The sequence below is a fragment of the Elaeis guineensis genome, chromosome 8, assembly GCF_000442705.2.
Source record: "Elaeis guineensis isolate ETL-2024a chromosome 8, EG11, whole genome shotgun sequence".
NCBI lineage: Eukaryota > Viridiplantae > Streptophyta > Magnoliopsida > Arecales > Arecaceae > Elaeis > Elaeis guineensis.
In genome coordinates this window covers 12,054,639-12,193,478 of record NC_026000.2, presented here as the reverse complement: position 1 = coordinate 12,193,478, position 138,840 = coordinate 12,054,639, and the positions used below count along the sequence as shown (strand labels likewise).

Below are 138,840 nucleotides of genomic sequence, written 5' to 3'. Positions count from 1 at the left end.
CCGACAATCTGAAGCTGTACTATCAGTGAACTTTGTATCCACTTGCCCGGAATACAAATTCAGTTTCAAAACTTCGGAGTCCGGAATCCCGACTCTTCGACCGTGGGTCGGTGCCCGCCAGGAGTACATGCTCCGACGCCCCGACTTGGGCCCAACGTTCCATTGAGAATCAACGGCCCGATCGCCGACGACGCATCGGACACTTACGATGACCAATGTATCCATAACAACGGGAGCTACACTCCTTCTACAGACAGACTCTCGGGCAAAACAATCGGCTAACTTGTCAACTTGGCCCCAGCCAAGAAAGGCCAAGCGCCAACACGACCAAGGTCGCGTTCGCAACCTACCGACCAGATCACGATCGGTCGAAGAAATTAGGCTTGCCACCGTTTATCACGCACCGCGACGTATGTGCCCGACCACAGTCTAGGTAATGGGAACTCGACTTGCCATCGTTCTCCCTATCGAACGCGTCGGACGCCATCTGACTAATAACATCGGGCGTCATTCGACCCAACGGACGTGTGTCCGGAGGTCGGTCGACCTTTGACTCGACGAACGTGCCCGACTCATGTCGGGACGACGCACACTCGACTTTGACCTTCGACTCACGACCGGGCGACGGACGTTCGGCTCAGGCCTCCGACGGGCGCACACTACGACCGCCGGACGGACGGTCTGTGATCGGAATTCACCTTGCCTCTTCCATGGCGTACGTTACCGACTGTCTCGACTAACGACTTGGGATGTTACCGAGTGACCTAATATGGTATGTCGGGTCTACGACTTTGCGACTCTACGACTCTACGACTCTAAGTCAGAGCGCATCTTAACATGTGAAGGGAAGAAGCTGAAAATGCTTAATTTCATTAAGTCTACAAAATTGGACCGAAGCCCGATTACAAGTACATAAAGCGAAACAAAAAATTAACAAGACCCCGATCATCCTTCAGAGTCGACCTCTTCGATCGGGAGGAGCTCGGGGGCAGCCGGTGCATCCGCCCTGATCGGCGCTGGGTCGGAGGTCGGGGCCGTCTCCTCTTTGGCGGTCTGCTCCAGGACGGTTTCCTCCACCGCAGTAGCATCTCCCGATGATGGGTCGGCTACCTCTTCCGTGGCTTGGTCCTCGGATCCTGGGGGGACGATCCCGCTGAGGTCGAGCTCTGGGTACAAAGCCTGGACTGCGTCCCGAGCGTCTTCGTACTCCACCCGATACGATGCGAAGCCGCTTTCCAGGAGTTCCTCCCGATATTTGTCGGAGCCACGGAAGTCCTCCACCGCCCGACCCAATGACTCCTTCGCCGACCTCGCCTCCGCCTCCGCCCGATCAAGGGACTCCTTCGCCGACTCTGCCTCCGCCTTCGCTATGTCAGCATCGGCTTGGGCGATTGATAAGTCCTCCTCGGCCTTGGCGAGATTCTCCAGGCTAACCCGGAGCTGCTCGCATTCGGCCTCGAGTTCGGCGGCGACGCCATCCCGCTCGCACCGCAGTCGGTGAGCGGTTCGACCCTTGCGCTTGGCTTCCCCGCGGGCCGACTTAAGTTCGGCCCCCGAGGCAGCCAAGGCATCCGTGAGATGAGAGATCTCATCCTCGAGTCTTGCCTCCCGATCGGTTGACAGCTTCAACTGCTCGACCAGTACCATCTTTTCGGCTTTGGCGGTCACCGCCCTGTCCTTCCAGGCCACCCGGACATCTCCGAACCTCCGGTATCCGACCTCTAATTCGGACATAGTGTAAATCAACTGCAAACAGAAACCGACCGTCAGAAAGATGAAATAATAAAGACAGCAATAGAGGAAGGGGGGCGAGGCGGAACTTATCCCGATCATGATCGGGTAAAAGGAAGACAGCATCTCGATCACCTGCCGAGCCTTCAGAACCTCCACGTCGGCTGGAAGGAGGGTCCCTTGACATAATCTCCTGGCCAAGTTATGGTCGGCCAGGGCTGACGCTCCCTCGGAGACTCGGGCGCTCGATGACGTGATGCGACCCCCCGACCTTAAGTCGCTTGCGGGGGCCATCGGGGCCTTCCCTCGATCGGCCGCCCAGGCCCGTAGATCAGGGAAGGAAGGGATGCTCGAGCTTGATTGAGCACCCCCCGAGGCAGCAGCGGGAGCCGACGGAGGACGTTCGGGTTCCCGAATGACATCTTGTGCCTCCTCCATCGACGAAACCGCCGACACTTCTTCGGCCATTCCCTCCATCGGCTGCTCCTCTAGTGGTGCCGTCGGAGCCGAAAGCGCGATGACCGGCTCCGACTGATCGACCGCCGATGCGGTGGTGGTCGGCGCTATTGTCGAGGGTCTCTTCAGCGGTCGTGAGGGCCCGACCCCGGACGCCGACCTCTTCCTCGCCGCATATTGTCTAATCTCGACGTCGGTCGACCTCATCCTCGGCAGCATACCTACAATTTCAATAAGAGAATCAGTATATGTTCGGGGGCTAACGCGAAGCGAAAAGACAACCGATGGATTGGACAGTACCTAGACGGGGGACCAGGCTCAGGCCAGCGTCATAGAGGGCTTGTTCGGTAACAAGCTCCCTCTGCTTCGGTACCGACATATCTTTGAGTCGGTAGAAATCCTCCCGATCGTCCGCCTCCACTCGGCTATTCTCGTTCGCCTCAATCCGAGGCTCGCCTCAGCAGGAAGGAAAACTTCAAGGAGAAGAAGAGAAAACAAAGAAGAACTGATTCTTCCATCCATGAATGGACGATGGAAGACCAGTGATGAAAGAAAGACCCTTTCGAAGATTGAAGAGCCACCACCCTCGGGCTTTAGGGTGGGGTCGGAGGATGAAGAATGCCCGAAAGAGAGAGATTCGAGGGTTGGTCGGCAAAAGCTGACACAAAAGGGCGAAGCTGATTATTAACCGAACTGAGTTCGGCACCAGTTGCACCGAACAAAGTCCGTAATAATCTAGAAGATTCCGAACAAACTCCGAAATCGGGAGCCGAAGACTAGCTCGGAGGTCCTCGACATACAGAGCCACCTGGCCCGCAGGCGGGTTGTTGACCCGCCCCCCGGCCCTAGGGGCGAAGAGTCGAAACTGCTCCGGGATACAATACTGATCCCGAAGTCGATCGACATTCGGCCCTGAAAGTGAGGAGACCTCCACTTCCGGGGTCGATCGAAGATCATCGGTCGGATTCCCTGACTGAGCTTCCCGAGGAGAAGTTCTGGCCATGATGCCAGAACCAAGAAGAAGGAAAAGACAGAGAAGGAGGAAAGACAGAGAAGAAGAAGGAGAAAGGATTTCAAAAGAAGCAAGAACGAGGCGAAAGGAAACACAAGTCTCGAATGGACCTTCCAAAGAATGAAGGCAGAAGCAGCTACCTGGGACGAAGGGGGGACCGCTCGGGCAGAGTCTCCGTAGCAAAACCGTGAAAAGTGAGATTTTGGAAACAAGTGACCTCATATATATAGGGCTCTTCGACGGCCAGGATGAGGGCGCGCCGACACGAACCTCTCGGATGATCGACACGTGGCAGCACCCGGGCCCTCCTCCAGCCCGATGGTTCGGCGCACCCATCCCAGATCGGGCCACGTCGCCTTCATTTGCACGAACGACTCCGGCCCAACGACCTCCCGACATGTGGCGGAAAAATCGCGCCTCAGAATTAATTCGCTGACGGCGATCCGTGTTCCCGATGGGATGCCTGACGGTAGTCCGCGCTCCCAACAGAGCGCCAGGCGGCGGTTTGCGTTCCCCAGAAGGCATCTGACATCGGATCGTCTAACACCAGATCGTCCTACACTAAGTCGTCTGACACCGGATCGTCCGACACCTGATCGTCCGACACTAGATCGCCTGACACTGGATCGTCTGACATCGAATCATCGAACGTCAGATCGTCTGACATCGATTTTGTTGCTCCTAGATTGATTTTGATGATTACAAAACAGATTGAAGGGATACAATATTTTAAAATGAAAAAGTCCTTATGCTCTTCAAGGGCAAAATCATAATTTCACTAAAATTCTGATTTGATAGTACCATTTGGTAGAACAAATGATTTGAAATCTATTGGTGAAAATTTTATTGTGTTTGGACTTATATTTTTGAAGTTATGAAGGTTTGAAGTGCATGAGTCGACTCATGAGTCAACTCATGGCACTGTGAGCTGATTGGCACGCAAAAATTCTCCTTGGCACGCTAGTTTTCTGGCTTGGCACGACCTGTGAGTCGACTCATGAGTCGACCCACAAGGCATGAGTCGACTCATGAGTCGACCCCTGCTAATTTGAGCCAAGAAATTCCAGAAAAGCATTCTCTGATTTTTGCAACAGAGGTCGACTCATGAGTCGACCCCTGAAGCATGAGTCGACCCCTGCGACGGAAAATGTCAGCAACGGCTATTTTTTTGCCCGTTTTAATTGCCATTTATGCTTCCTAAAAATCCTCTAACGGCTCTTTATCTGCCTAAATTATTTTCTCTTGCTACTAATGCCATAAAATGCTTAAAATGGTGAAAGAAAATTGCAGATTAAATAGCAGATCAAATTGCAAAGAAAATGTGTGGAAATCGGGAGATCAAACGTGAGATCAAAAGAGAAGAGAGGATCCGAAATCTGAGATCAACGAAATATTCAAGAAGAAGAGAGAGGATCCACAATATTCAAGAGAGTTTGTGAAAAAGAAAAGCAAGAGCATTCAAAGAGAGAATCTTTCAAGTCGATTGTTTTCAACCTTGATCTAGAGATTGTTCAAAGCTTTCAAGAGATCTTCAATCAACAATCAACCTCTTCTCAAGCGTTCAACCGTTCATTCATCTTGAGAAAATCTGAAAAAGGGGTTCTTCATTTGAGTAAAGCTTTTATTGTTATATTTGCTCATTTAAGGAGCTGTTATTGTATTCATCTGTGCTCTAAATATTCTTATTCTTTGTGAGTTTTTGCTCTTGTTTTTGGAGGATTTTCAAAACAAGGAAAGGTTGATCCGAACCTGAAATCGGAGTGTTTTGGGTTTGCTTGTACCCGGAAAACAAGTGTTCTAGCTTGAGATAGCTAGGGTCGGAGTTTCCGACGTCTTGTATTCTAGCTTGGGATAGCTAGTGTCGGAGTTTCCGACGTTTTGTATTCGGGTTGAATACAAAGGATAGTGGATTAAAATTTCCAAGTGGGATCTTGGGGAGTGGATGTAGGTGCAAGGTTAGCACCGAACCACTATAAATCCTTGTGTTTGTGGTGTGCTTTATCGCTTTATTTTATTTCTTTATTATATCCTTGCAATACTACTTTAGGTAATTAATATTGATTTAAAGCCATTGTTTTGTTCTTCATAAGTTATTTGTTGGGCTTAAAATTTTTAGAAACCCAATTCACCCCCCCTCTTGGGTTGCATAGCTGGGCAACAAGTGGTATCAGAGCCAGTGCTCTAGCCCTTCTTTGATCTAACAATCAAAGAGCCAAAGATCTATGGCAACCCATGTTGGAACTTCTCTAGCTGAGGGGCAATCAACAAACCGACCTCCACTTTTCAATGGGTCTAATTACACCTATTGGAAAGCTCGGATGAAGATTTTCATACAAGCACTCGACTATGATATGTGGAGTATCATAGTGAATGGTCCTCACACACCCACCAAGATTATAGATGGTGAGGAGTCAACCAAACCCGAGAAAGAATGGGATGAGGTTGACAAGAAATTGGCACAATTAAATGCCAAAGCTATGAATGTTCTTTATTGTGCACTAGATGCTAGTGAATTTAATCGCATTTCTACTTGTGCATCTGCTAAAGAAATATGGAATAGGTTAGAAGTCACCCATGAGGGAACAAATCAAGTAAAAGAGTCTAAAATAAACATGCTTGTACATAAATATGAATTGTTCAAAATAGAGCATGATGAGTCCATAACTGCTATGTTTACTCGTTTTACTGATATAATCAATGGTTTAAAGAGTCTTGGCAAATCTTATACTAACAGTGAACTTGTAAGGAAGATTCTCAGGTCACTGCCAAGAACTTGGGAAGCTAAGGTGACTGCCATCCAAGAAGCAAAGGACTTGAACACTCTACCTCTAGAAAAGCTTCTTGGATCCTTGATGACTCATGAACTTAGCATGATGCAACATCAAGAGGATGAAATCAAAAAGAAAAGAATCATTGCCCTCAAATCCACAACTTCACCTGATTATGAAACAGATGACTCTGAAGATGAAGATCAGGATGAGGAGATGGCTCTCATCACCCGAAAATTCAAGAAGTTTCAAAAAAAAAGGAAACAGGGGATGAGAAAGAAATTTACAAAAAGGGATCAAAGCATAGAAAAGGAGAAAGATCAAACCCCTATATGCTACGAGTGCAAGAAGCCAGGATATTTCAGATCCGAATGTCCTCAATTGAAGAAAGGTCCAAAGAAATTCAAAAAGAAGGCAATGATGGCGACCTGGAGTGCGAGTGATGACTCAAGCTCCGACGAGGAAACCTCAACCGAACAAGTCAATCTGTGCCTGATGGCACATGAAAATGAGGTAACTTCTGAATCCACTAGTGAATTTACTTTTGAAGAATTGCATGAAGCATTCTATGATTCAATTGATGAATTAAAGAAACTAGGGAAGAAAAACAAAGAGCTGAAATTGAAAAATCAGTCCTTAGTGAAACAAGCTGAAATTCTTTCAATTGAAAAATTCACATTGATTCAAGAAAATCAAAACTTTAAGGATGAAATTAACAGGCTGAAATCTATAGTAGATAAGTTCACCTTAAGTTCAAACAAGCTAAATATGATCCTTGATAATCAGAAAGCTATATATGATAAGGCTGGACTTGGTTATAAATCCCTGAAGAAACAAAAATTTTTGAAGGATATTTATGCAAATTATCCAAGCAAAAAGCCTACAAATATTACTTGTTTTAAATATGGAAGAATAGGACATAAATCATACACATGTCTTATTAACAAATATGCAAACACAAAGAAAATATGGGTTCCAAAAGGAACCATTCTGACTAACCCGAAAGGACCCAAGAAAGCTTGGGTACCTAAGACAGAAACTTGATCTGTGCTTGCAGGTGTGTCTAGCATCCCAAGAAGGAAACAGAAAATGGTATCTTGACAGCGGATGCTCGAGACACATGACTGGTGATGAATCACAATTCATCACGCTTGATGCTAAGGATGGAGGGATGGTCACCTTTGGAGATAATGGCAAAGGAAAGATCATCGGGATAGGTAACATTGGTATCACTCCCTCCAAATACATTGAGAATGTTTTACTTGTTAAAGGTTTAAAGCATAACTTACTTAGCATTAGTCAATTCTGTGATAAAGGGTATAAAGTAAGTTTTGAATCATCTGTATGCATTGTGACGAGTCCTATTAACGATGGCATTAAATTTATAGGACATAGGCATGGCAATGTTTATATGGTAGACTTGAATGATTTAACTAAATTAGACATGCAATGCCTAGTTTCCTTAAATGCTAAAATAAATGAGACTAGTTGGCTGTGGCATCGTAGACTTGCACATATCAGCATGCATTCTCTTTCAAAATTAATCAAAAAGGATTTAGTTCTCGGTTTGCCAAAATTGAATTTTGAAAAGGATAGAATTTGTGATGCATGCCAATTAGGTAAACAAACTAGAGTATCATTTAAATCCAAAAACACTATTTCAACTTCTAGACCTTTAGAGCTCTTACATATGGATTTATTTGGACCAACTAAAACCACTAGTCTAGGAGGAAAACGATATGGATTTGTAATAATAGATGATTACTCTCGTTTTACTTGGGTTTTCTTTTTAGCTCACAAAAATGAAACTTTTCAAATTTTCACTAAATTTCATCGAAAAGTCACTAATGAAAAAGGGTTTTCAATTCAAAATATTAGAAGTGATCATGGAACAGAATTTGAAAATCATGACTTTGAAAATTTTTGTGATGAAAAGGGAATTGGCCATAACTTCTCTGCTCCTAGGACACCCCAACAGAATGGGGTAGTTGAAAGGAAAAATAGAACCTTAGAAGAAATGGCCCATACCATGCTTTGTGAAAGCAACCTTCCAAGATATTTTTGGGCGGAAGCTATTAACACAGCATGTTACATTTTAAATCGTGCTTTAATAAGACAATTTTTAAAGAAAACCCCCTATGAACTTTGGAAAGGAAGAAAACCAAATATTGCCTTTTTTCATGTTTTTGGTTGCCGATGTTTTGTATTAAATAATGGCAAAGAAAAACTTGGTAAATTTGATGCAAAATCAGATGAAGCAATCCTTCTAGGTTACTCCTCCACTAGTAAAGCATTTAGAGTGTTCAACAAAAGAACCTTAGTAGTTGAGGAGTCCATACATGTTGTCTTTGATGAATCTAACGATCCTCCTTCAAGGAAGAATAAGGGTGTTGATGATGCAGATCCACTAATAGAAGGTATGAAGGAGATCACTCTGAAAGATTCAGCAACTCCAGAAGACAAGGATCAAGAAGATGAACAAAATGAGAAAGGTGAAGAAATTCAAGAACAACCTCAAGGTACAAATGACTTACCCAAGGAATGGAGGTATGTTCACAACCACCCTAAGGAATTAATTATTGGTGATCCTATGCATGGGGTAAAAACACGTTCTTCACTTAGAGATGTACTTAATCATTGTGCTTTCGTATCTCAACTTGAACCTAAAACTTTTGAAGAGGCCGAAAATGATCATAACTGGATTAATGCTATGCAAGAGGAACTTAATCAATTTGAAAGAAATAATGTTTGGACCTTAGTAAAAAGACCTAAAGATTATTCAATAATTGGCACAAAATGGGTCTTTAGAAACAAATTAGATGAGCATGAAAATGTAATTAGAAATAAAGCAAGACTGGTTGCTAAGGGATATAATCAAGAAGAAGGAATTGATTTTGATGAAACCTTTGCACCTGTTGCTAGATTAGAAGCCATTAGACTTCTACTTGCTTATGCTTGCTTTATGAAATTCAAACTATTTCAAATGGATGTTAAAAGTGTATTTTTAAATGGATATATTTCTGAAGAAGTATATGTAGAACAACCCCCTGGATTTGAAAATCATGCTTTTCCCAATCATGTCTTTAGATTAAATAAAGCTTTATATGGTCTAAAACAAGCACCTAGAGCATGGTATGAAAGGCTAAGCAAATTTCTACTAAATAATGGTTTCTCAAGAGGCAATGTAGACACAACCATATTTATTAGAAGAAACCAAAATGATATGCTAATTATACAAATTTATGTTGATGACATAATTTTTGGGTCTACTAATGAATCCCTTTGTCAAGACTTTGCTAAGCTTATGCAGGGAGAGTTCGAGATGAGCATGATGGGAGAACTCACCTTCTTCCTCGGACTCCAGATCAAACAATCAAAAGAGGGAATCTCCATCACCCAAAGCAAGTACACCAAGAAACTACTCAAAAGATTTGGAATGGAGAACTCCAAACCCATTGGCACACCAATGAGTCCCTCATGTAAGCTTGACAAGGATGATGAAGGTAAATGTGTAGACTTAAAATACTATAGAGGCATGATTGGATCATTATTATATTTAACTGCAAGTAGGCCTGATATCATGTTTAGTGTTTGTTTATGTGCTAGATATCAATCTAATCCTAAAGAATCTCATTTGAATGCTGTTAAAAGAATCCTTAGATACTTAAATGGTACTCAAACTTTAGGGTTATGGTACTCTAAGGACTCACAAATAGATTTATTAGGATATTCTGATGCTGACTTTGCTGGATGTAAACTAGATAGAAAAAGCACAAGTGAAACTTGCCAATTTCTCGGAGTTAACCTAATCTCATGGTTTAGCAAGAAACAAAATTCGGTGGCACTGTCTACGGCTGAGGCCGAATACATTGCAGCCGGAAGTTGTTGTGCTCAAATCTTGTGGATTAAGCAACAACTCGAAGATTTTGGAATCAAACTTAATGAAACTCCAATAAAATGTGATAATACAAGTGCCATAAATCTATCTAAAAATCCAATACAACACTCAAGATCCAAACATATTGAAATAAGACATCATTTTATAAGAGAACATGTTCAAAACAAAAATGTAATTCTTGAATATGTTTGCACTGAAAATCAATTAGCCGATATCTTTACAAAGGCCCTTAGTGAGGATAGATTCTGTGAAATTAGGAGAAATCTAGGAATTCTAGATCCATTTGCCTAAACTTCTCTTAATTAATATCAAATATTCTTAGAGCTCAATTTCCAACAACTATCTTGGTTCCAAAAGCTCAGATTTATCACTCTAAAAACTTATCATTGAGCAAAATTCCTTCTCCCAAAATTTTAAATTTTTCTGGAATTTATTTGCATTTTTCCTGATTTTCTGAACTTCATGAGTCGACCCCCGTGAGTCGACTCAATGGCAAACTTGTAAATCCCACCAACTTCCATCGGGTTCATTGTTTTTAAAACGGGAAACCCTGTTTATGAGACGACTCATCTTCTCGTCGTCTTCCTTCCGAAAGCCGTCCTCTCCAACTCTTTTTGCTCCAAATCCAAGGATCAATTCTGAGGCAATTCTCCCTCCTTCTCTCCACCAAAAATCGCCTCCTTGAAAAGGACTTTTCTGTGCTTTCTCGCAGTGATAGGCGCGGGTGGAACGTGCCCTAGAACTTCACCGTTCATTCAAAATCCACTTCTTTTCTCCACCAAAATTCTTCTTTACTCTTTTGTGATCCCTCCTCCACTGAATTCAAGTCTTCTTGTCCGCTACTTTATTGGATATGGCTCCAAAGATGAAACTTTCCCAAAGGAGGAAATCAATCCGAGAGCCTGAGGAAATTGTCCGAAAGAAAAGGCATGCTCAGTCTTCCACTGTTCCCAATTCAGTTTCAGTACCTGCTCAAGGTCCCTCTCAATCCTCCATAAGCCCCAGTGTAAATCTTCTTTCTGATAGAAAAGTAGAAACCGGGAAAAATATAGATTTTCGGTTCTTTGAGAAAGAAGGCTTTACTTTTGCTACCAAGATCAAAAATCAAGGATGGGAACTTTATTGCTCTCTTAAGGAAGTCACCTATGTTGATCTAGTCAGAGAGTTCTACCAGAACCTAAATTATGGAAACGGGTCTGTGACTTCAACTGTAAAGGAGATTGACATCTGTTTGGATTCTAGGATATTGGGAGAGATACTTCAGTTGCCTAGTGAAGGATACTCATATATGGAACTCCCAATTAAAGAAGAAGGGATCAGAATTATCTTAGGAGAAGATTTTTCAGGAAGTTTAAACAGATTGGAAGCAAAGCTACTGTCCATTGAGATGAGGGTCCTGCATCAGATTGTGACAAAACTATTCTTTCCTAGGAGTGGTAGACATGACTTACTATCTGGCAGAGATGTATGTGTCATGTTTCATATCATCACTCAGACCCCCCTAAACCTCCCTGCACTTATGATAGAGGCCATGAGAGAAACTTTGAACAGATCCAAGTCACACTTGCCTTATGGTATGGCCCTTACTAGAGTATTTAGGAGGTTTGGAGTTAGCTGTGAGGGGGAGACACCTACCAAGCTCTCACATGTGGACACTTTCAACCAACACAGCCTGCACCGAATGGGAATTACAAAGACTGTTGGTGGTTGGATCAAGGGCTCTGAAGAAAGAGCTGAGGAGAGAGCTGAGGAAAGAGCTGAAGACAGAACTGAAGGCAGAATAGAAGAAGAAGGTCCATCTTCTCCTATACATGATTTCAGGGCAGCATCACCAGATACACAGTTCATTCCTGATATAGAGGCTGGCCCTTCTGAGTTTACTAGGATGCCCACACCATTGTATCAGCCAGAGAGCAGAGCACCTCATTCAGAGTTCAGACTGGCTGATGATCAGATCGAGCATATATCTCAGCGTGTGGCTTCTTTGTTGTCTAGCCAGTGGAGTAGTACTTCTTTTGCACCTGAAGCTACTTCTTCTGATCAGACCATTACTCTCCACATCTCCACTGTATTTCAGATGATTTCAGATCAGTCCGTCAGGATACAGCAGCTTGAGGACACAGTCTGGAGACTGACTGGCAGAGTTCTTGACTTGCAGGGGCAAGTTCTTGCATTGGCCCATCCCCAGCCACAGGAGTCTACTATTGAGGTCACAGACCTCACTGCAGAGGCTGGCAGGCTCAGAGGAGCACTAGAAGGTGGATATGAGCTACTGAGGAAAGAGATCCGTGGATCGAGTGAGCATGCTACCACCCAGTTCACTGCTCTACTTCAATCTGTTTCCAGAGCACTGAACGTACTTGATTCTATCAGACTCATGGTATCAGCCCTAGTATCTCTGCGTTCTCAGCCTCCCAGTTCATCTCGTTCTCCTACTCGTGGCAGAGGCAGACGGGGTAGAGGACGCACTTCTGATCCATCATCTTCTCATACTATATCTGATGACTCTGATCATTGACTTATCTAGATCTTAGGAGTTAGTATCTTGTTCTAAGATCTATACCTTGGGGCCATGTATTGACATTTAGCTGGTTGAATTTTATGAAACAATTATGATATTAATGGAATCATCTTTTACCTATATTTCTACCTCTTTGTAATGATTATATTTTGGTTATATTTCAATCTCCGATACATCTGTTGAAATATTATCTTCTCCTTATTGTTGTTTGCTATTGATAATTGCTATATTAAGGGGGAGCAAACATTTGTGAAAAACTCTAAAGAGGAGGAAATTAAAGAATATTTCAGAAAAAGAAAAGGAAGAGTTAACTATGTTTGATGATGTCAAAAAGGGGGAGAAATTAAAATTAAACAAAAATTGAAATTAGACAAAAAGCAAAATCCTAAATTATGAGAAAAAGGGGGAGAAATTAAATTGAAGAAATTAAACAAATATTGGAGAAATTAGACAAAAACAAGGATTGAAAGATTAAACAAAACTTTGAGAAATTTTGGTATCAAAATTTGGTATCAGACAGAACTTTAACAAAAAGTTATCCATCAAAAGCAAAATCATGAGTACAATGCAAATAAGTATTTTTTTTATATATAAGCTCTGATATTCAAACTTGCTTTTGAAATTTTACTCACCTTAATACATCAATAAGAAATTTGTTTTACTCTGATACATCCTACAATTTCTTTCAACTTGATCTGATACATGATAACATTTGATCCGATACAGTGTGAAGGTTTCTCTAATATATTATAACATTTGCTCTGATACTGTATGAAATTTTCTCTGATACATTAAAAATTTTCTTGCTCTGATACATTATAAAATCTTTTCTGATATCATTGTAAAAATTATTTTTGCTCTGATACATAGAAAAAGTTATTTATCTTCTCTTGCTCTGATATATCTTGAACTCAAAATAATCTAATACCCTTTTCAAATCTTAAAGAAAATGGACAAACTATTTTTGCATTTATATTACATGCCAAAAGAATCATACTCTTTTCAAACATATACACCTATAATGGATTCTTTTGAAATTAATGCTTTAACATAAATATTTTTGTTCATATGTTTTGTCATCATCAAAAAGGGGGAGATTGTTGCTCCTAGATTGATTTTGATGATTACAAAACAGATTGAAGGGATACAATATTTTAAAATGAAAAAGTCCTTATGCTCTTCAAGGGCAAAATCGTAATTTTACTAAAATTCTGATTTGATAGTACCATTTGGTAGAACAAATGATTTGAAATCTATTGGTGAAAATTTTATTGTGTTTGGACTTATATTTTTGAAGTTATGAAGGTTTGAAGTGCATGAGTCGACTCATGAGTCAACTCATGGCACTGTGAGCTGATTGGCACGCAAAAATTCTCCTTGGCACGCTAGTTTTCTGGCTTGGCACGACCTGTGAGTCGACTCATGAGTCGACCCACAAGGCATGAGTCGACTCATGAGTCGACCCCTGCTAATTTGAGCCAAGAAATTCCAGAAAAGCATTCTCTGGTTTTTGCAACAGAGGTCGACTCATGAGTCGACCCCTGAAGCATGAGTCGACTCATGAGTCGACCCCTGCGACGGAAAATGTCAGCAACGGCTATTTTTTTGTCCGTTTTAATTGCCATTTATGCTTCCTAAAAATCCTCTAACGGCTCTTTATCTGCCTAAATTGTTTTCTCTTGCTACTAATGCCATAAAATGCTTAAAATGGTGAAAGGAAATTGCAGATTAAATAGCAGATCAAATTGCAAAGAAAATGTGTGAAAATCGGGAGATCAAACGTGAGATCAAAAGAGAAGAGAGGATCCGAAATCTGAGATCAACGAAATATTCAAGAAGAAGAGAGAGGATCCACAATATTCAAGAGAGTTTGTGAAAAAGAAAAGCAAGAGCATTCAAAGAGAGAATCTTTCAAGTCGATTGTTTTCAACCTTGATCTAGAGATTGTTCAAAGCTTTCAAGAGATCTTCAATCAACAATCAACCTCTTCTCAAGCGTTCAACCGTTCATTCATCTTGAGAAAATCTGAAAAAGGGGTTCTTCATTTGAGTAAAGCTTTTATTGTTATATTTGCTCATTTAAGGAGCTGTTATTGTATTCATCTGTGCTCTAAATATTCTTATTCTTTGTGAGTTTTTGCTCTTGTTTTTGGAGGATTTTCAAAACAAGGAAAGGTTGATCCGAACCTGAAATCGGAGTGTTTTGAGTTTGCTTGTACCCGGAAAACAAGTGTTCTAGCTTGAGATAGCTAGGGTCGGAGTTTCCGACGTCTTGTATTCTAGCTTGGGATAGCTAGTGTCGGAGTTTCCGACGTTTTGTATTCGGGTTGAATACAAAGGATAGTGGATTAAAATTCTCAAGTGGGATCTTGGGGAGTGGATGTAGGTGCAAGGTTAGCACCGAACCACTATAAATCCTTGTGTTTGTGGTGTGCTTTATCGCTTTATCTTATTTCTTTATTATATCCTTGCAATACTACTTTAGGTAATTAATATTGATTTAAAGCCATTGTTTTGTTCTTCATAAGTTATTTGTTGGGCTTAAAATTTTTAGAAACCCAATTCACCCCCCCTCTTGGGTTGCATAGCTGGGCAACAGATTTGTCCGGATCGTCCGCTGGTGAGATCAGCAGAATCAAGGCATGACACAATGAAGAATCCACTCCTTTCGTCCGACGCCCCACCTGCGTGGAAACGTGGGCCGACGTGACATCAGGCTCAGGAGTGGGGGGGCAACTGTTGGGATATACCGACTGACCCTGATGCCGACTCACCGATGCCGACTCACCGACGCCGACTCACCGATGGGTCCCGATGCCGACCCATCCTCGAGGATGGACCGACCGACTTTGCCCGTCTGACGACGGGCAACACCAACGGTAACTATCGAACATGCCCGGCCGGAACGTGTTGGCCTAACAGGTCAACACTGCCTCCAATCGCCTGAAAGCCGATCCCGCATCACCGACTCTCTGTCGGGTGGGACATCACCGACTCCCTGTCGGTTTGGACAACCGACGTCCGACCCCTACAGGCCCTTTTGGATGCCGAATGAGCGGCATGGGCTGCAGTTCTGTCAAGGATATGCCGTGCAACCGCTAGGGGGCGTTGTCCTGCTAGGAACCTGGGGCGCTGTCCTGCCAAGGACGCGAATTAATTCCTAGGACCTGTCAGCTCGTCAACGACGTGACAACCCCCGGCGATTTGACAACTCTTCAGTTGTCTACTTCACCGACAACGGGACCATACCACCTCCTACTATAAAACGAGGTAAGGCAGCAGCTTGAGGGGAGGGAATTTTCCTCTCTCTCTCTCTCGCTCTCTCTCCATCGCTGAGTCCCCTGATTCCTCTCTACTGTTGCCTAGTCTCCTCTCTGACTTGACCGTCGGAGGGTCTCCGCCGGAGGCATCTCCGGTCAGTGTGGGCTTTTCTTTGCAGGTGCTCGTTCCCGGCGACCAAGCGACGAGGGGATTGGCCGCAACACCCTGTATTATAGAAATTTAGGTTGTGGTTGGGTTATCTGGCATTCAATATTTCAATCCCAACACAAAATTTTACTTGTCCTTGTTGAAATTTTCCAACCATTGCTCAACCCAAGTTAGGTAAAAATTGACCCTATCTTACACAATGTTGGGATTGGATAAAAATACACATATTAAAAATCAGGTTGAATTGCAATTTTAATTTCTGATGATAATTTCATTTCATTATGTTATGTGATTTTTATTTTGATCCTTCTTTAATCTCATATGATCTCCATAACTGCCTAGCCTTGTTATGGGCAGCAGATGAATAAGACTAACCATCTTCAAAGCAAAATGTTGGGTTGCAAATCAGATATTTGACCCCAGAACTATGGCTTTTGTGAAGCAAAGAAATACCAATTACTCTCAACTCAATCCAGACTATGTAACAAGCCAGAGCATTTCGTTTTTTTCTTTCTTTTCTTTCCTTGTTTCTTCTCTATCTTTTGCAATAAGGAAAAATAAAGGGCACCTACTTCTTCTTCTTCTTCTTCTTCTTTCTTTTTTTTTTTTTTGGAGGAATATCTCTTTTTCTAAGTAAGATAAGAGTTGTGCTTGCAGTGATTCAAGAGAAATGCTCCATGGATGCGAGGCATGTCAAGTCATCATATTCTGTGGACTCCAAATGAAATGAACCAATATATCCTTAGTTTTCAAAGCACAACATGCACTTAGACTTGAAAATCAAATCCAACTAACGTGACTGCACTTTTCCATAACACTATACCTCTCCACCATTAGAAAAGATCTTGCATATGCTACATGATGGCCCTTTAAAACCCCAACAACTTCTAACAGTATTGTTTGGCATGTCCTTTGGTACATTCACAAGCCGTCCAACTAGATTTTTGTGTTTCATACAAGGATGGGTGGGTCATGAAATAATCCTATTAGATTCTCGGGATTGAAACACAATTTTCAGCAGTAAGTCTAGTTTTGAACCTGCGAATTTTATTGGAATTTTTTTTTTCTCTTTTTCTTTTTTGGTAAAAACCTATCAGGGGAGGTTTGTAACATCATTATTCGTTAGTCACCTCCACAACGTTATCAAGTTGCACTTCACACCCTTCCACCAGTCCATGCTCACGTCCCAAGCCCAGACTAACAATCCTATAACCGCGGTCACCACCGAACCCTGTAAGTCTTAGCTGACAATCCAACGCCAGAAAAGGGCAAGGCTAAAACCTATATCCTGGGGTAACAGCACCGGATGCGGTGACCCGACCGCCAAGGTCGGATCTCCGGTGGGGGGATCTAACCGGTCCCGGCTTTCATCTTTGGTCTTTTCCCTATTTTCTCCGCCTCCCCCAAACTCAGTCAACCTTGCCGTCGTGGTCTTCTATTATATCTCTCTTGCTTCTTCCGTCCCCAAAAAAAACCCCATAAGAAGGTGCGATTTTTTTTCCTTCCTTCTGGTTCTCGGTCTCTGCGTTGCGGGATTGGGGTGGGGTTTCCGAGGAGGGTTCGCGGCCCGAGATGTCGTCGGAGATCGAGGTGGTGGAGGAGGGCCCAGCCGCCGGGGCAGGCGGTGTCGGAGGTGGAGCGCCAGCGGAGGAGGAGGCGCTGAGGAACGACGTCTACACCGCCGCGGCGTACGGCGATCTGGAGAAGCTTCAGCGGCTGGTGGAGGTGGAGGGTTGCTCCGTCTCCGAGCCCGACGGCCTCGGATACTACGCCCTCCAGTGGGCGGCCCTCAACAACCGCACCGCAGCTGCCCAGTACATCATCGAGGTCCTCTCTCTCTATCTCTCGTTCTTTTTGATGATTTTCGATAGAATATTGGGTGTATCACCCAATTCTATCTATTGGTTTTCTTGAGGGAATAATGAGTCTTTGGATGTCTTGAGATCATTTGATTTGGATGGTTCTTTAGTTTTTACTCGATGGAATGTATGATGATGGTTACCGTGCTTGACTCCGTGATTGATTGCTGATTCTTGGGCAGCACGGAGGAGATGTGAATGCCGCGGATCACACAAGACAGACGGCACTGCACTGGAGTGCCGTGCGCGGCCATATCCAGGTTGCTGAGCTTTTGTTGAAAGAAGGGGCTCGAGTGGATGCGGCAGACTTGTATGGTTATCAGGTTTGGGTTCAAGCTGTATAGTTTCTCAATCACGTCGTGTTCTGTACTCTGGGCTCTGAGCTCTCTGGCTTATGTTTTTTCCTTGGATTTGATTCTTGAGGAAAATTGGAGGGTCTTCTAATCGATGACAATGGGTACATTTGAGTGTTTTTGGCATAGTGTTATTTTAGATACGAATGTTCACATATTTTGGGTTCTTGTTTGTAATCATGATCACAAATATCAGGTCTAGCCCCAACCATTTGGGGTTGGCACTCAGCATTGTGAGTCCTTTCTTGCTAATAGTACATAGTAAAGGATAACTCCGGTGTTGTAATTTTCTGAAATGCCTACTTGGTGAATCCTGCATAGAGACCATCTCTGCCGGTTCTTCATGGCTTTGTCCCCAATTGGTGGAACTCCTGTGCCTCCTTTAATGTCCCTCTTTTTCACTACATAGTTCCTAGTCTTACCATGCATTCATGTCACCATTTAATTTTTCTTCTTTCTACTTTCACCTTGTTTACTGGCTTTACATGCTAACCAACAATATAAGCCTTAATGCCATTTTTTAATTATATTTTCCACATATCACCAGTGATCTTCGGTTGAGTGCTGATTCGTGCATCTAGCAAATGCATTTAAGGAAATTTAGTGGTTTGGGATTGCAATTCTCCTTAAAACGGTGTAAAAGCTAAGTGTATAATTCAATCAATTTTTCTAATTCATGATAAAGTTTCAAGACATTCAACCTCCCAAATAATGGTCCATTACATTCTTTATACTATGCCTTGATGAAGATTTTGTGCTTCTACCTCATCAAAATCCAAACCTTGTCAACAATTCAAGAAACTACATCTCCCAGCCTGTGTTTCAAGTCAATGCATCACAGGCATGCTTTGTTAAGGAATGCAGTTTTGTGAGAATTTGCAAAATGCAGTTTCGTGAGAATTTGGAATGAAATCAGTCCTTTGCTAATTGAAATGTCTTTTAATTAAGTTTCACTTGATTACAGACCACACATGTTGCAGCCCAGTATGGACAGACAGCATTTCTGTATCATATTGTCACAAAATGGAATGCTGATCCTGATGTCCCTGATAATGATGGAAGAAGCCCTTTGCACTGGTATGCAACTCTTTGTCCTTTGCTTTCAGCTTATCCTATGTGGAACAATGGTTTAACTTGGCTGGAATATAAATTCTACTTCCCCCAAAAGCAAATTTCTGATCTCTATGTTCATTCGCAAATGTATGCTTCCTCAATTAGAATATCACTGCAGTATCCAAATAATATTAACTCTCCAAGTTCTTTTGCCTCTCCATAGTATGTGGATGATGTATATTCCAATGTATGTCCTTTTTCATATCTTGATGTCATGGTGTCATAGCATTGCAGACTGTTTTTTCTTTTTCCTTTAAATATAATCAGAAAATGAACTGTAGTTTATCATCTTCAGATGATCATGGACCATTATCCTTCTCTTGTCTAAATTTTCTAATCTGGAATTTTTGAGCTTGCAGGGCTGCCTACAAGGGATTTGCTGATTGCATACGTCTTCTTTTATTTCTGGATGCTTATAGAGGACGGCAGGATAAAGAAGGTATGCACAACCATTTCTTTTTTGTCATCTTTTTTTTTTTCTTTCTGTTGCTAGAGCATAAAGTGTCTTGGCCGATGCATTCACATCTTCCTTAATCTGTATTATGATCATGCTTTCAAAAATTTTGGCACTTGTACCAAGTCAGAAACTGTTGTCAATAGGTTGCACTCCTCTTCATTGGGCTGCTATTAGAGGGAATCTAGAGGCATGCACAGTGCTGGTTCAAGCAGGGAAAAAAGAGGACCTGATGGTGACAGATAATACTGGTTTCACTCCAGCACAACTAGCTTCTGACAAGAATCATCGGCAAGTTGCTTTTTTCCTTGTAGGTATTCTGTGTTTGGAGTTGTTAACCTTTATTTTCTTGGAAGTAAATCAATAGTTTCTTAGCTTTTTTATCTAGCAGCTTGTATTTGCCAAATGCAAAAATGTGTTTAAGCTTTTCCTTTATGTTTAACCAGCATTGAAGGAGGCTGTTCTCAGTATTTAGTGTTGTTTTAAGTGATTAAGCATGCTTCCTGGCATGTTCAAAACTCATTGAAACCAAAAGCCTCTTGTTTTCTCATTTTTAAATAATGTCAAGATTTTTTCCTTTTGTTTGATATTTTCTTCATTAGCTGCATCATTCCTTGTTCATCGAAGACCGATTGGTTGTTTTATTCATATTTAAGTTCTCTCACTAAGAGACATATGAATAGTTCAATTTCATGATGTATTTTGCCATATAGGTGAGTTCTCTTTTGTAAACTGCAGAATCATGTGATGCTGGGAAGTAGCTTCATATGCATCTACATTAAGTTTACTGGAGCAACTAGCAGGAACAAATTTCATAATGAATTATAATATACACACTGTGTATGAACTCAAAAAAAAGAATGAGAAAAAAATATACAAATGGATAGTTATTTTACTTTTGTGTTCTACTTTGTACAGAAACTAATATATATTAGTAGATCAAATGAACTTTCATCATTATTCATGTGGTAGACCTTGTCAGATTAAGTAGATTGATGGATTCTTTCTGTTTGCATATTTCTAACTAACCATTTCGTGTTTTGCATAACTTTGATGCCAAAAAATGTAGTCATTCCTCAACTACTTCTGTGAGCTTATGATGAATGCAACTGCTTCCAACCTATTGTTATGTCATACACCTCCTGTCCATTCCCATACCTAAGATAGAAATTCAGGTTACTTTAAAATTTTAGTATTAAACTTAAACAGCTACATGGAATCTTTTTGAGCTTTATGTTATATGTTCCCTTATCTTACCTGTATATTATAGAAGCTTTCCCGTAGAAAAATTATATGAAACCTTTACAAGAGCTTATAATAGATGAGGGAACAATATAAATATAAATGTCAAAACCAAGCCTTCTCCTGTCTGTTTATATACACACATATATACATCCATACATACATAAACACGCATATACTTACATACATATATCTACACACACACACACACATACATATACATACATATATATACATATGCATACGTACATATATATATGCGGCTTCCTGTTTATTTTTAGTTAGATGGCGAAGCATGACACTGGAAGCAAACAGCATATGCTGCTCATGCTGAAAAGTTAGAAAGGTTTCACAGTTGCTGCAACTTCTACCTTTATTCCTGGATGCTTCAATGAGAACACATTGACGCACTTGCTATTCTACAGTTATTTTTGGCATTACACTTGAATCCACACCTTCTCCTTTTCCCGTTTCATACAAGTACAAAATCTTCTGCAAAGATTGGAGTAGGTCATCAAGGTCTTAATGGAACTAAAATCTGTGCAGGGTAATGCTAGAAGGCTGTATGACAGGCGCTGTGATGGGAATAGCCATCTTGGAAAATTATCAAAATTAGGACTTGCACCTGCTCTTTGGTGTATAATTATTGCCATGCTTGTTACATATATACATTCAGTCATTTCAGGTATGTATTTGTCATGAGTGCATGAGTAAAAGTGTATCCATTCTGTCAAGTAAATGTGGTTATGTTATTTGTTTTGTATTATCTTTTGTTTTTTGGATGCAGCATCATATCTTTTGAAGTTAACGGCTGCACTTGGGCTATTTGCATGGTTAGGGGTCTTTCTGGCAACTGTCGGACTAGTTATGTTTTATAGGTGTAGCAGGTATTGTAAGTTTTTCTTTAGCATGATTTTTCTTTTATAACTGATGAGTGCTAAATGGATGAAAATGCATGGTTTGGTATGCATGAAGATGCCGGAACTGTTACATCTGACAACTTTTTGTCAGTTTTATTTTGCAAAATATTTGGAACTCTTTTTTTTTTTTTGTGGGGGGGGGTTAGAAATATTTGGAACTCTTTTGAAGCAATTTATGCATATGAGTTTTACTATAATCATTGCATTCTGATTATGTTGCACAGTCGGAGAATACTCTTAAACATACTAGCTTTTTTATATTATGTTTTTCAGCAAGCGTCTATTGATATTTTATTTGGAAAATAAATATGATTTGTGGAGTGTTCGCTTGTCTGAATTTCTGGTGGTTTTGAAGAACCTATATCTGAACCATGTTATTGCCTTTGAAGGATGCGTGTTTAGATACTTATTTTGTACTTTGTGTGACTCCTTTTTTAATTATAATGCTTATAAATGTCAAAAAAATGACAAGGAAAAAAACTTTGTATATCGTAACAGATATGGATTTTTTTGTATTTCTTTTAAAGTTTTTAAGTATTATGGCAAAGATTATGTACTTATGTTTTTCTTGTTGTCTGTTGAAGTCATGTGCTTCCTATCATTGGCATAATGGGTTTGTACTTATTAAATTTGTTGGCCTATTAAGATATGCATAAAATATTTGTTCTTTTGGATGTAAGTAAATTATTGAGACCCAAAGCTTGCTAAGATTCTACAGAACTTAGACCCGTTTATCCCAAAAATGTGGACAGCAGGTAATGTACTTGTTGGCTGGTGTATTAGTCTGCACAAATCTGACCCAAATAAATCCAACATTACTTACCAGGCTCCACCAAAAATTGCCCATAGGTGCTAAATTTTTAGCCAAGACCACCTAGGCTAGAGATGGAATGCCATGAGACCTAGAAGGTTAGTTGGTATACTAGAAATCTGCCTTCCTAGTTGATGTCTGAGCCATGGATTAAAATAATGACTAGCTCATTTTTTCCTGGGCTTCTTTTAATGTTATACATTTATGTAACAACTATTATTTAGCCGTTATTAAGTTTTAGTGCTTGTGTAATGTTAATAGCAGTTGTCGTTCTTTCTTCCCATTGTTTACATAAAACATTAGTAATTTTTATATCAATTTCTTGAAACTAGTTTTTTGAATGTACAATGCATGTGACTGTTTTAGAGTGGAATATTTGATGGACGGACGTGATCCTATCAACAGAGTCATGTGGCACATACAATGCATGTGCATAAGTCAAAGAGAAAGGAATGTTTGTTTGACAGTTGCAAATGCATGTTTTGATGAGACACTACTCGTTACTTACGATGCACATGCTTGATTCAAGTGGATGGAATATGTGATTGATAGTTATGACTTATGATTTAGGAGGAAGAATAGTTTAATAGCTACAATCTTTTCAATTCTTCTATTTAGCATATTGGAGGTATTTTCCAGTGTAACCTTAACTTTTTGATTGGTTGTGTTTTAATTCCTTTTTGTCACTGAAAATGGAACCAAATCACTTGTGGCAGAGGTTGATTGAAGTAGATGGAATATGCAATTGACAGTTATGATTTAAGAGGAAGAATTGTTGCATTACTATTGTCCTCTATCTTAAGATCTTCAGCATTACATTTTAATTTCTCTGTCTATTAAAGGCAGATTGATAAATACATTCTCAGTTTTGGTCATTTTCTCTTTTGTTTTGTCTAATACATTTATTTGAGATTGTCAGAGATTTATCATAGTATTATTGGGTACACTGTTTAAAGAGATGTTCCACAGTGGGGACGGCCCTGCTAGCCTGACCTTATCCTCTGTGTTATTTGTAATAATAAAATAGAGATGTATTGATCCAAAGTTATTATATCGCAATTTGTGAAAGGATGTTTTTCTCCGCCATTACATTTTATAATAGCTATGATGGCTGTTCTTTTGTTCCCCAAAGGCTCAACTGGGCAAATAACTGCCGTCTTCTAAAGTTTCCCTAGACCTGAAAAGAGTCTAGATGAAGAGAAAAATAGCAAGTGGATTGGAAGCTGTGCTTAGTCAAGGCTTAATTTGTAAGCTGGAGTGTAAAATCAGAAAATATGGACACATACAACCACGTTCATGCATGCATATGCACACCACACTATTGTGCATCTCTTTTTATTGTGGTACTCTGATGTTTGCTTGTGTACAGTTAAATTAATTAATATCTTCTATTCTATGCGACATGGTGCAGATGCTAATTTTCATGCATGATGCTCTATCTCATTGCCATACTTTTGTGATTTGATACAGGAAGGATCCTGGTTATATCAAAATGAGCGTACGGGATTCACAAAATCAACGAGACGATGTGAGTTGTAAATTGGCCTTGCTGAATAAAACTAATTACATAAACAACTGATTTTTCTCTTCTTGTGCCTATGCTGACTGAAACATAATAACAAGCTATTCTTTCATTTCCGTAGTTGTTTAATAAGTTAGACTACTGCATGCATTTTGCATTTGAGTAAAGCACATAAGTTTTCACCATGGCCTCTTTCTTTGCACTTCTAGTACATTATGAGTCATACATATATACATAAATACAAGGCAATAGCTTCACCACATCTCTTTCCTATCAAAGTTTTTCTTATACAACAAATTATAGCTTCCTGCCTTCTGTGCCAAGGATGTGTGTGCCTTATCAGTGGGCACATTCTACAATTCCATATCAATCATCTCATTGAATAAGCCACCCTTTTTATAGTTGTATGTATTCTTTATTAAAAAAAAAAAAAATCTTAGGAAAGTTGTGCATATGCTGTATTTTTTTAAAAAAAAATTCTACCTTTCTTTCTGTGTTCAAGAGAAAAGAATGAAACACTATTTATGATAGAAAACAATTCATGAATATGACTCCACATTGTACTATAAATTTTTCATATGCATTGCAGCATGCAGTAAGAGGAAAATGTAATTTAAGTTAGCTTGATGGTTTATATACCTTATGTGATATGACATAGCTTTATTAAGTAAGATTCTTTTTGTTAGTTTGTTAATATGTTCCCTGCCAACATGTCTTTATTTGAACACAAGATTTAAAAGATTTATCCCATGTTAGATCTTGCATTTTCCATCTGTGTTGGTTTATATTCTAATACATATTGAATGTTTCATTGGAAGGTTTTGAAGCTATAAATGTGAAATCAAATCATATTGTATGTCCAACTGAGCTTGTTTTTTAATTTATATGACCTAATTTGTTGGAATTCATGATCAAGGATATTTGCAAATTTTAAAATAGCCTATTTCAGGGTTCTTTTTGTGTCACTTTGCCAAAGAAATAGCCCTAAATAATTAACATGCTTGGAAATGTAAGGATTTGTTTGTCAGCTCATCTTTGCTGCTGACCTGAGTTACCAAGACCCTTTAGTTTACCGCAGAGTTCGTGCACCCAGCACCTAGAAATGGTTAGGGGTGTGAAACTTGGGTGTGGATGTGCAAGAAGAGATTCTTAATGACTAAAGGGATCCTATGGTCAAACATGTGAGTATGTAACCATACCCAAGTAACATAGCTGCTGACATTTTCATCTTTTTGTGAAACCTCTTTAGACCTAACTAATATTGATGGTTATGGAATTTTCTGATAGTGATTTTATCATTTTTCCCCCTGGTATGTGAGGAGGTATTAAGAGAGGATGAGGAGGTCAATAGAGTATTAATGAAGTGAATGGAAAGGAAGGTTTAGAACTAAAATATTTAGGTGCAAGATTGGTATTATAGAGTTTACGTTGCTTTGGATGGGGAGGGGGTCCAACATCGATGATCCTAGCCATTGGATGTTATCTACTTCCTTTAAACTGCTTACACACCAAAAGTCATGTGATTTGGAGACCTATAGTGTATGCATTGAGTGGTCAAACAAATGCATTGTTCCGTGTTATTTAAACTATCAATTTTTTTGTTCATTCAATTTATAGACTAGGGATCTCCAAATCATATGAATTTTGTTGGCTAAGTAGTTTGGAAGTAGTGGATCGCGGCTAGACCCTGTTGTCCAATTACGACTGATCAGATCTGAGTTGAGATCTGCTTGACTGGGTTCTAGTCCACCTCTCGATGTATGACCTTTTTTTTATTTTATTGTATATCTTGTTTTCACTAAATTAAGTAATTTCTTCAGTTTATTTTGTGACATTACAAAAGAAAGGCAATTCTTTATGCCGGACAACAGTTGAGCTTTTTTTATCTTTCTTTAACTCTGCACCATCTAAATCAAAGAAGTTGGTGATGGAGCAATGATCTGAAGATCTACTGGATTGAACATACCTTTTAGCAAAAATATTGGATTCCAATGATCATCATTTCGTTGGAATTATGTCTTTGATATCTATAACTGATATTTCATGGCTCTTGGCCAAATCCCAATGTGTGAAAGTCAAAACTGGCCAATATTACAGTTGCAATTTTGTGATGAGTGTACTTTAGTTTTTTAATATTTTAGGTAGGAGTCCTTTTAGTTAGATCTAAAGTCTGATGAGAAGTTCCCTTGAGTTTGTATTGTTGGGGATCTCTTCATGTCGCCAGGAGAAAGGCTTGTGAGCAGATTGGTTTTGAGACTTGAGAATTATGGTATATTCATTTTATCTTGGGAATTCCAAAATTCTGTATCTTCTCATAACTTTCTTACTCCTATCTTGATGTTTTCTTTTTCACGAGGATTCTATGGCCATCCGCATTTATCTGCAGTATTAGTTGACTCTATCTTGATATCTGATGTTGGCTGTGTTGCTATATCATAATTATGGTAGCTCAAAGTAAATCCTAAATTATGTAGTTTTCTCTCAATTGTGAAAAGAAAATCACATTTTGCATACTCCTGGCTGCTGCTGGAGCATTTATCATTATCTTGGGAAATCTCAATTTTAGCACATAAAAAAAGATACTGATGCTAGCTGTTATTTTATCTAATAAACCAATTGATTGGTTGTCCAATCTTAAATCCTTGAGGCAATAATTATTGAAGGCCCATTTGGTATTGCTTTTGTTTTCAAAAGTTCAAGAAGAAAAATGAACTAATCTGAATAATATGCCTTTGTTTCTTGAAACTGTTTGCAAAACCTTCAGAGTTGTGGTAGCAAAGATTTATTGATTTCAGAAAAGATTGAAAAATCAAAACAAGGGATGGTAGAAGTTCTATACGAACACTACCTGAAAATCAATCTCCATCTGGTATTTCACTAATTCATAGAGAAACAAAAACACACACTAAAAATAAAAAAAAATAAAAAAACAATGATTCCAAATGGGCTCTAAATTACTGATTTCTTTAAAAAAGTTGCAAGGTGGGTTTTATCTTTCAATATTTTTGCTTGCAGGAGCCTTTACTAAAGATGGAACTAAATAATCCTGCTCTGCTATCTGGAAATTGGTCCCAGCTCTGTGCAACGTGCAAGGTATGTTTTCCATATAATTTTAAGGATATCTTCTGCCCATTGGCATGTGTACTTTAAATTTCTCATGCAGCTTATACTTGAATATCTTTTAGATTGTCAGGCCTCTGCGTGCAAAGCATTGCTCCACTTGTGATCGCTGTGTTGAGCAGTTTGATCATCACTGTCCTTGGGTATCAAACTGTATCGGCAAGGTTCTTTGACCCTTATGACTTGCATCTCCATTTCTTTCTGTCTTGCCTTTTCTGTGCCTCCTATCTATCCAGAGGCATTTAGGTTTTTCTCCCACTCCATATAACATTCTTCTTTTTCTTAGTAAATAAATGATAACATGTAATTGCAGAGAAACAAGTGGGATTTCTTCATGTTTCTCATTCTAGAAGTTTCTGCTATGACTGTTACTGGTGCAGTAACCATAATTAGTATGTGTTAAATGAAGTTTGTGCTTTTAAAACTTTTCCTTTTTAAATTGCTTGCAAACATTCTACTTCACTTGCATTGAAAGGAAACTAATTTTGTGTTATAGGAATAGCAAAAGATCCAACTGCCCCTACATCTTTTGGTGCATGGCTGAGCCATTCTGCTACTCACCATCCCGGAGCTATATCATTTCTGTTGATGGAATTCTTTCTTTTCTTCGGAGTTGCAGTTTTAACTGTTGTACAAGCATCACAGGTGTGCATATTTTTCTTTAGCGTTTTGGTAAATGATCAATTTGGCATACTGCCATTCTTATGCATTTTGAAATGGCATGAAGTGAATGTCATAAAAATTTTAATGCTGCAGTTCTTCTTCCCAGATGGAACCAGCACATTTTAAGTTTCATGATCTCGTATATTTATTTGTATTTCCTTTTGGCATACATAATGATTGTTGTTCTGAATATTCTGTGGCATGCTTCTATTTGCACATGTTTATGCTTCTGATTTTGGATCACAAATTATCTTTCAATTTGTTTTTTCATAATATTAAGTTGAACTGTGTAATTACTTAGAATATTACATTCCATTGCTGATTGGCATCTCTCTGTCTGTGTATCTCTAGACCCTTGGTTCGGAGTGATATTGTTGTTTACCCATCTCCGATTTGTCCATCTGTTTTAAATCCGCTGCTAATTCCAAATGTATGTGAGAACACAATCTTCTTCCCTGGTAGTATGTCAATACGCAGGATTTTGATTAAGCATGCTTTTAAGGAAATAGCAGCTTGAAAAACAGTGCAAGCATAAAGTAGCCAAAAAAAAAAAGAATTAACATATCAGAGCTAGAAAGTCTCGAGTCAAAATAGTGGGTCAAGTTCATTGAAAATAGAATTTGATTTGAGCTAGCCTTGGATCCTAATTAGTGCTGGTGAGTGGAAATTTTTGTTTGCAAACTTCATCACCCTGCAAGGAATGGTTCTGATAAATTATGTGCATCAAAGTTAATTGTCTAATTGTTCGTGCCATAGTTGCAAGCTTCTAGAACATGTTACAGTCCATTCTTGTGTCAGCAAATTTGTTTCTTGTCTCTAGTAGCTTTTGTTGATAGAGACTAAGCCTTCCTGATTATTTCTTCGTTTTTTTCAGATCTCTAGGAACATAACAACAAATGAGATGGCAAATGCTATGCGGTATAGCTATCTCAGAGGACCAGCTGGTCGGTTCAGAAACCCATATGATCATGGCATTCGCAAGAACTGTTCAGACTTTCTGATAAATGGTTACAATGAAGATGTTGAGTGTCCGGAACAAGCATCACCTTCTGAGGAACTGGGGATGATTCAAATGACAAGGAGTACGAATTTGCAGAATGGAGAAGGCCATTCTCAACATGGAAACAGCAATGGCCATGTTTGCATCGACGTGCATTCCAAAACTGCTAGATCTCATGGACATGTAAATTCTTCACAGTGCAACCATAACGATAAGGCTGAGGGGGTCCCTCTGGGGTTGGGTTTGGGCCTTGGCCGTAACAATGTTCGTCACAATGCACGGTCAGTTCTTGCCTCCTGATTCATCATTTCATGGGGAGCATGAGATTGTGCTCTTTGTAGTTGTAACTATCGAAATGTCTACAGTAGCTTTTGTTTGTTTGTAAGTTCATTTGATACTAGTTACTGTTCTTTGAGAGCCGTTTTGGCCCCACGCCTGAGCAAACCTGTGGATGGTATGGTGTACTATGCTAGATTCTGTGCACACGCTTTCTTTACCTATGAAAGACAGTTTATTGATGTGACGATGGAAGTTTGAGGCGAACCAACTAAAGGGTATAGGATTTTCGTTGATTCATGCGTGGGAAAATGGTGATGACATGTGAGAGTTTGGTAGAAGGTTGTGCATCTCATCACAATGGAGGAGGCGCTGGAGGCTAGGCCTTCAACGTAGGAGGCTGTGACATGTAGAGGAGATTCTATTGTTCGACCATCCGTGGATTCCAGGAGTTTCTAAGAATGTCGGATGTTGTTGGCCTCGCCCGAGCTTAATCATGTAATCGTCTGGAGCAAAAAATAACTTTTCTGCACGATGAGTGCAGCAGCATTTCCGTCTTTTAAGACCGAGTTGGGAGCGTTTACATGTCCTTGACCCTTAATTACTGTATTTGTAACAATCCAACATCATACCAAACAGGCTAATGGTTTCCTTGGTACTGTAAGTATTCAAGAACGCATCATCATCAGGTTAGAGGTTCAAATCTAACTAAATTTACCCATAAACATCATGATCAATCTTGGTCCGTGTGAAAAAAAAATCCATTCTGCGATATCTTCTAGTCGATGTAAGTTGAGTTTTTCTTTTCTGGTACCATTCGAACAATTCAAGATCTCACCCATAAAAGTGAGCAAAAATCCATTTCTTCTCGATGCACACCAGTTGTAGAACTAAACAAGTGCAGAAACAGATCCTCTGACAATCTCTAGAAGATAATCTCAATCTAAACAACTCTACAGGCCACCATATGATATGAACATCTTCTCCAATGCCCCTTAATGGTAACCGACCGAGACCTATATGTCATCTATTAAAATTACGAAAAAGCACACAACAATTGGCTAAGCTCTGGTAGGTAGATCAAACATTTAAGCGCTTCTATAGTTTTTCCAGTTTCATGTGCTTAAGCGACAGGGTAACCTTCTTATTCTTTTACAATTTCACTCATGCGATAGGGTGACACTGGAGAATCTATCCTGTGTGATTTGGCGGGTCTACACCTCGATTGAATGGTGATGCTATAATCTTCATCAATTCTTCCTATGGTAATCAATATAAATTGCGAAGCAACTCAATAGGATTTAAGTCGTACGACTTCTGTAATGATAAGAGGCACAACCCGGTAGGGTCAAACCCCGTCGGTAACTAGCCGTCTAGTTCTTTTTTAGGAGTTACTTGGTTAGCTACGAGTTTTTGTAAAAAAGGCACCTGGAAATAACGGAATTTGTGGAAAAGAAGGGAAAGACCTGTCTTCCCTAAGAGTTTCTGAAGTTTTATAACAGTTTCAGCAAAACCGATTTTATCAAAAGCAACAAAAGAACCACATTACAAAACTCAATAAGTTTTCCTAATCCCGTCTTAGTGAAGACTGTCAATCTAATAGCTTGTCAGAATTCTACCTGCTTACGCAATAGTACAATATTCAAGAAGATGAAAGTCAAAAAAACATATTTTGATTTAAGAATAGATAGCTGCCATTTGAAGTTTTTGCTTTCGTTTGTGATTTGGTGGACCATGATCCTGAACCATCGGACAGGCAAGACACCAACTTTTATCATCACCTCTGTGGTTGATCTGAACCTGCTGCTCCAGCTGGGGGTGCTGCGGACACGCTGCTTGCCGACCCATTCTCAGCAGGTGGAGGAACACCCCATTTGCCCTCAGATTCCAGTGGCTCCAAAACATGGACACCCCCATCTGTTAGTCCCAAAGCAAACTGATTTGGTTCTGATGGATGTGCAGCAATCACAAGTGGATAAACATTTGAGCTGAAATAGGGAACATACAAGTCAGCAACAATAACTGGTCATGGCATCTTGAGCATGCCTTCATGGCACACACAAGGGTTGGACATATTACTCACGTAACAAAAACAGGAAAGATGTGCAACGGAAAGTTGCTTTACAATATGATTTCAATACAAAAAAAAAAGGGGGAAGTGTCATTGCAAAGCAAAATAACCAGATAAGTAAGAAATGACGTTACACAAAAATAATGATACACCTTGATCACATAACTAATTCACACTGCTGACCAGACAGTTAATTGACCAGTTGTGATTTCAAAAAACACCGGATAGACTTCATTTATCTAGTTTGTCTGATAATCAAGCATGATGTAGGTGAGAAACGTACATGCAGCATAATAAAGCAGATAACATCCATATATGTGGAAGTGGTCTTTTAAGATACCTGATGTTAGCAGGAAGATAAGCAGCTGGACTTATCCGGCATCGCATCCTGAGATTTGTGATGTTAAATACGCACACGGTGGCATCCAAAAGGCTTACATATATCAGTTGACTGTCACATGAAAATGTGGCATGGGTGATTGGAGCAAAAGATTCATGCAGAACCCACTGAGAGCAAAAGTCAGTTAAGAATGAGTATAAATCGTATGGCATTTTTAGAATTCTCTATATGGAAAGAAGACTACCTGCTTTACACACTCTAACTTATTGGTTTCAAATATAGCAATCTGGGTCTCATGTACAGCCAGGAAATGTATCTGATCCTGGTGAAACTGCACACATGTATCTGAAAGTGCACTTGGAGTACGCCCAGGTGGAGTTTGCAAAAATCTGCTCCTCTGCTTCTCCCACCCATCTGTTCCCCACACACAAATCTGCAAGCAAGAAACATAATCAGATATGTAGTGGAGAGGTCAAAATAGGATTTCATAAGAATGTAAAATTTTATATGACAGACAAGAATGCCACAGTAATACAAAACAACTGGTCATTTAACCTGAGCATCAGCTCCAGTTGACACCAGTACATTTAAAACATGCGAGAAGGCAAGACCAGTAATTCTTTTAGAGTGACCCTTCAGTTTGCTTTTGACCTGCGGAAAGATTACAGGTTTTAGAAATGACGGACTTGAACAGTGGTGCAGACAGTGGTTTCTGTTTGTTACCTCATCAACACGAACATTGTAAATCTGGACTGTGGAGTCATCCATTCCTATAGCAATTATGTTGTTATCCTGAGGATGAAATGCAAGAAATGTCGCTGCTGGTGGTGGGGACATAAATGTTGTCATAGTCTGCACTCGACAAATGTGAATTTAAATATTGAAAACATTGATTAGAGGGCAGGATGTAAACTGCAACTTTGTTTTATAGCAATTTCAAGCCAACCTTAAATGTCATCATGTTAAATAGGGAGATTTTCCCTCCTGATGCAGACATGACATAAGAATCATTCTTTGACAAAGCAAAACATGGGACTGCTTCCTCAGGATTTGCATCAGTTATGTCATTTGTCATCAAGATGCCACTTGGTGGTTGCCATAACTGTGGGGAAACACTTGCTGTAGCCTACAAAATAAAGCATTGTTGCTGAACATCACCACAAATTTGAAGTTGTAACAGGACCCTGTAGCATATATAACTATGTATTTCATCATACTTTCCCACTTGAATTGCGTTCATTACGAGGCCACTTCCAGAGTAGATGAATTGCATTGGATGCCAAAGCCAAGATGGCTACTCCAGAATTAGTATATATTAATCTTGATATCTGTAACCATAGGAAGAATAAGGACAAAAAGAATCTTACACTGTTTCCCACATGGTATGCTATAAAAGCTTAATGGCACAAACAGTCAAGGAGGCATCTAATGTTTTCGCTGTCTATTACACAAGTGTAAAGAATAGTTGAAAATTGTATATGTACTTCTTTTAAATGTATTATCTGGTATATGCTACTTGTCTTTCAGGGTATTGTCAAATCACACTGCCAAATTACAAGTAGTACAGCTGTGTATTGTAAAAAAGAGAAGCAAACTGTGATGCTTGCAGCTTAACTAGAAGGAATAAACTCAGAAGAATGTGATGCTGCTGGAAATCTAAATATTTCTGAATCATATAAAATACAGAAATTTGTATTCAAGAATGGGAGAAACATCAATATAGGCTTTTATTTTTTTTAAAAAATGTTTATAGGGCATGGTATAGAAGAGCGCAGGCTTTGTTTAGATGCTCAACAGCCCTATCTGCATGACATCCACAAGGATAAAGTGGAAGAAAAAAGAAAGAATGCAATGTATGAGTGAAGTTGTTGATCCCACCAATCCCAGTATGGTAAGGATACCAAGCCTTCTTTTAAATTGGTGATTTCAGTATATCAGATATCTTGAGATGGTTCATTGCTTCAAGTTCATCCTTCTTCCTCTGCCTCCTCTCTTCTTGCCCTAGTGCTAGTATTGAATACATTATGCAGAGAGAGTGCTTGGGCAACCAAACAGGCCTTAAAAGATGATGTTAAGCCATCCATAGTGGACTTCAATGGGGCAACCAGGTCGGCTATTCTGAATTTTGTGAGTGGCCTTGCAGGATGATGTTAAGGCAGCAACTCATTAATTTTTTTATAACAAGCTGATCAGTCAAAGTGTCACCCCTACTGGAGTCTGCTTATGTTGCTAGCTCTAACCTTGAATTTTTCCTCAAATCATCTCTCAGTCCATGCTTAGCTGACTGCCTTCAGCTCTCATTGATATTAGTAAGGTGTCCAGTGTACTTGATTCTATAAAACTTTTCATATATTTTAATTTCTTTACAAAGGTCTTGGAGAATACCTTTATTCTTGGGACAATACTGAAGCCACTCCACCTGCAAGCTGTAATATAGAGGCATCTTTCAGTTTTAAAGTGGCCAAGGATGTGTGTTCACCTTCCGAATCAAGGAGAGTGCCAACATCAGTTCAGGCTAAAGATGGTGGTCCCTTTTCAGACTGAATTTTAATCATATAGGCATCCCACAAATCCACATAGTTCTGGGCCATGGTAGGTTTGGGAGTGAAGGGGATGAAGTTATATTCCAAACATGACTGTTGATGGAGAAATCAGCCAAAGAGATCTTCAGATCAGCTATGACAAGCCCATCATAAAATGAACAGTTCAAAGAATAAAGGGGCAGACAAGATCGCTTGGGTGAGGCCGAATTGGTGAGCAATGAAATTGAACTGAGCATTTATTATTGCCAGATCACTCAACATTTGAGCCTACATGAAGGTTCCTTGGGACAAGAAAATTGTTTCCCCTTTCTATCTCTCGAGTTGAGATGGAAAGGGGAACAACTTTATGGCTAGGTTGAATAGATGTATGGGCATGCCACCGATGATCAAATTGGAATGGATAGATGGTAGTGCAGCCTTGACCTTCAAGGACTTTCGCTACTGGAATGCTGCCTACTCAAGTGAAAAAAGCAGTAACTATGGTGCTGTGCTAATGGATGAAAAAACTAAAAGCTAAAGGCTAAATCAAAATAATTAAAAGATAACTGGAAAGACAAAAATAGAATTGCTGGTCATTGAATGGCGAAAAGCCTCTTCTCAAAGTTACAACTTAATACTTATAAGTAGTTCCTATTAACTGTTAAGATAGGTGTCACTACTTAGCTTTGATACTTACTGGCTTGTGCATGCTGCCATTGTTATGCATGAGAGTTACTTCCCTTCTGATACTCCTACATTCCAGGAAGTAAGCATGGATCCAGAGTTGGAAGATCCATAAAAGACCTCCGCAACTCCAAGCTCCCTAGGAATTTGCTCTAAAGCCTTAGTACAGATAGACTAAGACTAGAGGGGCTAAAGCTATAAGCCGGCCCTTGATCAAAACAATGGCTAGTCAAAAATGCACTTTTCATGATCTTGATTGATAGAGGTTGAAAAAGAAACCGAAAACCAAAACACGAAAGAAAGCCAGATACTCTTGTTTGGTGGATGGACTAGTCTGTTGGCCCAAAGCTTTCATATAGGAGTTATAACTAGCCTTTTTACCTAGATCCAAGCGGAACTCATCAGCAAGTACTTCTTGGCGTATTGGCATTGGACGATGGTTTGCCATACTAACCCATACTGCCTGGTACGAGATAATACCATATCGTACCAGTACTGAACTGGTACGGTGTCTCGTACTGGTAGCAACACTCAGTATGCTATCTTATACGCACAGAATCACATATTGACACAGTAATAGGATGGTACTAGTATGGGATCTAGTATTGAGACAATGAACCTTGCATTCGAAAACTTCACCAAATGGCCTAAGATTCAAAATAGCCCCTAAATCTCAAAGAATAGGTATAGTTATCTCATGATTCAGATGAAGGTTTGTTGGTCAACAGTGACCAAGACCAAAGAGCAGTAAAGAAAAAAGATCGATTTGATATGGGAGTAGATTTAAAAAAGGAAAATACCCAAGAGGCCACTCTCCTCTTAAGTTGAAAACTTTTGTTGGGAGACATAGCCAAAACAGTGATCATAGAGATTGGTCTTGGTCAGCCAAGACTAATGAGGGTTAGTATTTTTTTAGACCGAAGTCTTAAAACTCAGTCTTGCATAGAGAAAGGTTTCATTGGAACGAGGAGGAAAGATGGGAGAAAGGGCCTTGAGAATGCATGAGTTAAGGATTGGAATTAGGATGAGAAAACCAGAGGAGTCACAAAAAAGCACCTACAAGTTCATGGACTCGAAAACTTTGGAATGCTCAAGCTCTTCTTTCATTTGCTAGGCCATAAAATTGGGAGTTAAGATGTGTGGATAAATCTAAGTCTGGGAGAAGGAAGCAGTAGATTAGGGATGAAGTTGTAGAAGACCAATTAAGGAAGAAACTAATGGCTCTGAAATTAGGGCTTATGGAAGTGATGGCATAAAAAGAAAGGGATGAGACTTAGTTATAAAAAGGTTAGTGCACTGTACTGGAGGCATACTCGAACGGATTCTAACTGATTGTGACATCTCAGAAGGTGGTCGAATCATGCAAGCCATTTAAAGCAGCCAATATGATACGAACATGGGCCCACTACCTATGACATAAGAGACATATTGGGCTGCACTTTAAATAAAGTAAGAGCTAATTCTAAAGGGATGCAGGAATTTCAGCAGTTCAATGCATTTGAGAAATCCATCGGTTGACTAATCAAGACTGTGGATGTGGTGTCAGATACATCCCATCATTCCTCTGATCATCAGTTGATGGGATGTGGGGAAATTGTTTATTTCACATCCAGATCCATGATAAAGGTGTGACGATTGACTAAGATGAGACTAGGTGGTAAGCTTGAGGAAGGTCGAAGGATGGTTAAGTGATAAAGTTTAAAAAAAAAAAACATTAGGCAACCACGTGGCATCACCTAAGGTAGGCCAAGCGACAATTAAAAGCACCAGATGGAATAGGCCGAGTGGTGAATCACTCGAGGAACAGGTCGAGTCTTGAAGAAAAGTTGTGATGAAACATAGGTAGATTGTGAGTATGGCTTATCCGAGAGGGTAAGTGTTGAACTAAAGGTTGATCATGTTCTATGTTGTTTGTGTTGCTAAGTCATTGAGATCATATAAGGTGAAGATCCAAGCAGTTGAAGCAATTGCCAAGAGATTAGGATGTGAAGATAAATGGCTCAAAGATTAAAACTAAGTGCAGCAACTATCAAGAGAAAATGACTAGAGTGGTGTTGGCGAAAGATGACGGATGCCAGTGCTAGAGGGTGACATCTATCTAGTATTTAAAAAGAGAATGTATAATTATCAAATTGTAATACTAACAATAGACCTTTTCACCAATCAATGATCAACAATTTTATTTTTATCTCTTTAGTTATTGTTATTTCCCTTTATCCTTTCGCTTTTATCCTCAATATAAATATCAAACTAGCTTATAACCCCATATGATACATAGGATGCGATTTTTTTAAAAATAATATTTGATTTTATTTATCTTGTGAAGATCCCGGAGATTGGAGGAGGAAGTCCGATGCTGGTGATGATGGGCGTTTGGAGGGTTCGGGAGTTGGGAAGATTGAAAGACTCTGCCAACAGACCCTTAGAAACCCCTCTCCTTTCCCACAGATCTCTGAAAAAGATAATGAAATGAAAAGAAAAAGAAGTGCAAAGAAAAAAAAAAGAGATCATCTAGAAAGGTCTTACCCTAAAATTGTTTCCGTCTTTCCCCAGTTTTCGTTGATTTTTCCTGTGTTTTCCTTTCAAAAATGAGAATTGAAATACATCTAAATGAGAAAAGGTCTTCAAGACTTATAACACACCCGAATGCCAAGCCCACCCATTTTCACACAGAATTCCACTTTCTTTTACAAAGGCACCATGATTGCAATCCATCAAGCGATACAAAATCAACCGCAAAATCTCAAAACCCTTATCAAGATCAAAGGCCCAGCCAATCAGTAGCCATCAAAATCAAATTTTTCCTCCGTAAAACGTATCCAAAACAAAATTTTTCGAAGTATACGATGCCCAATGCGAGATTTATATAAGTACAGTCGCATAACCACATCAGGAAGAATGGGGAAAAAACATCATCAACAACTAAAATATACAAAAGAATCCAAATGAATGCAAAAAGAAGAAAAAAATGGGGGTAACTCCCAACTCGTAACACAAAATCTATGACAGAATAAGATATTAACAATGGAAAAAGCGGAAGAAGAACACACCTAAAATTTAATTTCGGGAAGGTTGAGAGGCTCTGCCAACGGAACCTAAGAAGCCCCTCTCTTTTCCCACAAATCTCTGAAAAAGATAATGAAATGAAAATCGGTCATGCCCCCCTGCCGAGCGCCCCTCTGAGCGCCAGCACCGGAACATCCCTCGCCACATAATCCGATGGGACCAGGCAAAGTGGGGATTGCGGCCGCTGCCCACTGGGAGGAGAGGAGGGCAAGGCCAGTCACAGGAGAAGAGCCATCTAGGGTTAGGGCTTAGTCGCGGAGTGAGGAGGGAGGAGCGTTAGCGGACGATCTCGAAGCGAAACGCATCGTCCAGCATTTTTCTATTTTTTGGGACACATGGCAGAGGGGGGGTTTTGTATTTTTGTGCATGTGGAGGACGAAGGCATTGCATTGGCAGTGCCTCCGTTTTAATATATATATATATATATATATATATATATATATATATATATATATATATTATAATTCTAAGAACAGGCATTTTCGCCGATCAATGATCAACAATTTTATTTTTTATATCTTCAATTTTTATTATATTCTTTTATCTTTTAACTTTTATCTCTTCAACAAGTAATAACTTAATTATCGCTTCCTTTTCCGAAAAGGAGGCATCCCAATAGTGAGAATTCTTGAAAGTCAAGACAGTAGAATCTGTCATCATCTATCCTTTCTAGGTTGGACCAGTGGCATGCCCATGCATCCATCCAGCCCCGTCGCTTGTTGTTTCTCTTTCTCCCACATTGAGAGCATAGACCTTTCAGAGAAACAATAATACTGCTGAAACTTGACAAGGAAATCAGCCGGTTCATTACCATCCACTATCGAGTTTTGGCACTCCAATTGATGATCTTGTTCTTAAAAGCTCAAAAAAGCTAAAGATCCAGCTACGCTAGCACAAATATAGGGTCCTTGCCTACTTATCCAGGCACATAAATATTGAAAGTAGAGAACCATCTTAACCAACACCTAGCCAATAAAGTAGTGTAGTTTCATTAATTATGGAAATTTATCCAATATGGTAAGAGAAAAAATGTCTAACTTGAACCTTCATATAACCTGCAATGAAAGAATCCTTTTTTCAAGAAAAGTTGGATGTTAGCCAAAATGTGTGGTAAATTTAATCTCTTGTTTCATTAAAAACATATGATTTCAGCCTTTGATAGGAAAAGATACTAAAGAACATAGAACATTGATTAAAATGCATACTGACTGCAAAAAGAAAAGTGCAAAAAAAAAAAAAATTGACATGAAGATCAAAATAGCTACATGTGCACCTCATTAATTTGGTGAATGTGTTCGGAGTGTATGATGCCAAATGCATGTGGTACTTCTGATGATATAAACACATTAATCTATGCAGTTTCCTGATTCATGATGCTTTTGCAGTCCAAGAATAGACAACTGATTTCTAAGGATACCGATGAAGGCATTTGGCGATGCTGTAGTGAATGAGGAACCACAGATAAAAATGATGTTCCAGATGCAAAAACCTTACCTTGCTTGTTCTCATGTTATCTATGAGCCTCAGGGATTGGCACTGAGCCGGTTCATTGATTTCAGTGAGCTTCCAGATCTTTAATTTCTCCATCGACTCATCAACTAATCTAGGTTTTACATCCACCAGATTTCTGCTGTCTCCATTCTATCAAATAAAATATAAAGTTAGTGCAAAGTAGTGGGTTAGAAGTATAAAAATTTCTGTTTGATGCAAAATGGTGGAAAGCAATGTATGAATGTGTTAGTTATATCTTTAGCATGAAATTACAGAAGCAAGACCAAAACAAAGTAGCTCAACAACACCATCCATCCCCACGCAAGAAAAAATGTGGGGAAAAAGAAAATCAACAAACCATTCCAACTACAGACACCGCAGGAGCAGTTTTATCTGTTCCACTACTAGTCCCAATAGCAACAGCAGACAATGGGCCTGTTAAAGGATGCATCACGGATGCAAAACACAATGTGATATTTTGGCATTATTGATCAGGACATCAAATAAGCATAAAGGAATACCTTCATTACAGTCTCTGATACAGCCCTAGAAGGATCAAGAGATCGATTTTCAAATGTGCGCAACAAACGAAGTCCATCAGCATTTGCCAAAATCTTGATCCCATTTTCATGTGTAGAAACGGCCAGCAATGTACCCTCCTTGTTAAAACGTATACGTGGGCTTGCCTGAAGATTAGAACAAGTTCAAAGCATGCAAAAAATCATTTTTCCTGTTTTCTTTCTACATAGTTGATCATCTGGCATGGGAACTCTAGAAAGAACTTACTGGGAGTCCACCCTCAGCATCAATAGATGTCAAAAGATTAGTATTATCCATGTCCCAGAATTTTATTAGAAATTCATCACCAGCGGCCAAAAAGCGATTCCTAGTGGTGTCAAATTGTACAACACCCAAAGACCGTTTCCGAAATCCGAGATAGGTCCTCTTAACAGCCCCTTCACTTTCGTTCCATTCAACGATGTGCGTTTCTCCATCTTTGCTGGTCCCACAAGAAAACAATCTACAAAGATTGAAAGTAAAGCTTGACACATAAATAAGAAAAAAAATTTCTACATGATGAGAAAGAATCAGCCAATTGACCGTGAACCATCAGCACTGTATGCCATTGTAGTGCACCAGCGACCAGGGGCATCATAATCAACTCTGGAACCCATATTATCATACAACCATGCCTTGATCTTTCCATCTAATGCTGTTGAAAAGGTGAACTGTATAATCAACAAAGAATAGCATTAATGTAGCATTAACACAACATGAGTAACAATAGCATCACAAATACAGAAAATGGATATTTGTCCCATAAACATAAACACATAATCAATACAGGAACTAACTAGTATCCAAGAAAACCTGAATGTTCTCCTTGTGGTGGGGACAAACAGAATAAACAGGTGCCTCATGACCTTCAAAAGTGTACTGTTTGGCACCAGAAGTGGCGTCCCATACCTAAAATTTCGTAGCCATACATAAATTGGCACTTCGAAAGTACAGCATCTACAACTCAGTTCAAAACCTAGATCTAAAAACCAACCTTAATTGTCTTGTCATCTCCACAGGTGATTACACATAGATGTTTACTGGGTTTAGAGAATGCAAGATCATTGACACCACCAATATGAGCATCAATCTGCAATTGTGATTAAATCATCAGTGTCTAAGATGTCAGAACAGACCAGTAAAACCGAATAAATGGCATCGGTACATTCTATACCTCCAAGTGCTGCCTAATATCATCACCACCATGATAAGAATATATCTGCACAATGTGCCTTGAGTATGCAACACCTAGAGAAGCAGAAACAGAGATTCCAGATATATCACGATCTCTTGTGATGGATTTTTGGTTTTTATATACAAATATCTGCTTCTATATACCTACCAAACAAAGAGCCTTCTGGACTCCATATTACACGGTTAGCTGACACGCCTGGATCTTTAACTAGAGCAGTCTGGGTTGCAGCAAGTCAGAATTCAGATTGCAGTGATAGGACACAAATTCAAAGTGAAATAGAACATGCTTTTCTATATGGTTTCACAAAATATCTTTAATCAACAAAAGTAACAAACCTGAAGAGCCACTGAGCATGCTCCAAGTTCCCAAACCCTGAAATTTTTCAGAACCAGTCTCTCCCTAGTTCCAACATCCCATAATCCAATGTCCCCAACATTTGTACCGACTAAACCATATCAAAAGCAAAATCGATACACATCAGAATAACTTACTGAAAACAACAGATTTTCTAAGATGTATCTCTCTGTTAGTATATCATGACAGAACAAAAGCTCACCGAGGAGAACTGTCTGCTGAGTAGGATGAAAATCCAAGCTCATGGGAGTTGAACCCTGATTAAGTGTTCTTGCAACAGTCTTGGGCAAGTCATCTGGAGGGTACATAGATTGACTGTGATTTTGAAGATATGTAACTGGCAATATATTGACAGGCAGATTCACCTTCACAGGCAGTTGCAAGAACAAAGTGGAGGTCAGCAACCATGTAATTTTTAAGTTCTACTGCTGTACGAGCTTAAAAGCATCATTGGTGGCAAGAAATGGAAATAAAACAGATTCCATTAAAGGCAACCTAGCACACCTCATCAGAAATCCCAATGGGCCTTGTTCGTTTTGATACATGATCAGAATCTGCTGAAGGGTAATCCACAGCAGGGTTGTGAGTTGGAGTCCTAGGATGCTTCAAAATTGCAGCTACATTCAAAGCAGCAAACATGAACGGCGAATAGAAATACATATCTATACGAAAATTTGAAGGCATAACTGACATGCACAATATTTTACAGTCTAAAATAACTTACCAGGATTTGAAGGAGCAGCGAGTCCAATAGCCCCTCCAGAAACTGTTGGATGGGTTACTGTTGGTGGATTAGACATCCAACCAGCAAGGGGTGTAGGAATGGGTGCTGGTGCAGGTTGAAAAGGCTGAATGAAACCCACTAAATTAAGCCTGAAAGATTACATACCACTTTACAGAAGCAGGTATATAGATTATGCTAGTTTAATTACCGCATGTGCACCCAATGGAGTAAAACCTCCTGGTTTTGGCATAGATCCAAGCAGTGGACTGTTTGCAGGTGATGGGGCACGCGCCCCATTTGGCTGTCCACAAGAATGGTCAACAAAAAGGGTTTTTATATCCGGATTAGGCCTTGGATTTTTGCAGAGCTGGTGCTGCCAGTTTAAACTGCCAAATTACATAGTTACATCAGTTCACCTTTAAGAACTCACACTCTTAACAACAGTATTTTGGAGGCTAAAAAAGAAGATAAATTGCTCGACCATACAAATAAATAAGCAACAAATCAAGAAGTAGCTTCATATGCACTATTACAAACACATGGGATAATGATCGTGTATGCAACACTTTTTATTTAAGAAGACTCATTCAACACATTCTTTACAACAAACACCCGTATATATGATCACATAAGCATAATATGCTGTACAACTTCAGGACCAGGTGTTCATGTGCAAATGAAAATATATATTGCAAGTAGAATAGATATGCATGCATCTATATATCTGCATGAAGCTTTAATTTTAATACTGTGAAGCTTTAATTTTAATACTTGCAAGTGAAGTTGTATGTATGTTGATGTATATGCATTTCTAATATGTACATGCATGAATATATGAGAGATCGACAGACCCTGATAGCATGCTACAGGTATGTGTTATGCAAATTTATGCTGCATAGATGGCTGCATACTATATAATGCTGTGACTACTACAATAGTAGAATATAGGGGAAGCGTTATATGTAAATTAGAAACTAAGTGTTCTAAGCCCTTTCAACATGTCTCTTTTGCATGTAGTTATCATTCGTAAGTTAATGTAATGCAAGAAAACAAGGCATAAAATTTCATGTCTTTTTTACACAAGTTCACTACTAATAAATAAATCAATGAGGTGTATGCAAGTTCTGGATAATCCCAAATTTCGATGATCATATTTTGTAGAATATATAAGCAACTAGAAGGAAAAATACAGACTAAACTAGCACCACACTGCAAAAGTAGAAAGCACCCCCATTGATTTACCTCTGATTAATAAGAGTGCGTAGCCTGGAATTTCTGAGGGTTGGAAACTGGAATTTGTCACGGAACAGAGGGTTCGCCTCAATTAGCTTCTTGAGCTCAACAAGCATTATTGTTCTTGCTGATTTTGTATCACCATATTTTGAGAGCTGTTCATTCTCCCTAAAAAGCAAGAATGTTTCTCAAAATGATCATTTACCAAACCAACAGATATAGATAAATTGTTATAAAACCTCACCTGAAATTCTCCAATGTCAGAAGTTGTGTAATTTCTTTGAAAAGATCCTCATTAAATGAGGCAAAGACTTTCAGATCCTTCACGAGGACATCGACAGCCTTTGCGCGATCATGCCTAGGCAAGAAATTATACAAAAATCATGCTTGATTATAAAATAGAAGAGACGAAAGGGATCATAATATAAGATAAGAAAGATCACAGAAACAATGCCCGATAAGTAATATTCTGGTGAAACAAAACAGAGATTGTCCAATAAAACAACTTCCTGGACAAGGCTCGCTCAATCATTTAAAAAGAAAGCCAGGGAAAGGGAAGCTTACTTATCCAATGCCTCAAGGTATTTCTGTTTCCGGATTTCAAAGAAAATTTTCATGGAATATCGATTATCATCAACCTTAGTGAAACTAGAGAGGTATCGCTCCACTTCATCCCAGTTTCCCCTCTGCACTTCATCTTCAAAGTACTTCATATTGAAATAGAAACCAGATTCCTGCTCGAGCCTATTACCAAAAGAAGGAGAAAAAGGGAGGTAAAAAGGAAAAAAAAAAAAAAGAACCTTAACTCAAAAGCAGTGAGAAAACAAATTACTAATGAAATATGGAATATTGTCCTAAGGCAAACATACTTGTGGACGGTCTCTTTAAACTTCTCCTCATCAAGAAACTGCAAGATCAAGAAAACCAGCTCTCTACTGAGGGAAGACATTGCTACTCCACGTCTTTCTCGCAAAAATCCACACCACCGCCCCCAGTCGTCACATTCAAACCCTAAGTCATCAGAATAAAAGAAACATAGAATCATAGATCATATCTTTCTTGAAAATACGAGACCAAGCGCAACAAAATTCCCAGCAGAAAGCCCGAATTCAGCTAATCAAAACTTTCCAAATCGAAACAAAACTCCAGAAAGAATCAAGAAACATATACTAAATCACTCAAAAACCTCTTCCTTCCTCCGCACAAAGATCCGCCGACGACCAGAATCTCTACCCAGCGTTAAAAAAATCTAGGGTTACCGAAGATCGGGCACGAGGAATCAGAGACAGCACAAGTAGATGAAGGGAAAAAGGCAAAAGCGGAGTCCATAAGACAAAGATTCCGAAAGAATTCGGGGGAAAAAAAAAAAAAAACAAAACAAAGAAAAAGAGCTCACCTCACGATCGGAGGCCGGAGAGAAAGAAAGAGATCGGATACGAGCGGCGAGACGAAATCTCTCGCTCTTTTCTCCTATCAGCCCCTCCCAAGAAACGAACGGATTAAACAAACGAAAATGGGAAGGGGTCAAAAAGACAGAAACAAATCGCAATGGGGACTCCGAGAGGTCCTATTTATAAGGACAGGAGCCCAGGGGGCAAGCCCAGTTCCTGATTGGCTTATCAGTGAATGATATGATCATTGGCTTATCATTTGATTAGTGAACTGCGACTGATAAGGACAGTGAGCCCGTTGTCCCCGCGGGGGCCGGCTACGTGACTCGTCAAGTTTTCCGTAGCGGGATCTAGTGAGCGGTAGCCGCCCTTCTCCACAATAAATTAGTAAAAAAGTAGCTCGATTCCAATAACATAGAACAGCTAAAACGTCGGATTCCTTGACAGCCACGCGTAACTACATAAATGTTGCGATTGTTGGTTTGTCATTATAGCTGTTCTGTGTTTGGATACGGGAGCTGATCGACTCATGGTGAAAGGGATTGGGGGAGAAAACGACAAGAAAACCATGTTAGAGGTGGAATGTCGGCATAGGACGAAATTTAGCACGGAATTACAAAGAATGCCACCGGTTGCTGGACTTGCTTATCGGGAATTCCATTTCGGCTCTTTATCGAGATATAAAAAATTAGTTTAATTATACCCAGGAATGGTAAAGTATCACGAGGTCACAACGGCGATAAATCGGCGACAAAGTTAGAAGTCTTGATGTTTTTATTAGTTGCAATAAGTAAAATAGTCACGTAGCTAGTATAAACTTTCCTTTTATTTTTTTTATCAGACAAAATAGTCTATTTTTGGTCCATATTATCATTTTAGTCAGAATTTTGAAGAAAAATTAAAATTTGTAAAACAAATGTTTAAAAAGTACAAGTGAAAATGATGTCTGTTATTTATTTTGTAATGGTCCGCTGTAGCAGAAAATATAGAACAATAATGGTAATTATATTTTTCATGTTATTCATTTTATGACGTCATTATTTTAAACTCTGTGAGAATAAGTAAACCTCACTGTGGATTTTTGGGAGAGGTAGAGGTGGCTTGATGTTTGGGGATTCCTGGAGCCACCAATGGGATTGAAGTTATGTGGGGGAATCCTGTCAGCTCTCAAGAGGGAAGTGTGAGAAAAAAAAATCTTTGGTGGCTGAGCTGCTCATTGCCTTTGGTGGATGGAAGAAAGCGCTGCTTTTTCTTCTTTCTGTACTGCAGGAGATGTCAGCTGGGGCCACCTCTCAGACTTCTAAATCCATGTGATGGGATCTAAATAAAATTACAACCGTTAATGCTAGTTTACATAGCCTGTTGCACATAATGCGCAATTACCTAATGATTCTTATCCTATGATGTTTTAGACGGCATTTTATAACTATTAGAAGTAAACCATCTAATAAATAAAATATTATTTTTTATTTTTAAATATATTATTTAATTTATTAGAGTAAACCAATCGATCTTCATAAATCGATCGATCTCCGATACACATCGACCGACGTCCGACTCTAACCTACCAAACGAACAGATAATTCTACAAGCAATTACCGACTATATATTGGCTGAGTAGACCGATGCTACTTTCGACCGACCAACTGAATACTCCTCATCGAATCAAGATCGATAGACGGCCGATATTCGGACTCTACAGACAATAAACTACTTCGACCGTCGGTATTTCAGAGTTACTAACCGACAACCGACTCCCGACGCGCAGTTGGTCGACTCATTCGAATATACCATAACCATCACGGACGGTTATTCTACTGATATCGCAGCGTAATCTATAAAAATTAATATCTCATTATGAGATTACCGTCCTGTGATTCTACGCTGCTAAATGTGGGATCATATCCGACAGTTACGACAACCTACTCTATAAAAATGGGGTCAGACAATAAGTTTCGATAAGCTAATTTTTATACGCTAAGTTCTGTCTCTATTCTCATTTTACTGTTACCCAATTTTCTTTTCTGACTTAAGCATCGGATGATCCCGTCGAAGATAACTCCGATCAGTGCAGACTTTTTTTTACGGGCACTTGTTTCCGACGAACAGACGACGAAGAAATTGACAGCAATATAATTATTAATATTTAGTAATTTGATATTTAATTAAAAATAAATTTTTTTTTATTTTGATGTTGAGGGAGAGGAATTTATTTTATAGTGGAGAGATGCTGTTACCATGCTCCTATTCAATCTTTATAAAACTTTCCATTCTTGGTGGAATAAATAATTAGAAAGATGTTTAATATTTACTAAATTGGAATTTAATTAACATCTCATATGATTGGTCGAGATTAGGAAGCTAACAAAAGATTATTTAATAATTAGAAATAATTAGGTGGTAATAATTGGATTAATGCGGAACTTTTGGGAGGTGCCAAATTGAAGATCTCAAAATGAAATGTCATTGTCTGACCTAAACGTGCATGTAGTTAATGTGCTGGTGATTGACATGACCGGACGGTCATTGCTCAGGACCTAATCGGCATCGCACATGCAATGCATCCAAATGGGTCATATTTTTCTATATTATTTTTATTTAAAAATTAATATTGATCATTAAAAAGAGAAAAATTGAATGCAAGTAATAATTATTTTTTTTTAAAGAAATATTTTTTTTTGATAGAAAAATTTTTTCCCTGTTCGCATTCAATCCTTTGGCCAAATTATTTTACTACAAAATATATATTTTTTTCTCCCTCCGCTAATAGCATAATACACTTTTGACTTTTGTAATAAAAAATTGATGCCGAAATATTCTCATCTCCAAAGTCCATCTTATCCTATCTTATCTAATCTCCGACATTTTTCAAGTGAGAATCCGTTGTCCAGATCCATCTAAATGGACAAGAAGATAATTGATTCATTGAACAGAACAGAAAATATCTTCTGGACACAAGTTATAACTATTTTTGTTATTTTTCTACTGCTATTGCAATGTCCCTCTAACTTTATCCAAGTCCTAACCTAATATAGATGCAAAGTCTCTTGTGGGTGGATTAAGCATGATTAAAAATCTACATGACAATAGATTTTATAGAGGATAAGTTGCAAGAAGATTCCTTCGGCCTGCTTATAATTATAAGTTACAAGAAACTTTTTTGTAATACAATTTGTTGACATCGTCGCTAAAATTACTGTATTCTTTCTCTAAATCATCTGTTAGTTAGTTTGCTCTCTTTAGACCACTAATCTCTAATTGAATTAAATCACAACAACAAATTATAAGTTTTATAATATTCAAACAGTAAAAATTATCTATATTTTCAAGTTTTAAAAATCTTCTAAATAATATCGGATAGGGGTATAAACAAGTTGAGCCGCTCGTGAGCACTCAAACTCGACTTGATTCGATGATTATTAAGTTCAAGTAGTTTAAATAGTTTTTTGAGCCGAACTTGAATAGTAAGGTATTCGTCAAGAAAACTCACGAGTTGACACAAATTTATATATAATTAAATAATATTATTTTAATTTATAATATATATATATATATATATTATTAGTAGATTAAGGTTCGATTTTGAGTTCAAATTTAAGTTCGAATATGACTTGGTTGATATTCAAATCGAGTCGAGTCGATCTCGACTTTTTTCTATTTTTCATCGAATCAAGTTCAAACTTGAGTTATTAATACTCGATCGATCTCAAATTAAATTTCAAATCTGAATATTTTGAATCAAATCAAACATAAATTTTCAACTACTCGACTCAATTCAAGTCGATTGCATTCGTAGTATTGAATTAAATTTTTATTTTGACATACACTATATGTGCTAAATATTACTATTTATTTCGATCATAAACTATTACTTATTTACAATGCAAACTTTTTGGCCAAACAAGTTTCTCCACTTATATCCTTTATTTTCACATATCCGATGTTTAGTAAATATGCTCCTCTTAGTTCAATTACAGTTTTGAAAAAAATAAAAAAAATAAGTATATTAATTAAAAGTGAAATATATTTATCAACTTATATAAATAATGGAAACATAAGATTATGACCATCGTAATTTGTCCTACATGCATCATCATGATATAGATTATTTTATGTTTGTGCTCGTTTAGATTTATATGTTGGACTTTGATTAATGTTAGATTCGGCTCAAACTGATTTTTTTTATTTTATTTTCCAATAAAAAGGTTTTTTTTTTTTTTTTGGGTAAAGATAAAAGGGTTCAAATTGAACGTTGCTTTTCGCCCGGTCCAAATCCAAGGCATACCAACCCGACCAAAGCCGACATTAGCCTTAAAATACTCACATTGGATGCTGTTCCTCGTACCCATTTAAGAAGTTGAACGCAGTTCACGGCAACAAGACATCACATCACGAGATTTATCAAAATAGCAAGATAAGATACGTTAACCTGACACACCGTGCAATCGAAAGGATTCTCTCCTACTTCTCCAAGAGATATAAACGTTTGAGGAAACTTCCATCGATCTCTATCCGCGACTTTTCGTGAAATATTTCAATGTCTCGTTGGTTCGACCCCAAGTTTTCTTTTTCGTATCCCTGAACGAGACAACAGAAATGGCAATTTTTAAGTTCATAATCGGCAAACGTTTGTAGCCCGCAGACTACGTGTCGGCATTCCGCAAACAACCATTTTATACAATAATAATCACGAAAATTATTTTCCAGTCTCCATATAAACATATAAAATAAAAGTAGCCATAAGAATATAATATTGATCGAGTTCCTGATACTTAAATTACGTCACAAACAAATATCTCACAAGCACAGGGCACCGTGATTTCACTTTGGTGGTGTGCTACACCAGTTGGATGAAACGTATTTTGAGAATAATGATTAAAATATTGTTACGGCAGCAAACAAAAATCAGGTGGGACAGGCACTATAAAATATCATATCGGGCGGTCATTATGCTATATTTTTTTAATATTAATTTTTAAAAATAAATTTATAAATTAAAATTTTTTTCAACTAACGAAGTTACTGATCTCATGATTAAAATATTTTTTTCTTCTTTATTTTTTACAGATAACGATATATATTATATGATCATATGGTACACACTGAATATATGGTCAAATCATACATATTGTAAGTTTTTTGATACACATTGCGTGATGCATCTTTTCGATGTACTCTTTGACCTCATTCTCCATCCTACCATTCGACTTGATATTCCCATCGAACGAGTCATCGACTCGTCCGATAGTCACTACATCCTGACTCCCGATATGTCCTACATATCGATTTCGATGATCGCTGATTTCCTTCCCCACGTCGAGCCTTATAAAAGGAGAAGAGACCACGATCACCATCAAGTTCTTCTTCTAGCTGGGAAAGTTATACCCCAGGATATTCCAAGTATCCTGATGAATCTCAGCGACGGTTGGATGAATACAATCGTAAGCTGAGGGAGCTTGATCGCTGCTTAGATTAGCTTCAAATAAATAATCGGGATCCCACCGACGAGCTCAAAATCAGCATCTATCCTCTTTTCTCGATGGATCCTCAACGAACCGATTCCTAGCCAGTTCAAATTACCGCAAATAGAGCCATATGACGGCTCCACTAACCCACTCGACCATCTTGAGAGCTACAAAGCTCTCATGCTTCTTCAGAGGGCATCCGATGCCCTCCTCTGCATTGCTTTTTCAGTTACACTCCGAAAAACTACTCGAATATGGTACTCCGAATTTCAATCGGAGAGTATATATCCACTCGTTTGAGCAGTTCGAATAACTCTTTATGGCGCACTTCAGTACCAATCGAAGGATGCTACAAACTTCTGATAGTATCTTCTCCGTCAAGCAGTAAGATGGAGAATCTCTTCGAGACTTTACGGTGCATTTCAATACCGTCACCTTAAAGATCCGAGATCTCAACGAGTCGACGGCCATTAAGTGGGGACTGCGAAGCTTCAGGTTTACTTATTCTCTAGACAAGACGCTTTTTCGGTCCTACGTCGAATTCCTCGAGCGTGTGTAGAAGTACATTTGCATTAAGAAGGGTGCAACTGACCAGTGCCAATCCAAAGATAAAGATCAGAAGAAAAAGATGGAGGGAACCTCCGTGGGATCCAACCGAACCCGCACAGAGAGGAAGGCTCCACTTTTCCGACCAAGTCCGAAGCTTAAAAGCTTCGACAACAGGTATGACTCTTACACCCCTTTAACTGCTCCTCGTGCGTAGATTCTTATGGAGATAGAGAGAGAGAGCTACCTTCGACGACTATAAAGAGAAAATTCGAGATGGCTGACAAGATCGAGAAAAAAATTTGAGAAAATCCACATCATCAGAAGATCGAGGAAGTCTGACTTGATCAGAAGACCGAGCGAGTTAACCTCCTCATCAAAAGGTCTCTACAAAATGACTAAGTGACGAGACTACGGGGGGCAGACGATTCGAAAAGCTCCCCCAAATGATGAATCGACCATGATCTTGGCAGGACCAAGACTTCAGAGGGCAGACAACTCGGAAAGCTCTTCCAAATGTCAACGCGCAAATGACGACATCATTTTCTCTAAGCAATTTGATCATTTGACACTTGATCAAATAATTGCATTATCGGCTGGTATCTAACAAAATGTTATTCAGCTAACACCCAATTAACGGAGCTGTAAGGTTCGACAACTGCAAGCATACCAGCTACAGTCCAAGGGCCGTAAGCATATAAGCTACGATTTGCACACAGGCCTAGATGAACAAGGTTATGGTTAGTCAGCCTATTTGCAATTGACCAAGGATAAATTGATTCAAAATAAAATGGAGATATTTTCTTTAACTGATTATGTTCTGATTCGACAGAATGATCTATGACTATGTTCTGATTTGACGAAATGATCTATGGCTATGTTTCGATTTGATGAAATGATCTACGACTATGCTTCAATTCGACGACTATACTTTAAATTCGATAAAATATTTTACAAAATGATGACTCGTTCTACGAAACGACAAAACGACAATTCACTCAACAAAATGACAAGACGGCTGGATGCAGCCTTCGAAGTGGCATCATTGGGAAAAGCAACTCGGATCCGCACGTCGGTTAATTCTTTCACCCGATTTAGACTACATAATCGGACTCAAGAGTTGGAGGGTAAGTGTTAGGGTAGATCCTCGTCGCCTTGCTGACTATCCTTCCTCCTCACCTCCCAACCAATCAAGTGGGCTACAATTGGTTCCTTCTCATCTCTGCACCGATCGATCTGCTGTTAGTCAACCCAACTTGGACATGTTTGGACTTGATCGGCATTCGACCGACCAAGATTTTTGGAACTTGACCGCCAATAGCAATGAACCTAATCTAGTCGATATTTAACCAACGTGGATCAACATGCAATTTACGACTTGCTGGTGATATTCAGCATATGGCCGACTACTTTTTTGGTGCCTTAGGGGGTCATACCACTTCAGCTGATGTTTTCGAGACTCATGAGTTCTCGAATTGACAAGAATACCAATGTAAGGCTCGATTGTGGAGCTCATCATAAGGCCGACCTCATTAAAAGGCTGACCTTATCAGAAAGTCGAGGTCATCAGAAAGCCGACCTTATTAGAAGGTCGAGATCATCAAAAAGCCAACCTCATCAGGAGGCCAAGCTCATCAGAAGGTTAATAGCTGAGCTCATCAGAAGATCGATCTCATCATAAGTCCGACCTCATCATCACCTGGACACATGGCAGCAGATTATTATTATCTGAGTTAAATATTACATCGCCCCATGACCGACCTGTCTCTCCAGTATTATCAGCTAATTGATTTAACCAGAACTGCTAGTAAGTGGAACGCTCACCTCAATTTGCTTCCGATCTCCTTCATCTTACTTCGGTTAGCAGCCGACCTGATTATCGACATCAGAGGCATAATGTCTAGTTACTCGACATGAGCATTAACTACATATAAACGTGGATCGCAATAGTCACCCACGAGCGGCTCATTACTTGATCTTAACTCCAGTTAATGAGATAACCGCCCACTAAATATCATAACTCCTACATTTCGAGTATTGATGTAAGTTACACAGTAACGACTCTCCTTGTATTATCAAAAGGGATATGTCACAGGGGACCAGGTAAGCACTCTTTAGGTTAGTGATAAGCTTTTGAGCTTTTATTTTGGCTCTTTGGCTGTTTCCTTTCTTCGACTGACTTAGGTATCGGAGGGTCCTCCGTCGGATAACTTCCGATAAGAGAACTTTCTTTTGTAGGTTTTCTATCGTTCATTGCTCAGGCTCACAACTCGGCTCCCAATCGACCATCTCATTGGAGATAGGCTGCAACACACATCTAATAATGATCCAATATACACATATAGCTAAATTAATACATAGTTTATCGAACTTAGTTTCATCAATACAGAGCATATGACTAGTTGATACACATTTACCAAAATATTCATCTAACATCTCAATACACACTTCTAAGTAAAGCGATATATAGTTTTTAAAATATAGCATTTATCAGTACACAGTATATGAGCAAATGATACATACTAGACAGCTTATTGATACATATCGTAAGTTTTTTTAATATACATGCAGCAATGATTAAAACTACATCTATAGATAAATTGATACATAGTTTACGGAACTTAGTATTGACTAGTACATAATATATACTCAATTGATATATACCTAATAAAATATTTATCTGACGTCTAATACACATCTCTAGATAAAACGATGCATAATTTTCATGAGCTTTTAAATACATAGATCTTAAAAAAAAAAAAGAGAGATTTGGAAGAAAAGAAAAGACCTTAAAGTGTTTATTAGGTCGTTACTGGGTGTATATCAAAAAAGCTTACATTATGTATTAATAAATCATCTAATGTGTATTATTTGTTCATATGCTGTGTGGTGATGAATGCTATATTTTGAAAACTATGTATTACTTTACTTATATATGTGTATTGGGATGTTAGATAAATATTTTACTAGATGTATATCAATTAATTATATATTGCATATTGGTGAAACTAAGTTCGATAAATTATGTATCAATTTAACTATAGGTGTGTATTCGGTCATTGTTAGGTGTATTTTAAAAAAAATTACAATATATATCATCTGATCATATTTTTAATATATTGCATAATCATATAGTATATATCGCTATATATTAAAAATAAAAAAAAAATATTTCAATCATAAGATTAATAATTTTGTCAATAAAAAAATTAATTTTTAAATTAATTTTTAAAATTTAATATTAAAAAAAATATGATATATTATGAAACCCGTCCTATCTGATATTTTATAGTGCCCGCCCCGTATGATTTTTGTTCGCCGTCCACCGTCCCCTCATGCTGAAAAATAATGATGGCGAGATATTAGGTAAAGTGGAGAATTTATATGCCGCACATCTCGCCAATTATTTTATCTTCTTGCTGTGGTCGTCGTCCGGAGCGACGCATGTGAGGTAGGATATAATGTACTGACAAATGATCATCCACATATTATAATATTATTTTTGACCACTATTCATATAAATTTTAGTATTTATTTTAGTACTATCTGCACGTATGTCTAAAACATTGCATCACGTTCTGTAGGCGGTGGAAAGAAAGCCTCTCTCCTCTCTTTATCATGCCAGTTATTATGTCACAATTGTGAGGAGACAGACCCGTTTGATTGAACACTTGTAATTTATTACTTGCGCCTTAGATAGCAACCACTATGAAATCATTTAATACTATATCCTAAGCATCCAATTATTCTTCACTCAAGCGCACATGCACGTTAGACGGCACATAACAACCACCAGATATTACCTTGTTACGTTTGATTATGCAAGAATAATTGGTGATCATATATTTGAACTTCTTAATCCAATATTCTTTATATCTATTATTATTACTATAGTTAAATCATTTTTGCTTACATAATTTTATTAAATTATTAATCTGCCCTTTCCAAAGGATACATGCTGAGAAAAGTAATCCAGTCTTCAAAATTGAAATCAATTTTTGTTATTATTTTTTATTTTTGATTGAGCTAAATAAAATAAAATTATTTAAAAAATATATATAAATTTTATACACAAGAGACAAACTTTATTTATAAATATCCAACCGAAATAATCATATTATGATTTCTAAATAGTAAATCTCATCTACTATTGCTGTTATTTCATCCACTAGTCCACCGTGACAGCGAGTAGTAAATATAGTAATAACTTGCATAGTATTGTAGATGAATTTAGTCAATATTTTGTTATTCTTTCATCATAATCTATATTATATCAAGCCTAAATTTTTTTGACACCTTCTGTTGATGAGGTTTTAGGAAACAATTGCTTATATCCAAATTAGTTAGTTGAGAAAATACAGAATTGCACCTTCCAAAAAATTAAAAATATTTATTCATCAAGTTACATAGTCAATAAAAAATAATTTAATTATACTGAAAAAACACAGCCATCCATAATATCTCCGACATGAATGGTACACGTCATACTTCAATGATCAACAATTGCCACCCATTCGGGACAGTTGTAATAATATAGTGGGATAATGATTTTGAAATTTTGACGTACTAATTTTGGTGGATTACACCAGCATTAATGCATTAGGTCCCACCAGAACATTATGGGAGCCTCTGGAACTATGGTGGTGGCTTTCAAATGATGTCATAACGGCCGTTACCTTTAATGGTGGGCACATGCAGGCCAGGAAAAAGTAAAAAGGATTCTTCCAGGAGCGGGGTAAAGTGGGATATCTGATCCTACAGTGTCCAGACTGGGAAAGTGGAAAGCGACACGGCATAGGGGACGGGGTCTGCTAGTGCCTCGTGGGCCAGTTCATAGAGTTTAGAAGAGCATATCTAGCGCAATCTAAGCTATCGAACTCGTTTGTAGATCAACGTTGCTGTTCCTGCTAGAGTTACAAAAAAAGCCAAAAGTTCTAGTGATTGATTTGCACGGAAATGTATGTTCATAAACAGTCCTAACTAGAGTGATGGAACGGCAACCGAACTATTTTCGTCTAATATCAGGAGATTGGCGATGCTAGCCGCTGCAGAGCACACTCGTTTCCATATATTTTTTTCAAATATGTAAGTTATAGGAGGCAGGTTGACGAGAGTAGGTGGTGTAAATTCGCCAGGGCAAAATACTTGAAAACTAACATATCACCCGTGCAGATGTGCGGTATATTTTTTTAAAAAAATTAAAAAATATAATTTTTTAAATTATAATTTTTATTTATTTTATTGATCTATATCTAATATAAATATATGAAAATAGAAATTGAGAGAAGATGGGTTGGTTATTTACGTTATCCACGTAAGTAACATATTATCATCTATGAATGTCATTTGGATTAAAAACAACCTGCAATATACCAGTGTTTAGACTCTTCTATCCAATAATTTTTAATTTTTCAAATATTAAATTAAAATATAATATTATTAAAATTTATTTATATGACTTAAATAATATTTTAAAAATCTGATATTATTATCTTCTTGCAATAAAAAAATTTACTCATATAGATAGTTAAAAATGTAAATGGACATCAAAAATTTAGATAAATATTATTTTATTATTTATATATAATTTTTTTAAAAAAATAATTTATTACAAAATTAGTTAAATTATCTTTTGTAATCACTCCCATTATTGCTTGATCCCGAAGAATGTTAACGTGCCTGATAGCTGGCAAGCAATAATTATTTGGTTAAAAGCCGGGACCAATGAAAAATAATCTCAAAAACTTAATAATTATTTTATAGTACTTTAGATGGACCCAATTCTCTCCCTCCCATTCTCTCGTCCTTGGAAATCGACCCGTGAAAACCGTCTTAAATGCTGTTAATTATGCAATCAAGTGATATCTAGATTTAACCCAAAAAAAAAAAAAAACATGCGCGCATGGCAGATGAAGGCTTTGCCAAATATATCTATTTTAATAAGATAAGCCGTGCCACGCTACACTCCTGCTCGATAACTACTCGTACCGAGTAACGTTCATAAGAAGGAGAGTTATAGTAGAACCAAACTGACATTTTTGTGTCAACAAGCCGAGATCATATTGCTGAACCTTCTGGGCCGATCAACTAACAAACCAATTCCAGCTGCACCCACCACACCCAACCGCACGACTACACCAGGTTTGCTCTCAGATCACCATCTCAAACTGTGCCCACACAAACACTGGCCATTTTGCCACCTGCATCAGAAAGATGCTCCACTCGTACCAGAACCATATAATCCGAGTTCAAACATACAGCCTCGCCCTAACTGGTGTTCCATTGCTTCCAAATTCTAGTTAAAGATCCCCATACTTCGACAGAAATGAAACATGAATGACTCAATATTGACATAGTAGTACTGCCTCCTACACCTAAGTTACAGTATGGCAAGTCCAGCTTCGGGAGGAATGGTAACGGCAGGGACTGACACAAAAAAATCAACCAACAGGAGAAGCAAGAAGGAGAAGCAGGGACTGCCATAGAGAAGTAAACCCAATACAAAGGTCAATAGGTGGCTCCAAGTAGAGACGCACGTTATGCAGACTATGAGTATCACAATCTTGATAACATAACTCAGATCATAGTAAAAACAGAATTGCTCCAAAAACTACACATGATCTGGGAGCTTTTTGTTAATTTGAATTAGGACTGTGTCCTGTCTTGTAACATGAGAACCGAACGGTAAAGAAACTGATGCTTTTATGAACTTCCAGGCATTGTGCAGCAGTCACATGTTTATCATCGGAATGTAACCTGCTTCCAAATACAACTGACAGTCTAGTGAATCCAGATGCAAATTTTCAATTACATCAGCTATCTACCTTTGCAGCTGCTGATGCATAGCTAACGCTGCTGTCTCGCATGCTTTTGCACTGGCTTGATTGTTCATATTGGACGAAACCGATACTAATCTTTGCCGAGCAGTTCTTCAACATCTGGCAAAGATAAAAGGGGAAAAAAGAGGGAATGGGTTTACAAACTCTAAAGCAAATATTAGAGTTGATAAGACGTAGTGAATATAAGAAACAAGTCAGTCTTACATGAAGGAAAACACTGATGGGATGGCGTCCACAGATGGTGTTATCATATTCCTGCAGATATCGTTTGAATGCATCTGGATCTCCCGTCTCAATGATTTCCATACCCATATGATCCAGAGCCTCAATGGACTTGTAGATAGGACCTTGCTTCTTGTCATAATATGTGTAGTTGAACCTGTTACAATCATGCAGTGAAGCAAAGCATCAATTCTGAATACTTTGGGGCTAGCTGCCAGATAACCTGCAGCATGAGATAATAAAAGAAGACACAAGATAATGTGCATGGTAATGTATAATCATATTAGAGTCCAGTTTAAGTGTTTATCATATGTACATCTCTTGGCTTGTAATTAGAACTGAATGGTAAAATGATCTCTTTAATAATTGATAAACACCAAATAATTGAGTGGCAGAAGGGCTCCTCTCTATACATTAATAAAGAGTTAAAGCCTTTCAGAAGAGGCAGCTGTGAGTTATGATAAAAAGCAGTTTTCCCCTTTTTTTGAGTATTATATTTGATAAAGAACAGAAAATAATAAAATGGTGTGCTTTCTTTCACACAAAAAAGAGGCATATCCTGAAGAATTTTGTTTATTTTATATACCATGTAAAACTTTTTGTCTCACATCTAAAGAGAAACAATTAGAAATTGTTTTCCAGAAAAGTCATGGTTAGGCAGGAGACACCCCAATGGTAAATAATTGAGGCTAAAAAGAGGCACATATTTCTGCCTGCTGCAGTACTTATAAATATTAGAAGACTAGATATGATGGTTTACGATTCTAGTCAACTGAGAAGGCTGAGTTTTAATTTATTATGCTTGCTGTAGACTAGACAGTTAGCTGGTTGTGAAACTCCCATAGGCTCTTAAACATTATAGAATAAGGATCCCTGGCAGTTCCTTACAGGATGACATGAGAGGTAATGATAATGATGCATGTTCATCGTTAACTATCAGCCATTTAGGATTCTAATCCACATATAAATAAGCATGTCTATCATTTAGGCTGGACCAGTTTTACATGTCAAAACCAATGCAGGTTATCCCATCCGGGAACATATTTGTGAATCCATTTTCCACAATTCATTGTTTCAAGCTATATACTTTGTGTTGCGAATGGAAAAAGTTTGATAAAAATGATAGTATCTTGCAAGCAAATTAATGTTATGAATATTAATAAAAGCAATTTGCTTATTATAAAACATCAAGCAATACGATTCTTATACTTAATTTATAATCAACATCACCTAATATTCTTAGATAGAACATGTGCATCCTTTTGGCCTTAGCAACATCGCATGTTACCCCATTATATTGGGGTTCTCCAAATGTATTCGACAGTATCAGTCATGGACGGGTTAGCAACAATACATGACAGCTTTCAATGTTGTCAATGCTTAAAACATAACCAATCATACCAAATATGTGTTTGTTTTATTTTACTCTCAAAAACATGCCTAAAAGACATCATTCACTTCCTAACACTCAGTCATTGACTTCTTGCTCGTAAGCCATTGTGTGACAGCAGTATAGGTATGAAGAAAATGGAGGCTAATGTAAAAGGGACCCATGAGAAAGAAGAATAGACCTCACAAGGCAGGAGAAGGTCAAGTTAAGAAGGTTGGGGGAGTGAATTGGAGGAAAAAGTAACCTTAATTTTGGGTTTAGTTCGAAAATCGATTAGACTTTGCATTTGCTCAAAATCTGCCATATAAATATGACATGATGATTGTAAAAGAATCATCAACCAGATTTTACACATCCTAAAAGGAATGGTGCCCAGAGCCTCAGCTCTTGTTACCTTCAGACTATTCTCTTACAGGAATATGAAATTGCATTGTATTGCAAAGAGAAGCAGGAAGGGAAAAGGGAATGGGAAGGGGGCAAAATAAAAGAGGAGGCCAGGATGACATTTTTTGTTACAAGAATGAGTGATCATAGAGACATCAATACGACCAAAATACCACTGAACAACCACTCCTTCAATGTACAGTCCTTCAAATGGATGCACTTTATATGTGGGTTCTAATGTGGCCCATTGGCGAAAAACAACAATAATCTGAAAAAACACACAAGGGGGGAAAGGATTCAACACTTTCCCTCAAGCCTACAAACAGACCCTTCTCTATGAACTTTTCTTTTTCTTTCTTTTTTTTTTTTTTGCCGACATTCTTACCATTTATCACTTATAAATAACAACCACCTACGTTTGCATATATATATATATATATATATATATATATATATATATAATCTGAAAATAAGTTTCTGCTAAAAAAAAAAAAATAATGCCTCAACTGACTAAATCACCTACATCACACTAAGAAGAAAGAAATATTTAGTTGATTTCTTGAATAGTTAAGTTTCTTCCCTTGCCAACTGTTATGTGTTTCTATTTCTGGACGCTTACAAAGAAACTGTCCAGATACAAATGGTTGGTCATCAATTCCCAACACTGCGGACAACCAAACATAGTCACATGATCCACTCATTCTCAACCAGACGGTCATGCAACGGATCACGGAACTTAACCTAGAAAGATGTCATACGACTATTTAGATCTGAAAACAAACTTTCATATAAAAATTTGAAAGTTACCTTTTTTTATGTAGGTCAAAGAAAGAGAGATGGTTACATTGGAAAAGAAAACATAAACCAAGTTCATACCTAGATCCCCAATGGCAGAAGTCCGATGACACAGAGAAGAAGTTCTTGGGGTCATCCACATATTTAGCAAGCAATCTCCCATACATCGCTTCATTTTCTGAGTTAAGAGCACCAACCAAAATAGGTACAATTTTTACAGGATAACTGTAACAAAGAATAACCCTCATAATCAGTCTCCATGCTATAACTCAAGGGCCAAAGCTCAGCTCATAAGTATAACTACCCATGGAACACTTTGGCAATGTAAGGCAAATGCATCTCCATGCTATGCTCCGCTTCATCCACATGAAGATCCATAAGTTCAAATTTTCCTGTTGCTCGCAGCTCCTCATTGACTGGAACCAACATACAGAGTAAATGATTCTGGTATGTTTTAAACCTATCATTTTGTCAGTAAAACAGCAAAGAGAACAAAAAAAAATGTGCCGTATATGGCTCTAGGAATTTCCAAGTACTGATACAGGAGTACCTGACTAGAAGCTCAACTAGACTGACCAATTCAGATAAATTAAATAATATTTTACCTCATTTAGATGAACCTAATTGTAAGAAGCACTAGGCCATCCTATGGTTGTGCATATAGGAAGTGTATAATAGAGTCAAGAATGTTTCATGAAATGAAGTCAATATAAGATGCACACAGCAATCAGAATAAAAAGTATTTATGATAGTACCTTCCAAATCAATTGGCAAGTCTCCCACAGGCGTACTGTAAACAGTGGCTCTAGTAAGAGCACATCTTGGAGTGTAATAATGGTGAGATGGACCAAGAAGAAACACCCGTGAACTGTAATAGTAAATTAATATATGTTTTAGTGAAAGCAATAAAGCAACTGCACCATGCTAAAAGGCAACATGTATCTATGAAGCATAGAACTAGCTTTAGATAGTCATATTAGCGATGAAGAGTTAAATCAACTAAAAAGAGATCTTGTGAAAAGAATAGGCTTGGTTTCAGGACAACTTGTGTTCCCTATTTTAGTAATTAGATTAAATTTATACTACTAATGACAATGAAGGACTGCATTTGGAAAAATGATTCACCAATAAGTGAAAAAAAAAAACACCAGCAAAATCACGTAAAGTTGAAATAGAATGAACAATTTTGTTAAAGGAACCCAAATTGCAATTCTTGATGCATTCCCCACTTCATGCAGACCTCTCTCCACAGTTCATCAGTTACTTTCCACCAAATATGGTTTGACTCCCTTGACCAACTTGAAACTACGAGGTGCAAGGCATATTCATTACTAATCGGAGTCAAAGCAGTCAGGACCACCGCTTTAGCTTTCCACAGCCTTCACCAATGATGTTGACAAATTGCAACTCACTTTCCTTTATATATCTGTTAACTGTCAGCAATATGGCAATTTACTGGAAGAAATAACCAACATTAAAGGCCTAAAAGTCATTTAGAATGCTAAAATCAACACAGTTAAGAGCATGTTTGCAACTTCCTTGTCACATGGGATGGACCATGCCTTTTGAACTAATTTACCTGATGAATTTTGACTTTGGAAGACGCTAACACCATAGCAAAAAAATACCACTCCTCGTGCAAACCCAATGGGACTACCCTAGTCCATTCACTATAAAGAGGGCCAATTATTCAAAGGATAATATTATTATAGGATATTGGTGTAAATACTAACAAAATCATGACTGCATGCTTAACTATCTCTCCCATAATTTTATGTATGATATCTCTTATATCCTTATTTATCCACAAGATTCATTTCGATTGTTGATGATTTTTTTACGCAATCTTCTCTGCCCAGATTCTATGCTACCCAGTCATTTGAAATAATAAATCTTTTTTTCATTTATAGACATGCATTTGCACTTGCCATAAAAAACTTATCAGCAAAAATCTGTGTGCAACAGCCAGCGGTGAAGGTAGCAGGCACAGCTTCACTGCATTGCAACAATAATGGGAGCATGACAATTGCCATGAACATTGATGCATAAAGATCCAGACCAACCAGAGCAAACTATACAGTGTCAAGCACATTCACACATTACTCTTTAAATCTGAAGGCTGTTCAATGGATATCACATAAAATAACCCTTATCATCAGCTTCAATTGGAAACTCTAATAGAAAAGGATAATGGCGTAGTCTCATGAGAGTACCAAGCTCCCAAATAGGTCAAGGTCCACATTCTCAATCCAAATGGCGGTCAAGCAATGACTAAATAACAAGGTCAAGACATGTCTTCCTCTTGTGCATTGCATAATCTGCAACAGTGGAAATATATTCATAAAATCTGGCTCCTCCAAATGAATATCAATAAATTAAGTTGCATTCTAGTACCAAAGTAGGCATAAATATATACAGAATTCCCAGCAACCAAGAAACTGTGTTATACTTTAAAAACTTAATTGTGCTGAGCCTTGTTGATTGTATAATAATGAACCCTAATAAAATCAGCACCCTTTCATTTGTTAATACAAATGACCAGTTTCAATTCATTAAGTGTCATGAGGTTTTTGCATACCAGGCTGAAGTTAAATTGGTATGAAAAATTAAAGTTTAACATTTGTAAAATTCTGTGATTAATAGATCAAAGCGAAAGGGATGGCACGATCAACTCACAGGTTTGTTGGGTCTATGTTGGCAAATGAAAATGCTGCACAGCGACCTGAATATGAATAACCAGCATGCCTGTAGCGGGGGGGAAAAAATGTAGTACGGTAACAATGGAGCATAGTGATGTTTTTAGTCAGATATGCAACAAGAAAAGATTATGTGCCACAACTCACGGAGCGATTATGCCTCTAACATTCGGAGACTTAGCCAGGCCAGTTGCTCTGAGCCACCCATCAAGTTCCTCTTCCAGTTTGTTGGCTGTCAAGATTTCATGAAGGCACTCTTAGAAAAATCATTCATCATAACAGGAAAACACTCCAATGCAAGTATGGAAGAGGTTTCTATGGTCACTTCACTGAGTTCCTTACTCTGAAAGCTACCATATAATTAAACAATGATTAGATGGACAAAACATCTACAAAAGGGCAGTCAAAACCTAGCAAGAGAAAAAAAAAAAAAAAAAAAGAGGAACCATCAGACGAGGGATCCAAAAGTCCTTGGCATTGCCCATACCAGAAAGCAGTAAAGCTCTCCAAGATGCAGCATTAAACCATAACCATGACCACGAACCCCTTCACCTTTATTTGGGAATAGCCTTCTCCATCAAGGCAAGGTTCTACAATTAACGGAATATAATTTTAAGCATACGTGCAACTAAATAGTTCTAAAGGCACTGAATTCGTCTTTCATGTGTCTCTTTTTTCCCCTTTTCTGTGTAGTGACGTACATGTATTTTATTTTCTATTCCATCAGAATGAAATCTAAGCAACAGTAGCCCCAATCCATCAGATTCTAACACAGTCCACCAAGCAATGCAATCAATTCCCCATGAATTGGTCCAATTTCCACTAATTACTTCAAACGCTAAAATAACCAATAACCACCGACATCCAACTAATTCCTTCAGAGACGAATGGAAGCAACACAAACTAATAGCACTGATCTCTGCGATCAGACTGCGAAATCTCCATCAAAAGATCGAAAAGAAGAGGAGGGATCGAAAGGGATGAGATTCACCGTTGCTGGTGTACCAGGATCCCGCATGAGCCGCTCTTCTGACCCTCTCCATCCCGAACTCTGCACAGAGAGATCGAAAGGGAACGCGACAACGACAGAGAGAGGGGAGGGGAGGGGAGGGAGGGATGAGCAAAACCCTAGCTTTCTCAGTGAAAAATGGGAGGAAGGGAGATCGGTCCTTTTTATAAGCTCGGAGTGGTTGGAGTGGGGTAGTCGAAAAAAAAAAGTGGTCGAGGTGGGACACGATAAGAAGCGCCACGATCACCAGAAGCAGTTTAACGCTGGGCGGATCTCGTATAAATTGGGTTGCAAAATCATAGTTGAAGTTCTTGATCCAATGGTCGGTCTTGAAGGGTGAGAGAGTGTGCGCGATCGTCAATGCACATGTCGAGCAACAGAGGCGTTTCATAGTGGCATTTGTGTGTGATATGGCTTATCTGATCTTTTCCTGGTTTTAATAGCGCTCTTGCGTTGGAAGCACGCCTTGCGGTGAGGTGGCCTGTCCTCGCCGTCTCAGGTCTCTGATACTTGGCGTGTGCAACTAGGAATGGACTGCCTGGGGATGGTGATTTTACATTTCTTCTTTTCTATTTTCTATTTTTTTAAAACTTTCCTCATTCTTCTAACCAAATAAAATATAAGTTAGATTAACACTAAAACTTAGATATTTATGAACTAAATTCAATGAAAAGCATTACTTGGTACATTAAGTGTTCTTGTTTGATTCATATGGATTAATAGCTATCATGATGGAGGAATAAGAGAGTGGAAATACAGATTGCGGCCGCATGCGTCTTATCTACATGTAAATATGACACAATATTAATAATATAATCCTATTTAAATGGATTAATAGCTATTATGATGGAGAAAAAAGAGAATGAAAATACAGATTATGCCGCATACGTCTTATCTACATGTAAATATGACACAATATTAATAACATAATCTTATTTAAATTAAAATATAGATGAGAAATAGAAATGGAGTTGCTGGAGTTACAATAGCCATTTGCATGTGTATTTTGTGTCATGTAAAAGTAATGGAAAGATTTCTCTCAGACCGGGAATGTTTCAAGTACCAGTGTTTTTTTTTTTTTTTTTGGTCCGCACGAGTATGCATGAGGCAAAGAGAGAGAGTAACCAATTTGTATAGAGATAAGTAGAGGCCCGTTAGGAGTCTAGAGTCGCTGAAAGCCTACAATGCACTGGTGGTTCCAATATGGTAAAAAGTGGGAAAAAAAAGGGGAGTAAATTATCCTGAAACCTCTTGAGATTTAAGATCATTACATAATCTAATCCAACGTTTCGAAAATATATAAATAAAGTTTGAAAAATAAAAAATTTGAAATTTGAAAAATAAAAATATAAAATATAAAAAATAAAAAATTATCAAAATAAAAATATAAAATATTTTAATACTCAAATTGGTTAGATGGTGATGATCCAGTAAGGTCATTAGTTTATTTAATAAAAAAATATTGATAGAGGGTTATATGCTATGTATATAGGCAAAGTTAAGTAAGGAATGTATAATTACTTAAAATCTTGAGGGAGGTTATTGAAATTTGTTCGAAAAAATGTGGACTTTTGGGTGCAAGATTTCAATCTAACCAGTTCAATTTCTCAACATTCTGTAAGAACATGGACCTTTGAGTGTCTTAGAGTTTATATGTGTTGGATTTAGCCCTTCATGCAATGAAAAAAAGAAAATATGTAATACTCCAGGAAATCCTTAAATGTATAACAACATCTACACATTAATTGGACCCACTCCTTCTATGTCCATCTAACAAATCCTTTTGTGGGCTTAATAAACAGTCAAACCTAGTCCATGGATCCCCCAAATCGGAATCATGTTTCAAAATTTGAAATCAACTAGATCTACTCGAGTCAGTAAAATCAAGATTAAAAGAATGGACTGCACTTCAGCCTTAGAGAGAGCATTTTGGAAGAATGTTTGGCCATGTGGCAGAACATTGTTCAAGAACATGCCCACTTGCATGTGATTTAGCTGGAGAACTAAAAAAAGGGACAATGCAATATTTTTGCTGTGCAAGATGGAAAAGTAACAATGTATACTACTTTTTGCTAAATGATGAATAAATTGACATATATTTATGAATATTTGGCAATCCCAAATCACTGAGCAGCATGTGAACAAATAATCATGCAGAAAGAAGTCAATTATTATGTCAATGAGAACAAATAATTCATGATCTTTTGGAAAGGAATACTATGCCTGAATCTTATGTTTGGAGAGAGGGTGTTTGTCATGAACAATCTCACCCAAAGAAAAAAGATGTGATATTTATTAGGAGTAGATAAATATTTATTGTAGAATTAGAAAGATAAGGCAGCACTCATAGTTCGCCTTGTATCATGGGGAGAATCCTTCCTTGCTATCGATCTATAATTTTTGTTCTAGAAAACCTACCATCAATTTTTTTGGCTTTCTTTGGTAAGATTTTTTTTTTTTTTTGTCTCTCAGGATCTAAATTAGGGATTCAAATTAATCATCTTCTTTCAGCAGTAGCTGGATTTTTTTATCAGAGATTACCAAGAAGGACACTATGTGGTTATGGTAAGAAGCTAAATATAGCTTTGGCTCTCTTTGCAGAATTGCTTGCTCCTTGGTTAAGACCTTGCAACAATCATTATCAATATCATGCACAGAAACCATTGTCGATTCGGGTATGATCTTATCTTGGATCAATGCCCATGGAGATGTGGAGCATCCATTTTTACAGGACATCTTTTGATGGATGGAAAGTTTATTTGCTTTTAAGGCGACTCATGCATGCATGCCATCAAGATAACCAGGCTACAGACCGGATAGTCCAGCATGCTCATCTGGGGAATCTTTTCTTTCAACCTCGGTCGCCCATTCCAACTGAATTCGCTTTTATTTTAGATGCCGATATACAGTCTGTCACGTATATGAGACTCTGAATTTTTTTTTTCCGTTTCTTGTAGTGCCCCTCCATGTATCCAAAGCAATAACATCTCGACCTTAGCACGGCAAAAATAATGCCTACCTCAAAAAAAAAAAAAAAAAAAAAAAAGATTTTTAAGATCGGACGAAGTTTGTCCTTCCTCCTGCAATGCCTCCTGGAGACTAGCGACCTCGACGATCTTCTCCTTGAAGCGGGCGGCCTCGGCTAGGCGACTTTCCTCCGCCTGAGCTGTCTCCTTCTTAGCGTTCTTCATCGCCTCGATGTTGGCGATGAGCTGGTGTCCAATCTGCAAGAGCGGTCGGAAAGTCAATATAAAAGCTAAGAAATAAACTAAGTAAAAAAGCGAGAAGAAAAAAGTGAATTGACCTACCTCGAGAAAGGATCCCAGAGAGTCCCAGACCCGTTGCTCAGGATCAGCATGGACTATCCTGTGGACGACTTCGGGCAGAATGCACCCTTCGACCAACCTCTTTGTTAAATCTCTACTGTTGAAGGGATTTTTCCCCGGATCTTCCTTGGAGCCGTCGGCCCCCTCAATGGCAGCCTTGCGGCTGCAGCTCTTGCGGGCTAGGGTCTTCTTCCTCCTCCTCCTTTCGGCCCCCGGTGCCCCCTCGGGACAAGCCTCTGGAGTGAGAACCTCGACCGGGGGGCTCCATGAAGAGGCTCGGAGACTTCGGACTCGACGTCAAAGGGGGCGTCGACGGCAACGACCACCTGGGCAGGTGCGGCCAAGCTCGTCTCTTCTGTCCTAGCTCTCTTCGCCGACCGTGAAGTCGTGGTGCCTTTTCTCTTGTGGATCTTGAGATCCTGGGCTAACCTCCGAGCCACACTTGTATTCATGTCTGCAATAAAAGAAGATCGACATGGCTCAGAAATAGAATAAGAGAAAGAGGAAGCAGCGAATGAAAAAAAAAATAATAATAATACGGACAGGGTTAAGAGGGCTCAGGCCGATGTTGAATAAGAGTTATTCCTTCAGAAGGTCAGAGAGGAGGGGAGCTGGATAGGCCTCGAGCTTATTGGAGGCTTCAAGATCGTCCCTTCCCAGGCTAGAAATCCAGCGGACGGAATCCCTCAGGGAGCCCTAGGGGGGTAATCCCAGCTCCAAGGTCGAGCATCGGACGTAGAAGTACCTCTCCTTCCAGTTATGGATAGAAGAGGGGGCACCTTTCAACAATCCCTTTCTACCGAACTGGGGGGAGAAGTACCATCAGTCCTTTGTCGAAGGGTGACGTTTGAAAGTATAGAAATTCCTAAACAAAGAAAGAGTTGGCTGGACTTCGGCTAAACAACAGAGGGAAAGAAACCCTATCAGAAATCTAAAAAAGTTCGGCGCTACAGAAACTAAAGAAATATTTAAAAAGTAGAAAAGAGCGATGATAAAAGGCGGAAGCGGAAGTCGAAGCCTGGCGCAGAAAGCTTCTTGGTATAAACAGAAGCAGCCAGGGGGAGGAGCGCTAGCCTGGCCAGTTGGCTCGGAAAGCTCCAACTCGTACTCCGAAGGAACTCCGTACTGAATTCTAATCAGTGAGAGTTCCTCCGGAGTCAGAGAGTTGGGAATGGTGTCTGGTACAAAGATCAGATGAGGTTCTTCTACAGAGCTAGGATTTTATGGGACTGGAACGGACGAACTCCTAGAACTGCTAGAGGAAGAAGTGTTGGAGGACATTTTGAATCAAGTAAAAATCCTAAAAATCCTGAAAAAATTAGAAAAAAATAAGAGATGGGGCGCTCGCGAAAAATCGAACAGACAGAATGTAAAGGAGGAAAAATGGAAGAAAAACAGCAGGGAAGAAAAAAAAGAGAAGAGTTTTAGAACTAACCTAGGCTGGTCCGAGAGATGCAGAGATGCAGAGATGGGGGCCGACTCGAAGAACGTCTAAGGCCGAGAGGGACTCTGGAGTAGAACGAAACTCTCAGAGAAGAAGAAGGACACCAACAGGACTTTCAGGCAAAGTGAAACCCCCAGAGAAGGGGAGCGGGTTTAAATAGGCGACGGAGTTCGATACAATAATGACTGCAGATTTTTTTCTGGCCGATCTATAACCGCCGCGTGGCCCACTCGCCATGGTAGACGGCTAAAAATGGCTGGCAACTGACAGAACCATTATTGCGTCGTACCTAAAGCAATGCTCCAGCAAAAATTTCAAAAAAATCTTTTCGAATCACCTCGATTTGAAAAGACTCTAGCACCAGCGCGCCAAATGCCAAAATATCTGAAAACAACCGAATACGAAAATCGAGGAAGGCAACTTCGACTGTAAAAATTTCTCTGTACTTTCTTCATTCGAAATTCGAACTCGAAAGTAGGAAGATTGGTGTTGGATATAAAATAACCCCAGCCGAATTTCGTAAAAGGCCGACCCTTCCAGGGCTCTTCCGGCCTCCGACCTTGTGTGGCATCTTTCCGAACTCCCCCGATCGTTCGAGCTTCCATAATACCATCCGGACTTCTCCAATAATGGACTCCTCCATTCATCTACCGGACTGCTCCAAACGCTCTCTGAGCTTCACTTTCACCCGATTCTCTACAGTGATCGACTATTCTCCGAGTCTCTTCCAGACTTCTCCCAGCCACGATCGACTTTACTCCGAACTCCTTCTGGACTTTGTCGATGACCGAGCTTCTTCAGCAGCAGGACTTCTACAGTGAACAGACTCCATCCAAGTTTCTACGGTGATCGACCGCCTACCGAATTTCAGTCAAACTTCTACCGCAAGCAGTCCACTTCAAACTTCTACTGCAAGCGGACCTCTACTGTAAGCGAATTCCATCCGAGCTTCTACTGTAAACGAATTCCTTCCGAACTTCTATTACAGGCGGACTTCAGTCGAGCTTCTTCGATAAGCGGTCTTCATCCAGACTTCTACAAGAATCGGACTCCGTCTGAACTTCCATAGCGGATGGATTCCGGACGAACTTCTACAGCGAACGGGCTCCAGCAACTAGATTTCTACAATGGCCGACCGCATCCAGTGTCTTCCGTACCTCTCCAGCCATCAACCTTCAATAGCGTCAGTCGGACTTCAACAGCACTAGCCAGACTTCAACAACGCCAACCGGACTTCCACAGGATCCTCCAGACTCCTCCAGCGGATGAACTTTCACAACGCCTTTCGGACTCTTCTATCGGCCGACCTTCAGTCAGATTTCTTGTGCAATCGGACCTCTTCAATAGATAATTCTTTAGACAAGCTTCTATAATTCCAGACGAACTTCTCCAACAATCGGACTTCTGTCGGACTTCTCCAACAGGCAGTTCTCGTTCGAGCTTCTACAGCAGATGACTTCCATTTGTAGCACCAACGGCACCCAACAACAGTTAACCCGTCAGCAACCTCAAAAACATCCGAGCTCCTCTCAGATTGCTGAGGCAGAGAGCTATTCCGTTTCACCAGACGTCCCAACTGAGCTTCAGCCATCCGGCCCGAACTCTCTGATGAATTACGACAACGGACACCACTCCACTCTCTGTAACAGACTCCATGTGGCTCCGAACGGCCCACTGACACCACTGCTCTTCATAACAAACTCCTCGTGACCCCGAACGGCCCACTATCAGGAAGTTACGGATGTCGCTGTCAATCAGTTATGCTCCCCCATCTATAAAAGAGATCCTTCAGATACGTTCTCCTCTAAGCTCAAAACTCTATCTCGAAACTCTGCCAAAATTCCATTTAAGTGCTCAATTTCTGTTGAAGCAGAGTACTGACTTGAGCGTCGGAGGGTCTTGTCGGAGCACCCCCAACTTCAGTTTAGACTTTTCTTGCAGGTCTCGATGGCAGACGCAGTCATCTCGACTCCAGCTTCTCTGGCATCGGTGAAATTCTGCACCAACAAAATTGACGCTAGAGGAAGGACCTGAACCTTCGCAGGACCCTTGTTCTTAAAAGAGTACTCAATAGGAATGTCTCCGGTCATCTTCTTCAACATCTTCCTCTTCTTCTCCAGCCAGATCCTCACCAGATGCCTCCCCGAAAGGCATCCACCAGGCGATCTACGGCCTCCGTGGCCAGATCTCAGTGAGATCCGCAATCTCCGACCTCATCTCCAGTTTTTCAAGCTCCTCCTCCTCCGACAGCGGCAGTCAGCATGGAGCAGTTTGACCTGCTGGTTCAACAGGTCAGGGGCCTCATCGAAGCAGTGCAGGCCATGCAACAGTAGCAGCAACAGCCACAAGCATCTGTGCGACTGGAAAGAGCATCGTCAGAGTTTCAGAATCCGACGATAGGGCGGGCCACTTGGGCCAGTCGCCCTGTCTTCCCTGAAAAGGAAAAGCAGAGGGTGGAGAGCCCTCAATCTGTTCATGATTCCATCCCTTTAGGATCCCTACCTCCATTCTGCCAGAAGACCCTCGAGACTCGCAGTCGAGAAGATCTCCTGGATCAAAGGCTCCAGGAGATGAACCGACGGATCGAAGAGCTCCGCCATGTTTTTCTTGCTTACGGTGAGGATATCTGTACGGACCCTCCTTTCTCTCAAAGGATTATGCAGGAATCGATCTCGTCGAACTTCAAGCTCCCCCAATTTGAGAGCTACGATGGGACCACGGATCCGGTTGACCACCTGGAGGCCTTTCGGACAATGATGCTGCTCCATGGCGTGCCAGACGCCATCCTGTGCCGAGCTTTCCCATCCACCTTGAAGGGAGCAGCAAGAAATTGATACTCAACACTGAAATCGGATACTATCTTCTTCTTTGATCAGATGAGCTACCAGTTTGCAGCTCATTTTGTTAGCAGCCGGCGTTCTCAGAGAGGTTCAGAGTCCCTTATCAACATCAAGCAAAAGAAGGGAGAATCCATCCAAACCTATGTCAACCGATTTAATACCGCCGCATTGGAGGTCTGAAACTTGGACCAATCGATTGCAATGGCCGCCCTGAAGAGCGGTCTTCAAAAGAATGATCTTTCATTTTTTTTGGAAAAGAAGTATCTCGGGAACTTCGCTGATTTGCTGGCTCGGACCGAAGGATATGCCCGAGTAGAGGAAGCCTTCAAGCTGAAGGACGAGGAGGTCGCGAAGGAGCGGCAGGCGGGTGGCTCCAGTAAGCCCGTAGCTGAAAAAGGATCGAGTGAAGCTCGGCCACGTTCTCGAACTCCTCTCGGACACAGGCGTGTCCGAACTCCTCCCTGAGCTCATAAGCAGAGGAGCCCAGACCGTAGAGTTCAGCAGAGCTCTCTCCCAGGAAGATTTCTCAACTACGCCCCTCTTAATGCTCCAAAAGCTCAAGTACTGATGGAGGTCAGGGAGCAACTACCGAGGCCGGAAAGGATGCGCTCGCATCTTGGAAAGCACAACCCTAACAAGTTCTGCCTCTATCATCGTGACCACGGCCACAATACGGAGGAGTGTATTCAGCTCCGAGATGAAATCGAGGAGCTCATCAAGCGAGGTCGGCTCGACAGATTCATTCGACATCGATCTGAAGGTAGGGAGGATCGGTCAAGGGCCCTACCACAATCGGAGCCGCCAAGGAGGGAAGAATAGCTTAAAGATCGACCTCCAATCGGGATCATCAACACCATCTCTAGAGGGCCCCAGAGGGGAGCGGCCAGTGGATCGATCGGACTGCCCAAGCAGCAGAGAACTGAAGAATCTATAACCTTTACTGAAGAAGATGCCTGAGAGATTCAATTTTTCCATAATGATGTGGTTGTAGTTTCTTTAAATATTGCAGACTATGATGTACGCCGTATTCTTGTTGATAGTGGAAGCTCGATCGATATTTTATTTTATGATGCATTCTCAAAAATATCCATCCCTGATGGTCGGTTAGGGCCGATTAGCACCCTGTTGGTAGGGTTCATTGGCGATGCTGTGCCAGTGGAGGAAGTTATAACTTTGACTGTAGTTGCAGGTCGGTATCCGAAATAATCTAGAGCATAAGTGGATTTTCTGATAGTGAGGGCGCCGTCTGCCTATAACGCAATACTCGGCTGACCTGGCCTTAACGCCCTCCGAGCTGTGGTATCGATCTACCATTTGAAATTAAAATTTTCTACTTACCAAGGGATCGGGGAGGTCAGAGGAGATCAAGCCCTAGCAAGACACTGCTATAATATAGCCCTACAAAGAAATGGTTAGCCTGACCCCGGCCCGGTTGATGGATTGGACACTCGTGATGATCTTACCGAAGAATGGAGTGAGCTAATGGAAGATCTTGTCTCAATTCTTTTGAATAATGGGAATGAAGAGCACGTGGTGAAGATCGGCTCCAACCTGGAGAAAGAGGTACGGACACAGCTTATCAATGTTCTACAAAAGAATGCGGATGTTTTCGCTTGGGTTCCGACGGACATGCCATGGATTGATGCTGAAGTCATGGAACACCGTCTAGCTGTTAATCCCAAACATCGGCCGACGAAGAAAAAAAATCGAAATCATGCACCAGAAAGATAGATGGCAATAGCTGAGGAAGTTGAAAAACTCCTGAAAGTCGGGTTCATCAGAGAAGTCAACTATCCGAACTAGGTCTCCAATGTGGTTCTAGTCAAGAAGGCGAACGGTAAGTGGAGGATGTGTATAGACTTCAAAAAGCTGAATAAAGCCTGTCCGAAGGATAGTTACCCACTGCTCAGAATTGACCAACTAGTGGATGCAACCATGGGCCATGAGCTTCTCACTTTCATGGATGTATTCTCCGGCTACAATCAAATCAGGATGGCACCAGAAGACAAAGAAAAAACTGCTTTTATTACTAACCGTGGCCTTTATTGTTACAGGGTCATGCCTTTTGGCCTCAAAAATGCAGGGGTGACCTATCAATGGCTGGTAAATAAGATCTTCAAAGAGCAGATCGACCACAACATGGAGGTCTACATGGACGATATGCTTGTAAAAAGTAAATCCTCAATGAACCATATCGCCGACCTTGAGGAGACCTTCAGCACCCTCCAAAAATACAAGATGAAGCTAAACCCAGCCAAGTGCGCTTTTGGAGTAACCTCAAAAAAATTCTTGGACTTTATGGTGTCGGAGCACGGGATCGAAGTAAATCTGAAAAAGATTCATGCCATCCAGAAAATGACTGCCCCGAGGTCAATAAAGGAAGTTCAGTGCCTTACTGGGAGAGTAGCAGCTCTAAATCACTTCGTCTCAAGATCGAACGAACGATGCCTACCTTTCTTTCAGACTCTTAAGCAGCCGAAGAATTTCTGTTGGACCACTGAATGTCAATAAGCATTCGAAGAACTGAAAAACTACCTCGGCTCATCTCCGCTATTGGCAAAGTCCGAACCTAGAGAGGAGTTGTTCCTGTACATGGCGGTCTCCCCTGTGGCTCTCGCAGCAGTTCTGGTTAAGGAAAAAGCAAAAATTCAACGATCGATCTACTACATAAGTCGAGTATTAAGAGATACCGAAACCAGGTATACTAAGTTAGAGAAACTAACTTATGCCTTGTTGATTGCAGCTCGAAGGCTCCGACCTTACTTTCAAGGACACACCATAACACTGCTCACCGACCAGCCGATCAAGACAGTTCTGCATCGAGCAGATGCTTCCGGAAGGATAGCAAAATGGGCAGTCGAGCTCACGAAATTCGACATCGACTATCGACCTCGATCGACGATAAAAGTCCAGATATTAGCAGACTTTATAGTGGAATGCACTATCCCGGAAGAGGCTGAACTTGGATGAGGTGAAGCCGACAACCCAAGACTCCAGTCGAACTCCCCTGAAGAAAGAATAGATCTCTCTGATGATTTTTGGGCCCTCTACGTGGACGATTCTTCCAACATGTCAGGCACAGGCGCGAGCCTGATCTTGGTCAATCCAGACGAAATTATCGCAGAGTATGCGCTGCACTTCAAATTTTTTGCGATAAATAATGGAGCAGAATATGAAGCTCTGATTGCAGAACTGAGGATCGCCAAAGAGTTAGAAGTAGATCGGCTCCAAGCCTACAGTGACTCTCAACTGATGGTGGGACAGGTCAGCAAAAATTATGAAGCTCGGGAGGATAGTATAGTCAAGTATCTCAAAAAGGTAAAGGAGATCATCCCTACCTTCGGTAGCTTTGACATCAGGCAGATCCCAAGAGTAGAAAATACCAGGGCCGACCTTCTCTCCAAGTTGGCTACACTGGCTCTGGCTGAACTGCTTAAGGAAGTCTTCTTCGAAGTTCTGAAGTGTCTAAGTACGGAAGAACCACAGCTTGTGATGGAGATCAGCCATGAACCCAGCTGGATTGACCCACTGGTTGCACACCTCAAGGACGGGGTTCTTCCTCCTGATGCAAAAAAAGCTCGAAAGCTTAGGAACCAGACCTCCCGATATGTTCTTTACGAAGGCAAGCTGTACAAGAGGTCATACTCTTTGCCCCTCCTGAAATATCTCCGATCTTCTGAAGCCGACTTCGCCTTGTGGGAGGTACATGAGGGAGTCTGCGGAAGTCACCTGGGAGCCAGATCTTTATCCCACAAACTGCTCCGACAAGGCTATTAATGGCCTACTATGTACCATATTTTCATCGAATATGTCAGAAGGTATGATCGGTGTCAGAGACATGCAAATATCCAAAGGCAATCCGCCTTCGAGCTTACACCCTTGAGTGCCCTATGACCGTTTGCACAATGGGAGATGGATATCCTCGGACCTTTTTTCATGGTATCCGGACAACGAAAGTTTCTCCTGGTGACAATTGACTATTTCACCAAGTGGATCGAAGCTAAACCTTTGGCAAAAATCATAGAAGCTAAAGTGCAGGACTTCGTCTGGAAGTCAATTGTCTGTTGGTTCAGCTTATCCAGAACTCTCATTACTGATAATGGACGATAATTTGCTGGAGCAAGGTTTGCTGAATTTTGTGAGGACCTAAACATCTCCCATAACTTCACGTCGGTAGCCCATCCGCAGGCAAACGACGAGGCTGAGGTGACTAACAGGACTCTGTTGCAAGGAATCAAGGCGAGAATTGAAAAAGCAAAGGAAGCTTGGGCAGACGAGCTTTATCATGTGTTATGGACATACCGAACTACTCAGAGATTGCCCACAGGGGAGATCTCCTTTGCCTTAGCCTTCGGGATAGAAGTCGTGATCTCGATTGAACTCAAGCGTCCGTCGGTGCGAGTTATGGCATTCTACGAGCAGTGCAACTCACAGGATCTCAAGGCCAACCTCGATTTGTTAGAAGAAAAGCGAGAAACATCTCAAGTTCGGATGGTAGCCTACAAGCAGAAAGTAGCCCGCTACTATAATTTTCGAGTCAAAAGCAAAGCCTTCAAAGTGGAGGACCTGGTACTTCGACGAGCCACTGTTTCACAACCTCAGAACCAAGAGAAACTTGCCCTGAACTGAGAAGGCCCGTATGAAGTCAAAGAGATAGTCTGGCCCGGAACATACTACCTAAAAGAGCTCGGAGGAGCAGACCTTCTGCGACTATGGAATTTGAAAAATCTGTGAATGTATTACCAATAACTTTGCCTTAAATAAAAGTTTCATATTTGTATATCTTTTTTTTTAGCATGAGCTTGTAACGACAGGGAGTAGCTCCTTCAAACAATTGAAATCAAGCTTGTTAGAAATAGGAGGAGAACCTCATCCTAACATGAGCAAAATCGAAGGTCCGATTATTTAAAGATCGGATAGGAAGAGAGGCCCTTGCAATAGCCCTTACGTGCCCCCACAACCTTGTTAGGAACAGAAGGAGAACCTCATCCTAACATGAGCAAAGTCGAAGGCCTGGTTATTTAGGAATCGGATGGGGAGAGAGGCCCTTGCAACGACCCTTACGTGCCCCCACAGCCTTGTTAGGAACAGGAGGAGAACCTCATCCTAACATGAGCAAAGTCGAAGGTCCGATTATTTAGAGACTGAATGGAGGGAGAGGCCCTTGCAACGATCCTTACGTGCCTCCACAGCCTTGTTAGGAACAGGAGAAGAACCTTATCCTAACATGAGCAAAGTCGAAGGCCCGATTATTTAGAGATCGGATGGAGGAAGAGGCCCTTGCAACGGCCCTTACGTGCCCCCACAGCCCTGTTAGAAATAGGAGAAAAACCGTATCCTAGCATGAGCTGAAATTGATTGTATCGGAAACAGGAGGAGAACCTCGTCCTGACGCAAATGAAGATCTGGTCGTTCAAGACCGGATGAGGAGAAAAATCTCCTCAACGGCTCTTCTATATCCCTACAACCCCACTAAGAGCAGAGAAAAAATCCTCACCCAAATATAAAAAAAAGGAAGGAGATAAAAAGGAAAAGCGACGAACTACACCAGTGATAAGGGAAAAACAAACTACATCAAAGATACAAGGGACCTCGTCTCAACAAGGAAGGAGATTCTTATAAAAAATCCTCAGTCTCTAAGAGGAAACTCAACATAAGTCGGGAAAAATCGACTTTCTCAAGGTAACGAGAAGTTCAAGCCCCCAAGCTCGAGCACCGGAAGGAAGTGTCAAACTCCAATGGCCTCGAAAAGACCTCCGATCATGAACAAAAAGGGCAAATCAATACGGCGATGACCCGAAACCTTCAAACAACGTCGACATTGAATAAGATAAAAGACAAAAAAAATTCGGTAAACAACAACTCAAAGCAAGAGTAGACAAGGTAATGAGAAAATTTTTTTTCATTTCACTAGTAAAGTGTGCATTACAAAGCCTTTGAAGGCCAAAAAAGAAAAATGACAAGAAAAGAAAAGAATACATGGAAGAGCAAAAGGTAAAAAAAAAAAGCTCTAAGGAAGCTCGGCTTCTTCCGATTTTGAACTCTCGATTCCAGCCATTATCAGGGATTGCTTTAAGTTCTCAACTTCTTCTTCCAGTTCTTTCTTTCTTAACAGCATCTCCCGATACATTTGGTGGAACCGCCGGCTCTCGCCCTCTGACTTCTGAAGTCTCTTCCTCAGAACCTCGGACTCCGCCTCGGCATCTTTGACCACCTGCTGCTCGTAGGCCAACTGAATCTTCAGTCGCTGCAGTTCGGCCTTCTCCTGCCCGAGGGCCATGGACAGTTCTTCCATGATCCCCCTCAAGGAGCGGAGCTCGTCGGGGCCTTGTACTGAAGTGGCCTGGACTCTCTCAGACAACTGCCTTTGAAGGCAGATAACTTCGTCGATCACCGTCCTGAGCTTTCTTCGGTAGTCGTCTACTTGTCCGCACCAGCCGACTCAGTAAGTGTTGTAGTTCGCCTCGGCATCCTGCAACTGCTTCTGGAGGTCGGATAATTTCTTCGATCAGTCTCGATCGTGGTCAGTCTGAGTTGCAAGTCAGGACGAGCTCCCTTCCAATTAGCCGATCTTCTCCCATGCAGCCGCCAACTCAACCTCGAGGGTGCTGATCTTGAAAGCTTGAGTCCAAGATCGGTCGCTGGCATGCTTCTGGAGTTTTTCAAGCTCCTTCACGAAGTTGGTCTTTCTCCGGGTGTAGTCCGTGAAGCCCTTTTTGTGGAGGTCCCGAAGGCGAGTAACCTCCACGGTGGCTTCCGCATAATTCTTCCTTAGTCGGTGAAGTTCATCATCCAACTTTTTTGATTTCTTCGTTAGGTGACGAACTTTCCTTTTGAGATCCCAGATCATGGACTTCAAAGGGATCCCCTGTGGCAGGGGAAGAGCTTCGACAGGGTACTGTTGTTGGGAAACAAGAGTGTCACAATACAAATCAATGCAAGAAAATAAAAGAGAAGAAAAAAAATAAGCTCTCTGTAAAGAAGAATCTGATTTCATTGATTAAATAGTTTTTAAGTACAAGAGAATGAAGAAAAGTCGTCATGAAGGAAAAATACAAAATTAGATGTTTCGGACCTCTGGGACAGAAGTGGAGGGGCTTGGCACCTCCGAAAGGTTGGTCATGGTAGCCGCGGCAGTCAAAGAGGTCCCGACTGGAGGAGGACCGGTAGCAACTTCGGAAGGTCCGACTTCATCGTCAGACACCTCATCCAGGAAGCCGAGGTCCAGTTCGAAAAACTTTTCGACCATCTTCTCCTAGCAGAGCTCGAAGCCCTTGATGAAGGCATCCTGGCTGAACTAAACCTGCAGATCCTCCATCTCAGAGGAGGTCTTGAACTCCTTCACTGCTCGGGCCCCTGCCTCCGAGACTAGGGATGGGATCTGCACCTTCAGCTCGGAGACCTCGATCTCTGCCTTCTTTCTTTCCTCCTCCAAGGCGGCCCTCAGATCGGACGAGGTTTGTCCCTCCTCCTGCAATGCCTCCTGGAGACTTGCGACCTCAGCGATCTTCTCCTTGAGGCGGGCGGCCTCGACCAAGCGACCTTCCTCCGCCTGGGCTGCTTCCTTAGCGTTCTTCATCGCCTCGATGTTGGTGATGAACTGGTATCCAATCTGCAAGAACGATCGGGGAGTCAATATAAAAGCTAAGCATAAACTAAGTAAAGAAGCGAGAAGAAGAAAAAAGCGAATTGACCTACCTCGAGAAAGGATCCCAGAGAGTCCTAGACCCACTGCTCAGGATCAGCATGGACTATCCTGTGGACGACCTCGGACAGAATGCACCCTTCGACCAACCTCTTTATTAAATTTTTATTGTTGAAGGGATTTTCCTTCGGATCTTCCTCGGAGCCGTCGGCCCCCTCGATGGCAGCCTTGCGACTGCGGCTCTTGCAGGCCAGGGTCTTCTTCCTCCTCCTCCTTTCAACCCCCGGTGCCTCCTCGGGATGAGTCTCTGAAGCGGAAACCTCGGTTGGGGGGCTCCTTGAAGAGGCTCGGGGGACTTCGGGCTCGACGTCAGAGGGGGCGTCGACGGCAACGGCCACCTGGGCAGGTGCGGCCGAGCTCATCTCTTCTGTCCTAGCTCTCTTCACCGACCGCGAAGTCACGACACTTTTTCTCTTGTGGGTCTTGAGACCCTGGGCTAACCTCCGAGCTATACCTGTGTCCATGTCTGCAATAAAAGAAGATCGACACGGCTCAGAAATAGAATAAGAGAAAGAGGAAGTAGCGAATGAAAAAAAAAAAATAATACCGACAGGGTTAAAAGGGCTCAGGCCGATATTGAATAAGAGTTGTTCCTTTAGAAGGTCAGAGAGGAGGGGAGTTGGATAGGCCTCGAGCTTATTGGAGGCTTCGAGGTCATCTCTTCCCAGGCTAGAAGCCTGACGGATGGAATCCCTCAGGGAGCCCCAGGGGGGTAATCCCAGCTCCAAGGTCGAGCATCGGACGTAGAAATACCTCTTCTTTCAGTTGTGGATAGAAGAGGGGGCGCCTTTCAACAACCCCTTTCTACCGAACTGAGGGGAGAAGTACCACCAGTCCTTTGCCGAAAGGTGACGCTTGAAAGTATAGAAATTTCTAAATAAAGAAAGGGTTGGCTGGACTTCGGCAAAGCGATAGAGGGAAAGAAATCCTATCAAAAATCTAAAGGAGTTCGGTGCTACAGAAACTAAAAAAATATTTAAAAAGTAAAAAAGAGCGATGACAAAAGGCGGAAGCGGAAGTCGAAGTCCGACGCGGAAAGCTTCTTGATATAAACAGAAGCAGCCAGGGGAGGAGTGCTAGCCCGGCCAATTGGCCCGGGAAGCTCCAGCTCGTACTCCGGAGGAATCCTATACTGAATCCTAATCAGTGAGAGTTTCTCCGAAATCAGAGAGTTGGGAATGGTGTCTGGTACCAAGATCAGACGAGGTTTTTCTACAGAGCTAGGATTTTGTGGGATTGGAACGGACGAACTCCTAGAACTGCTAGAGGAAGAAGTGGAGGATATTTTGAATCAAGTAAAAACCCTAAAAATCCTGAAAAAATTGGGAAAAATAAGAGATGGGACGCTCGCGGAAAACCAAACAGGCAGGATGTAAAGGAGGAAAAATGGAAGAAGAATAGCAAGGAAGAAAAAAAAAGAGAAAAGTTCTGGAACAAACCTAGGCTGGTCCGAGAGATGCAGAGATGGGGGCCGACTCGAAGAACGCCTAAGGCCGAAAGGGACTCTAGAGTAGAACGAAACTCTCAGGGAAGAAGAAGGACACCAACAGGACTCTCAGACAAAGTGAAACTTTCGGAGGAGGAGAGCGGGTTTAAATAGGCGACGGGGTCCGACACAATAATGATCGTAAATTTTCTTTGGCTGATCTATAACCACCGCATGGCCCACTCGCCATAGCAGGTGGCTAAAAACGGCTGGCAACTGACAAAATCATTATTGTGCCATACCTAGAGCAATGCTCCAGCAAAAATTCTAAAAAAATCTTTTTGGATCGCCTCGATTTGAAAAGACTCCAGCACCAGCGCGCCAAACGTCAAAATATCTGAAAACAACCGAGTACGAAAATTGAGGGAGACAACTTCGGCTGTGAAAATTTTTCTGTACTTCCTTCACTCGGAACCCGAATTCGGAAGTAGGGGGACTGGTGTTGGGTATAAAATAACCCCAGCCGAATTTCGTAAAGGCCGACTCTTCCAGGGCTCTTCCGGCCTTCGACCTTGTGTAGCGTCTTTTCGAACTCCCCCGACCGTCCGAGCTTCCATAATACCATTCGGACTTCTCCAATAATGGGCTCCTCTATTCATCTACCGGATTGCTCCAAATGCTCTCTAAGCTTCACTTTCATCCGATTCTCTACAGTGATCGACTATTCTCCGAATCTTTTTCAGACTTCTCTCAGCCACGATCGACTTTACTCCGAACTCCTTTCGGACTTCGTCGATGATCGAGCTTCTTCAGCAGTAGGACTTCTACAGTGACCTGACTCTATCCAAGTTTCTATGGTGGTCGATCGCCTTTCGAATTTCAGTCGAACTTCTACCGCAAGTAGTCCACTCTGAACTTCTACTGCAAGCGGACCTCTATTGTAAACGAATTCCATCCGAGCTTCTACTGTAAATGAATTCCTTCCGAACTTCTATTACAGGCGGACTTCAGCCGAGCTTCTTCGATAAGCGGTCTCCATCCGGACTTCTACAAGAACCGGACTCCGTCTGAACTTTCATAGCGGATGAATTTCGGACGAACTTCTACAGCGGACGGGCTCCAGCCATCAACCTTCAATAGCGTCAGCTGGACTTCAACAGCGCTAGCCAGACTTCAACAACGCCAACCAGACTTCCACAAGATCCTCCAGACTCTTCCAGCGGACGAACTTCCATAATGCCTTCCGAACTCTTTTATCGGCCGACCTTCAGTCAGATTTCTTGTGCAATCGGACCTCTCCAGCAGATAATTCTTCAGACAAGCTTCTACATCATACAAATTTCAGACGAACTTCTCCAGCAAAATTGGACTCCTGTCGGACTTCTCCAATAAGCAGTTCTCGTCTGAGCTTCTACAGCAGATGACTTCTATTTGCAGCACCAACGGCATCCAACAACAGTTAATCCGTCATCAACCTCGAAAACATCCGAGCTCCTCTCAGATTGTTGAGGCAGAGAGTTATTCCGTTCCACCAGACGCCCCAACCGAGCTTTAGCCATCCGGCCCGAACTCTCTGGCGAATCGCGACAACGGACACCACTCCACTCTCCGTAACAGACTCCACGTGGCTCCGAACGGTCCACTGACACCACTGCTCTCCGTAACAAACTCCGCGTGGCCCCGAACAGCTCACTACCAGGCAGTTACGGACGTCGCTGTCAATCAGTTACGCTCTCCTGTCTATAAAAGAGACCTCCCAGATACGTTCTCCTCTAAGCTCAAAATTCTATCTCGAAACTCTGCCAAAATCCCATTTGAGTGCTCCATTTCTGTTGAAGCAGAGTACTGACTTGAACGTCAGAGTGTTTTGTCAGAACATCCTCAACTCCGGTTTAAACTTTCCTTGCAGGTCCCGATAGCGGCCGCGATCATCTCGACTCCAGCTTCTCTGGCATCGGCGGAATTCTGCACCAATAGAATGGCATTTAATATTCACACCTCTCTCTTCGCCAGTACGCTTGCTTTCATTTGCTCTCTCTCCTCATCTTCTTTCATTGAGGGTGTGATACAATTTTACGTATGTATCGCAGAGCAGATGGTGAGAGCTTATTTTGATGAAGAATTGAAGCCTGGCAACCGCATAATGGACTGTGGTGATTTCGACGAAAAGAGTATTCTGAATCATGGTGAGGATGAGAATTCCAAATTGATAAGGAATGATGGGACGATTGTGTCAGACCTAAATCTATTAGGGCTACAGCTATATGTACGATATTTACCAGCCCAAACCGATCGGTACGATCCGTATCATACCGTATCAGTGGGAAACTAGTAAGGTTCAGGTCGATTTTTCAATAAATGAGATAAATCGGACCGCACTGGTACATCTCGGTACGGTACGGGCACAAACCGCTACGTACGATGCGGTATGAGCCGATATAGGTCGGTACGGCATCCGTACGGTGTAGGCACTAACCGCTCGGTACGGTGCGGTTTGGGTCGGTATAGATCGGTACGGCACCGATACAATCGGTATGGAGATGATACGATTGATTTTCTATTTTTTTTAGACCATTGAAGGACTTTAAAAATATTATTTAAAATTAAAATTTATTTAAAAATATCTTTTTAAAAATATTATTATAAATGATGATTTTTATTTTTATTTTTATTTTTTTTGAATTATTAAAGTATTTTAAAAATACTATTTTAAATAAAATTTTATTTGACGTCTTTTAAAATATCGTTTTCAAAGACATTGAAACGATGTTTTCAAAAAAATCATTATAAATGATGATTATTATTTTTATTTTTATTTTTTTATGATCTTTTAATTTTATGAGAACGAAGAAAATGATGATGTGGATTTGAAAAAATATCATTTAAAATAATATTTTTTAAAATAATTATTTTAAATAATATTTTATTAATTTATATTAATTTTATAAATAAATTTAAAAATATATTAATTTTATAAATTAATTTTTTTAATATTATTTGGATAATGGACACGAGGAGCCACTTTCCCACCGGCCCACAGCGCGGCGTTGTGGACGGCCGTGACTCTCCTGTCATGCCAAGCAAAATGCAAGGAAACAAATGATTCGATTGCGTGCGGTGGCCTTGGGATCGAGCGATTTGGAGCCGAAGGCGGAGACAACTGTTGCGGTATTGCTGGATAAGGTACGTGGGGGACGAAGGGGTCTTTTGGAAATTTCATGAGGGCGTTGCTTTGATTTCCTGCGGAATTGGAAGGCCATCCGGAGTTGTTTCCGTCGCGGAAGGGGAACAGAACCTCCTCCTAGATTAAGTCCAAGGCGGAACTTACCATCTTTTAGAGGTTCTGGGAGGTGGGGCGAGGTTTCTGATGCGGGAGGAGCTCAGTTGGGCGTTCTGAGGAGGACTAATAATTCAGATAAGTTTTTTTTCACTCTGTTTGGATTGATTTCTGTGAGAAAGATTGACCTTTTGGGTGCAAGATCGGGTTTTAATTGGTAGGAAGGGGGATTTGGGGGGACCACTCTCTTGATTTGATCTGTTCGATTCAGTTGACGGATTTCTTGTGGTGGCGGTTTTGATGGCTTAGCGAGGGAAAGGAGGGTTCTTTGATGAGGAACTAGGGTTTTTCTAGCTCACTCGGGCGACTAAGGGAAAACCTGTTGTTGCGGCCAATCGCCTCGTCGTCCGATCGCCGGGGAACGTGCACCTGCAAAAACGAGAAGTCCACACTGACCGGAGGCGGCTCCGGCGGGGACCCTCCGACGGTCAAGTCAGAGAGGTGACTGGGCAACAGTGAAATGAAGACAGAGAGCTCGATCGAGGGAGAGAGAGGGAGAGAAGGGCGAGCCTATGGTTTTGGAGTCGAGAAGTCGAGAGCTCCCCTGCACTGTTGCCTTCCCCGATTTATATAGTGGAGCACGGTATGGCGCCGTCATTAATGGCGCAGACAAGTGAGGAATTGTCAACTCACTGTAGGTTGTCAGAGTTGCCGTGAAAGTGTCATGTCGTCGTGGGGCTGTCAAATCACTAGGGTTGACAATGCCCCCGGCGGGACAATGCTCCTAGGCGGCCGTGCCGCATGTTGCTGTCAGAACTGACAAGGTCTGGCGGCTGTACGGTGATCAGAGGAGTCGACCGACCCTAGATCGGTAACCAGCTGAGTGGCGTCGGACTCCTCCGTCGGTCGGCGAGTTTTATGTGAGTCAGCTATCAGACCTCCCGATTCAGTCGGTCGGAAAAGGTGCGCCCGACATATCCTCAGTCGGTCGTGAGCCGATGATTGGCCGGCGATGGCGTCAGTCGGTCGGTCCGACTGTCAATCGGTCGGTCGGTCCCTCCGGCCATAAGTCGGTCGGTCGGTCCCTCCGACCATCGGTCGGTCGGTCGGTGGGTATTCCCCAACACCTGTCATCCTCAAAAGATCTTATTTGGCCGTGTTCGGAATATTTCTTTTTCTTTTCGGTGGAATATTGGAGAAAAGGTTGATGGTTGGCTTGCTGATGATGTATTAAAGATTTATACCACTGAACCCTTTCTTATTTTGCTGAACTGTTGTATCGAAACTTTGTGTAGTTGATCAATCGATAGTGGTGGAAACATACAAAACAAAGAAAGGGTTTTTGGTTTTAGCAAAGGGTTTTGATTTTACTTGGTGTACTAGAGATGGGTAAGACTGCAGGAAAGAAGAAGAAGCAGTCAGGAAGCAAAGCCAGTGACACAAACTCAAAACATAGCCAGTCTTCTGAGCACAGCGTAAAAGTCTTTGATGAGGACACGACAATCTTCATTGACATGGCTCAGGATATGAAAGAGGAGGGCAACAAGCTATTCCAAAGGAGGGACTATGAGGGGGCCGTATTCAAGTACGAGAAAGCCATTAAGCTGCTTCCCAAGAGCCACATAGATGTTGCATACCTCCATAGCAACATAGCTGCTTGTTATATGCAGATATGTCCGGCAGAGTACCACCGAGCAATCAATGAATGTAATCTGGTCCTTGAGGTCGCACCCAAGTACACCAAAGCCCTCTTGAAGAGGGCCAGATGCTTTGAAGCTTTGAATAGATTGGAGTGGGCCTGTAGAGATGTTAATGTGGTTCTAAGTTTGGAGCCGAACAACCTCACGGCATTGGAACTTTCTGAAAGGGTTAGAAAAACAATGGAGGAAAAAGGCATCAAGTTGGATGATAAGACAATTATATCACCTCCAGAAGTTGTAACATTGAAAGAGAAGTCAAAGAAGAAGAAGAGCCACAAGACTGTGGACAAAGTGATCATGGAGGAGAAGCACAGTGATATGAAGGAAGAACCCATGAAGGTTGTGAAGTTAGTGTTTGGGGAGGACATAAGAATAGCTCATATATATACCAGCAAATTGTAGCATGTTCCAGTTGAGGGAGATTGTTCAGAACAGGTTTCCAAGCCCAAAGGCATTTCTAGTTAAATACAAGGACAAAGAAGGTGACCTCGTGACTATTACTTCATCAGAAGAGCTAAAGTGGGCTGAAGAATCTGCAGATCCACAAGGGTCAATCAGGCTGTACATCACTGAAGTTAATCCTGAACAGGTGCCATTGCTTAAGGAGGCCAAAAATGGTTCTGCAGTGCAAAAGCTAGATAGAAATCTTAATAGCATTTCTGAAAATGGAAGTACCGGGTATTATGAGGACAAGATCTCTTCAACTTGTATCAATGACTGGATTGTGCAATTTGCTCAGTTATTCAAGAGCCATGTCGGTTTTGATTCTGATGCATATCTGGATCTTCATGAGCGTGGGATGAAGCTGTACTCTGAGGCAATGGAAGAAACTCTCACAAGTGAAGAAGCCCAGGAAATCTTTGAACTTGCTGAGGAAAAGTTTCAGGAGAATGGAGCTCTCGCCTTGTTTAATTGGGGCAATGTTCACATGTCTCGTGCCAGGAAGAGGTTGTTCTTGCCAGAAGATGCTCCCAAGGAATCAATACTTGCACAAGTCAAAGCTGCATATGAATGGGCTCAGGCAGAATATGTTAAAGCAGGAAAGAGATATGAAGAAGCTCTGAAAATCAAACCAGACTTCTATGAAGGCCTTCTTGCACTTGGGCAGCAACAATTTGAGCAAGCAAAACTTTCTTGGTACTATGCAATTGGAAGCAAGGTAGATTTGGATACCTGGCCTTCAGCAGATGTCTTAGAGCTCTTAAACAATGCTGAAGATAACTTGGAAAGGGGTGCAGAGATGTGGGAGGAGATGGAAGAGCAGCGTCTAAGAGAACTGTCTCAGCCTAGCAAGGAAAAAACCCTGTTGCAAAAGATGGGTTTGGATGGATATTTCAAAGAGGTCTCCAACGACGATGCTGCAGAGCAGGCTTCTAACATGAGGTCTCAGATAAACATTTTGTGGGGTGCTATGCTTTATGAGCGCTCGATCGTGGAATTCAAATTAGGTTTTCCAATTTGGGAAGAGTGTCTGATGGCAGCTGTAGAAAAATTCAAACTTGCAGGAGCAGCACCAGCAGACATTGCAGTCATGATTAAAAATCATTGTGCCAATGAAACTACCCAAGAAGGTAATAAATTTCTCTGTCAAATGGTTTTTCGATCATTTATTTGTGCTGTGGGATGATAAGGAAGCATCATTTAGTGGTATCACTATGCAAGGCCTTGTCTCCACTCCCTTGGTAATCAGTAGTCATATTAGTCAAAAGTGGTTAGCCCCTTGGGGGCCTAAAGTTCCATTTAGGAAACCATTAGTGCCTTAAAAATCTGAAAGGGAGATGAATTTAGAAAAAAGAACTCTCATGTTTCAGCATGCATGCATATACTCACATAGGTATGTATGCATAATAAGTTACACTATGCTTCCACTAATACAATCAAATTTTCAATAATAGCAGCCATGTTTTGTTTCGAATTGGTACTAAAACTGTAGCGATATGACATTAGTTTAAAACTTGTATGATTGTCTTAGTGCTAGTATCAACATCAAAAACTGTGTGGTGCTGAGTTCTAACAGGGTGCTAATTCTTTAAGTTATAGAGGTACCTTGTCATTCTTGTACTAAAACAAGTATTTTGCCATTGTTGATGCTATACTTAAATTCTCCAACTAATGATAATGCAAATACTGATAGTAATACTGCGACTTTAAAATGCAGTGCATAAGGCTGCATATGTAGCTGGGTATGCAGATGCAGTTACCTAAACCAGGGTTCGTGGAACCACCCTGAATCGGGTGGTTCGGAGCATGCTAAACCATACCGATAGCCCATCGGTGTGGTTCGGACATTCGATTTGCAATGCCTGTGAAGACGAAGCGAGGGAGAAGGAAAGAGAGGAAGAGGAGGAGAGAGAAGAAAAGAAAAAGGCCAGCAGTGGTCTATCAAGGCCGTTGAGACCTCCAGGGCTCTCGGTCTTTTGTGAGATGCGAGAAGAGAGAGAGATAGAAAGAGGAGAAGAGAGAGAAGAGGAGGGAGCGGAAGGCAGTGGGAGGCCACCGGATGGCCATTGTGGCCGCAAGATAGCCCAAAATTACCCTGTGGCAGTTGCGGGTTTGAAACAGGGGTTCGCCCCTATTTTGTTGTATTTTTCAAAAAACATGATATACAGTGAAGCCAACAATGGATTTGCTGGCGGCCTTCTGGCTTCACAGTGTATCATGTTTTTTAAAAAACACGATAAAATAAGGCAAACCCTTATTTCAAACCCACGGCCACTGTGGGGCAATTTTGGGCTATCTGATGGCCACCACCGTGGCCTCTCCACCACCCTCTGCTCCCTCCTTTTCTCTCCTTTTCTCTCTCTATCTCTCTCTTCTCGTATTTTCTCTTACGGAGGACTGTGGAGCTTAGGAAGCCTTGGCGGCCTCCATGGCCCTCCGATGGCCACCACTGGTGTCTCTACCGGTCTCTTTTTTCTTTCCTCCTCCCTCCCATCCTCTTCTCTCTTTCTCTCTTTTTTTCTCTTCGGTTCATCCCTCATTTTCATATCGGTTCTGGCCCGGTACGGTCTGATAGAGGGGCATACCGACTTGTACTGCCGGCTAGTCCCCATAGGGTCTGGTTCCAAGTCGGCGATCATTGATCAGAACTCATTGCAAACCTTATATGTGGCTAGTATATGTCGTCGGGCCACATATGGGGTAAAAAAAGAGAGTTTGCTTAGCACTTGGTGGATGCATAAGTGATAGGATTAATATTCTATTGCTGGATACGCAGCCTACTTATCATTACGTGACTGCATGTAGCCTTTCTAGCATAGTGCAGCCATATATGTGGCCACTCGTATGTAGGCCTATGTGAATGATGCTGGTTCATGCTAATAGTGGGGTCGGATGTGGATTTCAATCAGGCTAGAGGTGTATGCGTTAACCATGTAGATATGCTAGTTTTGCTATAATTAATGCTAATAAGGATCAAGTACTAAGCAGCAAACAATAATTACCGGATGTTATTGTTATTAATATTGCTATTATTTGTTAGAAAAATGCTTATATCATTATAAATAATATATTTTATTTATTTTGAGTATTTAAAACATTAACTGCATATGCATCTATATGCAGTTCGCATAGCGCATATGCACTATGCGGTCCCTCAAAGGCCCGCATGCTATAGCCAACTTTTAAAACATCAAGAAACACCCAATGTTAAATGCTGTGCCAGAGCCAACAGTTTAATTTCTCATAAGATGAATTTTTTGCTTGACTAAATAGCAGTACAAACCTAGAGATCGTCCTCAATTTTTCACAGCTTAATTCCTCATTGCTTTTCAGATTTCTAAGATTTTTTTTTTAAACTAAATTTCAGGGTTGGGCTTCAAGATTGATGAGATAGTTCAGGCATGGAATGAGATGTATGATGCTAAAAGATGGATGACTGGTGTTTCATCCTTTAGGCTTGAGCCATTATTTCGGCGGAGAGCCCCAAAATTTCATCATGCTCTGGAACATGTATGATTTATTTAAAGTCTGCAGAGGCAACAGGGGATCAGAATCAGTGAGCACTGCGGAGAACAGCCAGGCTGTTTTTGCTGCTCTGTTGTCTGGGGTGCCCTGGTTTTTTAGGTAATTCTGTTTCTTTGCTTTAATTGCTGAAATCTTATGCTGACCACTTACATTCCATCTTTTACTATACCACTAGCAATACAAATTCATTATTCATTATGAGGTTATGGCATTAGCATTATCATTGTAGGTATGATATATCACAGAAATGAACTTCCAAATAGGGGCTCACTACTAGTAACTTGTGCACAGATAACCATTATCTGGAAGATCTTACCTGCAATTCTTTATCTGGAAGATCTTACCTGCAATTCTTTATAAGTCTCATCCAGTCTGGTGCATCAGTTTTGCTTTTCATATTGTTTTCTGGACTCTTGATGTCGGACCTAGTTTTATTGTTCATATGTCATGTGTCTATTGTGGATGTTTCAAGCGTATGATAGCTCGTGTCATTGCATTAATTACATGAAAAACTTGTAATAATGCATAACAATTACCTATAGGGCTTGTTTTTTTGTGGGTAAATATCATGAAAAAGTTGGTTAACTTTCCTATTGACTAACTTATCCATATTTTCATGCTTTTCAAGATAGATAAGTTACTTTTCCATGGATAGCACTTACCCATGAAATGGGAGAAAATCTTACCCACCTAGGAGGTGGTTAAATCATTTTTCCATCAATCGAAAAAATAATTTTTTAATTCATTCATAATATACCCTTAACCTTGTAATAATATAATCTAATATAATATATTATTATATCTAATAATATTTATATAATATATCATAATAAATTATTATAATATAATAAATTATTATATATAATAATATATTATATTATATTAATATAAGACACTAACGTAATATAATAATATTATAATATATAATGATATAAGATAATATATTATACTATAATATTATATATAATAATATCATATAATATATATTATATTAGATTAATATAAGATATTAATATAATATAATATTATAATATATTTTAATAATAATATAGTAATATAATATATTTTAATGTAATGTATTATATTATTATATATAATAAAAGATATTATGAAAAATATGGATAGATCTTAGCAACTTATCCAGACAACTAATAATACAAAAGAACATGGGTAATAGATTTTCAAGCCATTTTCTAATGTACAAAGGAACATGAGTAAATTATTTTCTTGTCTGAATATTGCTTGGGAAATACTTATCCAGAAAAATACAGATTCCTGAGTTAATTTTTTATCCTCAAAAGAACGGGCCGTATAAGGTAAAGTTGTGCCATGTACTATGTAATAACTTAACCATAAATGTCATAAATATTATGATCAAGCCTTATCCCATATATTCAGTCTTAGGGACTCTTGTGCTGTCATTTGTCCTAGCCTTCATTCTTCCTTACTATTTCTTATTCATGGCTAGAACTTGTAGCCAATCAAAAATATGGTTGAAAAAGTTTGAAGGTAGATAGCCAGTCCTAAGAAAGAAGCTCAGATGATGAAAAGTCCCTTGTGAAAACCAGAGATTAATATTCTTTGAGAAATAACTTGTTATCTCTCAGAGCTCTTCTATATCAATATGTATTAGCTCCTTAATCTTTAAGTTTGCCAAGCATGAAGTCATAGGTTGAAACCCCAAAAGAGAGTTTTGCTGGTTAGTGAATATGGTTTTGGCACCACATGTTCTCTGCCTGTGCATGCATGCACATGTTGGCAAAACAGGATGAGTGTGTAGTGACACTTCACAATTGCAGCATCACCAGGATGCCTACATTTAAAAGAGAAAGTCTGTCAACTAACAATTCATGTTCATTATTCTGGTCAAGAAGTTTGTTCCTCACTTCCTCCACTTGTTCTGTAATGATTAAAAATTGAAGAGAAACACCTTAGTAACTTCTTTTATTCAACATTTTTTTTTTCAAAAAAATAAAATAGAAGATTGTTTGTGTTAGGTGATGTGAATCAATTAAGATATTGGACATGTGATATTGTTGGAAAAATTTAATATGTTTCCTCTCTCGTTGTTAACGTAGGAAGTATGGTAGCTTAATTTTCACTACATCAGGTTTTATGACTTGGAAGGGAGGGAGGAGATGCATAGATAAAGATTTTTAAAATATGAGATTTAGTCAGTTCAGGAGATGGCCAAGAGCAAGATAAAAAAAAATCTTGGTGTATCTTGGCCAAGACTGAAGGAGTGAGAAAGTGGGAAGATCTGAGATTTGCTGAGATCTTGGTTGATCAATGTTTTAAAATCTTGGCCAATATGGTAACTCTGAGAGCATAACCATTTTGTGGGCATCAATTTTGAAAATCTATTGACTAAAAATCTGTTTATTTTTTTTTTAAAAAAAAAAGATGATTGGAAAATATTGCCTGATTTCTTGAATGCAATGTCTGTCAATATCTTGGAATATTCCTACTTATATCAGCTTAGATGATGAGGGTCAAGATTTTCTATATAACGTTCCATGTAACTGCTGATACCCATACAAACTGAGATCTCAGCTAAGACCTAGCACAGACATGTTTGCGCATGCATGCGTGTACAAACATAATAGGGTTCAAGTTGTATCTTTCGCATGAAAGAATGATTGATCTTCTTTTGCACAGCTTTCAAAGCATGACACCAGTTTCATGATCTGAGCTGCAGATGGAAGAAAGAAGTTGGAGTGCTTTGCAAGCTGTGCAAAATGCGATCCAATGATTGACGTCACGAAATGTTCAATTTAAAATGCGATCCAATGATTCGTTTGCGAAAGATACAACCTGAACTCAACATAATATGCACGCATACACACAGTCTTGCGCACGCTCATGCACACCCATATCAATGTGGAAAATTTGCCATTACCATTTTAAATTGAACATTTCCTTATGGCTTGCCTTGAATTGACCCTCCCTCTCTGCATTATTCAAGACTTGAAGCTGCATGTCACAATCTATAGATTGAACAAGTAAAAAAATGCCTGCAGTATGTAGCTTATCCTGATGTGCTCTTCAAACATGGCATTCTTGGCGTGTTTTGTTTTTGAATATAAAAATGTGCCACTGAAATGAAGTTGATAGCCTTGGCTGACAGGCCCAGCTTAGGCGATCTTCAGAACAAAGACATGGAAGAAGTTGCCTTCACTATGTTCCATGCTTGCACAAGATACCAGATAATCTCAAATGGCATTATCCATGCTCTTATTTTTTTTAGTTATTCAGTAACCTTAATCCTCAATATTGGTAATTCTTCTATAACTAGTTGTGATTTTTATCTTTGATATTATATGTTCTTTTTACTCTATCAATACATTCCTTTAGAAAGCCCTTTTTTATTTCTTTCAATACTCAACAAGTTACTATGAATGGCAATGGGTCAGGTATAGGTCGGGTTGGCCAACACCCGTATTTGCCCTACAATTAAAAACCCTATACCCCAAGGTATGCTGAACCGGTACTGCCGGCCGTTTCGGTCGGTCGGCGGTACGGTTCGATATGGTTTCATATCGTACCGAACCAACGACCCGAACCGGAAGAAAAAAAAAAAAAGAGAAATAAAGAGAGAGAAAGAGGAAGAAAAAAAAAGAGGGAGGAGAAGGAGCCGGCGGGGCCGTCGGACGGCCGTCATGGCCGTCGGAGGACGCAGTCCACGCGCGCGGCGCCGCAGGCGTGAAACAGAGGCATCGCCCCTGTTTCGCAATTTTTTTTAAAAAATATGATTTTAAGTGAAGTCGGCAAACGATTTGTCGGCTTCATGATTTTTGTTTTTTTTTTTTAAATTCTTAAGTCGGCAACCCAGTTGCCAACTTCATAAGTTTAAAACAAAAAAACAAAGAAAAAATCGAAACAAACGTCGTCTGTTTCGAAAAAGAAGAAGGGTGCGGAGCCGCGGAAGGGCTCCACCCGCTCGATCGCCCTCAGGCCGTCGGCTCGCCGGCCACCGGAAGCCTCGCAACGGAGGCACCATCCGTCCGGTAGGTTCTCCGCCCCCCTCCGAGCACTCTCTCTCTCTCTTTTGCTCTCTTGAAAGCCTTATCAGGCGATATGGGGTTCGAAAGCCCTCTGACAGCCGCAGCCGGCCACTGCCGGCCTCCGACGGCTCCCACCTCCCTCCCTTCCCTCCTCTCCCCTCTCTCTCTTTCTCACTTTTCGTTCTTTTTTCTTCGGTACCGCCGGTGTATCGATTTTACAGGCCAAATCGTGCCGGTTCTCCGTCAGTTCGGTACGAGATGGGGTGTACCGGCCGGTTCGGCACGGTATGGCAAACCTTGCTATACCCATACCCACCCTGTATCCACCTCAGGTCAGGTTGGGTTGGGTAGATAAGATGGGTTTTGTCTACTCGGATCGGGTGAGGAAGTCATTGTGTAAACATTCTAAAATAATTGTAACTTTGAAAGAAGGGATTTAAATCAAGGTTATACCAAGTCGGGTTCGGGGCAGGGCATACCATTATACCCGATCCAAATTTGCTTTGGATATTTTATCCAGAACCCATACCAGCCCCAAGTTTTAATTAGGTCGGATAAAATCCGCTCTATTCAAGTCAGGTTGGGTATCTGGTGGGTCAGCTACAATTGCCATCTCTACAAGTTATCTTTCCAAGTACTCTTATTGTTCAAATTTATTGAACTTCTTTTGGTGATTGTCTTAGTAAAGTTTGATGATGAACCTTCTTGGGATAAAGCCAAATTGCGCAAGAGTTTGTTCTAAGCTTCCACCACTAATTCATTGTGTATGCAGTCCTGCAAGGCTACCTTGTTTCTAATTGCCCTTGTGAATATTTATCCTGTGCTAAAAGGACATTTTTATTTTCATAATTTTATTTAGGTCACGCAACTTAATGAACCTGGATTTAAAAGCTTCATGCTTCATATACTGTCCTAAAGACCTTACCTACTCTGTCCTTGTTTAACACAGCATAGAGGTTGACAAATTCATAGATTAACATGATCCAATAGTGCTTGGGGAATTTGTTGTTTTCACTTCTCTCTTCCATGGGATCTAAGCTCTTGGCAGTATATTAAGATATTAAAATGCACACGTGCATCTCTATTTAAGGTTTTTGACTTGGGCTGGGAATAAATCTCTGTCAGCTTTGTTTTGCACTGTGGAGTCTCCACTTTCTTCATGACCTTTCACAAAAGGAAAAAAAAAAATCATTTGCTAAATTAGAAATCATAAATTCTTAAGTAAATTTAGGATCCAGTCTTTGTTGATATTATATTAGAGGATTTTAATCTTTGTTCCAGGGCTACTCTTATTCTTTTCCTTGAGAATTCTTCAAGAGTGCTGCTGAAGACAGAGCCAGAATTCCATCTATAATTGAAACATTAAGTTATAAGGAAAACACAGAATAATGCAAAGGAGTGATGTTAATTGCCTTTAGAATTTACCCTGATACCAAATCATGCATGGTTTCTGCTTCGGTTGTGCTGTTGTACATCTGTGGCATCAGGATAGAACCATTTCAAGATAGATCATCCTAAGAACTTCTGGTTAAACACCAAGGGTGCATTACCAGAAGCAAGATCGAGGAAATCAGGTGAATTAACCAACCAAGTTAGCTGGAACTATCAGATAGTGAAGCATGATGCCCTGATACATTCACTTTGCAATGCCCGAACTTCGTTTATTGATTTAATGAATTTTAACTAACAACTCACTTGGACGAGCTTCTCTTTACATAGGGCACTTAACATAAACCATAAGCCACTTAATACTCAAAAATCTAAACCATAAGCCACTTAATACTCAAAAATCAATCTCACTTAATACTCAAAAATCAATCTGACAATCAATATTCTGGAAGCAACTCCAACTTGCCTAACAGTTTAATCCATAAAATGGACTGCCAAGAATCTGCTTTGGAGTCTGTAACTGTACACAATTGTTTGTTATGAACATGAAGAATCTCTCATGAGTTAGATTGGGTAGTGGTGGATTTTTAGTTTTTTTTTTCCTCATTATTTTTACCATTCTTTATGAAAGTATATTAACATTTTCTATATGTTAAGCAGATAACTGAATGCCATTTCATTCTGAATATTAATTATAATCATTCTTGGTAAATTCTCTAACAACATATGGTTGGTATCTATCTACAGATTCTATGCTGCCTGGGCTGGTAGATTGGATTTATACATACTCACAGAAAAGAGAGTGTTGAATTTGTAGCTACCTTACTGTTTGTAGAAATCATTCTTCACACTGGGTTCAACTTGAGAATCCCTCTGCAACATATGATTATTTTCCTATATGCTGGTGATATAAAGAAGCTTTTAGTTTCTTTCTTTTGGATTCTGACCGCAGCTTTCTCAGTTCCTACTTTTCAGATTCAGATTTGCAGAAAATTTGAGGTTTTTTTTTTTCACCCCTTCATCACTGTAGTGTTGTTTCAGCTCTCAAGATTTGTACTTCATATTTGTTAGCATGGTGTAATATGATCATTTATAACTGTCTTTTAGGTAAAATAGGACTACACAATTTCTTGTAATACGAGATCTTTGTGTGTGATGAACATGGTGGGTATTTGTTATAAGAAACAGATTAAGTTGCAACTCAAACAATTTATACTTTGGTTATATTGGAAGCCTCTGGTATTTATCATGTGCCTGAGATCCAAAGATGTAAATTAGTAGTTTCCTGGTAATGATAATTTATACTATAACTTTCATTACATATTGGGTCTGGTATGCTACTTTCTGTTTTGCTGCTGGAGGCATGTTTTGTGGACTGTCTAAATAACTTGGAAGTGTTTTTGACTTGGCAAATTGATCTAGAAGATTTTTGCTTGGCTTTTAGACATCCGAAAAATATGGACAACAATAATATTCTGCATAAGATGGAGAGCTTTTAGAGTTACCTTTTAACTTCTTCAAATATGTAGAAGTTACATGAATAAAGTACTCTTTTACTGTGCCTTTGCCAATTGCCAAACATTTAAAGAATTCTTATATGGGAATAATTCTAAAAGCGCTTTGAGAATGACTTTCTAAAAAGGCTGAAGAAACGCCAGACATTATTTTGCAGTTGAGCATATGTCAATTTCTGGCAAGAGCATAAGATAGCATCATGATGCATGATGGAAGGGCTACCATAACCATTGACCGTAAGACCTTGCTCGACACTACAGAGCGAAAATTGAGAAAGAAAGAAGATATTGCCCTTTACTGCATTCTACATTCTTTTTAGTACATAAAGTATGGGAAACAGATTTTGATTGCTATTCTTCTTCTTTTTTTTTTTTTTTTTCCAATAAAAAGTCATATGTGAGTTTCTGGAGGGACCTGTAATGGTATTAGTTCCGTGGGAGATAACATCCATTCGAACTGTTCCAGGCCGATTTCCCACTCTGACACCAGAGACTCTTAAAACAATATCTTCCTTTTGTAGGGAGTTCAATGTAATAATTGTCAACTTTGTACTGCCCAAAGCGTGCAGCTTAGGAGCATAAGCTTGGCCATATTTATGTTGTAGTTTGCAAATAGAGGAGATTCTAGACTGTTTAGGCACATGTCGATCGAAACCCCCAGTCTGGATCTGATTGTTTGGACTTGTGCTCTTATCAGCTTGCAGATTGCTAAATTTCATTCAACGGATCTTAACTATAGAACTCCACCAAGTTTTGCAATGGATCGGTGGTCTAATCTGGAGACATTTCTAATTGGAAAATAGCTTTATTAATTTTGTTTCTTCTGTTTTATGTTGTACAATTGTATCATGTTGGTATCGTTTAGAGTGCATATGTTTGTATGCCTTCCATAATTTGTGTTTTAACTAAATTTATAACAGTTCTTTACCTTCTCAAGTTTCTACTTGTGGTGTTGATCCTGCCTAGAAGCGTGGCTAGCGCGAAGAAGCATTGAGACGTAACGCCAAGCTTGGATGTTAGGAAAATACTCCACCATCAAACATTACTCCATCCATGTGAGATCAACTTAATGGATCAATTACAAAAATGATTACATCTTTCTACTAGCTTAAAAAAGGTAAGTAAAATCTCATATCGACTTCAACAACTATTGAGGGGTGGTAGTTGACTGCACCTGGATTGACAAGGATCATTCAATTTGGCCAGATTTAATCAGCCATTTTCTTTTTCTACTCTCCCAGTCTACATGGAGCAGAAAGGGAAATTAACAGCCAATGGGTATCCATCAATAGACTCTCATTTCATATAACCAAAAAAATAAAATATGTCCATGAAATTACAAATTGGATAGAAGCCACACTCAGTTCTGTCAGGAATCTACTATTTTTAAGACTCACTAGAGACCTCTATTACATGTCATTTTCTGGTCTTTTGGGTTTGGGGGGACCTAAAATCAAGTTGCATATCGTTCAGTGTCATCAGTGATTATTGTAATCTGCGTGCCTTTAAGGCTGTCTTCTACCGATGAGTCTTTGACATCTCGGGGCATCTCATTGCAGTGGATGGTGTGCCATGTTGGCCTTTCTTGTTGAAACATCCTGTCATGGAGATCACAAGAACAACCAAAATAAGCAGCGTGCTTCCCATTCATCAATTAGTTACTGTTTTCCCAATATTTTAACCCTCCACTTTTCTGATACTTATTGCAAAGGCAGTACTGAATAATCTACTGGTTCGGAATCACAAGAAGAAAAAGGACATTGTATGGGTGTTGCGACTTACGGGTGCTTGCAAAGCATCGGGCATTGAAGTGTGACAACATACTTGCAAGTAGAGATCTCTTTGATGGAACTGATTATCACCACAGGCTCTGAGCATACAAACCTAACCTGCAGAGACACGAGAGTATATGTGAGAAACATGACAGAGGAATTCCACAGATTATGCTGCAAGCTGAGTATTTACGTACCTCAGTCTCTCGAGGTTGATTTGTAAGGTCGCAAATGGTTCCATTAGTATATTGATGAGCATGATACCTGATGAAATTTTCTAAAAGATCAGTTGATTGTTGTATTTTCCACATATTTACTACAATATTTTCTTCCTCTTTTCATTTTTCTACTTGAACAGCCAAGGTGGGTCCAACTTATAACATCAAGACTGTCCACCAAGGAAGTTTTACCTTTGAGAGGCATCTTTGGAGCGAGGATCTTTTACCATGGAAACATCAGACTGGTTCTGGTTGAAAGTAGCTGTTACCTCAGGGTCAAACACACCCAAAACAAATTCTTGAACAATCTGCAACAAAAGGAATCAACTTAAAGCATCGGTTAGATGATGACAACTATCAGGATTCGATAATGATAACAAAGAAAAGAGAGATAATAGCCAAAAATTAAAGCAAAAGGACCAAAACAAAGATTGACTGAAATTTAATTTGGTCAGAAGCCTTCAGTAAAATGATTTATGAGCTATATAAAATTATATCATAAATCACAAAAAACACTAATGAACAGAAGTTTAAGAGCCAGTACCGAATGCTTCAGAAGGTGAAGGTACCAGGGACAAAGAAATATAACAAACTTATAATAGAGATGAGGCCGCATAACCCCCATCTGAAGATGGCAAATTGATGCATCTAGAGTACTGAAATGCATTGCATTTCAAAACTGGACAACCATGAACTGATACATTAGTTATTCTTTACTCATGGGAAAAGCAATTGGAGTATGTCCAAGTGCAAGTTCATCTGCAGTGAAGGGAGGCACGAGAATAGAATTGAAATGACAGAAAAGCTTGGTTTTGGTGTCTTTACAGGATGGTTCTATCAATAAAGAATCTCATGGAACAGGGCATAATCTTGACCTTTCCATGCAATTAAGTGTCAATAGTAAAAATAGAGTGGAAGAAAGAACTAACAGAATTTCCGAGCACTCAGGTGCATCCACTTGACATAATTTTTCTGGTCCAACCCAGGAATTTTTTTGACCTAAAGGGCTCACAAATCAACAGCTTACCTTATCATCTTCCAAATGAAGTTGTCGCAAATGTTTCTGGTAACAAAATTCATAAGACCACCAACCTTCATGCTGCAAAAGACATGATAATGTAAGATTTTTTTTAAAAAAAAAAAGCTCTATCTAAAGAAATGTCAATTGAGCAGTCTAATGAGCCCTCACTCTGTAGAAGCACTTGTCTTTTATCACATCAATCAGCTCATCTGGTGTCTTCAACTTGATCCTCCGGTCACTTTCTAAAAGGATATTACTTGAATTCTGTGGGGAAATGGACCTCACAGTTTTTGTTTCCTCAACCAAAGGCAAGAAACACATGTAACTTTGCCCCTCTTTATTGGACATCATCACTGACTCCAGGTCATTCTCCTGCAAAACAATCTCATCAATATCACCAATTGTGTTATGCACTAACATAAATATGATTCTAGCGAACTTGGTCTTAACAACACGTCAACGTCCCCCCACAAGAGGAGGAAAAATAGGATCTTATAGATATCAAGAGATAAAATTAGGGCAAAATCACAATATCCCCAAAAAGTATGCAGAGAAAGGGGGAAAAAATATTTTTCTGATCAAACAATTTCATTCCATACTCTACATGTCAATAATAAACATGAAATGGCTATTCTGGGATATTTAAATACCAGCTATTCTCTATCAAAAGAACCAGCAAATATTACATAATAACCAGAAGATCATAATATATACAATATCATATAAGATAAAAACCATCTTCTTTCACCTCAACGTCTTCACCTGGAAATTCAGATTGTAGGGTAACGAATCTCTACTTCTCCCACTTCAAATCATCCAAACTGATAAGTTTCAGTTCATTTTTTATCTGTTAATTACTCTAACTCATCCCAAATGGACAATGGAAACTTGCAGCCAAGTTTCAGGTTTCAAGAATGTCAATTGAATTCTCTTACGTTACTTTAATTCACCATTATATATTTGATTCCTATCTGCTGAACTTCTTGATGCATGTGAAATATGAAACAAATATATGACACATGAAAACAAACAGGATGACTTCTGGTCAGCACACATGCCTAAAGGACCAATTGGTATCAAGCTAGAGTTGAGATATGAACATCTTTTCCAACAACTATAGACAGCCCTTCATCAGTTGTAGATGTTCAAATCATGCAAAACACCAAACAGTGAAAGCTACATAAATATACTCACAGGATGAAAAGGTGACTCTGTTGAATGAAATTCAATCTTGTATTTTGGTTCACGAGAACTCCGTCCAAATGTTACACCTAATAGGCAAGAGATAAAAGAGCAATGAATTAATCTCTAAAACATACAGCAAAAAATCTATATTATGGCAGCTGTCATGATGTCCCGCATAAACATGAATATGGTTGTCATGATATATTCCAACTTCTATCTGAAAGACACTAAAATATGTACACATTGTTTGTGTTTGCTTCTACGCAGACAATCAAGCTGGCATGAGAGAGCAGATTTTTTAAACTAAAATCACAAGAAATGTAAATCTAGAACAATATTTTTCAATCTCAAAATTGAGGAAAAATAAACATTAATGACGTGCTCAAGCAGAAACATGGTAAAATCGGCTATACTTAATGCCAACAATAGACATCATTTGTTAGCTCAAAGACTAGGCTGCTTCCATTTGACACTCCAGATATGTGCTTAGCAATAATATTGCAATGTTGTTAACAGCCTGCCAGGCACCTATTTTTGTTGGATGGTCTAGGCCAAGCTCACCAGAACCCTACTTCTTTAAGAGTTCATTTCCCATTTTCTTTCCCTATTTAAGCCCGGTACAGGACATGTAGAAGGACAGCGAAGGCCACCACCAACCTAGTAGCAGCCTTTGGGCTTGTTAACAGCTACAAACAGGAGATGGTAGTTATGAGTGGTAATGGCGGCTGCATTGTCCAGCATTAGCACCAGGAGCGTGTATATTTTTAACCAATCCACCTTTTCTTATTCTTCTCCTTCATCTGATTTTCCCCCTCTTTTTCTTGTACACCTACCTTTAGCCATTCTTCTACTCCTTTTTCTTCTTTCATTTTTCTTGCTAGCCTCTATTCTGCTTGCCTTGCCCTCCTTTATGATTGTTGTTTGTTGTGGCCCTGCAGCTTACTTGTTCCTGATTCCTATCCTCATCCTCCTCCTTTTTCTTCTTGCTAGGTGTTGGCTGCATGGCTGTCTTGTGACCCGTTGGCTGCTGCAATGGCAGCAGGGCTGTTGCTACTCTCCTTGTGAATTTTAATATTTAGAATTTTCATTTTAAAAAATAGGTTTCATAGCATGATATATGACAAAAAAAGACTGTACATATGATATATGCACATGCTTATTTATGCATATGATTAAAGGTATGCATATTAAAAACTTGGAGGTGTATCCTCCCAAGGTGGCTGTCTAAAAATCTAGGCACCTACCTAGGCCATATAGGCGGTCCATCATTTGGCCTTGCTGAGGCAGTTGAACAACCTTGATATCTTGACAATTCTTTCAATATTATTTTCAAATAATCTGCATAAACTAACTCAGAGTATTTGTTAATATGCATATCTGGACATAAAAGCCACCAGGATGACATGAATGGTCATATATTATATAATTAACATGGAGGCTCAGCTTGTGCTGAGCTTTCCATTCACCTCGTGGACACCTGTATCAATGAGTTAATTAATTATGGTTCTTCACTTTGATAATAAGTAGGAATTTTATATCTATGCTAATTTATTATATATCTAAAATGGAGCCTTAGCTTGTACTGAGCTCTCCATTCGCTATGTGAATGCCTGCATTAATAATATCATTAATAAAATTATAGAGAATAAGTAAGGCTATTACAACCAATACAAGAGGAAGATAGGCCAACCATGATCACTTATTAGCAAATATCTATTAAAGTGAGTATTATATTATCTAATCCTTTAACAATAAGTTAGCATAAATGATAGATAATAGAGCATCTTACTATTATTAATATTAAGTACAATTATATAATTGATACTTGAGAATATTATCTAGATAGATAAGTATTATATTATCTAAATTGATGCTAAGCAGCAAGGGCTATGCTTGGGCAGCCGCCTAAGCACCTAGATTCTAAGCAGCCCCTTAGCCACATGCCTCACACCTTTTATCTTTTAAAACCATGATTCTTTTAAGATCACAACCATCCTTTCAATACCTACTTCATCTAACAAACAACAACCATGCGTCAATGCTGGAATTTTTTTTTTTCCATAGATTCACTTAAACACATCCATTGTGTGATGAGAGAAATGGGTTAACGTAAGGAAAGATGCCAGGTGGTGAGAGGAGATGTTGGATGATGACAAGCTTTGTCCCATCTTTTTGTCTCCCCATCTGCCTTTTTTTCCTTATGAACCTCTTTTTTTTTTTTTTGGCTTTTTTATTATTCACCAATCCCTCATGCTCAGTTTTGTCCCCTAAAGTCATTGCACTACATGTAAATAACAATCGACTAGCATGTCAGCAATCACCTCCAATTGTGCACCATCTTCTTCTTTTATTTATTTTTTCGTCATCTCCCTTTGTTCCTTCTCTATGTATCTACATATAAAAACATACTAATTTTCCTTTTAAAAAAAACCTTTTTTGTTGATTTTTATGGATTTTTTTTACTCTACTAGCCAGCCTAGTTGCTGAGGTATTGAACCTAGGCCTATAAGGGTGTCAACTCCTCGGACAACCTAGCCAGTTTGACTACTACTTATCTTGAAAGTTGCTGTTTGCTTCCTTCTTTGGCATCAAGTATAGCTTCCATGCCTGCATCCCAGGCAAAATGGCTATTGACTTTCATGTTGTCTGTGATTTTATATAAATCTTAGAACAAATAATAAGTAAGCACTTCTTTATTGTTTCATCTGAAACAAAATTTGCTTGGATGTAAGATATACCTAAAAGGCAACTTAATAAAGTTCTAACTGCATATCTTCTGATCAAGGCCAAGTTTAAAACCTGCAACACCTACAGTTGCAAAAACATTTTAAGGCAGGTGAAGAGAGATGGTATCTTTAGATAAGTTCTGCATAGTTTGGACCATAATTAACAGCACTATTACAACAGAACTCATCTATAATCTGGATTAATATGTTGATCATAATTCCCAAGAGTAAGGTCCTCCATTGTCATAATTTTGAATTTGGCACTGTGTCAGAAGCACCATTGACAGCCTTCCAATTATTCAACACAGCGATGACTTGGAGTTCAACTAGTTTACAACAGTCCTATATATAGTGTTAATCAGTCAACAAAGAAGTTCAGCACATGGCAAAACATTCTCCAACTAGATTTTAGTAGTTAATACAAAAGTGACCCTTCTTCTATTTAAATTAGTAAAGGCTAGATAATCTACTAGCACAGAAATTATATATAAAAATCAGGAGACTTTGTAGAAGATTTTTCAGTAAATTGGTTGACATAATGTTGCCTCAGCCTATTAGGACACAATGTGCCAAGGCCTTATTCGTAGTGATTTAGGTGCGTTTAAGTAGATCCATGGTAACAATATAATTTTATATGCTTATAATATATAACTAATCGTTCAGCTTTTTTGCTCCATGCCATTGATTCAAGCGGCAACCAGGGTAATAAAATGCATTACTTTGAGGTATTTTCAACGAGAGTGAATTCTAGAAATATTAAACCTAGAAATAGGAATCTGATGGAGTTATTGCCCTAAATTCTGCGTTTATTGATTCGTAACCCCTAATCATAAACATGGAGGAATATAATTCCTATGCCAAGAAACATGAGTCCTCAAGATCGTGTAAACCGGCAACTATTTTGATTACAATTTCCAGTTGTGATTAGAATTCCCAACCAAAGAGAGGCTTCCGTTCTAAATCGAACCTTTAAAATCTAAATCAAAGCTACCACTAAATAGACGCCCCCATAGCACATCAAAAGCCAAAGAAAATCCACAATTTTGCAAAAACCAGTTCGGTTCTTCCGCGGCAAAACATTATCTCTTACGAAATGAAATCAGGCTGTCCAAAGTATATATAATTTAGGGGTAAAGGAAGACATGAAAACGGTTGAGCGAATACCGGATGTCGATGTGAAGATCTCATCGGCTGAAACGGCGTTATGGAAGCGATCGTGGGGCAAGAGAAGAAGAAAGAAGAGGAAGCCGGCGCAGAATCTCGCGGTTCCCATCGAAGGGAGAAGAGGATTTCCGGCCTCCGGCTTTTTTGGGATCTCTTGTCGACCGGGCGCCGGGGCCGCGGGTTGGCGTGCAGGCGATGGTGGTGGCGGAAGCAGTGGCGGTGTAGGTAGAGTCGATCAACGGCGGAGGTGGAGGCGGAGCAGAGGCCTCGCGGACAGAGAGAGAACCGTATGGGGTCCGGGCTAAATCTGCACGCCCTGCCGACTTATTTTATGAAGTTTGAGATTTTGGGACTTGAGGATCATACCAGGTTCATTCTTGGACGTATGAATAATTTTCTATGCAGGGGTGACAGTGATATGGATATTATCCGTTTAAATTTATTTTTTTATTTAATTAATTTAAATATAATAAAAATTTAAAAGTTTAATTAATATTTATTTTTATATTTATATTTATAAAAAAATAAATATAATTTTTTTATTTAAATAATATCTGTATTCGTATTTATATTCATTAGATGAAATAAATATAGATACAGATATATTAGTATCCCATCCAATCTTAATCATATTTAATATTTTGAAACTCATATGTGATTGATTTATGAGTAGGGACTACGATTTAATTTTTCTCGGCTACCCTATCTGTTGGTTTCAACTTTCATGTGAAGTCTTTAAGAGTTAAAGCTTTTGGATAAGATCAAGAAAAGTCATACATAACTTAATATCTAACAGTGACCTAAAAGTGGGTTTTTCAAAAAAAAAAAAAAACTATTTTGGTACTAATTTTGCAAGGAAAGGATAGATTTTTATTTTAGGACTGGCCCACATTTTATCATTGCCATACTAAATTGCCTTTGCATAATCAGTGGTTCTCTATTGTATTATAGGGCCGTGTAAACATCGAGGGCAAGCGGGCAAGATTATGGGAGGAGAGGAAGAATGGCATCCAAGATGGTAGCAGAGAAAAATAAAGCCGATCAAATATAGGACCAAGCCAAATTTGGGTCGGGCTCCATGGTATAAATTAGATTCGATGTTTATGCCCATACTCACTCCAAACCAGACATCGGGCCTCCCAATGGGCCCAATATTAATATCTCAATTAATATATAGTATAAGATTTTATTATTATAATATATAATTAGTTAATATAATTAATTTATATTATATATATTATTATCTTAGGCTTAGTCGGGTCAATTTTTATTTTCTCCAAGCCTGAGCTAATTTTTGGATCGGACTTTTTTTTTTTTTTGTGCCCAAGCCCATATTAGAGCCTATTTTTAGTATTCAAGCCCACCAAATTTTTGGCTAGGCTACGTAATATGTCAAACCCATGATTAGCTCTAGAGAAGAAAGAGATAAGGTTGATGACGAGGAATAGAATGCCAACAAAATAGGTAAAGTCATCAAAAATAAGGCAGCCATACTGGTGGGCATAGGGGAGGGTAGAAAGGGCATTGTAGAGGAGGTGATGGTGTACATAAAGGGGCAAAATGGTGAGAGTGTGATGATTGAAGATGAGTTGTTCTTGTAGATTAAAGAAAAGCTGATCTCGAAGAAGAGAAAGGAGAGGAGCAAAAGGTGGATGGCAAGTGCAAGGTCGAGGAGGGGCTGTTGGTGGGCTAGTGATAAAAGTGGAATGGAAGTTGCAACCAATGAAGAGGGCACTAATGCCAATGAGGGGATGCATGGGTAGGGAAAGAAGACATAGGCATTGCAGTGAGTTTTGGAGGATATTCTATTTGTATTGATGCATATATATGGATTGATATGTATATACTATTTTATTGATATACATCTTTTAACAAAAGAGACACAAAACATATAGCAAAGCGCATGTCTTTTTCAAAAATGTATCTTTTTATTTCATTCACTATCCACCTACTACGAGGTCAATATAAACACCCATAGCCTTGTTTCTGGGTGATATACATATTATCTAGTCAAAATATTTGTTGCATATGTTTATTTGTCATATAACATGTAAGTCATTCTGATGCACATATATGTAATATTCAATATATAGTATGCGACTTGATATATACTTATATTTTTGGTTGCTTTGTGTATGATCTCGATGCATGCTTTTACTTGATACACCTATATCCTTTCTTGATACTCATTTATGTTAAATATCTAGTCTCCAATGTATATGACTAGTATGGGATGTGCAGATAATTACAAATATATATTCTTGATAGACATTTATTATATATGGCACTTATATTTTACTATCAATATTATAAATCTTCCTTTGAATTCCTAAGTAATATTTGACAAAGGTCAAACTAGTATCTGTTCTAAAATTCATGTGTAGTTCCTCCATTGAGACAATTAGCACCTCCATATATTCTTCTTTCCCTACTCAAATCATAGCCCCTTATAATATTGTCTCTCTTCATCAGCCATGGTGCTTGTTTTATCTTTTTTTTCACTATCTTCCATTCGATCTCTTTTCCCTTTTCGCTCTCTTTCTCCTTTATCCTCTCTCTCTACTGATCTTTCTCCCCTCTCCTCTCTCTCCCATCTGATCTATCTCTCCTCCATTCAATCTCTTTCCCCTTGTCACTCTCTCTCTTTTATCCTCTCTCTCCCTATTGATCTTTTTTTCCCTCTTCTCTTTTCCATCTGATCTCTCTCTCCACTCTCCATTTTCTCTCCTCTCTTTCCTTTCCCCATCCTGGTCTCTCTCCCCTCTCCTCTCTCTCTCTCCTTCTCGATATCTCTCTTCCCTCTCTTCGATCTCTCTCCTCTCCTATCTCTCCCCTCTCTTGTTTCTCTCTCCATTTGATCTCACATCCTCTCTCCTCTCTCCTACTCTATCTTTCTCCCCTCCTGCTCTTTCTCCTTTTGGACTTGTTTGGGCTAGGATTTTGAAAAAAAAAAATGGTTCTCATTTCTGTGCTAGGCCTAGCTGTATAGAAACCTAAATAGGTTCTAGCTCTACTTGCCAAATGCTCTCCCTCCTTTGCCTTGGCCTCACCCACCATGATGTTCTCCCTCCTCCTCTATGAGATCAACCCTCTCTTGAAATTACAAGAATACGGCTTCCCTCCCTTGCTTTTGCTCCCACCACTTCGAGTCATCCATAAATACTAGTACCCTCGTCTGCAAACTCCTCACCATCCTCCTTCACATCCATTGCTCCAGTTGCCTCACTTTTGTCTACATTTGCACCTGAACTGCTAACTATGATTACTTCAGTAGTATCTTATGTCTCATTTTCAACTTCTTTGCTGTTCTCTAGGATACTATCCTTATCCATGAACTCTACCAACTCTATTGTAACTTCTCCAATAATAACATCGCTCCTTTCTTTGGTGGCCTCCTATACCACATTAAGCTAATTTTGAATGTTATATCTATTAGTACACAAAGGACCAAATATAAGATAGGATGAAAAATACTCGAGCTTTTATTGCAAAATCAATATGAAGCAATTTTTTTAACAAAATTCATAGCTTAAAAATTAACTTTTTTTATTGCTGACTTTATATGATGTTTGTAATTGAGGGACTTTGAATTGATTTAAAATATTTGATTTGAGACAATTCAATAGTCTTTTCAACGATGAAAAATAGAGCTCTCACTCTACTCTCTACTCATGCTTTTCCTCCATCTTCTTCTTGAATTCATTATAATCATCCTTAATTTCTCCTCTTTTTTCAAATGAATCTATTATTAATGGATACCAACAGTGGTTGCAGTAGACACCCCCATGATGCGTGTCTTGACACCAACTTTAATCGCTTCTGAATCTAAGATAGTTTTCTTCTCATAGAACATCATAGCATGTGCCACACATCTCATTGCTTTTGATTTAACTATATTACGATTCTTATATATAAGTAAGATTCTCTTAAACTTTCAACTTTTTATATCAAAGAAGATTGTAAAGTATCTAAATATGTATTTTATTAATTTAATAATTTTTTAACTAATTTACAATATTGAGGAACTATTTGGTTATATTGAAAATGTTAAGAAAAAATAAAAAAATAAAAATAAATAAATTTTCTAACTATTCCAATGGAAACATGGCATATATAAAAATTTATTTTCAAAATTTTGATTATATTTTTTTATTTTTTTTTAGAACAATGAAATATATCTTTGACTGCAACTGTTAATTTTTTTTTATTTTTTTTAAAATTATTTATATATATATATATATATAATCTCTAATAGAAAAAAAAGCTATATCTAACTACATTATTATTATTTTTGGGAACAATTTAGCTGCGTTGTTTAGCAGTTAGTTTGCTAATTAATGGATATATTGATTTGCCCCTTCCACGCGGCGGTAAGTGTACGGGCAAAGCATGCCAGTATTCTTCCAATTAAAAAACTTCTCCTCCGAGGTCTTCTCCTTCCATTGTCCCCCAAAAAAAATCTACCAACAAAAAGCGGAAAAGTATATTTTTGGATCTTTCTATCATCAAATTGCAGACTTTTCTCTATCTCCCCCCCAAATCTTTGTTCGTCGATCCAAATTTCCCAACAAAAACACCAGAACGGATCAAGATCTGTGGCCAAACCAAAAAAAAAAAGAAGATCCAAATCGCCTTTCCCAAATCCCAACAGCCTTTCATCTAAATTTATTCCCCGATAGCCCAATGCGTCATCCCCTCATGATCCCCTGACCTATGGCTTCCACTTACTCCCCCCTCCCCATCGCTTCTTCCACCATCGAACTCCAATCCCACCAAACCCCGACCCCCGAAAGGATTCCCACCGTAGACTTCTTCATCGAAGAAGAAGACGGCGATGACTTCGACGAATTCGACGACCTCCCCCTCATTCTCGACACCGGCTCCGGCGCCGCCTCCGCCGGGTCCGGCATCCCCAGCGCTGTCTTCAATCTCGCCACGTCGATCATCGGCGCCGGGATCATGGCCCTCCCGGCCACCATGAAGGTCCTCGGCGTCGCGGTCGGCTTTGCTTCTATAATCTTGATGGGGATCCTGTCAGAGATCAGCATCGAGCTTCTCGTCCGCTTCTCGGCCTGCTGCAAGGCCGCCTCCTATGGCGAAGCCGTCCAAGCTGCCCTCGGCCGCCCCTCCCGGATTGCCTCCGAGATCTGCATAATTGTCAACAATGCTGGGATTCTTGTCGTCTATCTGATCATCATAGGGGATGTGATGTCGGGCTTCTCCGACCATGTCGGCGTCTTCGACCAATTTCTCGGGAATGGACCCTGGGATCACCGGAAGCTCGTGATCCTTGTAGTGTTGGTAATCTTTTTAGCTCCTCTCTGTGCTCTTGAGAAGATTGATTCTTTGAGCTTGTCCTCGGCCGCCTCTGTTGCTCTTGCCATCGTCTTTGTCGCCGTATCGTGTATAATTGCCATCGTTAAGCTTGCCGAAGGCCGTATCGAGACGCCGAGGATGGGGCCGGATCTCGGGTCGAAAGCTGCGATCTTGGACTTGCTGGTGGTAATTCCGATCATGACAAATGCCTACGCTTGCCACTTCAATGTGCAGCCCATCTACAATGAGCTCAAGGGGAGGACGCCTCACAAGATGAATAGGGTGGGGAGAATCACTATGGTTTTGTGTGTTGCTGTCTATGCTTCGACAGCCATTTCAGGCTATCTCCTGTTCGGAGACGATACCGAATCAGATGTGCTGACGAATTTCGACAAGGATCTCGGGATCAAGTTCAGTTCAGTTCTGAACTTTGTGGTGAGGATTGGGTATGTTCTTCACCTGGTGCTTGTTTTCCCTGTCATTCATTTTTCTCTGAGGCAAACAGTGGATGCATTGGTCTTCTCGGGATCGGCTACTGAAAGTAGGAAGAAGATGCTGACTTTGACTGCAGTGTTGTTGGGGATTATATATCTTGGTTCCACCACTATACCCAATATCTGGGTGGCCTTCAAGTTTACAGGTGCAACAACCGGGCTCTCGCTGGGGTTTATATTCCCCTCTCTGATTGCCTTAAGATTAGGTAAGCAAGGGAAGAATTTGAGATTGGGAGAAAAGTTCTTATCATGGATGATGTTAGTCTGGGCAGTAGTTTTTAGCATTGTTGGAGTAATTGGCAATATCTATAGCCTTAGAAGCAGATCAGAATAGTCTTCATGTATATATGCTTTGGCTTTACGAGTGGGTACATGATATGGAAATTCATTCAAGTTGTTTGGATGTGCTGTGACTAGTGACCATTTTTTCTGGTCCTTAAGTACGTGAAACAACAATTTTGGTTATTATATCTGAACATAATATACTCATTACTTTGAGTGGTGTTTCTTCATGCATCTACCATGAGAGGCAAAGTATGACAACTACCATTGACTTGGATGTAAGGGAATAGCTTGAAGAGACATGCAGTATTAAATTTAGGTGATATTAGCTTTCAAACTGATGAATTCATACACATTCGAAACTTCTTTTAATGTTCTTGAGTTCAATGTTCATCACTGAAGATTTGGAGAAGCAGCTGAAAGTGGTGTTGCCCTGTTGTTGAGCAGACATGCTTCTAGAGTGGATTGGGGCATGTGCATGTCCAATGGAGGAATGGAGGAATCTAGACACTGATCTATTGGTTAAGCATTATATTTTTCTGCATCTTGGTCATCACAGTAAGTCACAGGCTTCTGTAACTTTTTTTTGTATTGTATTGATACAAATGCTTTTGCTGAATAAGAACTTTCCACATCTCTCAGCTGATTGCATCATTCAGTCTTTATGAGTTTTTCTCTTTCTTGTTTTTTAAGCTTTTTTTTTTTTCCAGAAAATTGTGTTGTAAGCTATTGAGCCAATCTCAGCATTGTAGCTGTTGTTGCATTGTTAGTGCATGCTTCAGATCCAACCATGAACTTTTATACAACTTATTAATGCAAAAGCTCCATATGTTCCTCATGAAAATCATTGCAACAATGTTCATATTGATTCTGGCTGACATCCTTAAGATCATGTATTATGGGGACAGAATGTCATTATGATTTGGAAGAGTAGAGCTTGCATGTCAGTGGAAAGTGCAGAACCATTATGTGTTGTTGCATGTGAACTCCCTGTCTCATCATCGATTTCATTGATCAACCAACTAATCCATCAGGATCTGTGAGACATAGCGCACTTAAAAATTTGTGTTTTTCCATGGATCTAAGTAGCCTATTGTAGGAGGTATGTGATGCTTCGAATCGCTAGACAGAATAGTAGATCAGCTAACCAGGTGTATCTCAGCTGGTTGGCCCCTCTCATTGGCACTTGTATGAGGGAAAAAAGGTTAGGCACTTGTATGAGGGAAAAAATGGTAAAGGGGCAAAAGGAATGCTAAACTAAGATTATCAATGTGCCACCAAAAAAATAGCTGCAACAATAGGTGATCTTTTTGCAATGAAAGGCGATTTGTATTATCGCTTTTATTGGGTATAACTTGTTTCCATTATTGATCCCAGTTTCTGATTTGTCACTCTTCTTATTCTCAACTCTTACTAATAACGTTGCTCGCATAATTTTCAGTTGGTCGGTGGATGACATGTAATATCTTGGTGTGGCATGGCAGAGAGTGCATATTGCTCCTATATGCTCGGAGATCTGAGATTCCCAGTGCTATCCTGGAATCAGTAGCATCGCAATTTCATTATTTAGGTGCTATATATCCACAACAACCTGAAATTTAAGTTTACCTCCCCCCTCCCAATCTCTCTTCCCCCAGTTTTGCCCTTCTCTTGTTGTTTCTTAAGCTTTGTCTGTAGCAAGCATGTTCGGATATGTTGTCATCAGATAGCATGCATATCAGTGAAGCATTTGTAAAATATAGGATGATTCAGGATACACCCAGAACTAATAATTTTGGGAGGAGGAATTAATTTATGTACCTCACCTGACAGGTGTCCCCTCCTTTTTGTTAGCCTGCTTATATATATATATGTATTCATTTAGAATGACAATGCTACATTTGATGATCATCCTTGGTGCAAATTTCATGAATAAATGATTTCAATTGCCAGAGATAAAATCTGTTGGTTTCCTAATTCCACTGTTCGATGGTCGCTGGCATATCAGTTGAACATATCACATCTATTCGAGCTGTGGGCAAATTGTTCAATTTCATGTAACTTTTTGCAAGCCTGGTGGTGAATGTAGAATTTTAGTACTCAATATCGACATCATGTTCAGAATTTCATTTGCCTGCATAGCTAGAATTCAGTGCTAACCTTTGCTTATGACACGAAAAGGTTGCACAGTTCAGGCTTAACCTAGGAGGATGAATCTACTAACATCCTCCAGGAGTACCAGTTAATACTTTGTTATGCAAAGAAACCAGGATTTACAGTAAGAATCCAGAATGCAAACACTGCATTGACTGTTTTCTTTAAATCAATGTTTTTGGAACTACTGACCGATATGAGCAATCGTGGTACCACAAATGGGTAACTAATGATTGCAACCAGACTTTCTTAACTAATTTCTTTCAAAAAAAAAAAATGTTAACTAATATAATATCTTAAAAAATCACTGATACAATCCTGTGGAGCAAATACAACACGGCTTGCTCACATCCGTTCCATGGGCCTAATATCTAAGCCCAGGCCCATATTTTTCCATTCGGGCCACGCCTTCTGGTCTCATCTCATTGTTCTTCCCTGCTATTAAGCATCTTGTTATGAATTTAGGATCCTTACCGGGATCAAAATATCATAGAGTACCAATGACGTATGGCATGTAATATCAGAAAAAGAATATTTGATCTATGCAAAGTATGAACTTAGAAGGGAATTTATATTTGTGATGGAAGAAGCACAAAATTCCATATCATTTAAATTTTTAGGTCCAATATGAACATAGAATGAGACAAGGCTGGGTGAGCTCTAACTTCACTATTATCAGATCTGCAGTCCTACAATGTGAACCAACTCGTTCAGAGGGTCAAGTCAAATCATGTCCCTCCTTATGTAGTTCTTAAGGGCTACATCTGGATTTCCAAATCAATTATTGCCTCGCCTACTGGATCCAATTTTGAAAAGATTCACAACCAACCTATTTTGGTCTTAAATAAGGACCCATTCCTAGCCCACAGATCTTGACTTGAGGAATGTATGGAGTCCAAATTACATCACCTCAGCCATGGGACGGACCTAGGTCCACTTAATAGTAGACGGCCGTAGGAATGATATCAAGTAATATTTAAAAGGGAAAAAAGCTATCACATGAAGGATTATTGTATGGCCAACCTTGTCACGAGGGTGTGCAATATAAAAAAAGAGTTTGCTTTCAGACAAATCTAGGATGAATCTGCCTCAATATCCCATATATATATAATAATTTTTTTTAATGCAGCTCCTATGTCCTTTGTCTCTTTCATCAACCCCACAAATACACTGCATTCTACATGGTGAGGAGACCCACAGTCTCTCCTTTTTCCATGCCGTGATTATAGCTTGGAAGTTACTCTAGTGTTGTCCCATCTCTTTTGGCACCATTTTATTTGTAGCCTGTGCTCTTTCAAAGGAAATAATTCCCCTCCTGTTGTTGAATTACGCTCGTGATCAGTACTCCATCCATGACAAGCGTGGGGTGGGTGTGTACAAGAGTGTGATTTGTGGCCTTGCCATCATGAGAGAAGCCAGAGACTTTGGTTGGTTCTCACTCCATTAGTGCAAGGAGTCCTTAAAAGCAACATCTGCAAGTATAGGTTTAATTCTTTATTTCATGCTATCCAATGTTTTGTACAAATGAGCTCCATTCTATCAGACTTCTAGTTTCAATTACATCAAAAACAGTGTTCTAGTTTCAGAGTTACGATTCCTTCATATTTCAATCGGATTTATATGCAATTCAATAGGATCAAATTTCATGTCATGAGATTTGCATACAAATGACATTTTTTTTTTTTGAAGTACATAAAAAGAAGGTTCAGAAAAAGCACTGATGGTAGGTAATTTGAGCGTTAAAAGACTTGTAGAACTATTAAAATATTCATGCTTTGGTGTTGGTCCGCAAGCTCAACTTGAAGGGTCAGAAAAAGAGAGAGGAAACCACAGATGCATTAAAAGAAGTGCAATAATATACTCAAAGGCACATCCTTACTAGAGCCCCATCTTCTTTTTTTTTTTAATTTTTTTATTTTTTTTATGATGATAACCTCAGTAGGGCTCCATCAAAACTTTTCATTTACAGGACATCCTTGCTAGTCTCCTCACTGTGAGATCTAACAACAAATTTGTCACTTACCGTTTCATTTCAAGACAAAAAAGGGGCCACATGAAGAGATTCCCCATTCTCATGATTTTTAAGTGCATAAGACATCACATAGAAGGCAGCCTCTCGTGAAAGCAAGGCTAGGTGGGTCCACTCTCATCACCTCTCTCTATTTTCTAAAGCACAAGAAACCAAGAGAAATGAGTGCAATGAACCCACTTAGCTTCATTGAGATCCTCCTTCGCTCCCTCTCCATCCTCCCCTTCCTATAAATCCTATATCACCAAACCAGCCCAAGCAAGAGCTTGAAGCCATGGACTGGCACTCATGGCTATCCAAATCCAGCCTCGAGCCATCCATCATCTATGAGTACGGCCTCGTCTTCTCCAGCAATGAGCTTGAGGAGGAGGACATAGCCCACTTCGATCATGAGTTCCTCATGAGCATGGGAATCTCCATAGCCAAGCACAGGCTGGAGATCCTCAAGCTAGCCAAGAAAGAGAAGAAGAAGAAGAAGAAGAAGAAGTCCCCTCGGCCCATGGCCAAGCTTGTCGACGTAATGAACAAGACCAAGAAGTCCCTTGCAAGGTATGCAGGCACATTGATTCATCCTAAGAACTCGGAGATCATGGTGGTGCCAAAAGGTTGGCATGACGACCAGTGGAAGGGGAGTATGCTGAAGAGGAATAAGAGGGTGGTAGTTGTGAAGCAGAACAGGTTGATGATTACGGATGGTGAAGCGAAATTTGCCGGCTTTCCTTCTCGCTCGCACAGTGCAAGCCCCATGGTTCAGAACTGCTATGAGAGCAGCACTGGGGATGATGATGCTTACTGGGGGAGCGATGCCGAGGCCATAAGGTGGGACTCTATGTTTCAAAACCTGAAGCCAACTTGAGATGCTTATTGTTTGCTTCAGCATATACTTGTCCTATGTATTATATTTTGGAAGGGTCTGTGCTCTTCCACTCTTTGCAGCTGAACTTCCAGTAGGCGCCTTGAGATATCCTACTTAATTGGCACATCTGGAGTTTGCTTTGATCATGAGATTTGCCCGGTTTGCTTTTGCTTAATTTCCACTTTTTTTGTTGATAATGTGATTGTAAGAATGGTAGATGTAAGATATTGAAATATATATATATATATATATATATATAAAGCTCAAGTTGTGGTTGAATGATTAGAAGTTGGTACCAAAATTTAGATATTAAATTAAGGCAATCAAGCATTGGACCAATCATTTGTTGTTCTCCTACTATGGTATAGGAAGCTATCCATTTGTTGGAACCAAGGGGTTTAGAAACCCGGCTGCAACTAAAAATTAACATTAGGTCTCTGTTGGTCCTGTCATGGTTGGTATATAGGTATATCTTTGGACTCTACAAAGAAAATTAAAACGAAAAGTTAATAACAATTTGGCTCACTAGTCATTTGATTTTTTTAGATTCAGCTTAGATATTCCCATATAAATTAATATAGATTTCAAATTCTTTGCAGACTCTACAAGGAATCTGAGAAACAAAATAATTAATAACCAATTCACTGATAAGTAGGCCTTTATATGTTTTTGTTCCACCTTGCTGCAGTAGACGGTTAGTTATTTCTACATGGAAATTTTGTCCAATAAAATTTTATGTGGAGTTCCACCAGTTATATATGCCTGCATATACATTGGATTATTTTTATACCCACGGACTCAGCTTACTCTTATAACCATGCTATCTAAAAATATTAATTTCATGGACTTTGCCAAACATTTAACCGTATCATTTGTCCAAATATTATTTCCAACTTTGAAACTATCCTATTCCTTATTTTATCCTAAACCATAAGGATTATATGGATCAGCACACAAGTATATATATTACCTATGTGCCATATAGATTCCATGGTAAATGATTTACATGTCATATATAATATTTTTAATAATGATATGTACATGCTTCTCAAATTAATGGGAAAAAAAAGGTATTTGTAGTAACTAAAATTAGATACTGGCAGATAGTTTTCTCTGTAGTAAATAGAGCTGGCTTAGCATCCAATAGAGAATTCAAAATTATCCAAACTTGCCAGAACTATGGGCTACAAAATGATTGGTTCTTCTTGAAATCCAACCTGTTATCCAGCTAAAAAAAAAAAAAAAAAACTAAATGCAAACTTATGTTTAATTAATTTTTGCCTACCAATTGACACCTTATGGAAGTAATTGAAATTGAATTACATTTTTTAAACGAGATGTCCAAATTAAACTAGAACAGCAGCACACGCGCTGTTTTCTAGATTTGTTTTGCCATCAACAAGCTACTGCAGAAATATTAAGTTGGCAAGCTGAGTGTCTTTAAACTGCAGAAAGAAAATTTGTTAATGCTAGAAAATAAATCAAGACATTCGAGACATTATATATTGAATTTGAGGTTCCATTCAGAAAATTCTCAGTAAAGTCTCGATTGCTAGAAACAAATGTTTAGAACTGACTCCAAAACACATATATTGATACTTCTGCTGCAATTTCGAAATAGCAAGCGCCTGAACTCCTTGTTCCCCATATCACAATTATATATTGGAATTATATAAAGTTTTCATCTATTTTTCCAAGGGAACTAGTGGGCTAGGCCGTTTAGCCCAAGAAACCAGCCCCATATTAAACCGAAAAGATATCAGTTAGTGAGCTGGGAAATAGAATTTTAAAATCAAAGTATGCAAGTCCATTGAGATAGAATTTTTCTGGGAATACTCGTACTCCCAAAAGTCAGTCGGACCTCTGGTTTGAAGGTTAGTCTGGGCTTTTGCTTTGTGTGAGCTACCCAAGTCCGCAGCTGGCTTTCGGTTAATGGGCCGTTGGGAGCCCAGGATGCGGCGGCCTCGGTTAAGCCCAAACTTTCCACAATGTTGCATGGCCCAGTCTTAATTTGTTGAAATAGTCGAGTAAATGTATTTATTCCAGCCCTTACCCCAATATTGGCTGGGCTATCTCCTATTATAGTTCTCAAAAAAAGTGTACGAGTATTAATCATAAATAAGAAATATGTATATTTCACAACATATAATGGAATGAGTTTGAGACCTAGAAGTTTTTGTAGTTGGTCCAGCTGGCTAGTGAAGTTATTCAGCGAAGCCCAGACCCAACACCCACAGTTTGATCAGAGTCCAATTGAAAACTTATGGCTTGTTTCAATCGCCTTAGACTTCGATTTTTTGAATGCGATTGAACTCCACTGCATGATCTTTGCCTATCTAAATTTAAATCCACAGTGAAAGTAACCAGTCCGACACCAAAGGAAACAGAGATCTAGTTTCGTTGACATGCTTCGTAGCAAGATCTAGTTTGGCATGTTTGATCAACATCTCTTTGCAAGCTCAGAGGGGACTCCTCAATAGGTAGATTTATTCGTGCAACAGAGAAGGTATAGGTTATGGCCTCCATTCAAATACTGCAATGTAACGCGTTGAAATCGGGAAGAAAAAAAGGCCTACAATTTTAGAATTATGAAACTGCATTTGGTTTGTGATATTGATTGGGGTGGAAGTGATTCGTTTGTGTATTCGAATCAATCTGAACGTGGATAGAAATTTAAGAATTTGACTAATATCCGTATCCGTCAAAGAAAAATAGATATGAATATGCATGACAACTATCCGATCCATATCCATATGTAACCCTATATAATTTTATATGACATTTATTATTTTTTTAAAAAAATATATAATAATATAAATATGTCATTAATTTGATTTATCATCTATTTAGTAACATCTGTGATTTTATAGCCATAAAGTTTAAAATCTAAATTATATCTATAATTATATTCATATTTTCGATATCCAAATTGTATCTATATTTGTTTAAAATAAATATAGATATAAATTTTTATATCCGAAAAACATCCATACCTCTGTTTGTTTTTGTCAAATAAAATAAATATGAATATGAATATGCTGGTATCCGATTTATATTTAATTAGGTTTCAACCCTAGATCTCTAGAAGCCACTTTAGTCTACCAGGTCCTTGGCCTTAAGCCGAAGATTTGGTCCTGTTTAGATGGTTGGCATTTATTTTTATGTTATAGAATCAAATTACTACCATTATTAGTATTATCTATCGGAGCATCAGTAAATGTAATCCAAAGGAAAACCAATGTGCCATGCCTTCTGTTTTGCTCTTCGCAGGACCCTCTAGCCGTCCTTTTTGGGTATGAAACCATGAAAAACCTAGCTGGCACGGCATGGTCGGTACGAGTTTGCGGCTGCGACGTTGACAGGGACCTAAAGAAAATTCCCAAACCGTGTATGATTGGTAAGACCGCACGAGACCCTCATCCACGACTCTTGCACCGTTTCAATGCCACATGGTTGGTTGCACATTTATTTAGTTAGTTTCATGTCCATGAATTCTTGATCAGCGTTCAACGGTCAAATGCCGACCCTCCATTACGGAGAGACCAGGAAAAAATTATTAGATCAGACTTAGTCTATAATAAATATTGTAGAATAAGTCAATCAAAAAATATAAATATTTTGAAGTTGTTAAACAGCTGTGTTGAGAACGTTGCAGCAGCTGTCGTGGCATTTTTTCATTGACTTCATATACAGTATTGATCGTAGACTAAATTTATCTAATAATTTCTTGAGGTCAGCAATGCAAGTGATTTGTGGTGTGTGATGCTGAGTACTGCTGTAAAAGCCCCTAATAAACTTGCATTTATTAGTTAACACCCTCTCCTTTTAATTTTATATAAATATAGCCAAAAGATTCCAAGTTGTGTTCCATGTTTACAGTATATACAATCTATTATTAATGCTCTTTCTTATGATTTATTATTCAAGCTTTGGCGATTCATACATCTGCTGTGCTTGTAGGTAAATATGGGCTTGCATAGCAAAACTAGTACAGGAACTTGCAATCTATTTGACGACTAAGTTCAGTGAGAATCTTTTTTCCAAGTTGATCTGGATAAAGAAAGCTAAAACGTAGTGTTTTACTCAAATTCAATGCTAAAAAGTTTAATCCTAATGGGACAAGGACTTCTCATTGATAAATAGCGCTCATCCAAGTTGGCTGTAGAGAAGGGATCAGCTTTCCAGCCCACCTTGCATGTTTCTTCTCTCCTTGTTTGCCAAGTGCCAACCATAAGAACTGTTTGATCTTCCATATAAGAAATCCTAGAAGCCACCAGTCTTTCTCCTATTAGGCTTTCAGGGCACTATCTCGCGTTAGTAACGTGACCCAGTAGCCTACCTTGCAACTCTCGGACTCCATCTTCTAAGTTGGCAAACTTTATTATTTGTTTATACCAAAAAAACCTTTATTATTTGATGAGCTCCTTGCTCCAAGCAGGACTCCTAAGTACTTTATAGCTGAGGAACCCATGGGATCCTTTTCTTCGTAGATTTTTCTGATTCCAATGGGCTGTTACCGAACTGCGATAAAGATACACACCTCACTGCAAATCAACTAAAACCCGACATTAGATAGTAAGATTGGGCAGATGTAGATATACATATATCTTTTAAAGAAACAACATAATCAATGCTCATAATTCAACATATAGGTATGTTTGATTGAAAAAAATTAAACTTTGAAATAGAAATGAGAATGAATGATTTTCATTTCTAATTTGATCTCAAAAAAATAATAAAAATATCTCAATCCTCCAAAATTCAATTTCGATTTTTTCTCAATATTCATATCTTATTTTAATTATAATTTCAATTCTGATCATGAACCAAATGCCTCAACGGATGTAACTATTTCAATTTTCATTTCGATCTATTATTAATCATATTTACACCATTTATAATTGTTGCACATTTTTCTAAAAGCTATTTTATTTTCATTTTAGATCTTTCAAAAGACTTATAAAAATGCTGCAGTGAAATTTTGATCGCATACAATTAAACCTATGTTTAATATAGATGGTACCCCCAGCATGAATAGGTTCATATGTGTCACGAGGTTAATTTCATTTAGATCATTTTATTCAAATCAACCATTGCCCTTATATATATATATATATATATATATATATATATATATATATGGCTTATATGACGTTGATGGTCCTGAGAGAGAGAGAGAGAGACTATTTCTATTTGGACCTAAATTTGGTATATGGGATATCCAAATTTGTCTCTAAGGTATCGTCACGTTTAAGGGCCCAGAAACAATCATGTCCAGCATTAAGCAGTCGTTCCCATAGCACCTAATGCTAAAAGAAGACCATTTTCATTACATGATCCACCTCCATACAAATACCACTATCCCTCTATCTGTTCTCGAACGTTTGAATCAAATAATAATTTTCCACTTATATCAAAATAATAATAATAAGTATAATTATAATTATAATAATAATACTTTTCCACTCACATAGGCAAGCGGATCCACCCTTCTAATTTCATTCCAAATACAAACATTATCTCGTGGCTTTTTCAATTTAGAGGAGAATGTTTAGGTGCATGAGATTAATAAATTAAATCACGTTATTGATTTAGACCCTTCGAGTCCAAGTATCGCGGCGGGCGCGGTGTTTCCGTTGGACTGGACCGGTCAACCGGAAGTCATAAAGCAACATGGCAAAGGATATTTTTCGTCACCAAAATGGCACCTCGTAAATGCTTACCAATTTCGTGGTGGCACTCCTGTTATTTCTCTGAATTCAAGGGCCGTACAACTTTCTCACGCTCCAACGACCGTTAACCAACGGCCTGGAGACACGCCGTTGTCCTGCGCCCACAGCTTTATTCCCCTGCCTCCCATGGGCCCCGCCTAAAAACCCTAACGCCGGTTTAATCAGCTCTAAATCCAACCGTCGATTTGGTTAAATCTTAGCTCAACCCGGCCAAAGTCCACTGCATTAAGGGTCATCATTATTCGCTTTATTTACCGTCCCTGCCCCCAGATCCTTCGTCCAAAACTAGCTATAAATCCGGGGGCGCAAGGGAGCTCGGTTTGCCCAGATTAAGAGTCCATCAATGGCGGCGGCGAATTCGAGAAGATCCAATGGCTCGGTCTACTCCAGCTCCGCCGCCTTCCGGCGGTCGATCTCTCCGACCGGGGGGCGATGCTCCTCTGTGTCCTCCTCTGCCTCCGCCTTCGCCTCCTCTTCCGCCTCCAGCTTCTCTTCCAGGTCTCCCAGCTTCTTCCACCGTTCGTCCTCTCCAACCCGCGTTAACTTCGTCGGATCCGCCCCGCCGACTTCCTCCGTCCGCTTCTCCATCGACCGCTCCCTCGCCTTCTCTGCCCCGCGCGAGCGCCACAACCCCCAGCGGCGGCCGATTCCAGCAGCTCCAGCCGCCGGCCAGAGGAAGACTTGCATGTGCTCGCCAACGACCCATCCCGGCTCCTTCCGCTGCAATCTCCACAAGGGCTTCGCCGCCCACGGCGGCGGTGCCCGCCTCCACCACCAGTCGGTATCCTCGCCGTCGAACCGGCTGAACGCGCGGCGCTCGGCGATGACGAACTCGCTGGTGCGGATTGGTACGGTCGAGGGGGAGTGGGTGAGGAGGGCGCTCGCCGCCCTCATCCGCCCTTCCTCCCACCAGCAGAGGCGGAGGGCCGCCTTCCAGCCCCGGCCCAGCCGCCTCTCCATCATGTCCAAGGCCGACGATCTATGATCTCCGATCGATCGTAGATCTCGACGCAGGTTCGTAGAAAAAGAAACAAAATTTAAATCTAAGCCCTCCGTTCTCTATACCCTTTCCATAGATCCACTGCACCGACGGCGACTCGCGACTCCAATCAGAGAGGATTCCGATCTCGGCGAACGAGAGGAGAAAATACTTGGAAAAAAGAGGAATTTTTGCCCCAATTTTTTCCTTTCTTTTTTGTATCAAGGGATCGGAGATGGAATCCCAAAGGGTTGATCATATCAAATCCGTCCAATTGTACATACTTTTTGGGACAGCCGTTGATGGCCATCGAACGACAACTGCTAAATAGATCTAATACTAACGCTAACATGTTAATCAACTAATTAATTTGAAGTGGTTGTGTTAATGGTTCATTTTTAAGTCCTTGGTCACCCAATTAATTCGTTGCCTCGTATTCCTTTGCAGCGGGAAACGCCGCTACCCGTTTCGTTACCGTCGGTGGCGTACGTATTCCGTATGAGCCGACGTTTGGGATGTATCGTAGCGTGGTTGGTGTACGGTTGTTTTCCGTGTGCAGGTAATTGAGTTCTTTTTTTCTTTTTGTTATCTCTGTATATATTTTTAATTTTGTTTATTTAATTTTTAATAGCATCGTTAATATTTGTAGATCTGGTTGCTGCTTTCGTTGCAGGATCGTTTGGGTGCTCTTACCAGGGACTTTCCACAAACATAGGCAGAGCGGACTGGAAATCTGAGAGACCACTAAATAATAAATACCATTCTTATCACAAAAAATGGCAATAAATACTAAAAGGGGGATTGGTTGAACTATAACTATTATTTGACTAAAGTGGTGAAAAAGACAATTGTTTGGACAAAGAATTGATATATAGAAAACTGCAAGATATGGCGGAAGAAGAATATAAAAAAATGGTCATGGTTTCACACCAATTCCGGCAGCTTGGAAGCGGTTTACCGAGAAGGAACAGTTCTGAGTAAACTGATAAGTGGCCAGTACCGGAGATCAAAATAAAAGAAAGAAGGGCAGAGCAGGCAAGCTTGCGCCCGGAGGGCTGGGAATCCACTTGCTCCATGTACCGTAACAAGTGCTCAGGAATTATATTTTTATCACTCCTTTTTAAACTTTAGCCGGATGATGAGAATAACATCTTGATTTTATCAACGCAACTAATGATTGCCTTTTCATAATATTAAATTATTATTATTAAAAAAATATTATGATCTATTTTATTAATCCAAAATACTGAAAAAAGATTTACTAATGAATTTTGTATAAGTTGAGAGCGAGAAACCTACGAGAACCTGGTTAGCTTACTAGAGATGATGCACTTTAGCACTGCATCTTAATTCTTTTTCCCTCTTAGTATGTATATATAAAGAGAACGTGTTGGTTCAAGAGCTTCTTCTTAAATATTTAGATAGAGAGACAGTGTGTATTTGACAAGAGCAAAAGAAGAACGGGAAGAAGATTTTTATTTAGATTGGTGTGTCATGCTGACGATAGTTTCACGCTGCTCAACATGATAACACTGCCATGCGGTGCGCCGACAGAGCTTTGGACATTGGGTTCAGGACTCGCCCATGTTTGGGGCGGCGTGCAAGCTTCATTCATTCATCAAATTTTGGTTTCCGTCCTTTGGGAGGGGGTGATGGAGGATGTTTTTAATTAACAGTGCCTCTTGTGATGACTTAATCCTGGATGAAGGAATGTTCCACTGAGTCTTCGTCTTTTAATCTTTACTTAGTGTTCAGATTAGTTCTTAACTTTTGTATATTTTTTACAAGTCTTTTGGTTTTATATTTTTTTGTTTTTTTTTCCCTATTATATATGATTCTTTGTATTTTTTTTTAATTTACAATAAAGTTCAGTGAGTCATGGAAAACTCCCATTACTCTTCTCCTCATTCCAAAGAAAAAAAAAAAAAAAAAAAAAAGTGGTTGGATTGTCGTCCCTCTCCCCTCGTCTTGGTGCACTGATATTTCTACGGTGACGGTAGAATCGAGTGGCAATGAAAGGAACCTTCCCAATAGATATAAACCTGGCATCCCATTACTGCTACTTAGTCTATATCTTGGCTAATTTACTAAGGAGTGAGGAGAACGCCAAGTACTGCATCTTAATTAACTTATCATGTCAAAATATACTCGCACAAAAATTTCTACACTGATAAATTCCAATTCTTCTATTCTTTATTTGTCAAGTTCATTACAACAAGCCATCGTCGTCGTCGTCACAGCCACCAGTGGCCTTTATTCCTGTTGGGGGATACCCACCGACCGACCGACCGACTATCGGAGGGCCCGACCGGCTGGCGGCCCGACCGACTAAGCCCGACCGACTAACCAACGGCCCGACGGACGACTCTGACTGGCCGATCGTCGGTCGGGCGACAGGCCGACGGACGCCATCAGCGCTACTACGGCCATTCCACGGTCCATTCCGGCCCGACGGACGACTCTGACTGGCCGATCGTCGGTCGGGCGACAGGCCGACGGACGCCATCAGCGGCTAACTACGGCCATTCCACGGTCCATTCCCGACCACTAAACCCAGAGGTCTGGTAGCCGACCCACATGAAGCTCGCCGACCGACGGAGGAGTCCGACGCCACTCTGCTGGCCACCGACCTGGGGTCGGCCGACTCCACCAACCACCGTACGGTCGCCAGACGTTGTCAGCCTGACACGGACATGCGGCAATTACCTAGGGGCATTGTCCCGCCGAGAGCCGGGTCAACCCTGGTGATTAGACGGCTACACGGCGACATGACGTTTTCACGGCGGCTCTGACAGCCTACAGTGAGTTGACAGTTCCTCACTTGTCCGCGCCATTAATGACGGCGCCATACCGTGCTCCACTATATATACCGGGGAAGGCAACAGTGCAAGGGTCGATCCGCCCGTCTCTCCCACATACGCAGGCTCGCTCCTCTCTCTCTCCCTCTCTCTTTCTCAGAGCTCTCTGTCTGCATTTCACTGTTGCCCAGTCACCTCTCTGACTTGACCGTCGGAGGGTCCCCGCCGGAGCCGCCTCCGGTCAGTGCGGACTTCCTTTTGCAGGTGCACGCTTCCCGGCGATCGGGCGACGAGGCGATTGGCCGCAACAGATTGGCGCGCCAGGTAGGGGACAGCATGACAAAGACAAGAGCTCAACGATCGAGAGTCACTGGGTCGGCAGGCGCTCTTCCCGCCGGGAAGAAGCCTCCCCGCCCCCACCGGCGGCGGAGCCTAGCTCTCCCGCCCTGCAGTGACCACGGAGGCCCAGATTGCGGCCATCGTACGGCAGATGACCGTACTGACCGACGCAGTCAAAAGCCTCCAGCAACAACCGGCGGCCCGACCTATGCCTTCCAGGAGCAGCCGCCGACGGCCGCGCCGACCCCTGTCGCCTCCATGCGAGCGCTCCCACGGAGAGGAGGAGGGGCGACCACGGCGCGACGACCGACGGTCCCAGCGGCCCTCTCCTTCCCCGTTGGAACGGGCGAGGAAGGAAAAGCGGCCGCGCACACCGTCGGCCTCTCTTTCAGAATCCTCCGGAGGCTCCACCCCTGGGGTCTCCCAGCATCGACGAGCGGACGACTACGAGCGACGGTTCGAGGAGATCGACCGCCGACTCGCCCAACTGCAGATGGACGGCCAGAAGTCTTCGAACGACGTCGACTTCCAGACCGCCCAGCCTCTCTCTCGACTGGTCCTCGATGAGCCGATTCCCAGTCGGTTCAAAATGCCGAACGTGGAGCCATACGACGGCTCCACCGACCCAGTCGACCACCTCGAGAGCTATAAAGCTCTCATGACGATTCAAGGGGCAACCGACGCTCTTTTTTGCATCGGCTTCCCCGCCACACTTCGCAAGGCTGCCAGGGCTTGGTACTCCGGTCTTCGATCGGGCAGTATCCATTCCTTCGCGCAGCTCGAGCACTCGTTCGTGGCCCATTTCAGCACCAGCCGAAAGCCGCCGCGAACGTCGGATAGCCTTTTCTCCCTCAAGCAGGGGGAAAACGAGACGCTCCGACACTTCGTGGCGCGATTCAACGCGGCCACGCTCGAGGTCCGGGACCTCAACGAAGACATGGCGGTTTCAGCCATGAAGCGGGGCCTGAGGTCGTCCCGATTTACTTATTCTCTGGACAAGACCCTCCCCCGAACATACGCCGAGCTACTGGAGCGCGCATACAAGTATATGCGCGCGGACGAAGGAGCGTCCGACCGACGCTTGGTCGAGCCCAGGGTCCGAAGGAGAAGCGAAGAAAAGGTCGGGAGCCCGCCGAACCAAGCAGGCCCCCGGCCAATAGTCGGCTTTCTCCACCCCGACAGATCCAAAAATCACCCCGCCGACAGACTCCGAGGCCGGTGCGTCCCAGGTATGACTCCTACACTCCTCTCTCCGCTCCCCGTGCGCAGATCTTGATGGAGATCGAAGGGGAAGAATACCTGCGACGGCCTCCGCCTCTGAAGGCAAAGGGCCTCGACCATCGGAAGTACTGCCGGTTCCATCGGAGCCACGGCCACGACACCGAGCGATGCATCCAGTTGAAGGATGAGATCGAAAATCTCATCCGCCGGGGGTATCTCGGCAAATTTCGAAAGGGTCCGCCGACCCGACCGACTGCCGATCGACGCCCCCAGCCGACTGAAGAGGCCGACTAACCAGCCGACGGCTGGAGTCATCAACATGATCTCCAAGCGGCTGGGATCGGGGACGTCTACAGGGGGGAGCCGACGAAAAAGCCGCGCCCGGACGACGTGATTACCTTCTCAGAAGACGACGTTCGGGGCATCCAGACTCCCCACGACGACGCTGTTGTTGTGTCGGCGACAATAGCCAATTATGATGTAAAACGAATTTTTGTTGATAATGGAAGTTCGACAAATGTTTTGTTTTACTCGACCTTCTCCCGAATGCGACTACCGACTGATCGACTTAGTAGGGTCTCCACGCCCTTGATCGGCTTTGCCGGAGACACCGTCACGACAGAAGGAGAAATCACCCTGCCCGTGACGGTCGGTACCGAACCACGGCAAAGCACAGTCTCCCTCATTTTCGCGGTCGTCCAAGTTCCTTCGGCCTACAACGCCATACTCGGGCGACCCGGATTGAACGCCCTCAGGGCGATCGTCTCGACGTACCATCTCCTTGTTCGATTCCCGACCAAAAAGGAGTCGGGGAGATGCGCGGAGATCAACAGCTCGCCCGACGATGCTTCCAAATCTCCGTCCAAAGCGACGAGACAAAGGATCCCCTGACAATCGACAAACTGGATCAACGGGAGGAGGAAGAGCGGGGTTCGCCGGCCGAGCAGCTCGAGGCGATCCCGATAGGAGAAAATCCCGACAGAAAAGTTTGGGTCGGGTCTCAATTGCCCGACACCGAACGCCACCGACTGGCGGAGCTGCTGACGGCCAACGCCGACATATTCGCATGGTCGGCAGCAGATATGTCGGGCATCCCTCCAGAAACAATTACTCACCGACTCAACATCGACCCGACAATGAAGCCGGTGAGGCAGAAGAAAAGGTCCTTCGCCCCAGAAAGGCAGAAGGCCATTGACGAAGAAGTGGACAAGCTGCTCGAAGCAGGCTTCATTCGGGAATCCACGTATCCCGATTGGCTCGCCAATGTCGTCATGGTCAAGAAAGCCAACGGGAAATGGAGGATCTGCATCGACTATACCGACCTCAACCGAGCATGCCCGAAGGATAGCTTTCCACTCCCGAAGATCGACCAGCTGGTGGATGCGACGTCCGGATTTCGACTGCTCAGCTTCATGGACGCCTTCGCCGGGTACAATCAGATCCGGATGGCGCCTGAAGACGAGGAGCACACCGCGTTCGTGACCCCAAGGGCCTCTACTGTTATCGGGTGATGCCCTTTGGATTGAAGAATGCCGGCGCCACCTACCAGCGACTCGTCAATAAGGTCTTCAAAGACCAGATCGGGCGTAACATGGAGGTGTACGTGGACGACATGCTGGTAAAGAGCACGCAGATCCCGGACCATGTTCAGGATCTCGAGGAGACCTTCCGCACCCTTCGACGACACCGAATGAAGCTCAACCCGACCAAATGCGCTTCGGGGTGACCTCAGGGAAGTTCCTCGGATTCCTCGTTTCTCAGAGAGGGATCGAGGCCAACCCTGAGAAGATAAAGGCGATCCTCGACATGCGTCATCCGAACACCAAGAAGGAGGTCCAACAGCTGAACGGAAGAATCGTCGCTCTTAGCCGATTCATTTCCCGATCAGCTGAAAGGTGCCTCCCGTTCTTCAAGACCCTGCGCCAGGCGAACGGTTTCTCTTGGTCGGATGAGTGCGAACAGGCCTTTGAAGACCTGAAAAGGTACTGGCTTCCCCGCCGCTGCTCGTAAAGCCGCAGGTCGGGGAGACCTTGTATCTCTACTTGGCCACATCTTCTGAGGCGATCAGTTCGGTGCTCGTTCGGGAAAACGAGTGCCGAACCCATCAGCCCATCTACTACACCAGCAAAGTGCTCCACGGCGCCGAAGCCAGATACTCGGAGACGGAAAAGATGGTTTTCGCCCTGACCGTCTCCGCGCAACGGCTCCGACCATACTTCCAGGCCCACGCCATCGTGGTACTCACCAACCAGCCCCTGAGGGCCGTACTGCGCCGACCCGACACATCCGGACGACTCGCTAAGTGGGCGATGAAGCTTAGCGAGTTCGACATTCAGTACCGACCGAGGCCTGCCTTGAAGGCTCAGGTCTTGGCCGACTTCATCGCTGAATGCCCGACGACCGACCGAAGGTCGGGAGCTGAAGGCCCGGGACGAGATTCGGTCTCTGAGCCAGACCCGATCTCCACCTGGGTACTCACATCGACGGAGCCTCCAACGCTCAGGGAAGCGGGGCCGGGCTCCTGCTCACGAATTCGGATGGGGTAGTCACCGAATACGCCCTCCGGTTCGACTTCAAGGCCTCCAACAATCAAGCCGAATACGAGGCACTCCTCGCGGGCTTGAGGATGGCGAAGGAACTGGGCGTCGACAGCCTCCGGGCATTCTCCGACTCTCAGCTGATCGTGGGGCAGGTCAAGGGCGACTTCGAGGCGCGAGATCCGACCATGATCAAGTATCTTCAGAAGGTAAAGGATCTCGTGGCCCGCCTCGAGCATTTCGAGATCTCCCACATCCCCAGGACGGAGAACGCCCGTGCCGATGCTCTCTCCAGATTGGCAACGTCGGCCTATGATTCTTTGGGTCGGACGTTTGTCGAAAACCTCCAACAGCCGAGCATCGATCGGGTCGAAGAAGTACAGCAGCTAACGTCTGAACCAAGTTGGATGGACCCGATCGTCCGGTACCTGTCCGACGGGACCAGTCCCGAAGATCCCGCGGAGGCCAAGCGACTCCGATGGTCGGCGTCGCAATATGTGATCATGGACGGCCGACTCTACAAGAGGTCGTTCTCCCTCCCTCTGCTCAGGTGCTTGGGACCGACCGACGCTGACTACGCCCTCCGAGAGGTTCACGAAGGAATTTGTGGGAATCACTTGGGGGGCAAGTCCTTAGCCTTCAAGGTCTTGCGACAGGGCTACTACTGGCCGACCATGAGGAAGGATGCGGCAGAGTTGGTCCGAAGGTGCGAGCCATGCCAGAAGTATGCCAATATTCAGCACCAACCGGCCAGCCAAATCACTCCCATTGTCGCTCCATGGCCCTTCGCTCAGTGGGGAGTCGATATTCTCGGCCCCTTCCCACCGGCGTCAGGCCAGAGGAAGTTCATCGTTGTCGCCATCGACTACTTCACGAAGTGGGTCGAGGCCGAGCCCTTGGCGCAGATCACCGAGCGGAAGATGGAGGACTTCATCCAAAAGTCCATCATCTTCAGGTTCGGATTGCCGCGCACCATCATCACCGACAACGGACGGCAATTCGACAACCAAGACTTCAAGGACTTCTGCGCCAGGTTCCACATCCGTCATCGACTAACTTCAGTCGGGCACCCACAGTCCAACGGTGAGGTTGAGGTGACGAACCGAACCCTGCTCCATGGACTCAAGACCCGACTGAACGAAGCCAAAGGTCTCTGGGTCGACGAGCTGGGCTCCGTCCTATGGGCTTACCGAACGACCCCCCGTGTCCCGACCGGGGAGTCGCCGTTCAGTTTGGCCTACGGGACAGGCTATGATCCCGCTCGAGATTGGCCTGCCGTCTTCAAGGGTCGAGCAGTACGAGCCGGACAACTCCGAAAGCCGGAGGGCCGACCTAGACCTTCTCCCCGAACTGCGAAATGAGGCTCAAATCCGAATGGCCTCATACCGACAGAGGGTCGCCCGGTACTACAACGCTAAGGTCAGACCAAAGCTCTTCAGGCCTGGCGACCTAGTCTTGAGGAAGGCGGAAGTGTCGAAGCCCTTGGACCAAGGGAAGTTGGCTCCCAACTGGGAAGGACCCTACAAGGTTGCTGACACCTTCGGGCCGAGGCCTACCGGCTGGAGACCCTTGAGGGGAAGCCCATTCCCCGGACTTGGAACGCCGACAACTTGAAGCTGTATTACCAGTGAATTTTGTGGTTGGAATACAAGTTCAGTTTTAAATTTCGGAGTCCTGATCCTTCGACGTTCAACGATCCATCGGCCCCTTACCAGGACCGATGCACCTACGGGAGTCGATACTCCTTCGACGTTCAACGATCCATCGGCCCCTTACCAGGACCGATGCACCTACGGGAGTCGATACTCCTTCGACGTTCAACGATCCATCGGCCCCTTACCAGGACCGATGCACCTACGGGAGTCGATACTCCTTCGACGTTCAACGATCCATCGGCCCCTTACCAGGACCGATGCACCTACGGGAGTCGACAGCCCGCGCGATTGTTGTCGCGACTTCCGACCAGGCTGCGGCCGGTCGAGGGATATTCGGCTTACCACCGTTTTCACACAACGCGACCTTAGTCGCACCCACAGCTTCCCGACCGATTGACGGTCGGTCGAACGACATCCGGCTTGCTACCATATGTCGGACGACACAGAACCCGACGCAAGAGCTTGGGGATCCGACTTACTATCGCTCCCCCGACACTGCGCCGGTCGATGTTCGACTGAACGCATCTACGGAAGTCCGACTACCGAACCTTTACCAGGTTCGGTCGGCTCCCGACTTAACAGATGCGCCCGACCGGCGACTTCAACTATTGGAAGCCGACCTAAAGTCGGGACACAAGCTACTTCGGAGCTGTGCAAGTCGGTTAAGTCCTACCGACTTACCCGAGTTGGCGACTTCTCTAAGTTGGTAACTAGGGTTCGACATTACAGCAATAAGAGACATTTCAAACAAAAGACACAAGAAAAGACAATTTCATTCATTGATCGAAGGAAATTACAAAGTCGGGCCGAAGCCCGATTACACGTATTTTCAAAAAGAAACAAAAGAAGACGGTCGGCTGGACCGATCATTCGTCCTGGTTGATCTCTTCGACCGACGGAGGATCGGGAAGGATCGGCGTCTCGACCGTGAGCGGCGCTGGGTCAACGGCAGAAGGATGTCCTTCAGTCGGCAAGGGACCTTCGGTCGGCTCCTGCTCCGGGACGGCTTCCTCCGCTGGGATGACGCCTCCCGACAGCTGGTCGGCCTCCTCTTCGGCTCCCTCCTCTTCGGCGAGTAGCGGGACGACTCGGCTGACGTCCACCTCCGGGTACAAGGCATGGACGGCATCCCGACCGTCCTCGAACCCGACCCGGTAGGAGGCGAAGCCCGACTCGAGCATCTCCTCCTTGTACCGGTCGGAGGCCCGGAAGTCCTCAACCGCACGATCGGCCGACTCCCTCGCCGACCGTGCCTCGTCCTCAGTGTGGGCCAGCTCCTCCCTCGCCAACTCCGCCTCGGCCCTAGCAATTTCGGCGTCGATCTGGGCGATGGACAACTCCTCTTCGGCTTCCGCGAGCTTCCCCAGGCTGACCCGAAGTTGCTCGCGTTCCCCTTGGAGTTCGGAGGTGGCACCGTCCCGTTCGCGTCGAAGACGACGCACGGCCCGACCTTTGTGCTTGGCCTCCTTCTTGGCCGACTTCAGTTCGGCCATAAGCCGGGAGACCTCGTCCGTCAACTTGGCCTCCCGGTCGGCCGACTCCTGCAGTTGGTCGACCAGCCTCGCTCTTTCGGCCTCCCGCCGCCGACCTTTCTTTAAAGGCTGCCCGAACGTCGCCGAACCTTCGGTATCCGGCCTCCAACTCGGACATGGTGAAGATCAGCTGCCGACGGAAAAAAGCTTCGTCAGAATTATGTGGCAAGCAAAAATTCTTCTAAGGAAAAAGGTGACGCGAAGCTTACCTCCACCATTGTCGGGTAGAACCGCGACAGCATCTCGGTCACCTGCCGAGACCGCAACGACTGCACGTCGGTAGGGAGGAGGATCCCCTGGCACAACCTCCTCGCAAGGTTGTGGTCGGCCAAGGCCGATGCACCCTCAGGGTAGTATGCGCTGGGGGGCATTGATCTCTCCTCCTCCGAGGGCTCCATCGGGGCTTTCCCCCGATCAGCTGCCCCGACCGATGGGGCTGGCAGCGATGGGACGCTGGAGTTCGACCCGGCGCCCCCCGTTGCGCCAGCGGACGCCTCCGGACGATGTTCGGCTTCCCGAACGTCATCCGGCTCCACCCGCGGCGGCGAAGCCGCCGACACTCCTTCGGCCACTTCCTCGGTCGGCCTCTCTTCGACTTGGACAGTCGGAGCCGCGAGGGCTATGATCGGCTCCGACCCCTCGGTCGCCGACGCTTCCACGGTCGGCGGGACTGGGGTTGGTCTCTTGGAAGGGCGCGAAGGGCCAGCCCCCGACGCTGGCCTCTTCCTCGCGGCGGCAAACTGACGAATCTCGGCATCGGTCGGCCTCATCCTCGGCGGTGTCCCTGCAAAACCGACCAGTGTCAAAGGCCGGACCAGAACTACCCTAAAGCCGAACAAAAAGAAAAGCTGGGGGATCGGGCGATACCTATTCGGGGGACCAGACTCAGGCCGGCATCATAGAGAGCTTGCTCGGTAACAAGCTCCCTCTGCTTCGGGACCGACATGTCTTTGAGTCGGTGGAAGTCCTCCCGGTCGTCCGCGTCGACCCGACTGTTGTCGTTGGCCTCAGTTCGGGGTACACCCCAGCGGGAAGGAAAGCCCCAAGAAGAAGAAGAAGAAACGAAAAAGAACTGGTTCTTCCATCCATGAATGGACGATGGAAGACCGGTTATGAAAGCAAGACCCTTCCGGGGGTTGAAGAGCCACCACCCTCGGGCCTTAGGGTGGGGTCGGAGCACAAAAAATGCCCGGAAGAGGGAAACGCGAGGGTTGGTCGGCAAAAGCTGACACAACAACGCGAAGGAGATTATCAGACGAACAGAGTTCGGCGCCAGCTGCGCCGGACAGAGTCCGTAGTAATCAAGCAGATTCCGGACGAACTCCGGAATCGGGAGCCGAAGACCCGGCGAAGGTCTTCGACATATAGCGCCAGGTCGCCAGGCGGAGGGTTGTTGACCCGACCGCCGGCCCCTGGAGCGGAGAGCCGAAACTGCTCCGGGATGCGATAGTGCTCCCGAAGCTGATCGACATTCGGCCCCGAAAGCGAGGAAGCCTCATCTTCCGGAGCCGATCGAGAGTCGTCGGTCGGGTTCCCCGACCGAGCTCCCTGGGTCGGTTTCCTGGTCATTATGCAGGAACCAAAAGAGCAGAAAGGGAAGAAGAAGGAGAAGAGGGGACCACGAACCCGATGGACCCTCCGGAAGTAGAGAAGAGCTCTGCCCGCGACGACCGAGAAATCGCCCGGACAGAGTTTCCCCAGCAAATGGCGAGTGTGGGTCCTGGGTCCGGGAGGTCCTATATATATAGGGACCGACGGCCGAGATGCTCCCGCGCCGACCAAAGACCTCCAGATGCGCGACGCGTGGCGCCCGCCGGTTGGCTGAGGATTCGGCGCGCTTCGTCCCGGGACGCCCGCACCGCCCTCATTAAATGCCGGAGCGGACGCCGGCCAACCACCATGACACGCGGCGCGCGGGGGTTGGCTCCGCAGTCGGCCGCCCGCGCCGGTCCGCGTTCCCGATGGGACGCCTCACCCGCGATCGGCGCCGAATATCCGATCGACTGACGCCGTATCGTCCGGCGCCCGATCTTCTGACACCGACGTGACGACTGACGACGACAAGACGTGGCGTCTGACACCTGACGCCGGCGCGACTTCTGGCATCGACTAGACGTTCGGATCACTTGGGATTCGTGAGGTGTCTGACAACGGATCAGCCGGCGGTACGGTCGGATCTGCACATGCGACAAATCCACTCCCAGTCGTCCGGTCTTGCTACCCGAATGAAGGCATCGGCCAGCTCTCCACCCGACTTAGGAGTGGAGGGGGGCAACTGTTGGGGGATACCCACCGACCGACCGACCGACTATCGGAGGGCCCGACCGGCTGGCGGCCCGACCGACTAAGCCCGACCGACTAACCAACGGCCCGACGGACGACTCTGACTGGCCGACCGTCGGTCGGGCGACAGGCCGACGGACGCCATCAGCGGCTAACTACGGCCATTCCACGGTCCATTCCCGACCGACTAAACCCAGAGGTCTGGTAGCCGACCCACATGAAGCTCGCCGACCGACGGAGGAGTCCGACGCCACTCTGCTGGCCACCGACCTGGGGTCGGCCGACTCACCAACCGCCGTACGGTCGCCAGACGTTGTCAGCCCTGACACGGACATGCGGCACAATTACCTAGGGGCATTGTCCCGCCCGGGGCCGGGTCAACCCTGGCGATTAGACGGCTACACGGCGACATGACGTTTTCACGGCGGCTCTGACAGTCTACAGTGAGTTGACAGTTCCTCACTTGTCCGCGCCATTAATGATGGCGCCATACCGTGCTCCACTATATATACCGGGAAGGCAACAGTGCAAGGGGTCGATCCGCCTGTCTCTCCCACATACGCAGGCTCGCTCCTCTCTCTCTCTCCCACTCTCTTTCTCAGAGCTCTCTGTCTGCATTTCACTGTTGCCCAGTCACCTCTCTGACTTGACCGTCGAGGGTCCCCGCCGGAGCCGCCTCCGGTCAGTGCGGACTTTCTTTTGCAGATGCACGCTTCCCGACGATCGGGCGACGAGGCGATTGGCCGCAACAACAAGGTATGCATGATTCCAGGAGAATCAGAGAAAATCTTTGTCACCGTCCTCCTCTTCTGGGTCCATCTGGATGCTACACTCTTGCAGACCACACAAAAGACAAGGATCGTAAAATTGGAAGGGTGTCATTCTACGTTAGCGTCAAGAATACGCATCAACTGTGAGAGTGATAGTAGGCTTCGAAGAATATGGAAAACAGGGTCTTCTAACCGATGAAGTCTGGTTCCACCTGGTAGAGAAATATTTTCTGCTGCAAAAAGCTTTATCAGATGTGGAAACATTGACCCAAGGAAGGTTATCATGTTTCCGACGTTTGAGATCCCAGATGACACGCATGTAATATCGCATGTCGTACTGTGCTCACCATGATACATCGTCCGTGATTTTTATCAAATTATGGTGTGTACAAGGTATCCTAAACCGTGTTGATCGTGTCATAACAAGTAGGTCAAGTAGCTTTCGGTGTCAAAGCAGGTTTAGATCGTAGTATGACTTGACTCATTCTGATTGGATGTATTAAGGACCCTGCACTGTAGATCCAAGTAGGTCAAGTAACTTGACGTGTCAAAGCAGGTTGTGATCATAGGACAACTTGACTCATTCTGATTGAATCTATATCTAGGAATCTGCACTGTAGATCCAAGACATCACACTCACATCAGAAAGAAATCAATGATGTCCCATACACGATGCACCATATATACTTGCCAGCAAATTTTTCCTACATTATGTGCACTATCGTGATCTTGCATTATGCTAATCAGCTTGTCTCCTTCTTATAAGCCAATCATTGAGACAAGCACATGGTAATAGGCTCCACAAAAAAGAGATAAGTGGTTGGCATAATGCACAGCCATGTAGAACATACAGTATAGAATATAATTTTCGTGCTTGCCACCAAACACACTCCGCGATAAACAATTGCCATTAGTACATCTCCAAAAATAGGTGAAGTGGCAGTTATTCTAAACTATACAATCTTCTGCGGTATAATATACACATCATAAAGGATCTGAATCCTAGGTATCCAGATCCTACTACTTTTCTTTTCATGGGCTTGCGATGGGCTAAAGAGTAAAGCACGTCCAAATCTAATAGCATAGGTGTAGATTTCTTAAACTAAATTTTGTATCTCAAATGAGCTTCAATAATTCAAGCTGTATGCTTAAACCTAGCCATAGCTTATCTCTTGCATTCAGAAGTTTTTTTCCTCTTTTGGGATGTTATCTCCTGACGCATTCTGTTCCTCATGAACTATTTTATGGAACATGCTCACTTGCTTGTTTGTTAGTTCCACTTTGCTGCTTAATTTGAGGTATTATATGGTTGCATACAAGTTTGCCAAGGCTAAGTGTAGTAAAGGACCGAGGGTTGTGTGAGTCTGGCGCCCACATTGAATGGTATCAATTAGCAGATCCACGTAAGCAGCACTTCTAAGAAGTTTTCAAATTGTGAGCAAGACAGTGCATGTCTCAGTATTATGCTGACATGGGATCATCTGATCAATTTGTTAGGTTTGTAGGTGTAAAACTAAAGCACTTCCACAAGCAGTGCAAACCAGCATGCCTTGTCTCAAACCTTTTGTTTATGAGTATAGTACGTTTCTATGATGAGTGATTGATTTGATTCAATGGTTTCTACCTTGAACTTTAAGAATTGGAGTATATCTTTTCCTTCCTGGATGGCATTACATCATTTCAGATTTTCTGTTTGATCTGTCAGTGAAATTATATCCCATCATGCGCGGCAAAATTACAAGTGAAACTTGTTCCCTGGACGGTAACAATCCAATCTGCAACATTTAGATCTACAAACTATCATATGATAGCCATTAGATTGGTGGTGTACTGCAGATCCACCTTATCATGAGGTACTGAAAAGTTGCTAAATAATTTTAAGGCAGGCGATCCTGTATGAGTTTGCTTACATCGACCGGGATCCTACAAGGAACACGATTAACATTCGAGCACAAATTGATTAATGCCATAATTGTTAATTATGGTGCAAACAAGTTGAGCTGAGCCAAGTAGCAAGTGCTCAGGCTTGCCTCATTGTATGTAACATACAGCATGTTTGATCAAGCTCGAGTTGAGCTTGAACTGATCTTGACAAAAGCTGTTCAAGCTCGGCTATGAACTCTTAGCTCAGTTTTTTTAGCTAGCCAACCAGAGCTTCAATTGTTTTTTTTTTTAATAATTGTCTGGCTCAGCCTTCTTATTGAGATTTAAAACTCTTGCTGAGCTTATATCATTTCCTGGATGAGGCAAGCCTAAACAGGACTATAACTTCCTTTACTGTGATGCATGACCAACTCTTGTAATCCAATAGTAAGCCACATCCAACTCCTGAAAACATCTTACCTCTCTTAAGACTGATCTTGTAGCAGTCACCATCACGTTATCACCATTACAAATAGTCTTTTGATCCGTCAATCCAGTTAGGATTGGTTTCATGATTTGGAAAAGACTAAATACGGTAGCTAGTTTTGTTGGTTATCCACGTTTTTTTATTGCTAGTAGTAGTTTGCCATTGTAGTGCTACTTTTTTCATCCCAATTACATATCCAGCAATAACAGCTTGCTGCTTTAACATGTATACCTGTTTGTGATATCATTTGTTTTTTTATTTATTGTCATTCATTATTTTTTTCGTTTGAATATATTTTGATTGAACTTTCAATGAAATCACAACTTTTCCGTAAATTATGCATTAAAACGTCTCAAATGATTCCGGAATGTTCAACTTGGACCGTGCTGCTATCCTAATGTTCCAGGGATTTGTACGTAGGCTGCTAGCTGTAATGCTCGTATTATCTTAAACGATTTTTTTTTTTTGGGTTATAGATATTCTTGATTGCTTCTTTATTACCTAAAGCAAAGAAGAAACTATGGTTGTTCGGGCATTTAAATGTACATGGCTAGAATCAGTGGGAATATTCTGGTTGCACTAGCTGTTCTTGGTTTATCATATTTTATGGAAAAGCAACAAATGATTTGACACAGCAAAAAGTATATACGGAAGCTTTCATATTCATGTTCCTTTATTTTACAACCTTATTTTTCTGATAATACTTCTTCCTCTTCTTTTAACTTCAAGTGTAAT

General features: G+C 41.2%; 8 protein-coding genes and 1 long non-coding RNA gene across 14 annotated transcripts; 5 read left to right on the top strand and 4 right to left on the bottom strand.

Moving 5' to 3' along the window:
• The first annotated feature begins 17,219 nt into the window (after nucleotides 1-17,219).
• LOC105050108 (protein S-acyltransferase 24) lies at nucleotides 17,220-29,354 on the top strand. Its single transcript, XM_010929979.4, has 13 exons — nucleotides 17,220-17,641; nucleotides 17,856-17,996; nucleotides 18,991-19,103; nucleotides 19,499-19,578; nucleotides 19,740-19,903; nucleotides 21,382-21,520; nucleotides 21,623-21,722; nucleotides 24,037-24,094; nucleotides 27,104-27,181; nucleotides 27,274-27,372; nucleotides 27,522-27,600; nucleotides 27,705-27,853; nucleotides 28,746-29,354. Exons 1-13 carry the CDS (start codon nucleotides 17,387-17,389, stop codon nucleotides 29,169-29,171), a joined length of 1,881 nt encoding a protein of 626 aa, XP_010928281.3. The 5' UTR covers nucleotides 17,220-17,386; the 3' UTR covers nucleotides 29,172-29,354.
• Nucleotides 29,355-30,618: 1,264 nt separating this feature from the next.
• Nucleotides 30,619-44,919, bottom strand: LOC105050107 (protein TPR3). The gene is made up of 25 exons (XM_010929978.4): nucleotides 44,782-44,919; nucleotides 44,255-44,396; nucleotides 43,950-44,129; nucleotides 43,630-43,743; nucleotides 43,395-43,553; nucleotides 42,361-42,538; nucleotides 42,153-42,276; nucleotides 41,933-42,045; nucleotides 41,631-41,793; nucleotides 41,410-41,519; nucleotides 41,222-41,291; nucleotides 41,054-41,127; nucleotides 40,874-40,969; nucleotides 40,693-40,788; nucleotides 40,423-40,550; nucleotides 40,108-40,342; nucleotides 39,843-40,007; nucleotides 39,325-39,471; nucleotides 32,776-32,886; nucleotides 32,505-32,684; nucleotides 32,282-32,410; nucleotides 32,114-32,209; nucleotides 31,803-31,991; nucleotides 31,559-31,725; nucleotides 30,619-31,135 (listed from the first exon to the last, which is right to left on the bottom strand). The coding sequence occupies exons 2-25, from the start codon at nucleotides 44,332-44,334 to the stop codon at nucleotides 30,925-30,927; spliced, it is 3,315 nt and encodes a 1,104-aa protein (XP_010928280.1). The 5' UTR covers nucleotides 44,335-44,396; nucleotides 44,782-44,919; the 3' UTR covers nucleotides 30,619-30,924.
• LOC140859639 (uncharacterized) lies at nucleotides 37,078-37,954 on the bottom strand. 2 transcript variants are annotated; one of them, XR_012143198.1, is made up of 3 exons: nucleotides 37,815-37,954; nucleotides 37,291-37,343; nucleotides 37,078-37,216 (listed from the first exon to the last, which is right to left on the bottom strand). It is a non-coding gene; the product is annotated as an uncharacterized lncRNA (long non-coding RNA). The 2 variants fall into 2 exon arrangements; XR_012143197.1 differs by having other exon boundaries at nucleotides 37,291-37,333; nucleotides 37,815-37,952.
• A 12,370-nt stretch (nucleotides 44,920-57,289) lies between the features above and the next one.
• Nucleotides 57,290-64,314, bottom strand: LOC105050105 (uncharacterized). 2 transcript variants are annotated; one of them, XM_010929975.4, is made up of 8 exons: nucleotides 64,105-64,314; nucleotides 63,261-63,345; nucleotides 63,094-63,162; nucleotides 61,173-61,285; nucleotides 60,722-60,833; nucleotides 60,499-60,642; nucleotides 57,831-58,005; nucleotides 57,290-57,725 (listed from the first exon to the last, which is right to left on the bottom strand). In XM_010929975.4, the coding sequence occupies exons 1-8, from the start codon at nucleotides 64,154-64,156 to the stop codon at nucleotides 57,600-57,602; spliced, it is 876 nt and encodes a 291-aa protein (XP_010928277.1). In that variant the 5' UTR covers nucleotides 64,157-64,314; the 3' UTR covers nucleotides 57,290-57,599. The 2 variants fall into 2 exon arrangements, with proteins under 2 accessions (XP_010928277.1, XP_010928278.1); XM_010929976.4 differs by lacking the exon at nucleotides 63,094-63,162.
• Nucleotides 64,315-83,925: 19,611 nt separating this feature from the next.
• Nucleotides 83,926-96,518, top strand: LOC105050104 (protein PHOX1-like). The gene is given in 4 exon segments (XM_010929974.4): nucleotides 83,926-86,224; nucleotides 86,226-87,411; nucleotides 89,649-89,905; nucleotides 95,947-96,518. Coding segments are annotated over 3 exon segments (2,034 nt in total). The 5' UTR covers nucleotides 83,926-85,525; the 3' UTR covers nucleotides 89,798-89,905; nucleotides 95,947-96,518.
• Nucleotides 96,519-97,992: 1,474 nt separating this feature from the next.
• On the bottom strand, nucleotides 97,993-105,132 carry LOC105050103 (protein OS-9 homolog). Of its 2 annotated transcripts, XM_073262284.1 has the most exons (9): nucleotides 104,800-105,132; nucleotides 102,154-102,247; nucleotides 100,919-100,995; nucleotides 99,893-100,096; nucleotides 99,731-99,802; nucleotides 98,896-99,011; nucleotides 98,683-98,749; nucleotides 98,496-98,602; nucleotides 97,993-98,311 (listed from the first exon to the last, which is right to left on the bottom strand). In XM_073262284.1, exons 2-9 carry the CDS (start codon nucleotides 102,176-102,178, stop codon nucleotides 98,167-98,169), a joined length of 813 nt encoding a protein of 270 aa, XP_073118385.1. In that variant the 5' UTR covers nucleotides 102,179-102,247; nucleotides 104,800-105,132; the 3' UTR covers nucleotides 97,993-98,166. The 2 variants fall into 2 exon arrangements, with proteins under 2 accessions (XP_073118385.1, XP_010928275.1); XM_010929973.4 differs by lacking the exon at nucleotides 102,154-102,247 and having other exon boundaries at nucleotides 104,800-105,129.
• Nucleotides 105,133-109,172: 4,040 nt separating this feature from the next.
• LOC140850810 (amino acid transporter AVT6E-like) lies at nucleotides 109,173-112,794 on the top strand. Of its 2 annotated transcripts, XM_073262283.1 has the most exons (3): nucleotides 109,173-111,210; nucleotides 111,339-111,449; nucleotides 112,333-112,794. In XM_073262283.1, exon 1 carries the CDS (start codon nucleotides 109,513-109,515, stop codon nucleotides 110,941-110,943), a length of 1,431 nt encoding a protein of 476 aa, XP_073118384.1. In that variant the 5' UTR covers nucleotides 109,173-109,512; the 3' UTR covers nucleotides 110,944-111,210; nucleotides 111,339-111,449; nucleotides 112,333-112,794. The 2 variants fall into 2 exon arrangements, with proteins under 2 accessions (XP_073118384.1, XP_073118383.1); XM_073262282.1 differs by having other exon boundaries at nucleotides 109,173-111,449.
• Nucleotides 112,795-115,191: 2,397 nt separating this feature from the next.
• On the top strand, nucleotides 115,192-116,084 carry LOC105050101 (uncharacterized). The gene has a single exon (XM_010929971.4). The coding sequence runs from the start codon at nucleotides 115,328-115,330 to the stop codon at nucleotides 115,907-115,909; it is 582 nt and encodes a 193-aa protein (XP_010928273.1). The 5' UTR covers nucleotides 115,192-115,327; the 3' UTR covers nucleotides 115,910-116,084.
• Nucleotides 116,085-121,969: 5,885 nt separating this feature from the next.
• Nucleotides 121,970-124,415, top strand: LOC105050100 (uncharacterized). 2 transcript variants are annotated; one of them, XR_012133954.1, is made up of 3 exons: nucleotides 121,970-122,655; nucleotides 123,068-123,179; nucleotides 123,294-124,415. XR_012133954.1 is itself a non-coding variant. In XM_073242669.1 (1 exon), the coding sequence occupies exon 1, from the start codon at nucleotides 121,985-121,987 to the stop codon at nucleotides 122,624-122,626; it is 642 nt and encodes a 213-aa protein (XP_073098770.1). In that variant the 5' UTR covers nucleotides 121,970-121,984; the 3' UTR covers nucleotides 122,627-122,969. The 2 variants fall into 2 exon arrangements, 1 of the variants encoding a protein (XP_073098770.1); XM_073242669.1 differs by lacking the exons at nucleotides 123,068-123,179; nucleotides 123,294-124,415 and having other exon boundaries at nucleotides 121,970-122,969.
• The last annotated feature ends 14,425 nt before the right edge of the window (nucleotides 124,416-138,840 follow it).

Coding starts and splice junctions, on each gene's coding strand:
- LOC105050101 (XM_010929971.4), top strand. CDS start 115,328: ATGGACTGGCACTCATGGCTATCCAAATCCAGCCTCGAGCCATCCATC.
- LOC140850810 (XM_073262283.1), top strand. CDS start 109,513: ATGGCTTCCACTTACTCCCCCCTCCCCATCGCTTCTTCCACCATCGAA.
- LOC105050105 (XM_010929975.4), bottom strand. CDS start 64,156: ATGGAGAGGGTCAGAAGAGCGGCTCATGCGGGATCCTGGTACACCAGC. Junction 63,346..64,104: donor ATCCTGGTACACCAGCAACG/GTGAATCTCATC, acceptor AAATCTTGACAG/CCAACAAACTGGAAGAGGAA. Junction 58,006..60,498: donor TTCTGCCATTGGGGATCTAG/GTATGAACTTGG, acceptor TGATTGTAACAG/GTTCAACTACACATATTATG.
- LOC105050107 (XM_010929978.4), bottom strand. CDS start 44,334: ATGTCTTCCCTCAGTAGAGAGCTGGTTTTCTTGATCTTGCAGTTTCTT. Junction 42,539..43,394: donor CGCACTCTTATTAATCAGAG/GTAAATCAATGG, acceptor GTAATTTGGCAG/TTTAAACTGGCAGCACCAGC. Junction 41,520..41,630: donor TCAGCAGACAGTTCTCCTCG/GTGAGCTTTTGT, acceptor GATATGGTTTAG/TCGGTACAAATGTTGGGGAC.
- LOC105050100 (XM_073242669.1), top strand. CDS start 121,985: ATGGCGGCGGCGAATTCGAGAAGATCCAATGGCTCGGTCTACTCCAGC.
- LOC105050108 (XM_010929979.4), top strand. CDS start 17,387: ATGTCGTCGGAGATCGAGGTGGTGGAGGAGGGCCCAGCCGCCGGGGCA. Junction 17,997..18,990: donor CAGACTTGTATGGTTATCAG/GTTTGGGTTCAA, acceptor ACTTGATTACAG/ACCACACATGTTGCAGCCCA. Junction 27,601..27,704: donor TGGTGCAGTAACCATAATTA/GTATGTGTTAAA, acceptor TTTGTGTTATAG/GAATAGCAAAAGATCCAACT.
- LOC105050103 (XM_010929973.4), bottom strand. CDS start 104,908: ATGGGAACCGCGAGATTCTGCGCCGGCTTCCTCTTCTTTCTTCTTCTC. Junction 100,996..104,799: donor GATCTTCACATCGACATCCG/GTATTCGCTCAA, acceptor CTTGCCTATTAG/GTGTAACATTTGGACGGAGT. Junction 99,803..99,892: donor AAGACAAGTGCTTCTACAGA/GTGAGGGCTCAT, acceptor TGTCTTTTGCAG/CATGAAGGTTGGTGGTCTTA.